The sequence below is a fragment of the Dermacentor andersoni genome, chromosome 4 (assembly GCF_023375885.2).
Source record: "Dermacentor andersoni chromosome 4, qqDerAnde1_hic_scaffold, whole genome shotgun sequence".
NCBI classification, from domain to species: domain Eukaryota; kingdom Metazoa; phylum Arthropoda; class Arachnida; order Ixodida; family Ixodidae; genus Dermacentor; species Dermacentor andersoni.
The window spans coordinates 120,286,981-120,431,159 of NC_092817.1; the positions used below are offsets into that span (position 1 = coordinate 120,286,981).

A 144,179-nucleotide genomic window follows, 5' to 3' on the forward strand; every position below is an offset into this window, starting at 1 on the left:
TTCACAACAAGACCTGCCACCCTCTCGTTAATGCTATATAATTACTGTATATTACCTGCTACATTCTTATTAATCATGAATCCGACTGCTAGTTCTCGTCTCTCCGCTAAGCCCCGGGGTAGCACAGGACGTGCCCGCTTTTCAGCACTGTATATGCTTCATTTGTCCTCCTAACTTCACTGAGCCCTATTTTATGCCATTTACTGCCCTCTAATTCCTCCAATAGCACTGCAAGACTCGCCTCACTAGATAACGTTCTAGCGTTAAACGTTGCCAGGTTCAGATTCCAATGGCGGCCTGTCCGAATCCAGGGATTCTGAGCACCCTCTGCTGCGTCACAGCTCTGACCGCCGGCCTGGTCTGTTGCTTGGCAGCTGCTGGGGACTGAGGACCGGGGCTTGATTGTTGTATTATATATATATATATATATATATATATATATATATATATATATATATATATATATATATATATATATATATTGCAGTGAAGAAGCGACAGGAGCAACCAGCAGCACTCTCATTGATATGGAGCGCGAGCGTAGATCGCGAGCTGTTGTCGAGGCTGCTGTTCTGTTGTACTCGTTTTTAGCCTGCAGTCTTCTATCTATCTATCTATCTATCTATCTATCTATCTATCTATCTATCTATCTATCTATCTATCTATCTATCTATCTATCTATCTATCTATCTATCTATCTATCTATCTATCTATCTATCTATCTATCTATCTATCTATCTATCTATCTATCTATCTATCTATCTATCTATCTATCTATCTATCTATCTATCTATCTATCTATCTATCTATCTATCTATCTATCTATCTATCTATCTATCTATCTATCTATGTCAGAGGCCATAGATAGTGCTGCTGGTTGCTCCTGTCGCTTCTACATTACAATATATATATATATATATATTGTGAGCTTTATTCATACGCTTCATATTTTGAACTGTACATACTCATCACCACTCTTTTTGGGCCTGATGGTAGGGCTCTCACTCGAGAGAACAAAGAGACTGGCTGCCTAAACCTCGTCTCACAAGTGGTGGAGTGTGCTGTCCGGTTCCTTGGTCCTCTCGCTCCCGGTCTCTCTCCACCTTCACCTACGCTACATCCCTGGATCTCCACTCGGGTCGCCGCCTCTACCAACTGCACTCAACAATGTTGCAGGACCAGCAGACCAATACCACGACATCCACCTTGCCTACTCCTGCGGCAACCCCTTCTTGGACAGTCACCACCCCTGAGAAGGATCCACCGGTGTTTTCTGGGCTTCCAAGTGACGACGTTGAAGACCGGTTGGAACTATACGAGCGCCTGAATGACTTTAACCACTGGAACGAATCAGCAAAACTTGCTCACGTCGCCTTCTACCTAACCGGCGTTGCGAAAACTTGGTTTTACAATCACGAGCTTGATTTCGTCAACTGGAGCACCTTTAAACGCCATATACGCCAGATTTTCGCGAACTTATCTGTCCGCTCCGATATCGCCAAGAAGAAGCTTGCTCAGCGTGTTCAGCACTCAGGCGAGTCTTACACTTCGTACATAGAGGACGTTCTCGCCCTCTGCCGCCGCGTGAACACCTCGATGGCAGAGAGTGACCGTGTACGCCACCTGCTCAAGGGTATTGGGACTGTGGCATTCAATGCTCTTGTAGTGCTGAATCCCACTACTGTCGCAGACATCATCAGTACGTGTCAGCGTCTTGATGAGCTTCATATGCTCCGCTTACACCCTGACACATCTGATTTTAAGGCGTCCAACGCCAGTGAGCTACGTGCCTTGATTCGCTCCATCATCCGTGAGGAACTGCACGCCCAAGCTTTGTCAAACCCTCCTGAGGTCCATCTGACGCCTCCTGATGGCGGCCTACGCCATATCGTGAGAGCAGAGATAGCTGCCGTGACCTGCCCGCAAGTCCCGAGCCCGCACGCTATCCCTACGCCAACTTACGCTCAGGTTACCTCTATAGTGCCACCCTCCCAGCAGCCACCACAACAGGCACCTGCACCGCACGTGTCCTGAATCCTATCATTACAACACCACCACCTGATCCGTCTTACAAACGCATGGAGCCCACCTCGAACGGTTTGTTACCACTTGGCCACAGGGACGCTCCCGCTACTCACAACGAGATTATTAAATATTTCTACATGTCCAGAGGGGTCTTTCCACCTCCTCACCCCAAGTTGACTAGGGCGCAAGCCGTTTCTCTTAGGCTCCTACAGATCAGAACATATCCGCGTCTGTCCGCTCTCCACGAGGCTTACCCCGACGTGTATCGCGACGACGCCTGCCCGTCCTGCGGCCAGACCTCCACTCTACCTCATATGCTCTGGGAGTGCGGGTCGACATACCCCAAGTTCATCAAGGAGGAGAGGGACTCGCTTCTGCGTAGCCCCGCTCTAGAAAAGCAAATCCTGGCCGTCCGGCGTGCCCGCGACCGGGCCGGTGGGCTAGACCCGCCGGTCCCGACGTGGGACTAGCCGGGTGCGCGACGAGTTCGCGTCCTCGCCGGACCTCCAATAAAGTTCACTCACTCACTCACTCACTCACTCACTCACTCACTCACTCACTCACTCACTCACTCACTCACTCACTCACTCACTCACTCACTCACTCACTCACTCACTCACTCACTCACTCGGCATCCGTGGCCACATTTCAAAGGTTTGCCGACGCCGTCAGCAAGATGAAAGGCGTGGCTATGACGGGTTTGAAAGGGATGAGTCTTCTGGCCCTGTACCACAACGTCGGCGTTCTTACTGCGATTATTATCCACGACGTTCCCCATCTCCATAGGACTTCAACACTGTAGGTTCATTGCGTTTCCCGCGTCGTCGCTCTCCATCATCGATGCGGCGCTCCTCTTCCCCTCTACGACCGGCTACTTCGACCTCCGATCAACGCCCGGAAAACTAAGTGGCGCAGCTTCAGGAGGGAAAGTTGCATCCTTTGGACGACGTGAAACCCCTCCGGAGCGCCCGTCAAATGTACTTGTGGTGTGTGTTGAAGGTGTCCGAATCGCAGCCTTGGTTGACACAGGTGCATCGCTTTCAGTTATTAGTACTGACTTGTGTTCTCGATTGCGAAAAGTGAAGACACCGTATAGTGGCCCTCCCTTTCGTTGTGCTAATGCAGTTGTTGTTCAGCCCTCCGGTGTTCGCACTGCGCGCGTTTTCATTGATGGCATCATTAACCACATTCAGTTCGTCGTGCTGTCTTCGTGTACATACGCGATAATCTTGGGATGGGACTTCCTGTCCTCCGCCTCAGCTTCCATCTCTTGCCGTCAGCGAACTATTCATATGACGGACACTGAATCTTCATCCGCTGTCGATGCTCATAGCCTACGTTTCGTCACGTCTACTCATTGTTTCATTCCCGCGGGCATTGAGAATATTTTCACGCTGGCTTCCGACACTATTCTTAATGGTGATGTGTTCCTTGCACGGAGCGGTCACTGCATGTCTGATGGGCTTCGTCTTACTCCTAGCCTGGTGCGGTTTCAGGACGGTAGAGCGTTAGTCACTGTTCGTAACCCTACTTCTTCGCCAGTTGTGCTCTCCCAGGGCACTACTGTGACATGCTTTACTGACACCGAACCTCTTTCGCTGGTACCGCTTCACACCGAATCACCACCTTTGTCTACCACAACTGATTATCATACTACTGCCGCTGCTTTAACGGCCGCGATAAATCCCAATCTGACCGCTGCGCAGAAAGAAGACCTTTTGGCACTCCTGCAAGAACACAGCGTCTTATTTGACGTTCACTCCAAGCTTCTGGGGCGCAGTTCCGTCGCAGTACGTCGCATCGAAACCGAAGGCAGTTCGATTGTACGCCGCCGCCCGTATCGCATGTCTTCCGCAGAACGGAAAATCGTTGCGGATAACGTTGATGACATGCTCAAAAGAGACATCATTTGGCCATCGTCCAGTTCTTGGTCATCTCCAGTTGTGCTGGTTAGCAAGAAAGGTGGCTCTGTACGAGTTTGCGTTGATTATCGAGCCCTTAATAAGATCGCGCGCAAAGACGTATATCCGATGCCAAGAATCGATGATGCCATTGACTCCCTCCAGGATGAAGAATATTTCTCTAGTCTAGACTTCCAATCCGGGTACTGGCAAAACCTCATGCACAAAGAGGACAAGGACAAGACAGCCTTTGCAACACCAGAAGGACTTTACTAGTTCAACGTCATGCCCTTTCGTTTATGTAATGCTCCTGCAACATTTGAACGCATGATTGAACGCAAGATCGCATTGAACGCATTGAACGCATGATGAACACAGTTTTGCGTGGCCTTAAGTGGACGACCTGTCTGGGCTATTTAGATGACATCGTTAATTTTTCTACAACTTTTCGTCAGCACCTTCAGCGTTTGGACGAAGCTTTCACATACATTTCCAACGCTGGACCCCAACTCAACACAAAGAAGTGCCATTTTGCCAGAAAGAACATCAAAGTGTTTGGTCACCTTATCAGCACAGATGGCGTTCGACCAGATCCCGAAAAGGTTACTGCCGTGCTTCGCTTCCCTCGCCCTGAAAATAAAAAGACACTTAAGAAGTTTCTTGGGCCTGGCATCCTAGTTCCGCCCCTTCATCAGTAATTTTGCTGCCGTGGCGTCACCGCTGCACAAGTTACTCACGTCGGGCTCTGCTTTCCCTTGGACAGACGACTGCGAACTTTCTTTTCAAGCCCTCAAGCAAGCATTAACCACCAACCCTGTTCTCTGTCACTTCGATGAGAACGCACCAACTTTTTTGCACACCGACGCAAGTGGCCATGGGATCGGTGCTGTCCTTCTACAGCGTGATACCGCCTCGCGAGGGAGAGTTGTTGCCCATTCCAGTCGCGCACTAACGGCTGCCGAAAAGAACTACTCGATCACAGAACAGGAATGTCTCGCAGACCACCACGCCTTATGCTGGTTGTCGTCAATCAAAAATTTGTCTGGACACCTTGGTCGCTGGGTGGTCCGCTTACAAGAGTACGATTTTGACGTTATCTACAAGTCTGGGAAAAAGCATCAAGATGCCAACGTGCTCTCTCGCTACCCGCTGCCACTATTATTTTCGAGTACATTTCTACACTGCTCGCCACTTGGTGATGAGACTAAGTCGCCACTCCCGTTATTACCTCTGGCGGTTACTGACACGTTATCTTCCAATCGCGTCACTCAGCTCGCCTCGTGTCAACGTTCTGACCCCTACTGCAACAGCATTATCCAACGCCTGTGCGGAACTACTTCGGCACCAAATGCCAGATTACGTCGACAACTGGGGCTATTTAAGCTTGACAACGATGTGCTGCACCGCTACATTTACAACTCCGACGAACACCGCTGAGTACCTATTCTTCCACGTTCGATGCGCACAGAAGTCCTTGAAACCTTTCACGGCGACCCATCCGCTGGCCATTTGGGCTTCCACAAAACATACCACCGCGTTAGGAGCCGTTTCTTTTGGCCAGGCATGGCTACCTTTGTGGCCAAGTGCATCGCTTCTTGCGTCCAGTGTAAACGGCGGAAACGACCAACTTCATAGGATGGGCTTTTACTGCCCATCCTATGTTCCGAGACGCCGTTTGCCATCGTTGGGATAGACCTAGTCGGCCCTCTGCCCATGACGCCGGCAGGTCATCGATGGATCGTGACAGCTGTTGACCAGCTCACACGTTACGCAGAGACCACTCCTCTACGCTCTAGTTCGGCCTCCGACGTTGCCACTATCTTTCTGGATGCCATTCTGCTGCGTCATGGTGCACCTCGTGTACTGTTAAGCGACCGCGGCAAGTCTTTCGTGTCAACAATGATCGCAGAAGTACTCGGAGCTGTGGCACAGTTCATAAGACGGCATACGCATATCACCCACAAACAAATGGCTTAACCAAGCGATTTCATCGCACACTAATAGGTATGATATCAATGTATATCGGGCCAAACCACGACAACTGGGACAAACTTTTACCTTTTATGACTTTTGCTCACAACACCGCTATCTAACGAACTACGGGGTACTCACCTTTCTACCTAGTTAACGGCCGTTCACCGATATTCACCATCGACAACGCTTTCTTCAATGCCCCAACTAACAACTCGGCCAGTATACCAGAACAGTTCGTCTCGAGACTTGAGGAATTCCGTCAACGTGCTCGCTCCAACACACAAGTCAGTCAGCTAGATCGCAAGCAACGTTACATCTCTCGTCGCGACGTCTCCTTTCGCCCTGGAGAGGAAGTGCTCCCGGTTTGTGGGAGCAGTTTGAATCCCGCTTTCTTGGACCCCACATTATTAATGAACAAACATCCCCCGTGAACTATCGCGTTACTCCCGTAGACGTTTCTTCGGACCATCGTTATTGTGGTTCAGAGATCGTTCACGTTTCGCGTCTAAAGCGATTCGTTCGGCGTTTCCCTCCTGGCTAAGTCGTGGCCTGGCTGGCCGCTTGCGCCCGTGGGGAAATTAGTGTAAGCATTAGTCATACGCTTCATATTCTCACCTGTACACACTCATCATCACCGTTTTGGGGCCTGGTGGTTGGGCTCTGACTCGAGAAAATAAAGAGACTGGCTGCCTAAACCTCGTCACAGAATATATATATATATATATATATATATATATATATATATATATATATATATATATATATATGGTAAACTAGTTTAATGGCGGAAACATTTTTTATGAATAATTAATATTTAAGAGCAGAGCTTCGGTTCAGACAATATAATATTTACCATTCACTAGTCGTTCGCTATGTGTGGTTGTGATTGATGTGTTAATTATAGAGTAGTAGTGTGAAAACAAGTAATATTTCGAATCTTATGTTCAGTGGCATATTCGATTTGTGTGCGTTTCAAGATCTCATTATTCTGAATTGTTGAATAATCGTTTTCTTTACAGCGAAGGTGTTAGCCTCTGGTTGGTCGAGATTTTTCGTGTCGTCCTCACCCGAAATACGGCAGCTGTAAAAGGGGTATCAGTTTCAGTTTCAGTTTATTATTCGTTCATAATAATTTGTTACAAAAAGTGGTATACAGACAAGGGTCCCAAAGTCAGAGGCTGCACCAGGACCCTTGGATTAGAAGTTATGTAAAAAATCAAACAGAATACAGAGCAGAGAAACAAATTATGAAATAAGCAAAATCTAACCAAGAAAGTGAGTGACGACACACATAAAAGACAAAAGGAAGAGGAAAGATGCACAATCAATGATAATTACACAGCTTCTAAATAGCAAAATAACATCGTAGGAAATTAATCAGACAGCAAGTAATTCTTGAGTTCATATTTGAAAGATTACAAGATAGATGACAGCTTAATGGAATATGGAAGACTGTTGCAAAGTTTAAGCGCACAATAAGAGGAAGCCATCTTTCCGTAATTTAGTAAGACATAAACCCAACAGGAAATTTCTTTGTGCTGCAAAGCTTGTGGTATTTGGATTAAAAAGGAGATCAGAACTAATTAAGCTGTAAGAAAATTGTTCAGTTAGTAATTTGTAAAATAATATCGCTAAATGATAGTTAAACAAATCAGTAACTTGAAGAATGTGGTTTGTCTGTAGTTGTGAAGAGGCATTAGAGAAAAAATGGCTTCGCGTTATAATGCGTATATCCTAATTTTAAAGAATTATGGGGTTTTACGTGCCAAAACCACTTTCTGATTATGAGGCACGCCGTAGGGGAGGACTCCGGAAATTTCGACCACCTGGGGTTCTTTAATGTGCACCTAAATATAAGTACACGGGCGTTTTCGCATTTCGCCCCCATCGAAATGCGGCCGCCGTGGCCGGGATTCGATCCCGCGACCTCATGCTCAGCAGCCCAACACCATAGCCACTGAGCAACCACGGCGGGTTATCCTGATTTTGAATGTGCTGAATAGAGGAAAGATGACAATGATAAGTATTACCCCAAGAAGGGGTACCATAAATGATATGACTATGAATGAAAGCGAAGTATAACGATAATAATGCTTCTTTGGAAAAAATGCACGTGATCTGAGTAGTGCTCTAATGCCAAATGCTGTTTTTCGTTTGGTGTGTGCAATGTGTTAGTGAACTTAAGGTGGCGATCTAATTTGATACCGAGAAAAGAAACACAAGTGGAGGCAGTGATGTCATGCCCATTGAGAGTGATGGTTGGAGAGCAAGGTAAATGTCTCTGTGATGATTTAAATAACATGAATTGCGTTTTCGTATGGTTTATAATTTGAAAATTAGCGTTACGCCATTGAGGAATTTTGGACTGATCACTGTTTAGTTTCAAAGTTAGCGAAACTAATGATTTATCCGAGAGGGCAACAGTCATATCGTTATCGTCTGCGTATAATATAGGTAGGATATAATTAAGGCAGTCAGGTAAATCATTTATATAAATGGAAAATAATAGTGGGCCTGAAATCGAGCCCTGAGGCACTCCTTGGTTAATAATTTTGTTTTCAGAGAAAGCGCCGCCTGCGTACACTGTTAATTCACGATTAAATAGATAACTTTCTAATAAATTTAGAGCTGGATCAGAAATTCCAACACAGTCCTGTTTAGTAAACAAAGCTTTGTGGTTTATTGTGTCAAAGGCTTTGGTAAAGTCTAAAAAAACCGAGCGAACAAAGTATCCGAGATCAAGTGAATGTCGAATATAATCAGTTAATGTTAGCAAAGCCAAATTAGTCGAGTTTCCTGAACGAAAACCGAACTGACGGGATTTCAGCAAGCTAAATTTGTTAAGGCAGCTGTTAATACGATGAAGTATTAATTTTTCTCCAATTTTGCTAATTGGAGGTAAAATACATATAGGACGATAGTTCCCGACTTGAGCGTTGTCACCCTTTTTATGAACAGGAAGCACTTTAGCTTTTTTTAGACTTCTAGGGAATATACCGGTTTCGAACATAAGGTTAATTAGCTTCCAGAGAGCATCAGAAATAGTCGGAGCAACAAGCTTTAAATGAAATGCGGAAATTCCATCAGAACCCGGACTTCTGTTCTTTAACTTGTAAATCTCATTAAGGATTTCTTCAGATGTTACAGGAAACAAAAAGAAAGATTGGTCGCATCGGCTCGTATGATACGCAGAAGGAACATGTGTAGTATTACAAATTTCATAAAAGTGATTACTGAACGCACGAGCAACGCTAGGTTCAGTGATAGTCACATACTTTGCATTACTTTTTCAATGGAACTGCCAGATCGCGGTATATTCAAAAACTCGTTGATAAGTTGCCATTGTTTTTTTGGATGAAACTTATTTTTCATGAATTCATTTTCGTAGTATTGCCTTTTTGATTTCTTCAATAAATTACTCAACAAGTTGCAATATTTCTTATACCGTAATGCTAAATTAATATTGAAAGGCTGTCTTCCTATATATGTTTTCTTTTTTCCTCATGCTCACAAGTAGCCTATTAGTGATCCAAGGATTATGTGGAAATTTAAATATTTTTTTGCACTTAACAGTGGCACTGTTAGCATGAACAGCTTTTAAAAGTAAAGAAAAAAAATAACTGAAGCGCTTCTTCTGGATTTAGTTTGCTAGCTATAACTGTCCAGTCAATTTTGTCAATTGCATCAACAAAATTTATCTTATCAAGACGAGACGTAAAATAGCAGGGGTCTGACCTAGGAGGGATAGATTTGAAAGTGACGAATACAGGGTAATGATCTGATATGTCAATGTCAATTACACCAGACTCTGGTGAAGTCGAAACATTAGTGAGGGCATGGTCTAAGAGGGAGCTGCTTCCTTGAGTGGGAAACCTGGTGGCCGAAGTTACTAATTGCTCAAGCCCAAAGCCAGTAAAACATTCCGTATAAGCGCATACAGTACTATTGTCGACATCAAGCAAGTTAATATTTATATCACCTACAATTAGGACAGGCTTGTTTTCACTAGTAATTGTTTGAAGAACTATGCTCAGATGACGATGGAAATCATGGCATAGAAGAATATGGAGAACGGTAAATACAGCCAATAATAATTCCGCCACAATAATTTGGAAACGACAAGGCCTCTGTTTCGATCCAAACAGTTTGGAAAGGTCCAGTCGACGTTTATATTTAATGTGGGGAGTGACAAACATCGCGCTACCACCATGTTGATCTGCAACACGGTGACATTACTCAACCTAATAGGCATGGAACCCGTATAAGTTGCCATCAGCCGGGCCAAGCCATGTCTCAGTTATGCAGATGAATGAAAAAGTGTGGGAAAGAGGCTCGATGAATGAAGATATGTTATCCTGATTCTTACGCAAACTTCGCTCATTGAAGTGAAGCAATGAACAACCATCAGATTTAAGCAGTGATGCAGCTTCAAAAGGTGAAAACAACGACATGTTTGAAGCAATGAGTCAACGACTAAAACACAGTTTGAGTTTGTGTTTGAGTTTCCACGCCACGGAATTATGTTTTCTGCTACGCTTTCAGGTGCCGTGCTAAAGGAGTACTGAAAGCTGTTTTGAACTTGTGCTCTTATGCGACATTTATCTCCCAATATCCGGCACGCAGGTCCACAGACAAAATATATCTCGACTTTCGTACTTTGTCAATTGCGTCATCGATGCGGAGCCGTGGGCAAAAGTGGGGTATCGCATGCTTGTTCAGCTCTCGATAGTCAACGCAAAACCGGAGATTGCCCTTCTTTTTGTGAACGAGTAAAACAGGGGCGACCCAAGGGCCGCGAGATGGCCTGATAAGGCCCGCTGGTAGCATATCATTCCCTTTTTCGCTTGTAATTGTACCTCCTGTTGAACCTAGCGCCTTAAAGGTATGCATAATGGTGGGTGACTGGCCATGGGAATGCGGTGGAGAAGCAAGCGATTTCCGGGCAGGACAGAAGTAATGTCAGAGAAAAGCTCATTGTGTCGTTCTATAACAGAGAGTGTCCGCACGGTAGGGTCCCTTTCACAGCGCCGCAACCGTTGAGGCTGGTGCTCTAGTTGAGGGGAGCATGTTCTCAGCACCGCTCATGGTAGGAGGCTCATCCGTAGGATCCCCAGTCGATGGAGGGTACAAGCTACGTGAGCAGACCTTGACTTGACAATCTTCAATAGTTAGCTGCACATCTCCTGATAACGAGTGGTCAGCATATATGGAATAAGGTCGGTTGGCAAGTACTTGAGGACAGGGACTGCATTCAAAAGCTTCCTTCCCGCAGCAGTATGAATTTGGATGCCCATGGCGTCAAGCGGCAGTATGCTGCCTCGAAGGTTACGCGGAGGAGGATCAGTCGATGGATGAATATTCGAAAGTGCGTGCTGTTGAGGCAGCGACGTACGTTCAGCTCCGACCTCCACCAGCATCCTGCACTGGCAAAGTGACCAGAGGCGCAGCGTCTCAACGACAGCATCTGAAAGCACTAGCTGTCACGAGGGGAGAATCCGACAACGCTCCCCCTGCCACCGTGTCATCATGCGGTACTGAACGGTACTACCCTGCCAGCGGTACCACCATACCGTCCGACGGCACGGTCGTGCGCGGTCGCGCGGGCTTTATCTTGAACGCGATCTGCTTTGGAGGTACAGTTTAGGTGCGCCAACGGCTTGTAGCTGTGTATGCGCTGTATTCTGGTCACTCAGTTGGGGTTGAAGCAATAGACAGCAGGAAGGTGACTTCGCTCGCTGCTGCTGGCGCTATTCCTCACGCCAGCGTTTTCGCGCCAACGGTCATCGAGTGTGAAGTGTTCTTGTTTGCCTGTGCGCTCACATCATGCTAAGTGATTTTGATAGTAAGCGAATGTTTACAACGGGACCTCTTCTACTCCGGTGGCTCCTGCATTTGGCGCAGTCACGCGAGCACTGTCTTGAATAAGATCTACGATACGGAAAGCGTAGGCGTCTAGGAGCACCAAGGGCCGATAGCGTCCTGTGCGTTATAGCACCCATACGCTTGCGCGTCATCCGCGTTCGCGAACCGAAACGTCACTGTAACCTTTTAGTATGCAGTGGTACCGCCTCACACCGCGCAACTCGCTGCACCTGCTCGAAGCTGCCGCTTTTGCCGACGCTCAGAGGTGGCGCCCAGCGGAGGCCACGAGCCCCAGTGTCCCCTTTAATAATGAACCTCAGCTAAATGCGAGAGTCCCGTCGACTGACTGAGCACCCCGAATAAAATTTTCGCATTAAATAAATTGGCATGTGAAAGCCATACAAGTGCTACATACTCGGCTATGCCAACAACAGCAGTGGTGCGCGGGTGTCTCCTTTCTTTTTTGCTCTACCTGCCCGGCAATGTGTAGAATTTTACAGTCAAAGATACTCGGACCATAGCCACGCCCGACACTTGGACGAAAAGTGATTCGTGCACTAGTACACTACTTGAAGTTCACCGGCTTAAGAGACCGCTTATAGTGCCCCTGATTTAGCAGTAAGAGGGAAAATAGAGGAATTCCGCATCAAGCTACAGAACAGGTATTCGGCTTTAACTCAGGAAGAGGACCTTAGTGTGGAAGCAATGAACGACGATCTTATGGCCATTATTAAGGAGCGTGCAATAGAAGTCCGTAGTAACTCCGTTAGACAGGATACCAGTAAGCTATCGCAGGAGACGAAAGATCTGATCAAGAAACGCCAATGTATGAAAGCCTCTAAACCTACAGCTAGAATAGAACTGGCAAAACTTTCCAAGTTAATCAACAAGCGCAACACAGCTGACATAAGGAAGTATAATATGGATAGAATTCAACATGCTCTCAGGAACGAAGGAAGCCTAAAAGCAGTGAAGAAGAAACTGGGAATAGGCAAGAATCAGATGTATGCGTTAAGAGAAAAAGCCGGCAATATCATTACTAATATGAATAAGATAGTTCAAGGGGCTGAGGCGTTTATAGAGATTTATACAGTGCCATTGGCACCCAAGACGATAATGGAAGAGGGAATAGTCTAGAGGAATTTGATATCTCACAAGTAACGCCGGAAGAAGTAAAGAAAGCCTTGGGAGCGGTGCAAAGGGGGAAGGCAGCTGGGGAGGATCAGGTAACAGCAGATTTGTTTAAGGATGGTGGTCAGATTGTTCTAGAAAAACTGGCCACCCTGTATACGCAACGCCTCATGACCTTAAGGGTACCGGAATCTTGGAAGCACGCTAACATAATCCTAATCCATAATAAAGGGGACGCCAAAGACGTGAAAAATTATAGGCCGATCAGCTTACTGTCCGTTGCCTACTAAGTATTTACTAAGGTTATCGCAAATAGAATCAGCAACACGTTAGACTTCTGTCAACCAAAGGACCAGGCAGGATTCCGTAAAGGCTGCTCAACAATAGACAATATTCACACTATTAATCAGGTCATAGAGAAATGTGCGGAATATAAACAACCCTTATATATAGCTTTCATTGATTACGAGAAAGCGTTTGATTCAGTCGAAACCTCAGCAGTCATGGAGGCATTACGGAATCAGGGTGTAGACGAGCCGTATGTAAAAATACTGAAAGATATCTATAGCAGCTCCACTGCCACCATAGTCCTCAATAGAGAAAGCAAGAAAACCCCAATAAAGAAAAGCGTCAGGCAGGGAGATACGATCTCTCCAATGCTATTCACAGCGTGTTTACAGGAGGTATTCAGAGACATGGATTGGGAAGAATTAGGGATAAGACTTAATGGAGAATACCTTCGTAACTTGCGATTCGCCCATGATATTGCCTTGCTTAGAAACTCAGGGTACCAATTGCAATGCAGGCTTACTGACCTGGAAAGCCAAAGCAGAAGGGTGGGTCTAAAAATTAATCTGCAGGAAACTAAAATAATGTTTAACAGTCTCGGAAGAGAAAAGCAGTTTACGATAGGTAGCGAGGCAATGGAAGTGGTAAGGAAATACATCTACTTAGGGCAGGTTGTGACAGCGGATCCGAATCATGAGACTGAAATAATCAGAAGAATAAGAATGGGCTGGGGTGCGTTTAGCAGGCATTCTCAGATCATGAACGGCAGGTTGCCATTATCCCTCATGAGAAAAGTGTATAACAGCTGTGTCTTCCCAGTACTCAGAAACCTGGAGGCTTACGAAAAGGGTTCTACTTAAATTGAGGACGGCGCAACGAGTTATGGAAAGAAGAATGATGGGTGTAACTTTAAGGGATAAGAAAAGAGCAGATTGGGTGAGGGAACAAACGCGAGTTAATGACATCTTAGTTGAAATCAAGAAAACGAAATGCGCATGGGCAGGACATGTAATGAGGAGGGAAGATAACCGATGGTCATTAAGGGTTACAGACTGGATTCCAAAGGAAGGGAAGCGTTGCAGGGGGCGGCAGAAAGTTAGGTGGAAGGTTGAGGTTAAGAAGTTTGCACGGACAACACGACCACAATTAGTACATGACCGGGGTAGTTAGAGAAGTATGGGAGAGGCCTTTGCCCTGCAGTGGGCGTAGCCAGGCTGCTGCCACTGCTGCTGCTGCTGATGATGATACTGCCCCTGTGCGTCGTCCTACAAGCACTTGGTGCTTACGGTCTCCCTGTTTTCCTCTTTCTATTCCCCTTTCCCCCACCACAGTGTAGGGTAGTAAACCGGGTACTCGTCTGGTTGACCTCCCTGCCTTTTCAGTCCTTGTTCTCTCTCTCTCTTCACGGGCGGGTGTGCGCCCTTCCTGTTTTCGAGGCTGTTGAGGCAATGAACGGCAGCCTTATGCGAACAAATACACGGCAGACACAACTTAGCAGCGATTGCTTCCGTACAGAACACGCCTATGCAGCCTCGCTGATTGACCACTTTTATTGCGATAGCAATTATATGGACACTCCAAGCACAGTTCCACTGTCGCCTTCGCCGTGAGGTTTCGTATAAAGTCCAAGGGCGATGCCACCGTCACTGCGCGCCCTACGCTGTATGTGCGAATGAAGGCGTGCGAGGGGAGCCGACGAACGCGGCTCAATCTCGCCCGCACGAGAGAGATGAAAGCAGGAAGGAAGCGCGCTGTCTTCCGTCGTGCTCGTGGCACCCAAGGTTGCGAGGCACCGGCAGGAGGGGAGAGAGGGGGCGGTGTTCTACTACGGCTTTAACTGCGCATGGGGATGCTGCGCGCGGTCGCAGGGCCGTATCTTGAGAGAAATCTGCGTTGGGGGCAGAGTCAAGGTGCGTCGCGGCCCATAGCTTTGTGCGTCCTACGTGTTCTCGGCGCTCACTTTGCGCTGAAGCGATGGACAGCAGGAATGTCATTTCGCTCGCTGCTACTGCCGGGATTACTCACGTCAGTGTTTTTACAGCGAGTTTCCGCGTTCATGGAGTGAGATGTATTCATGTTTGTTTGTACGCGCCTGACGCCATGCCTGTTAATTTAGTCAGTGGACCTATCTTTACAAGTTTATAAGGCCGGTAAAGCTACTATACTTACATCGTATGGCTGTCCACTTATGTGCTATCGCAATCGATGCTTCGCCTTTCGTGCGAGATTTTTTTTTTCATTTGCTCCCGCGAGCGGGGTCCGTAGCGCAGCCAAGCACTGGTTGGGAAATCCATAGGCTTGCCATCTGCCGGCGAAACGCGCTGCCAACCGCGTACTCCGATTGGTCTTTGTAGGTGACAGGTGTGTGGCGACGCGAGGCAGCCTGAACCGTAGCAAAATTTGGGAGGACGCTTAAGCTTCGCCATTAAGAGTCGAACGCGATAGCATTTAAAGCTCCTTGACAGCTTCTCACGCTTCCCGGCAACTGCAGCTTACGTAAACGTAATGTTTTCCTGGAAACGCTTACGCCGAACGTTATGCACGAAGGTGAGCTTTATGGTCCTTTTTTTTGATGGCGTTTGAAGGAACCGAGCGGGCCACAAGCGCTCCTACATTAAAACAGACCTCAAACTGCTGAAACATTGCGTTAAAAAGGGGTTTGTGTGTGAGTTTCCGCGTAACAGATCTATGTTTTCTCGTATATTGAAATTACATTCTGACGCTATCATGCCTGTAAGTTATGTGTAAGTGGTATTTTATGAGTTTTCTGCTGCATTTTACTTTCAGAAATTCAATTAGTTCAGCAACGCCCATGCGCCACGCGGAGGGCCGGCGTGTATGGGGATGGTTTGGGAACATTTTCTCGGCCGCGAAACGCAGCGCTGAAGCCTACGCCGACAATAGATTTTGCTTCTACACGGGACCCTTAGCGCTGTCGCGTTATATAATAGTAAATATCAGGTGCCCCAGTGCTCATCTCGCCCCATACACCTGAAGTAAGTGCCGCGCACACCATAGCCGGAAGAAGAGTGGTAAAGAAGAACAGCATATACAAATAGGGAAATGCCCTACCTTTGGGCGGAGCCTTGCCCCCTTGCCATCCTCCTTGTATAGCTTTCAGCACCAGCGTGCTAGTGGTGTGAAATAATAGAGCAAGTCGTGTATCGATGCGATAAGTACCTCTAATTCTAATTATACTCGAAGGATCTGACAAAAGAAATGCGGTAGGAGATTCATGAGCGACTTCCTTTAATAGTAAGTCCCCTGCTATGAGTAGTTAGAAAAGGGTTTCATGGCCCCTTTAAAGAGTCAACAGGCATACAAACTGAGACTGATGTAAGTCGTGAGTTCCGCATGATTTTACAACAATAGAGCCCCGATTGTTTTGCAGCTGACTATGTTCTAAACGAATGCTTGGAGGAAAAAGCTCCTTAGTAATCTCCGGTCGTTAAGATAACGAGACTTCACCTTCACACATCCGACAACTTTGTCGTCTTGGTTTAGGCAAAGCAATTATTTTTGTGTCGAATAGCTCACCACTTCTGCTGGTGTGCCTTTGAATTGGTCTGCGATGTTGCAGTATTATACTTAGCTGGTTCAACGTACACAACATTCTAAACTGTATCTGGTAACACACTATACTGCATCATTACTGTTATAGTCATGACGCATCAGATAACTTGTCTGCTACAATTCATGAAATCGACTAGTTTCAGTGACCGATTGTCGGCGTCACGTGAGGGACCATCGCTCGTGTTCATACTGAGAGTACCGTCATCCCTCCCTCCCCTTTCTTTGTTTTCATCCCTTAAACCCTTTTCACCGTGTAGGGTAACAAACGAGACGCGAGTCTGGTTGACCTCCCTACCTTTCCTTCCTTCTTTTCCTCCTCTTCCTTCTTGTATATATATATATATGCGCGCTGCATATCCTTCTCCACGGGCCTTTTTTATTCCAACTTATAACAAATTTGGTACTCGGCGCAATATTGGAAACGCAGTTGTCTCGCAAATGTCCATTCACTTTCGGAATTTCACTATTAAACCATCACTATCAAAAAGATAACTGTCAAGGATGTATTTTTCAGCCCATATTATGCAATATGGTAAACCGCCATTATATACCGAATGATCTATGCTATTGGGAAAAAAATTTATATCACTTAAGCGATGCAATAATTTCCTCACTATTCTTTATTTTAGCACGGTGGACACTAGATGGTCAAGTAGCCGTCGCAGTCCATACGCTAATTAACTACGACGGTTAATTTGCCTACTGCGGCGTACTCCTTCAATACTATCGTTGCAGTACTGGTGTTAAAAGAAGTAACTTAAAAAAATAATCGACAAATTCCTGTTAACTTGCGAACGGGTTGCAACGGCTACTCGAAAATCTAGTGTGTGTCGTGCTGGAAAAACGAACAGTCAAGAAAGCATCGTCGCATCGGTCAAGTTGCAAGTAGCAATGCTGCTTTTCTGTTTCTGTGGTGGTTAAACGAGGGCATGGGGTGGGGGGCAGGGGTCAGGGAAATTAGAATGATGCAACGGGCGGAAGTGTAAACTTCTGGAGAGAAACTGCTTGGCGACAGCCTCCTCGGCAATGCAGGCGTGCAAATGGCGTCTTGCAGGAGGCCCGCATGTCGGAGAGCCGTTACTGCCAAATGCAGTCTGCCGTGCGTCATCGACTGCTGCGCGTCGCGGCAAGGCCCGAAATACCACGCTACCGAAGCAGCTGATAAGTAATACAAAAAAAAAAAACTATTACTTACGCGGTCGCTGTTCGGGCCTAAAACATGGCCTCGGCTGTTGTTTCGTTGAATTTGCCCGTGTGCCGTCGATAATGCCCACTTTCAGAAGCGTGTGATGGGTGCAAATGACACGCCTGCACGCCCAACGCTTCTGCATTCAGAGTATTGCTTAAAAAAATGTCAAATTCTATTTACCGACCTCGAATACTTTTGTAGTACGAACCGTACTAAATTGGCAGTTTGCATAACTTCCCGGTTTCTTTGCAGCTAATGCTTCTCTTCATTGCTACATATTGATCTTTTCATTGGCGTATGGCTGACGTTTATTTATATTTTTATTCCTGCTGTCCGATTTACTACGTTACCATACAAAATATTTCGTGTACTAACTTCACCTCTATTACAACCCCTATAGGCATTGTCAGCAGGTGTAAGAAACAAATAAAATTGATAAATGTGTCCCTCTTTCGCTGACCCATTCGAGTCCGATATAGTTCAATGTAAAGCAGGAAAAGCCAAAACGGCCTGGATAACTTAAAAAATTCCATTACAATTACTTTCCTTTTTTTGACTGATTCGACTGGCGTGGCCCATAAGTCATAAGGATGACCGCTGACGTAGTGACTATGGCATCAGTTTCGAAATATGCCCCAAGATCTAAGTAGAAAACATAGCGCGTGCGTGCCAAACAGAAACACAGATGGCGGTGACAAGTATACTCGTGCTAATTATTCTCTGGTTGGTGTTAAGGCTAGCATGTGAAGAAATGTCATCACTAGAAAGAAGCGTCAGTCTCAGGCACCATCGAGGCATTCACTTTTTACTGTTCCATTCCCTTGGAAAAACGAAGTCAACAGTTTAGTGAATAGCAACAAAAAAAAAAAAAAACAATACTGCATCTCCCGCCTTTATCACAGGTATGACAAAATGGCTCCGCGTAAACAAACATCATTATTAGAGCGACAGCTCTACTACTCCACGTACAAATCCGGAAAAACGCCTGTTTCCATAAATTTGACCTTCAACCTCAGCCGAGGTCAAACTGGAACGCGCCGAGAGCGCCGACAGCGCCGAGCAGCGTCTCTGTGTTTTACCGTTAATCCCATCTCGTGCGCCATCGAGGCACTCTACCTGCAACTAATACCTGCCACGCTACTCGCACGCTCATCACGCCAACCTCCTGAGACGCCTTCAGTGCAACCCTAAACCATTCTATCACTTTCACTGCGTCGCCTTCGGGTAAAACTGACAATATTTTTTGCCGTCACTTCTGGTTGGCAGTGCAGAACAGTTACTGAAACTAAATCAATTAGCACAATAAGTGCCGTTAAGCTTCGTCACGACGGATGGGTCCAGATTCCCAAAGCCTCCGAAAATTTTCCGTCGGTAGAAGTGTCTTGTGGAAAGATATGTTCATGCTGCAAGAATAAATATGACAAATCAAATCAGGTTTTTGTTAGTGTGCGTGTGCTTTGAATCATATGACGAACAGTGGAAAACAAAATAATGTGTTTCTAAAAAGCATTCAGTCATCTCAGTGGCACTGAGGTTCTGGCGTGCTCACAACGATGCAGAGGGTAGAAACGATATTTCGTAGAACACTAAGTTCGACACGCTAGCACGACGGTAAACACCTCGGTAACGTTTCGCAATAGTGCGAAACCAACACAGACGTTCGGACGCACTCGACCCTTGAGCCATAGCAGATGTCACAATTGGCGAACGTTTCACCCCACTCCGTTTCCGTACTAAAATATAGTTTATCACCACGTTGGCGCCTCGCTGAATGCTGCGTTCGCGAACTTTCGAGCGCAGAGTGCAGATGGCCAGCGTGCTGACTAGAGGCAAAAGCGAGCGCTCGTTCACTGCTGCGACGTCGGCGACTCTTCCTTGAGACTCGTTTCACCGAGACTCTCAGCTGGCGTCTTCAGCTGCGCGCGGCTCGAGTGGGGCTCCGCGATGTACTCCAGGTTGAGCCTCAGCTTGAACTTTCGGAACTCGGCAGCGAACGACGTGGTGAACGCCATGAAAGTGAGGACGACCACCCACTCCGAAATCGTGCTGACTAAGATGCCGTCGGGATACTGAAAGGAAAACAGTGAGAATTTCAGATTGCAGCACCACGAAGACGAGTACAATATTCAAGGCCTCTCTGGCAAGGCAATGTTCAGATACAGATTGAGAATGCCGTTGTGCTCTTACCGCGTGACGAGAACCGCGATGAGCTTACGGGATTATTTACGTCAATCAATATTTTGCTTAGACGAACGCCAAGTTTTGCTGTCGTTTGTGTACATATCCGCGTTTATGTCGCGTTACTCAGTTTCGTAGATCAGCTACGTCCAGCTGCTCGTTTGCTAAAAAGAACATCAGGCACCATTTACACTATGTACACCCAACCTGAAAAGTTTGATGAATGCGACATCTGCGGAAAAATATAAAATAATTGACGGAAAACCAGAACAGGGCTGCAGACTTAGCGTGCAATTTGCACCCTTATGCACATCTGCCTGTGCCATGCATCTGCTAACTACCTGGTGCATGGCAGACAAATAAGCATTTCTGCGTCGCAGGTTTCGTATTAAATGAATCAATAAATAAACGCAGTTTGATATATAGGACAATATGCGGCGAAAATGGACCACCGAAGAAAAAAAAGCAACTTTGCTACGGGCTGGCAAGGATCCGCGTGTCCGAAACAACAGCGAGAGGCTGGTTATTACTAAGCAGTATATATATATATATATATATTTATATATATATATATATATATATATATATATTATACGCACACAACTGAGCAATGCGAGGAACAATGGCAATATAAATTATACTCTAATAAAACTAACATAGCGTCAGAAGTTGCAACATGTGTACCAAAAAAAAAAGTCTCCTGTTACATCCCAAAATATTAAATATTGCCTACGACTACCGACAGATTTTCAAGGTGTTCTTATTAAGTGTCGCGATGCCAATCTGTTGTCACATTGGGTAGGTAAGTACGGTTGGTAGTGAATGATTAACGCGTTCCCGGCCATAATTAGCGCGCTAGAAAGAAATTTGCCAAGATGGTCATGCTATCGTGGGCAGCTGCATGTAGAAATAACAATGACACTTTGTCATGACGCAACCCACTTAAGTAAAAAGTTTTCAAGCACTGTGCCACCACTATACATCACATCAACGAACGTGTATAAAAACGATTATTGTTGCCCTGCGTTACATTTTGTCATAACCTTCATTTATGAAATGGAACCGAGGAATCCAGGTTTAGAATCCAGATGACACATTAAACATTTTTGCATTACTGCGAAGAAGAAAAATATCGTTCGGCTTTATGCATTCTACATGTGAGATATAGCAACATATATACACATTTATGCACGCAAATATATTTTTTTATTCTTGGGGGGAATATGATCAGAATTGAATTTATGAGGCCACAGGCGGCGCAACGTCTATGCCAAAAATCAATGCATTCTGCAAAATCATATGTTCTGCGGTAAAGCCTGTCTCATAAGCATTCACAGTCCAGATTCGAGTCCAGATGTCAAGGGTAATCGTCGCTCGAAAGCGAATTGGATACTTCCTCTGGCTGGTCACGTGCTGGTATGTGCAGATACACTTGTAAGCAGATCAAGAAACAAGAAAAAGGAGGTGCTCGGGTATCACACATGCTATTACGTATACAGGGAATGTGGGAGATGGAAATTCAAGACGATGAGCAAAACGAGAACAAGGTGAAAGCAGGAGTCACCCTTTCGACAAGTAGACTTGTCTTTTTCAAGACGCCATATGCTCTCCTCGGCACAGTATATATAGGTACGGTTCTTCAAAAAGGGGAGAGGGTCAGACGGGTGGGCGAAGCAATAACCGAGGGCTTTGTGGCGGCGAGGGTGTGACCCTCGGTCATTGTCTCGCCCACCTACCTTACCCTTTTCCCGTTTAGAAGATCCGTGCCTATCTGTACTGTGTCGAGGGCAGCCTATGTCACCTTGAAAAAAAAATTAAATTATGGGGTTTTACGTGCCAAAACCACTCTCTGATTATGAGGCACGCCGTAGTGGAGGACTCCGGAAATTTCGACCACCTGAGGTTTTTTAACGTGCACCTAAATCTAAGTACACGGGTGTTTTCGCATTTTGCCCCCATCGAAATGCGGCCGCCGTGGCCGGGATTCGATCCCGCGACCTCGTGGTCACCTTGAAAAAGACAAGCCCACTAGTCGGAACGATCCTGCTTTCACCTTGTTCTCGTTTTGCTCATTCCAATATGTAAGCATGCGGGAAAGTCGTGAAACCCTAGCACACGTGACCAAATCTGTCGTCTTGGCACCGTTATGAGGTCTTTGCGAAACTTTCATATTAAAATTTTGAGCGCTGTCACTGGCTTGCCTTCGCTGCCCTCTCCAAGGTAACGAAATCTATGGGTCCGGAACCAGAAGGATTCCTCCACTGCCATCTCCAATCATCCACCGCATGACGCCCACTGAATGAAAGCGTGCGAGTCCCTTCTCAAAACGCATAGCCGGCTCTCGTCAATCGTACAGTTTACAACTTTTATATAGGTGACGTCCCGCACTGGAACCTGCTGACGTCACGACGTGCAAAATATCACTGCAACAGGCGGAAGAGGAGCATATTGTTATGGCTTTTTTTCTTTTCTTTGCAGCTTCGCCACGGCTGCTATAGCGCTCCCACGTCCGCCATATGACATCGACACGCCGTTCTGCGCAGAATACGTGTGTTTATTCAAAATCTGTTCAATATGTCACAGGTGGTTTGAGGACCCTTTAAGCGTACTTCGCGGTTTACGCTTTCTGCAAATGCTATGCTAGTTAATCCAGACACGAGTTCGGCCAAATGTCTAAACAATTAACGGTCGACCTGATTATAATGCGGTGCTTAACGCCCTGCGTCGTGTCCTGGGTGAACCAGAACGTGGCACATTTTTTCTTTGAAGTGACTTATGAAGCGGGATAAACCCCTATGCGTTGCCCGCCCTCCAATCGGTGTTTCGTGATTATGGCTGTAATAGTCGGGGCAACGGCGAGGCAGTGAAGCGCAGTGTGTTCTGTTCGTTAAAATCATGGTCGCAACTGCATGTGGGCGTGGAAATGGATATGCAGCTTGATGTGACGTGTGCCGATGGCACAGTTCCCAGCATGTTAAATCCTGCGACAGGACTCCTTGAGTGCACGCGACTTAAAGTGCACTCCGTTTTTAGAGACAGATTTTTTTTCTTTTTTTGGATAACTAGTTTAAACAGACATGACTTATAGCTCGGTTTCTTGGGCGCCGTGAAAACTGGCGGGCATGTGCAACATTGTGCTGGGAAAGAAAAAATGAAATGAATGTAGTTTCAAGAACGTTGACAGGTTCGTCCCATGCAGAATAGGGGTAGTGTACCAGAAACCCCTCTCTTGTGGCAACAACTACATAGGGCAGACGGGACGGTGTCTAAACGTCAGACTGGAGGAGCACCGCGCAGGGTTTGAAGGATTGGCGGGGGGTGGCAAACTGGTTGGCCATTGTCGCCACTGTCGTAATTGCGCGCCTAGGTTCCGCAACACTAAAGTCTCGAAGATGTTTGCGTCCCAACTGAGCCGAGAAATCTATGAAGCTCACTGTATAAAAATGCAATCTGGCAGCTGCGTAAGCTGCTCTTCAGTGTCACTGAGTGATAAAGAGTTCAATTATTTACATGCCGATTTATGCCACTCACGCCCGCATGCCAATGTTGAGTGATGGTTGTCCGATGATTAGCAAGTGTAATTATGATACATGTATAAATGTTGGCTTTCCCGGAGTAAATCTCAGTTGAAGTTCCACGCCTGTCCTGTGTGTTTCCTTCTTTGTCCTTTGTCGTTTGCGAGGTTACATGATGCATTCCTATATCGACCACCAACTAGCTCGCCTCTCCCTGTTAAATAGGTCATGTAACCACTGCAACACAAAGTTGTGACGCAGATCGCAGGTCTTGGTACACATACGCTTTATGTCCCCGACATTTTGTTCAGCTGTGTGTGTGGCGGATTCAGAGACTGCAGGGCAACTCGTGATTCGGAGATGACCGAAGTCTGAGCACTCTGGTCCGCAATGTAAACAAGATCTGTTCGCATTGCACGTAACTGAGTGGCTGTAGCTTAAGTCCAGTAGCTGAAGGTGGCAGGGACGGTAGCACTCGCAGAAAATAAGATTCCAATGGCACATGATGTAAATCTAACACAGCCACCATTGTATATAGGATAGTGGGCTCTGAGTTCAAGGTGTTCTTACGCTCGAGAGACAAAAAACATGTCACCGCTAGCCCGGGGCTATTTCGTTTGCTTATGAACCCAAGCACTGACGTGATCGGCGACCACGAAGGACGTCTCTACGGTGGTTTCATGGGCGCAAAAGTGCTCTGATAACTCGTCGGGAGCGAGATCTGTACTTCAATGCGGCAGTTTGATGCAGGTGGATAATCTGGCACTCTCACAACAAATCGCCCATGAACTGAAAAAAAAAAAATCTCTTGCTGAAGAAGTACTGAAAAAGAAAAGTGTCTGCTTTATGCATGGGTATTTAGAGTCGGAGTGTTTCTCGGCAGGCCTAGGCACACTGTCGGGGCTTGTCATTGCCTGCCAGTAAGTGTTTTTATGTTCTTCTTGAAAAAAACGGTCCTGTAGTAGAGAAAGACTGAATCGCAGCAGACCTCCACAGAGTGACGTATATACATATGTGGTGGAGCATTCACGGAGCAGCCAGCAGTGTCGCTTGAGAAGGAAAGGATGGTGCTTGCGTGCCATTTAATTCTTTTATTTTCTAAAGAAATTTCTCCGTGTCAACGGTCTGTCGAATAGCACACCCAGAAAATAATGAATTGACACATAGTGTATGCTAGAGTGCCCAAGCTTTATTGTGTAGCGCGATACATCACGCTTAGTGAAGGCTATCGTCGCACACTTGTCTTGCGTCATCATTAGACTTTATGCGAATAAATAAATAGACACACAAATAATTAAAGAAATGGAAATGTGTGGGCTTATGTAATGGCGCAGCAAAAGCAAACAGTTGCAATTTTCTTGCATCGAGCATGAGCTTGTGTTTGCTTCTGCAAGAGTGCGTCATAGCATCGCTAATCACGAAACATAATTTTGATGCTTGAAGCTTATTCACTCTCATTCATACGAGGAAAGGCACCATAGAAAGAAAAGTCACTAGAGGTTGCTTGAAAGTGTTCGACGTGCGCAGCAAACACGGCAAATGATAACACAGCAGAAGCGCAGCAGCACTCATATTAACGATAAAAAGATGAAACAAGAGGCAATCATCTCTGTACATACCACACAAATGAAGTCGCAAATGGCCACCTTAAACACAGACACAATAAACACATAATAGCCAGATAGCTTACACAGGCAAAGAAAATAAGAAGTTTTATTTCTACATTAATGGGTAGTGAATTGTGTCGTTTTATTTGGCTTGCTTGACTGAATTTGTTTTTAAATGTTAGTGATTCGAAACGGAATTTGCATACTGGTTCTCTTCTTTTAAAAACTGGTTGAGGTGATGCATTCAAGACACATCATTTGCTAATGGCGACTGAAGTAAGCCCACATCGAGTGACCGTTAGTGTAATGCAAATGCCAGGAAATATACTGAGCTAGGGTCTGTATGCGGGTTAGTTTGTAACACGGCATCTTAAAGCAGGTAAAGCGCAAATAAAGCACTTTACACAAAGCGGAAATAATGAGGACATACAGAGCGCCTGGAAATATCGCAACAAGTAATCGAGTCCTATCTTGGCTCGCAACATCACTTTGTGCTGTGTCCATTGGAATCTGTGTGTTTCCTGAATTAATCTGAGTATATTCTGAGTATTCTCAGTGAACTACGAAGATTACTATGAGCACGTGCTCCCGTGACCTCTTAAAAGGCCCTGAACCAATATTTATGGAAGTCAAGAAATGTAATGACGTTAAAACAGATTATTTCGGAAATACTATGCCGCAAAAAAGTATTTCATCGCGTTCATGCAGAAGCAGAGTTATTGGCAATAAACCATCGACTGTGTCCCTTTCGCAGCGCTCCCAGTTCTTCTTTAATGGCTTTCACTGCGAAAACTACGGCTCAGCGGGGTACTGCCCACAATGCTCTGTCCACCGAAAGTCACCGTGGTGCGCAGTTAAAAAAAGAATAATACTATGGGTTTTCACGTGCCACAGCAATGATCGCGTACGCCGTAGTGGGGCACTGCGGTATAATGTGGACCATCTGCGTGCGCCTAAATCTAAGCACACCGGTGTTTTCGCATTTCACCCCCCATCGAAATGTGTCCTTGTGCTTAGCAGGCCAACACCACAGCCACTAAGCAACCACGGCGGTTCGTAGCACGCAGATCAAAATTTATTTTTGCTTTTCACATAGAGGTTACTACTTCCGATTTTGGCGCATACGACGCGCTAAACTGAGAGGCTGTCCTTGAGCTTGCGGTTGAGTTCCCGGTGTCTCATTCCTTTGCTGTGCAACAGTGTACTAGATAGCTACGCGCGGGCACCGAGTGACAGCAGTAGCAGATTTCCCTTCGCAGTTAACACTAAGACAATCACGCAGTTTCCGAGGGCCGAACAAACTTCAAGTTTGCTCGTGGGAGTAGGTCGGCAGCGCGTACATCAAGCTAAGTGATGGATGCCGCAGTCTGGATTAGCGTTGAAATGATTCCTAACGTAACGAGCTTCGACCATGACGGCGACACACCTAGAGGGTGTGCAGCTAGGGAAGCAGACGGCCTGTTCATCCAGATGGTGGCGCTCGGGCCTCAAGTCACGACACCCACAGGTACCAATCACCGCACACTGTTGTCCTCGGCGAGCAGGGCTCGTCGGGCCACCCCGCCGTGGTCTCGCTGCCTACGCTACGCTGCATTCGCCGCTACATGCTACTGTAGTGGCTATATATGTGCACCACAGGCCTGGAGGCAAAATTCATAGGGAAAGGAAAAGGTAAGAAGAAAAGGGAAATAGTAGAGGCCTTTCATATAAGAAAGGAAGGAGATAAATGTATAAGCACTCCCTCTCTTGCCTTGTCGGAAAAAGAAATCACATTTTTGGAAGAAAGATTAAAATGTTGTTGACTTGCAGATGTTTTTACGACTGATGTGCGCATGCCTATGCTGAAAAAGGTATAAATGTCCGGTGAATTTCAAATAAACTTCCAGTTGGCAGTCAGCGCTTGTCTGTGGTATTTGTTTCCTTGTGTCCTCGTCTTTTTCGCACTGTTTCACCTCAGTTCTAAGCCTGGAGTACGTGCGCGCTCACGCTCGTGTGCTCCACTCTGGCCGTGCTACGTGGTGCGGACCAGCCTTGTCCTGCACCAGCTTGACGGACGGATAGAAGCGACGCCCAAATTGCGTATTTTGCACAATAGCTCAATATGAAGCGATTTGTGCCAAGGCATCGGGCCAGCAGCGGCCAAAAGTGAGTGCACGTCGGCAAGCGTATACGTTTTGTCTGACCTCAAGTTTCGCGTGGTTCAAGGTTAGTTCAGTGTCCAAAAGCAATAGGAATTAGCGAGATCTGGCAGCTACGACACTGATAAGCGCTATGGCCTAGGTTTCATTCCTACGCAGGCGGGCGCGGCCGAGCTTTAGCAGACGATGGTTGGCTATAGTACGATAGCCGTACTTCCGAAAGTACGTAATTGCTATCGAAATTCCAAACGCATATTTTCGCCTACTTCAGATTGTTTGTTAAATGCGTCAATAAATATGCACAGTAATGCTAGGAAGAACCGCGTCGATGCCAGCAGCCTTCTTGATCGATGTCAGCTATTTGCCAATAGCGGCCGAATATGGGAATCTGATATATGACGAAATGTGGCAGCGCTAAAAGAGTGAGGAGAAAGCTTCTGGTGAAAAAAAAAGGAGCTTGACAAAAATGTGACTTAGCGCTCCGCTCGCGAGGTCCACGCATCACGGACGAGTGCGAAATTTGCCTGAGATGTTCACAGCAGCATGTGCTAATCGGGGACTGTTTTTTTTTTTTTTTTGTTACCAAGCCTGATTGATGGTTCATGTCCCCTTTAAAGTCCGTGCTTTGGAAAAATGAACTGAACCCTGGAGGTAGACTTATAATGGTCTTAGTGAATTTAACACCTTGCCGCGTCATTAGGCAGATAGTACATTAAAACACATGTATCTGACGACAGCGATGTACCACTGAGAAATACTTGACAGGACTAGCCCCATGTTAAGAGGAAGCTTTAGCTGGAGGGCTGCTATCTAAATACATGGGAAAGCAGAAATCGTTTCTCTCGGCCCAAACTGCATTGCAAGTTGCATTAAAAAAAAAAAAGTTAAAGTCTAGTGACTGTTTGAAGCGGATTTTTCATTTAGGACGTTTACTTCTTTTATAAAAATTGGCAAAAACGGCAAATTTTCAGGAAACGAAACTATCAAGTTTACAACTCTAACTCAGCGATGAAAGACAATATCGCAATTCTGTAAATTGCATCTAACAGCGCATCTAAAGCGGATACATCTGGTGTATTACACATGGTTCTTGGGTACACCCCTAATACGTGAGCAGCACTTTTGAAAAGACTTCGTAAACACTGTAACAAATTCACGTAAAACATACATTAATATATCATTAAGTTTGTCCGGTTTAAATGTTCTGATGGATGTGATTCACAGAACGGCGATATCTGTTTTTGATGCAGAGAGACAACATTGTAAACTTCGGGCTTCCATGTTTTTGTACACACAATTATGTAAAATTACTTGTAAAAAATTAGTAATAAATCGAAGTTCCGCTTTTAACAGTTACTATAATTTAATATTTTCTCTCAAATGCCAGAAATTTCATTAAGATCGGCCCAGGGGTTATCTCAGAAAAGCATTTCTGCCTTATACATGTACTTGAATAGGCAGTGTCGGAGTTTGGGCCGAGCTAAAACTTCCTCTTAAGAGTTGGTAGAGTACTTGACATATGGGCTTTTTTTCCCACTTTATCAATTTTTTTAGAAGGGCTATCGCGACATCCCCTGTTTAACTATAAAGCACTCTTAATCTATTTCTACTTAGGTTTCAGATTGAAAATTTGTTGCAAATATTTTCCACTTATATTCTAGACCTAAATGATATGTGGCATAGTATCCCGTATACTTAAGCATGGCTCCAGGTACAGGTGTGTGAAACAATGAATAGGTACAGGTATGTGGAGCTGTGTTTCAGATAACTTCCCACATGTTTATTATGTCGACTAAACGTGTAAACAAATTAAAATACATAGAACGACGTTCCAAAGGTTCTGTGATTTTATGTAGAACCGTATTCAATTTATGTGAGTGGAAAATATTTTCAAAATATTTGCCCTTATATACTAGTACTCACCTACGGGGCAGAAACCTGGAGGCTTACGAAAAGGGTTCTGCTGAAATTGAGGACGACGCAACGAGCCATGGAAAGAAGAATGATAGGTGTAACGTTAAGGGATAAGAAAAGAGCAGATTGGGTGAGGGAACAAACGCGGGTAAATGACATCTTAGTTGAAATCAAGAAAAAGAAATGGGCATGGGCCGGACATGTAATGAGGAGGGAAGATAACCGATGGTCATTAAGGGTTACGGACTGGATTCCAAGGGAAGGGAAGCGTAGTAGGGGGCGGCAGAAAGTTAGGTGGGCGGATGACATTAAGACGTTTGCAGGGACAACATGGCCACAATTAGCACATGACCGGGGTAGTTGGAGAAGTATGGGAGAGGCCTTTGCCCTGCAGTGGGCGTAACTAGGCTGATGATGATGATGATGATGATGATGATGATGACTAGACTAAAGACACTATGAGTCTTGTCGCACAATGACATTTCCAGGTAGCCCTGACAGGTAAATCCATAGTGACACAGACTTTTTCTCTCGAAACAGAACGCCAACTTTTATGTTTGCTAGTAATGTTTGTTGCTTAGTATGTAGTAATGTCAGTATCATCCCAGAGAGCAATTTTCAACGCAACTACCATATCGAGGCATTTCTCAAAGCATGTTTACCAATAAGTTACACAATTACAACGCAACGGGAACCGTATAATTTCTGTCGAATTCATTGTTTAGTGGGCTTAAATATCTCAGGCACACCGTGGCTACGATAAACGCTGCATGGAAGGTTCCTGATAATTTTTGAAACGCAAAGTCTGGCGCAACGTACACACTTAAATCTGAGAGCATGATCCATCTACATTCCGCCGACACCGGAATGCGTCCTCCGCGGCTGAATCGAACCCGCGACCTCGGTGCTCAGCAGCTGATTGCCGTAGCTACTAAGTCACCGCGGTGGGTGGGTTCGCTGGATTGCACTTGGCTTCGACCACCTATGAGAGTATAGTTTCGTGAGCGCTTTCATTCAAAGAAGTTCATGCGGACACTTTCACTAGATCAGGCCATATAAGGCTTTGCGGTGGAGAGTGGAATAATGTTGAAGTTTTAAAAAACGGCGCCTACATCGTTCGGGCGTGTACAGAGCCATTCGAGGCAACAACGTGGCGCCACCGCGGGAGGAAACGTAAAACGAAGTCGTGTTGGACACGGCATCCGAGATCTGGTGACGCGTTGGTGTTTCCCGCGAAGGCCGTTAGGGTGTCATTATTTTTGTAGAGTTGAACATCTCGGAGGCCTCGCGAAATGACTGAGGCGCTTTATCTGACCGCGGTGCGAACGTTAAATTTGCGGTTCCGTGGCCGGATAGTATTACATCAGGTTAAGGTTTTAACGCAAAGCATTTCCTCACTGATTTTTATGAACGAAAGTCCCCGTTAAGCATGACAAACTGCGCTATTTTTCTTTCTGAGTACGATACACCGAGGCAAACGCAAGACATAGATCGGTTTGGTGTGCCAAGTTATCCTACTGTGCGGCATTTTACAAATCTCCTCCCAGTTCCCTGCAGTTATCACATTGTGGACTGCATTCAAAAATAAATTTTGCGTTGTCTGTCGATTGCGAATTGTGGCGTAAAATGTAGTGAATTTCAGACGAAGGCTAATATTTGCCGTAGTTTTATACGCGCTGCGGTGATGATCTTTAAAATTCTCCCATTGATATGGATGGCTAGTAATTTGTTTTGCATTGAAGAAGGGGCTAGGCACTTAAAGAAATCGGCCTACGTATTACCTTTTACATAATCATCTCTTGATTCCCTTTTAATATTGAGAGATGCGGAGCACGAAGTCGCGTGTTCGATTCAGCCGCAGCGGCCGCATGCCGATGTGGGCGGAACGGAAAAGCGCACGCTGTGCACTGTGCGTTGGGAGCACGTTAAAGAACCTTGCGTGGTGCGCTGCGGGACCGGTGCGTTTATTTCTACAGTTGTGAGCAATATGAATGTTAATGCAGAACTTATTTTTCAGCAATGATTTCCGGTGATGAGTAGATTGAAACCTTGCATGTGAATGTATGCATACTAGCAGCCTTCTCGTTCAGGATTTATCATTGATGAAGAATTTACCTTCGGAACATTTCTTGGGCCGTTAACGCTTCTTGAAATCGAATATCGCCGGGTGCTCTCTTTCACAGCGTACATGAATGACGAAGGTTAATGCTAAGTGCGGATATAAACTTTGCAGATGTGTCGCAATCCTCTTTGCAGAAAATCAGGGCGTCAGCGTCATAGACAGAGCAGCATTGGTAACACACACAGAGAATAAAATAACTGCATAGTGACCTCCAGTGCAGCTTCCCGGTCCAGGAATGCCTTGACGTAAGAGCAAGCGTTTCTTCGGGAATTATTTATATACAGAGAGCAAAATAATTAGCCACGGTGGTCTGCTTGTACGGTGTCGGGATTTTGCTCTGAATGATTGCGAAGGGGGGGGGGGGGGGGGTGTTTGCTTGCGGTTTTGGGCGATCCCATAGCGCGCGCGTTACGTGAACTTAGCGATTGGCACGGTAGTCCTCGCACCAACGGTATACGTTAGCTGTCGAAGAGTATTCTGCGATTTTCCTTCGTGTTATTCTTACTTCGCTCTTGCCTAGCAACTGCCAGTCTCTTGGTTAGCTCAGCTAGTGGAGCGGCCGTCATTGGACAGCGGAAGTTCAAGTCAACTTCATCTCTCTAGCAGCAAAGCTGGGAGGCGTTCAGGGGTACACTCTGCTTTAGGCAGCTTGACAAAGTCCCTGAAGAAACCCTACAACGGCTTTGTACAACAGTATGTTAGAAAAAAAAAAAAAAGACGTGACACGTCTTTTTTTGACACGCAACAAATGACACGCAACACGTGTTTGCTTCCCGGACGAGGACAATAAATATTTCTTCAACTACATAGACCGGGTGATGCGTTTGTGTAGAAGCCGCGCAACGTATAGGTGAATGTCTGTTGCTTTTTGTTAACTTCCTCTGATGTTATGCTGCAAAGAGATGGTTTGAAGCACTTCATTCTGGTATTCTGCAGTTAGCGCGAAGGCAAAACTGTGACTACTTAGAAGGAAACTTGCTGAAAGTGTTCGGGCTTCTTTAACCCTAACCGATACACTTTACTTAAGCCATTAACGATTGACCCTGATGACATTGTGTACACCCCTGGGGATTCCTTCATCACGCGTGCATATGCGGGTAGATGATATGGCGGTTTAGGGAAAGAACTAACATTCCTTAAAGCAGTCTTTTTTTCCATGGCACCATCGTTGCTTCTGACATAACTCACTGGTTGCGTTGTTGCTGAAATTTTCTGCGGGCAACGTGATTCGTGCAACACGCCCTGTCAAACCTACCATAGTTTTAAATGCTTACTTATTTCACTGTTATGCAGAGATAGTAGGCAGGAAAGTGCACCTATTGGAAATTCCTAGATCCTGCCAGATTTCAACGGAAGGCACTGAAGAATTTTATACGGTGTCAATAGACTCTTATTGGGGAAATCATGGTACTGCAGTTCTCATTAACATGTTTCACTTATAGAAAAGCGCACAGATTAGACAATGAAAAGCTCCCTCGCTTTCTTTTTTATATGCAGGAGATTGTCACGATGCATACACCCTTAGTACACATTTTTTTGAAGGCTCACATTGGTCAGCCATCAAAGAGACTGAGAAAGTTAGCAGAAGTACTGTTTCCGTCAAGACAAAGTGCAAATACTCACCATTCGGGGACTGTTTGGAAGCGGTCCCAAATGCTCCGCTTGGCTTATCGGGCAGTAGCTGATAGCTGAAAATTCAGAAAAGAAAACCGTAAACGAACATTGATTCGTGAGGTCGAAGCTTGAGAGAGAGAGAGAGAGAGAGAGAGAGAGGAAAGGCAGGGAGGTTAACCGGATGCGACTTTCCGGTTTGGTACTCGGCTCAAGCTCAAATTAGCAGTTAAATTAGTAGACGTAGTAAACTGTACAAAAGTGTAATTGGCCAGCACTATTTAACTCTAACGATTTCGTTCCATTCCTTATAGACAGCAAACGAATACTGTTGCAACGGCTGTTTTAGGCTTGTAGCGCAGCTCAGGAAGAGCAAAAAAGGAAGGAGGTAGGGGTAATCAAAGGGAACGGAAAACGGAGTGAGCTGAGTGAGCGCGAGTGAGCGTTCCTCCTGAGCTGCGCTACAAGCCTAAAACAGTCATGACATACCAACTCGCCCAAACTGCCACGCTGTTGCAACGGACCGCTGCATAGAGCTGCCACTCAGCGTGGTGAACCACTGGCAAAAAGTATCGTATAAGTTTTCCTCTAAGGGCACATCTCTGTCGCATGACAAGTGAATGCTCATTACAAGCACGCACCCGTAGATCATGCTAGCATAGTCATTGGCATAAAATACATTTATGCCAAAAAATAAAGAGATGACGATACGGAAGGGTATGGCTTTTTAACCATTTATTGACCCCAACTGTTTTGACATGGCGTGCTACTTGGTCTTCTGACATGAATCTGCTGAGACCCGACGAGTTGCAGTCAAACCATGAATTTAATTCAGTTGATCTGTGAGGCTTTCAGCACCACATCGTGGCCTTTTTAGTTATCGCGGTGTATATGCCCGCGCATGTCAATATTTCGTAACTTCGAGTCACCCATGCCATCTCCCCCCGATCAGCGTAACACCGTCTAATACGGTTGGAACGGAAACTTTGTTGACATATTCCCACAGGCGGGTTTGCCATGGCGTTTGCCTTGCCCCAAGTCCTCCGTGACGTGCGCACTTCGTTTCAAAACACGTCACGCCGAGAGCCAAGTGCGACTTGCAGATTACTCCTGGCGTAGCAACGCCGGGAGCAGCCAGCGTGGCGACGTGGCGTTCCCTGTCAAAAAACGTGCGGTTCGCGCGACGACAGTGACCTCGTCGCTGATGTACGCAATTGACACACAGCCACCTACTCTGTGCGCTGCTGCCTACACTCCAGAGGGCCGTTTGCAAACAGGGTCGCATCTTCCGGCCCTGGCCATAACTTGTCTCTCTCACGACCGTCACAACGCCAAGCAGGGGCGATTTGTCTAGCGCCCTCAAACGCATATTTACATAGGAACCCGCGGAACTTAAGAGGGTCAAGTGAAAGGAAAGCTACTGTGGTGCGGAGGACTTAGCTCGACCGAAGGCGCACGTGTTTTATTTTTCTTCATACATTCAGCGAGGTTGAAATTTCCTCTCGTGAATTCCCCAGAGCGAGATTAACTTCACCGGGAGTTCACGCATGGCTGATGCACGTGCAGCCTCATGTACGTAATATGAGATAACCCACGAGTTACGTACCAGTGGCGGGCATAAGAAATGCGCTTCATGGAGAGAGAGAGGAACCGAGATGTACGTCGCACGCGCGTAGGTTGTCAGCTGAGGTCAAAATTGAAGCAAGACCAGCGGCTCTGTAGCCGTTGTGGTCACTGTAGTCACTGCTTCCGACTATTCTTTAATGGAGCTGACTATGTCTCGCCACGTGTGAGGTGAAACACCACTTGTACAAAATTTGATGCCAAGTATTTGCATAGGATCGGTCTGTTTAATGTCCCCTGATAGTGTTATCTCAGCGCGGCCTAAATTTAATGCTTCACATTTCCTCACATTTATTTTGCCCCTGACATTGAAGCATATTGATTATAAATATGAAATACATCTACAAGACTGTCCCCATCCGGTAAAAACAAAGTGATGTCATTCGCATACGCTGATACTTTTATGCACCATGTTCCCGGCATAGGAAGACCTCTTACGAGCGGGTTCTCGCTAAAACGCCTTAACAACGCATCAATCGCAAACACAAACAATATGGGTGACAAAGGACAGCCCTGCCGCACTGCCCTTATCACATCAAATCTAGGTGTCAAAATGCTCAACTGTTGCTCCCGAATACAGCATCCGCAGGATGTCTACTGCGAGAACAAAACGAGATCAACCGGGAAACCAGTCAAAACTTACGAAAATGCTCTCTGGCCTCCAACCCTTTGTACAGGGCAACATTACATACGCTAGCTACTGCCCCAACAAGTTACAGAAATATTGCTTCCGAGTTCTTCCCAATGGTTGTTCACAATATCACTCAAGTTGTAACTTCTAGTACGCTGAAGTTTTATTTGTCATTTCCAACAACGACGTTCAAAAGGCAGATACAGTGCACCATACACTTCATTGTCATCTTTTGCCGCTGAGCGCTGAACGCCAGCGGTCGGCGAGTTCCGCGGCGCGGGTGTTCCCTCGCCTCGAGAGATGGCGCCACTCTACGTGGCGCCTCCTTCAGGCACTTCTACCCTCCGCGGTCGCTCAAGAGTTATGGTGCTGCGTTTCTAAGCACGAGGTCGCGGGATCAAATCCCTGCCACGGCGGCCGCATTTCGATGGATGCGAAATGCAAAAACGCTCGTGTCTCGTACATTGGGGGCACGTTAAGGATTCCCTGGTGGTCAAAATTATACCGGAGTCCCCCAATTAAACATGCTTCATAATCAAATCGTGTTTTTGGCAAGTGAAACCCCAGAATTCAATTCATTCTTCTTCTGGCTTGGCAGTGGCACTCTGTCTCCCTGGCGTCTTCAGCTGCTTGTCGTGCGGCCTTCAGCCGGTTTTCTTCTAGCTGGACAGCATCCATATAAACCATGGCATAGTATGGCTTGGTGGGATGCCGTGTGTTGTGGTGGGGTGTGCTGTTGCAAAAATGCACTGCATCCACTTAAGATTGTTGCTAATATCATCTCCAAATAATCTGCTTTGCCGGTTGCCATTTCATGCTTACATCTACTCTCGATTACGGGAGAGCCAGCAATTTTTCTGCTGTGCAGCAGCAGTTGACTCGCATGCCGTGTCGCGCCAACATGTCGGCCTCGCTTATTGTTAGCACATCGTTCAGGGAGCTTCAGCCGCAACTCTAAACCTTGTTATCACTTTCAATGCATCAATCTTCGGGCGAAACTGTCCAGGTGAAAGCCTTATATGCCCTATGAAGCGCAAGAGCCGGCGTTATCCGATAATACCAAAACCCATGTGACGAAGTGATCACGTCACATTCCCGGTGAAGTAAAGCGAATCCACGGTGAAGTAAAGCGAATGACGGTGAAATAATCAAGTGTATTAATGTGGATAGAGGTTGATTAGGATGGATTAAGGTTAATTAAAGAGGAGACTTAATTTAATGTGATAACTTAGACAAGTGCTCATGCTTTCGCCTTCAAATCACATAAGGATACCTAAGTGAGTGTCATTTTTTTTTTCGCATTACCATAAGACCCTATGGTAAGGCGAAGCTTTGCAAGCGAACACAACAAGACTTTGCTAGCCGTAACTGCCGCTACTACTGTCTTACCGAATAGCTCTTACACAGGACAGCACACTATAACTAATCGGCTTATACATGCGCAGACCGAGCTGTAATACCCCTACAGACGTGCAGACGGCCGGCTTTGTTGTCTACAGAATTACGAACAAGCGATACATAATATCGTCACTGGAACAATATCCCCCTTTAAGCGCATAATTTCGTTATTAAAGCGAAGCTCTTTATGCTTTCCTTCTCGCGATCTGACGCATCTGCTTGGTCTGCGTCTTGCCGAGTGAGCTGGGCCGATCCTGGAGACAGCGCACTAGAAAACCGGGTTTATCCCGAAGATTGCGTGATGAAAAGTGGGCCGATCCCGGAGACAGTGTAACCTGCGGGTCGCGTAGTAGCAGTTCTCGCGTTTCGCTGACTTTCCAGGCTCATATGAGGCGTAATTCCTATGCCGCAGAATGAGCTGCACAAGCTGACCGGTTTCATAACGTTCAATTAACTACTTCAGGAAACCTTCGTTTGTCATAGGTTTCAGTATGTGCGTTGGACCTGAGCAATTATTTGGATGGCACTTAGTTAGGTACTACTGATAAGAACTCTACCAGGCGCGGTGACCAGGGCAATGGACAGTTTGGAGGAAAACGTGGAGTTGCAAGGTTTTCTCGGGTGTTGTCAAGGCACGTATCCGGAATGAACACGAATATTCCACACATATCATCCTCATACTGCCACATGGCCCACTTACACCTTCTGGGATTTGCCCTGTTTTAAATATGTTCTTTCCCTAGCGACACTGAACCTTCATACGGCGCGGCCTTGCAGCCCGAGTGCTGCTTTGCATAACTCCGGAGCAACACTTCTGGCCTTATGGTCTACGTGACCAAGGCTAGACTAGGCTCACGCGCATTATCGCACATGGCGGTAGCACGTGCATGCGCATTACGCGCGCTTTCAAAGAACTTCTTGCAAAGAAAAAATACCGCAGCTATACTAAGGCGAAGCAAGTTCTCTTCTCAGAAGGAGAAGGGTCGGGGGGAGTCACAACCCTACTATGCGGCGTCGTACACGGCAGTCGGCAGGTGCAATTCGTCAAAAGCGCGACAGCCAAGGGCGGGCTCACGTCTCGCGGGGTGACCTTGCGCACGCCGAGATGGATGCCGCAGATGAGAAGCGTCAAGTCGCGTCGCTGGCGCTAACGCGAGAAAGCACAATGGGACGAAGCCAGCGAAGCTCGCGACGTGGGAAACGCAGAACGCGGAAGGAGTCCTTGGTTAGCGCACGCTTCGTCCGTGTGCGCTTTCCGTTTGCGTAACCTGCCATAACCAGCGGCTTCGCAGCTGGAAGCGGGCGCCTGTTCTCTATTGTTTTCTCTAGGTTGAGAGGCTAACAGTCGTGCCTCCAAATGGTGTACGTTGCCTTACAGCAAGCCGAAGAAAGAAAGCACACAGGTATGTTACCATGGTGGAGGTCGTGGCACACTGCAGCTTACGAACAGCTGCGAAGTACTTAAGCAGGTTGAACCATGCAAGTATAGCTCGCATTGCCCCACGAAGGGGTAAATGTTCTAACTTAAAAGAAAAATATTTTCGCCTGTTTGTTGAGCCTTTAACTGTAATGCTATGGAAGTTTTCACAGTGAGAACATTGGAGGAAGCTTTCCTAGACTCTTCACGTATCCATACGGGCCCTTCACATCACCTTCGCGGAAACATAAAGGCCACCTTGCGGCGGAGCATAGCCTCTGCTTGCCCTAAAATGCCTGTGCCTTTTCTTTTTTTTTTTCTTTTTTTGTGTCTAGTGCCTGCGGTCGAGCTTTGCTCAGATGTCGTTTAAGTATACACCAACTAGAGCAAATAAAGCCTTTCCAAAAAACAAAGCATTTGTTCTGCATTGGCATTTCATTGAGTTGATAGTACAATTAAGTTCGTAGCTATTCTTTATTGTGTGACTATTGAAATGTATGGCCCCTGTAATGTACCAACAGAGAAAGCAGAATGAGTCCGTATCCTTGAAAACTGGCACGCTTGCAGGACAAGACCCCAGGACGAAACCACAGAACCTAAGCAGAAAATCGTGTTAACGCAGAACCTATCGGAGAACCTATCGTTCGTCCGCAACTGTGTTACTGTATAGGAAATAACGAGCTACCGGAGCCGTTGATTTCAGTAAGAACGCTGATAGCCAGATTTTAGAGTTTTTGAGCTGCTTGGTTGTAATAGCAAGAAATTCATAGAAGGACTGCATGTGATCGATCATGTCGCTACCGTCGCTTTACAACAGCAGTTAAGTAAAATTGTAGGTCATTGCGATAATAGCTTCGTGGCTTCTCCAGCTTAACTCGCAGCCAAAAGATGGCGCTGCCAGCCTGGTTGCTTCCGCCAACGTCGTCAAAAATTTGATGTACCTCAAAGGGTAATACGTTTACGGACAGCCTAAACCTGCCTTATAAACGCAAAACGTAGCTCCTTGCAATTTCTTTTTGTGACACAGGATTTCTAAAAAATAAAATTCAGCTTGACCAGCCTTTTGCATTTTGGTTCCTGTTTTGTAAACTACATTTCGCGTAACTGAAACGACTTGACCATTATCCTATATAACCTCCAGAATCAAGATTCTAAAGAAAACTGTCAAGCAGCCTGCAGCTTCCCGCCAGTCATATATTGTTGAGGCAGCGGGGCCGTGCAAAAAAAAAAAAAAAAAGAAACTTTGTTTTGTACATTGCCGAAAAGATCGATACATGGAGCATTTCCATTCCACTAGAAAAGTAGTGGCACATTTGCAGATACGACAATCGTTTTCAATACAACATGATTCAGTAGCTATCAAAGAATGAAAGGCATACGACTGTGCTTTTTTTAACCCTAATGGCGAGTTATGCGGTTGTTACTCAAAATCCCTATCTTCTTTCTATATGCTTTATAATAGCAAGCACTGATAAAATGATGGTCTACAAGCGTGCTTGAAACAAATGGGTTTTGCTTCCCTGCCAAATACGAATCTGTACAGCAGACCTTGGAGGCTAGCCAGCAGGTTTACAAATTTGCCTGAAAGTTGTGCACTGTATATGAAAACTGCAGGAAAACTATTCGATTCCTTGCGCTCAACATTCAAGTCGTATTGGATTAAGCGACATTAATGTTTCATTAGTATTAAGTTCGACTACGCGAAGCACGTCAAACCAAGACAATGAATACGCACAAACATAGAGACTTCAAATGGTCAACAATCGCTGAATAAACCTCAGACTCAAGGTAAAATTTCAACAAAGAGACTTTTCCACTTTCTCTGATGAAAACAAGTCCATCTTTGAAAAGGCGCTTAAAACGAGACACAAGGCAAGGAAGGGAGTCCACACACATGCTCCAACGACCACGAGCGATCACTAAAACACACACACAAAAAAGGCAATGTACCAAACAAACATACAAATACAGTGCGCAGCCGCCAGCCGGACATCCCACTTACTCCCTCAACCTTTAACGTTAGATAAAATATGGTGAAAATAACCAATATAAGTTTATTCTTCAGATAGTGAATAGCTTAATTTCACTATTACGAGGGGAAGTCAAAAAGTAAAATGACTTTTGAGAAAACGTATATTTATTCTTATAATAGGAAACTGAAACACACATTATTTTTTCTAAATAACCTCCCTCCAATTCAACGCAGTTTGCCCAACCTATCACAAGTTTTTTGATTCCGTCGGAAAAAAAAAAAGTTTTTGGTTGCACCTGCAACCAATTTTTCACCGCATCAATGGCTTCTGCCTCGGTTGCAAATCTTCTTCCCCTGAGTGTTTCCTTCAATGGTCCAAGCATATGAAAATCGCTTGTAGCAAGGTATGGACTGTATGGTGGGTATTCCAGTAATTCGAATCCCAACTCATTTGCTGTTTCGGCCTTCCGTTTGGCAGAATGTGGCCGAGCATTATCTTGCAGCAGGATGACACCTTTTCGCAGTTTTCCAGGACGTTTGGATCTGACTGCAGATTTCAGTTTAGTTCGCAACACATCACAATAGTTCTCACTGATCAGTTTCGCCTGTTGGGGTGAGATGAACTGCTAATCAAACCTTTCATGTCCCAAAATAGCGTTAGCAAAATCTTACTAGCTGAGGGTTCACGCTTGAATTTCTTAACTTCTGGTGATAATGAGTGTTTCCAAACCATGTAGGCAGCCTTACATTCGGGTTCTTGATGATGTACCCAAGTTTAATCTGCAGTAACAATATGCTGTAACAGTACATCTTCCTCGCGACGATAACGGGCCATATGTTTACGACAGATGCCCAACCTCTGTGTCTTATGCTGTGCTGACAATTCTTTCGGGACCCACCTTACGCGCGCTTTCCAAAAATTTAGCCTGTCGTGTAAGATGGAATACGCTGAACCATGACGGATATGTGAAGTATTGGCGATTTCGACCACTGTGATTCGCCTGTTTTCCATCAGGATACCCTTAATGACTTTCAAATTGTTCTCAGTCGTTGACGTCGATGCCCTGCCCGATCTTCCCTCGTTACATAAAGAAATTCTTCGCTATTTGAAACGTTCTATCTATACGTAGATCTTGCATCGCAATAAACAGCTGTCACCATACTGCAATTGCATTCGAAGAATAATTTCCGTCGATTTAACACCTTCCGCAAACAAAAAGCGAATCACTGCCTTCATTTCCTCCTTGGTGCAGATCGACAATGGAGCTGCCATGTTTAACGGTCTGCTACGCTCAACGACGAACGCGTGAATATGAGTCACACGTTCCATAGAAGCGTTGCAGAGGACACTAATTCAGCCCTGCATACTAGCAGTGTTACCGAACCCCAGTGAGAGAAATCGCAAAGTCTCTTTACTTTTTGACTTCCCTCGTATATGGCACTACGCAGATACGGCTTACCCACAGAAAATTGCGCATCTGGCATGTAGCTAATGATAGTGAGCTTAAGATGCTACTAACGTGGAGATTCAATACATATTTGTTGTTTTGGCCGTATTTTATCTTTAACGTGTAAGGTAGATGGATTGAGTAGGATTCCTGGTTGGTGCGCGCTCACTGTACCTTTCTTTTGCATGCGCCAGCGTGATTTCTTTAGCAAACGCTCAGTTGTTGTCGGTGCATGTGTCCTCTGTCCTGTATCCCTTCTCTGTCTTGTTCCTAATTCCAAGCACCTTTTCAAAGATGAACCAGTACCAACTCGCCGAGTTTGCTACTATTATCGAAGACATGTCGCCTTGTCGAACCGTTAGCTCCGGGCTGGAGGCTTCCCTCATTGGACCCCTGTTAATCACGTGAATCGGGTCATGTCACATGCATTTAAATGCGATCGCATATGGTTCTTACTCATCACTCCCGAAATGACTCCAATGATGGCAATAAGGCACCGCGCGTAGAAGGAGGTCTTCCAGGCGCCGTAGTCGAGGAAGTAGTTGCACAAGGCGAGGATCCACATGAGGCTGATGCCACTGGCGAACATGCCCACGGCCCCTATTATGTGTGGCACGAAGATGGGAAGCAGCTGCACCAGGAGATTAGAGACAAGCAGAAGAGAGAGATGTCAACTTACAGGAATACTAAGGTACGGCACTACAGTTTAGTCTGGTGAAGTACTTTTCTTTACATACTCGGTGGGGATAATGCCCGTCAGCAAGAGGTTTGTTATTAAAACCGGAAACGAGATAAACGCACTTCCTTGAATTTCGAGCCAGAAGGACAGCCCCATAGAGTTTCTCACTATAACACCTAGAGGGAAATGTGGCGCCACCGTCTGTGGGAGTTTCTTAAGGGGGCACCGTGTCGTCATGGAAATGACGGTATATGTGTCTGCGAGGCTCGTGTTGGCTGGTGTTGTAAGAGGCTTCGTCTGAAAGGTGGATATGGCTACATAAATAACGCGTTCTCAAAGTAAAATCTTCATGAAATGTTTCCATTCACGCATATTACATCTTTGCTCACCTACAATGCATGACCAAGCGAAGAAAGGCAAGAACAGACGACCAACTGTTTCAAAGCGAGCGCGAACCTTGTCATCCGTCTTCCAACTTTAGCGGCCCATTGATGCATTTTACGTAACATATAGTCGTATACGCAATAACAAGTTCTCATAGTTAAACAAAACATGTTTTCGCGTAATAATTAAGCTAAAACAGCTTTTAACGTGCTGTTTTAGTAGAAAATGAATCATTGTGACAGACGGAACGGTGCTTGCCAAGCGCGTCTTCAAGGTTTCCTGTCTCTCCGAGAACGATGCCAATCCGAAGACACAATATATATATATATATATATACCGGCATTCCCATGCATACCACAGCGCAGCAGCGCCAGATTTCCCTCTAGGTAATGTAGTGAGAAACTCTATGGACAGCCCCGGTGCGTTGGAATGGCGTCACGGTTTTAAAAGTATTTTGACGTGTTTGGACCATTTTCAGTAGAAAAATGGTTTCGGAATTCGCTAGGCAGAACATTTGTTTGTCATTACGATGCAATCGCTGTTTATTGTAATGTTTTAACCATTACCGAGGAGATGCTGTCGAAGTACTTCGACCTCGAGAAGGGCTGTCGCGGCAGTTTGGGACTTTCGTGACTTACCATGATTCATGGTAAGATTGACGCTTCTTTCACCCAGGAACTATTATTTACCAGTGTAGCTTAACTGATTGTTTCTGGTGCTGGTGTAAGGGTTGTTGTTTCAAGGCATGACAGAAAAGCATTCAGTAATGGGTCCGCTTGGGCTAGATTACTAGCAATATTGAAAATACAGTTGTAACTCGATTTGACGAAGTGATGACCACGCTCGAATTATTTCGTTAAATCGGGAAGTTCGAAAAAATCGAGAAAGAAAATTTTCAGTCTTTCGAAATCTAAACTTGTAGCGTAGCGACACGCAAAAGCTACCGGGGCATTTATTTGCCGCTAATCCGGCCATCTGCCGCATAAACCACGAAGTAACGAAAGCAACCACCGCCGCCCATACCTAGGCGGTGTTGAGTCCGCTGTTACGCGCATGGGTGACTCGTGCAGCCTCGTCAAAATAAAGCTAGGGCCGTGACCACGGCGCGTAGATGTTTTAACGCGATAGATTTAGAGCGCACGCTCGAAGAAAAACCTGTCTGTGTCGAAATTAGAATGAAATCACCGCTTTTTTTACTCATTTACTTCAGGAAAAACTTTGTTAAATTGAGTTCGGACAAGTTGGTTTCGTTGATTCGGGCTGACGACAACATTGAACCCTACGGGCACCTGCCGGGGAATTGAAACTTCTTCGTTAGATAGGGAACTTCATAAAATCGGGTTTCGTTGGATTGAGTTTTAACTGTAATGCAGGGCAGGATAAAATAATTGAGAGCATTTGTCATCTTCTTGGTGGTCCGTGTCTTTTGCGCTGTATTTCGAAATAAAGTACAATATACACTGCGAAAACAAGCCGCAAGGACAAGCCCGGTAAGTGCCGCTGTTCTTCTTATTCTGCAACGTGCACTCTTCTTCCACTACGAGCAAGTCCTACCGACGCGAATTTTTATTCTTCTCCTTCATCATTCAATTCGGTGCCATTGTGAGCAATGCTTCTAACGTGTAAAATATCGTGCCCCACATATTTGACAATGATGGTAATATCCAGAACTGCAGAGTGGCACACTTTCATGAAGAAAAGAAATAACTAACCTAATACAGAGGTTGAGCTTGCTTTCTTATGCGAGAAAACTCAAACTACTATAGTTACATGCACATATTGTAGAAAAAAAAAAGTAGGATGAGAGCGCAGAGATGGCACGAGATTACATTTGAATATAAGCGATCTATGAATACGAGGCAAACAGACGCGTTATACAGAAAGGTGATGTCTGCTTCGTTCTAACGAGTGTCTTATGCTTGGGATCAGCGGACCCCTTTAGCAGTAAAAGAACAAGGGCCAATGCATGCCCGAAGTGAGGCCTACTTTGAGGGAAAGTCGCCACACCAAGCAACAAGTTTTTCGTGATTCAAATGATAAACAATCAAGCCGGACCATAACCATATCTATGAATACAACGGGCTTTAAACATGGGTCACAGCCGACCCACAAGCGTGGCGCCCTATTTCAAGGCTCTCGGTGCCCACACCAAATTGTGGTTCCATCTAGAACTCGGTGGGAACTCGGAACTGGGAATAGTCTAATCAAGCGAACTTTCATTTCTTGGGTAGTTAATTTCTTCACCGTGGGGCGGCGATTGCTCAAACGAGCGTGAGGAGGTGCGCAAGTTGTCATCGTGAAGATGGCCGCAGCGCTCCGGTAGATGGGTACTCGCGTGAACAGCAGGCCTCGCGATTGTGTGGAGTCCTCAAATGATTGTTTGAATTTTACTATATTAGCAATGAGCGTGAGCATTATGTCCGATCATGTGAATCTAATTCATACAATGGAGACCGCAAAACCAACAGGGATAGCAGCCAGCTTTACGGCAGCGAGTTCAGCTTGCTGCCCTTTGATGATTTCATAATTTCTTGCGCTGACTGGCATGTCCTGCAGATGGTGGCAATATCGCCTGTATTATTTACAGTGTATCTACAGCTTGTCATAGAGATATGTTGACCATGGCTCAGCCGAGTGTGATGTTTTGCCCAATAATTGTGAAACTGTGGCACCTACCCGGAACACACTGTGCTTTCAGAAAGCATAAAAAAAAGAAACGTAGCTCACGTCGCTTATGAACTAGAATATCGAACATTTCGCGTACTGTAGGAAATTAATATAAAAACACTTTGTTTATTCTATGAAATCTATTTTTTTCTTTTTGTACCAGCATCATAACATTGTAAACATTTTCTTTGGATTTGAGTAGATATTGTCATTCAAAAATTATATTGCATAAGACATCCTAACATTCGATCTCAATACAACTTTGGAAAGAACATTTCTATAGCTTTATATGTTAATCCATAGAATGCCATTGTAGCAATCATCGTGTATTCAATCAAAACATCCTCATTAAAGCATTGAGAAAAGCTGCATTGTTTGCATGGTGAATGAACAACTAGCCCCGAACTCTTTGTGGAACCACGCAATGTTTGCGGTTCCGTCAATGCCAGCTGGTGCGGTAACTTCAAGGCGGTGCCGCCAGCCGTCCTTCATCTCTACGCCTTATCTCGCTTACCAAGCCTCTTCTCAAGGTAAAAGTGGCGTTTATGGTATTATGGAAGGGTAATTTACCTATGCAGGTGCAATGGTTTTTCTCTTTCGAGGCCTTTAAAACTAATGCAAGAGCATTAGTTTTAAACACTGTTAGCCTGGATAGTACGTTTCATATGCCCCTTAGACAAAGCACTGCTTCAAATTTCGCACGAAGAGCTTCAAACCAGCGGGATCAATGAAGGAGCTGTGTAGAATGGCTCACCCAGCTGCCATCTCTACGCAAGTGACCCACGGGGTTTATGGCCAGCAGCACCATTCCCGCCGAGCAGCCAGCTCCGGCTAGCGGGATCAGGCGGCTCAGCCATTTCACGATGCCGTCTTGCGATGCGTTCATCACCGTGATGATCATGTAGCATAGGCAGCAGCCGACCAGGACTGTGACGGGTGTAAGTGAGAGAGAGAGAGAAAAAACAAACGTGTCATCTAAGTGCAGCGCAACCAGGTAGACGATACACATGTATATGGAGAAGCGCTAAAATAAATAGTAGTTTAGGAACTGACAATGTTCAATCCCAGCCGATAACATAGAGGTCACTTAGCGCTCCGCAGTCGCATGCGCGGATGCAAACCGCAATTCGACAACTTCGCTATCATTCACAAATCCAAGCGCCAGGGGCACGCAGGGGATCGGTGCGTGGCGTCCACGCATCCAGACTTCCTGAATCTTAACCCTGCACCTGCCTTGCCGTAGTGCGGTGGTGGAAACGCAGATTTTTTTTTTTTTTTTTTTGCATCCCTTACCCGAATCTGCTTCCATGTCGTTTTTAAAGTGAACATTTCTTTGCAAACCCCCTCCCGGCCTTTACTGACTGGTTGTTGCTGCTGTTTAGCTGAATAGCTCATACGAAAAAAAAAAAGCATAATTCGATTACGCCTCCTAGCGTGGGATCGAACCTCGGTCATTCAAGCACAGCAGCCCGGTGCTCTAACCATTATGCCACAGCTTTTTTCTCTTTATTGCCACATTGAACAGCACAAGCACCTAATAAAAACATTCGGGGAGCCAGTCTCTAAGAACTGGCCTTACTGTGCGAACCCGTTAATATTCGCGCACGTTCAACAATGCTTCGACCCTAGGGAGCCATTCAAGCTCTGGGGTTTGAAAGTGGTACACAGCTATAATTCTGCTGGTGCTTTCCTTGAAATATAGACGTAGCCGTTAGTATACTTCCACAGTGCCAGCACCCACTGGACCTTTGAGATGATCGCCGCGTGTATCACATTGAGTAGCCCGGATGTACGAGAACGTGTGAGCACGCGCCAGTTTCATTTACGCCGGAGACGCAGGAATGAAGCGGTCTAACGTATATTAGCATTTGATTAGTCGCTTCACGAAAGCCTCGCTTCGCAGAGGTTCAAAGATGCGCGTTGGATCTGGGAATTTCTTCTTTCTAGCTGTGTATGTAATCACGGCGTTTCCAAACAAATTTCAATTGGAAGTCAGCGCTTGTCCGTGTCCACACTGTCGTAACTGTTTTTCTTACTTCGCGCTCCAAGTTTACTTGCATGTTCTCTTTCTAGTCATACTTGCACCATTTGCCAAATAAGAACCGATTGACCGGAAGTCAGGTTTCGCCAACTGCCATACAATGGGTATGCGTTTCACAGTGGTTTTCTATAGCTGTAGAGAAAGTGGGGAATACGGGCAGCAACGACAGTTGTGCAAAGGCATATAAGGTGCTAAATCGACACTTCAACACTAGGTCAGTTTTGGACGAATAAATGTTTCTTTAAAAACTCCACTTGTAATAGCTTGTCAAAAAAATGTTCACGTTTACTGGATAAAAAGAAAGCCAAACTTCCCGTGATTTTTTTTTTTTTGTAGTCTTTGAATTATAGCGTTGGTTCGTCGGTGCACACTGTAATGGAATTCGAAATATTTTCGCGTGTTCCTGTCATTTCTTGACAAACGTAAAGTTTTAGAAACTTATTAGGTTGATCTTCTCGTTCATTTTGGGTGCATTATAGTATTTTCCAAGAAACCCGAGTAACTAGACAGGTGGAAGACGCTGTCAAAATTTATTACGTCACTACGAGATCGGGGCGGGAACTTTAACGTGGCGTCGCCACGTGTCCTTCACCTTGCCGTTCTTCGCGACCTGCCGAGCCTCCCTTCACGGCAAGTGTGTCTCTTCAGTTCTTACAAAAATTGCCATTTAATCATACCGCTTAATGTACTATATCCCTATATAACATGAACTAAGCTTAGTTCATGTGCATGAGCAAAAGAAAAGTAAAATGAAGTGCCAACACATTGCGACGGTTAATAAGGCGATACTGTAGGAGTCAGCTCATGACAAAAAGCCCGCTCGAATGGCCCGAATAAAAAGCTCCGTGAAGGCTGCCCTTTAGTGGCTCACCGCAATAAAACCGGACGCGTCTCACATATACCCAACAAGGGTCGAATGAATATGGCCGTCCAATAGACCGGTATGGCATCTAAAACTAGCACGGCGCACTGCATGTCCATTGGCGCCGTGCTGTGGGCGTGTAAATGTGCGGGAAACGTTCTGTTTTCTTCTAGAGATCGCACACGTATCATGTGTGTGCGCGTCAGCTACGCTGACTAAATTTCAAGCTACATTTATGGGCAGCGTACTCTACACTCAGAGTAGTTGTAGCAAGAAAATCTTACGTTTTTCCTTAGCGAGCATTCTTCCATATGCAGAACAATTTTATGCTAGCCTTCACTTCAGTAGTTTTTGACTAGCTGCCGTGCGTTAGTCGCTGCTGGCAAAGTGTGCTGTCATGTTGTATCTCCCTGATTCACCTCATATTCACAAATGATCGAGGTTTGTGTGTGATCAGCGACTGATCTGATAGCTTTAAAATATTTTATGATAATAAACGGGCATACCGATCCGTGGAAAAATATGAATAAAATGAACTTACAGCATAGTGACACCAGGATCATGGAAAAAGAGAAGACGCTGCTCTGCGGAGGGTCCCCACCGGCATCACTGAAAAAAAGAAATGACTACTTATTATACAGACCAAAGGAGTGGATTGCGAACCAAATATAAATCGAACCAAATATTAGACCGCGTTCCGCGATCTTCTCTATGCCGCTGACTCACTCGGTGCAGAGTGATGAGCCATGCTGCCAAGGACAAATGTGTTCGTGCGCACATGTCAGAACATGACCCCCGAGATTCTGGAGCATGAGCCTTGTGATTGTGCCTGTGTAAGAGGCTGTCCTATCTCGGAACTTGGTTTCAATGTTTATATGGGATGAGTTACGAACATATACCGCGTTGTCATGTATAACGTTTTATCAATATGTGCGGTGCCAGAAAAACAGGGCTCAGTGAAACTTAGAACTGAGTCCTTCAGCGCAGTTTTTCCGGCCCTTCCTAGTGATTAGGGATTGAATACTGATTTGAATTGAAAATATGCGCGACTTTGACTTTCAATCGCTGATAGTTGACTAATGAAGTACTTACAACCGAAAGTACACTATATGAGTTTGTGAATTAAACTGAAACAGCGAAAGACCAATACTTTCAGGACACGGTGTTCAGCTCTAATGCCAGACTTTGCACATACGGGCAGATCGGCAGGAAAGAACGTCAGTATATGTTCTCTTCCTTTCTTGACCTCCCCAACTATGTCGATGCGATGTTTGCGCTTCACCTAGACCTTAAAAAAATTTTATTTTCGTCCAAAAACGTACAAGCAGAATTGTGCAGAAAATAGCATTGTTTTAAGCTCCCTAAGGGCCCATGAAAGTTGATTCCTGGCAGACCTTCCACGTTGTCAGGGTCGGTTAGGACACACTCGAGCTCGGCTTCGTACAATGTCAAGAGAATAGTCTTGTTACTCGATGCGCTAGCTATCTCTTGAACATCTACGTTTCTTTGCCAAGCCTTTCATGGCTACAAAACAGCTAGTTAGTTACCTTTGGTAGCCAAAAAGACACTATTCCTTCTAGCCGCACCACTCGATGACGAAGCATCCAGAAATCACAATGAAAGCTATGTGTACAGTACCCGCCGTGCTTGTTTAGTGGATATGGTGTTGGGCTGCTAAGCACGAGGTCGTGGGATCGAATCCCGGCCACGGCGGCCGCATTTCAATGGGGGAAGAATGCAGAAACACCTGTGTACTTCGATTTAGCCGCACGTTAAAGAACCACAGGCCGTCGAAATTTCCGGAGGGGAAAGAGAAAAGCAGAAGGCAGGGACGTTAACCAGAATAACGTCCGGTTGGCTACCCTACACCGGGAGAAAGGGGAAACAAAGATGGCAGGGAGAGAGAGGAGGGAAGAAAATTAGTGGTGAGTTCGCTGACGTGTGTGGTCTTATAGAGATTGCATTAATAGTTACAGATGTTCGCACAAGCCCGTCGTCCCCAAGAAGCACAAAAGCGAAAAAAAAAATTTCCGGAACCCCCGCAACGGCATGCCTCATGATCACGTCGTGGTTTTGGCACTTAGAACCCCTCAATTAAATTTTATGTGTACATTGCTGCTATTGGTGACTGGTTTCCTCAACTTCGTAACTCAGGCAGTGTTAAAAATATTTGAACTGTTTCAATCGTTCCGCCTCTCCCACACACCTCATACTTCGAAAATATTTGCGGGCGCCATTGTATATCTAATCAACTAATGTTGTATTCATTCATCTTTATCCTGAATCATCAAAATTTTAAGTGTGTGAGCGCATTCGGTATTACTGCATCCGACAACTTTCCCAAATAAAACGTTATTAGGCGTACGAGATACCGCTGAAACATGGTCAGGCAAGTGCGGAAAAATGCTAGATTTCTTTATCCAAAAGCAGGAGCCGGTAGAAGTCTGTTCAAACACAGCCAATGCACACTTCATTCTGACCTTTTGTCCTTCAGCTTCCGCAACTGCTTGCGCGGATTATTTACTTGGGCAAGCATCGGCACCGGGGCGGGATATGTCTCCGTTTGCTCTCTCTCCGAAACGCGCTAGTTTTGCGGCACGCTCCGACCCAGGAAAAGAAAGGGGGGGGGGGGGGGCACATTGACACCTAGCGGAGGTTACGGACGTGACGTCAGCGTAAGCCTTCGTAATAGAGCGCTCTTCTTAGCTGCGCCGGCTGATTTCGTTTCGCATAGCAACAGGTTGCTGTTTGTTGCGGTTGAACGCAGCGATCACCAGGCGGTTCACTCCGGTTGAGTGCAGACAAGGGTCGCCTCGATCGGTTCCGCCGCGCCGCGGCCTTCGCTCGCGTGCGACATCCGCCGCGCGCCGGAGCTTAGCGCCTGTCAATTAAACCGAGCCGAAGCGGATCGCGTCGGCGGCTGTGTAAACAAACACGTGGTATCAAACAGCGAGAAGGTAAAGGAACGAAAAGGAAGGAAGAAAGAAAGAAAGTAAGAAAGCGAAATGTAGAAGGAAAGGTGGAGAGATGTAGCGAGGTGGAGTGAAACCAGACTGTTCGTGACGAGCAATCCCGTCGTTGCTCTTGCGAACGAGAGTGCGTATGCACACGAGTCCACGTTGCCCCACTCGCGCGTGCAAGTGACGGTGTGCACCGCAAGGCTTGTACGTGCCGACTGCGCGCATGTTTAAAACATGCCGCGGGCACGAGAGAGGAAAAGACATCGCTGCGACATGCTGGCGTCGGCGATGCCACCGGCCGCGGTATTACGCGGAAGTTTGCCCATGCGAACGGCGCGCGAATCACGTGGTTTCGCCAAGTACTAACAAACCATATATACCTTGTCTCGCTTTTTGTATTATTATTCCTATGTTATACTTGTTAAGCTCATAACCTTCCTTTTTTTTTCCTTGGCAATTTTTTTTTCTTTCGTCTGCCGCTTTCCCACTCTACACGACAACGCCTGGCTCGGCTCCTCTCTCCCAAAAGAGTGTCCTTGTTTCTAGGAAGCACCGCACGATCGCACGCACGTGACTCAGACTCGCTGCGTGGTTCGCAGCGACGGTTTACCGTGGCTTTGAGCGAGCGGTTGGGTGCGACAGCAGCGTAGGCATACACCTAGATATACCAAGTCATCACCAGCAACTGAGTGGGCGTAATACGTTCGAAACAGGGCTGTAAGCGATGAGGCATCGTCGAAGAAGAAAACGCGAACTGACCGAGCCAAGCGTGAAGAACTACCCGCGGAAGACTTGATACGTCGAAGCACCAAAGGCCGCATGACCTTTGTGCTTTGTTGAAGACATAAAAAAATTATTAACAGTAAAATTACAACTACAACCGCTGCACAACTGCCACGCATAGGTTGTGGCTTCGTGTGCATGGTATGCGCATGAGCGCGAATCGCAATCTCCGCGTTATAAAACTTAAATTTTCCCAGAAATGGTGCCTTGGCGCTGATGGGAGGCATTACGGTAACTATGAGCGTCGCGAATCTTATGTATGAGCATAGCAGTTTGAATATGGAGAGGCCGTTGGAAATCCTAACGCCAGAAGAAGCTCCGCTTCTTTTGGGGTATCCTGAAGATCAGAAATGTGATTCTGTAGCTGAGCATGTGCATAGAATTAATCAATTAGCGTTACTGGCTCTTTTTGCACTGGCATATGAGATTTATTGGCCCTTTTCAACTCATGCAAATGGGGAACTCTAGAAAGAACAGCTACAAAAAGAAAGGAGTTGCTTGGCCGTTCTGCTTCTGCGGATGAGGTTGCCGGTACCGTTCCTGGCCGCAGTAGTCGCATTTCGACGGGGCTGAACTGCTTGTGTGCGTAGGCTTAAACACACGTTAAGGAGACGCCGGTGGTCAACATTAACCCGGAGTCACACACTCATAATCCACGTCTTATAATCAGGTCGTAGTTCTGGCACGTAAAACTCCAGAATTCTTCAGAATGCTGTCCTGGCTTCACCACCTAGCCTGTTCAGCGGCGTGTGACGGTGCGTCCACGTGACCGTCTTGTTCTACGAAGAACACGCCGACTGCTCGTCGCTTGCGCCTCTGAGAGATACGCTGATAAAAATTCGAGATCGACGAAGTTCTCCGCAGTGCCTCAGCACGTTAAACGTGAGCGGAGGGGACAGTAAGCGCGACGCTCACCTCAAACTCTGTTAATAGAACAACTTCACCACGTTCAGAGCGTAGGCGCTGCGATCCTATTGGCGCCATGATGACGGTAGTCCTCGTCACTTTCCCACTGTGCTTGGTTTGAGTGAATCATTGAAGACGATGCCAAGGGGAATGTAATTGTGTATTTGCCTAAAGAATTCTAGGGAAAAGATTGGTCGGTGCGCCACCTGTAATCTACTCATATACTCTAGAATTTCTTTTTCAACCCTAATTAAAGCGCTGCAATAACTTTTCTTAAATTATTGACTCCTTGAAATAGCGAAATTCAAACCGAGACGTAGTGAAGTCTTATTTGCCAAGAAGTGATCCTGAGACCAGCACCACTGTCTAGATATCCATCCCAAAATGTGCTAAATAATGGACATCACCTTGCAGCTTTTATGATTGCGCGCTCATAGAGGTCAGCTGGTGAGAAATTGTTAAAAGAAACACTAATACGTATCGCGGATGGCTGTATTGATGATAGTGCTATGGTATTTCCGCTAAGCGGGCGTGACTTCACAGCAGCTCAATTTCACAATTTCAGCATCTAACAAAGTGAACAATTCAAAAATTATTGTATTTGCGTCTGGGCCACGTTTGTTTATGCTAGGTTAGGTTAACGTTAGCTTAGCTTGGGTTAGGTTAACGCTACGCAAGCGTTCAAATGGTATAAAATGGCTTGTACTGGTCCCATCATGGCAGTCTTCGCGGCGAAACACAGCCAGAGTGCAGAGTGCGGCGCAGCAGAAGTTGGCGGTGGTGTGCGCGCGTATATTGTGTGAAATCCAATTACAATGCCATTCACAGGCCTGTTGCAGGGTGTAGCCCGCATGCGATATTATTGCGACTATCGTAGGAAGCTACGTTAGAGTAAGAGCCGTTAGGGTGGCGCGACGTATTCTCACAACGGTTACGTCGTGAGCATTATTGTTTTTCTGTCGCGGCCTCATTTGGTTAGGTGGACGTCAGGTTAGGTTAGCGTAAAACGCGTCAGGGGGGGGGGGGGGGGGGGGGGCGTGGCGTATTCTCAAAGCGGTTGCAGGGCCGTCGTGCGTTGCCGCTGATCTTTAAGCCACTCGAAACATCTGCGATATAATCGCCTGTCTCACGGCGCCGTCAGCCAGCGTCCGAGCGTAAACAAACTCGACCCCACTCTGCAATGCCGGCACGCCTAGGGACAAACGCCTACAACACGCGCGAAGAAACTCCTCCGTAGTACCTAGGCGGAGTCATATATTCAAGGAGCAAAAGGCCCCAGATTTTCCCTCTTGCACCCGCTCTTACTCGCGCATGCACGCAAACATCCGGCGCCTCCGCAAGTACCATGTCCCCGCTGTACTTACTATCAATTTTAATGTCGCCTCTGGGCGGCGGAGTCTCATGTAACCGTATCCGGTATCCTTAACACGAGCAGAGCCCCAGAACGGTTCCTGCAAGCATAACACCTGCAGCCGCCAAACAGTACGCCTCGTATATGGAGCTAAATAAAGAGTTCACAAAAAACAAAACAGTGTCATAAAGGGCGCCATGCGGAGATGACGTCAACTCCTGCGCTTTGGCGCAGGCGGTTCGAATTGAAGTATAGCAGGAAGACCCTCAGGGGCAATTTTCTCCGATATAGATTGCTATCATGGCATTCGGAAAATGATGATAGGCTTCTAGATGAATACTCTATCTACATTGTTATTCTCCTTTAGTGTCCCTTCAAGAAATAAATTTAATTTAAGGAATAGGATGCCATGCTTACAAATCAGAGTTGTGCGGCATTTCCTTTTTCTTTTTTTGCTACCCAGCCTGCCCTCCACGTGCTCCTATGGTAATCTAGATAAGGCGGGTGTTTTCATGAACCGTTCTTGGTTTTTCAAGGCTTCGATGGACGGCATTCTTAACGGCCTTCTTAACAGCCATGAAGTCGTTTGCGGGATTCCCCTATGGAAATCACTACCTTGTACACTTTTATAGTAACGTTGATGGCGCGGTGACTGCGGTCACACTAACCCCCCCCCCCCCTCTCCTTCCGTGTCCCATTTCAATTTTTTTTCTTTTAATCTTGCAGTTACTTGGTGATGTAAACCAAGCATTGCCTTGAAAATGAAACGGGTACACTCAACCATCTTTCATGTTATTTAAAAATATGTAAGATAATTACTATGCCACGAAAGCCCAAGAATATTATCATACGGATGTACAGACAATATGTCTTCCGAAATTTCGTTTGTGCACCCGTGTTGTGCCCCGGAAGGCCGCACTGAACTTGGAAAACAATGAATTTTGGCCGATGTTATCGCGTTAATAGAGCATTGTACCATCTTTTGTAAAAATCCAGAAAATAGCGGCCATCATAGCAAAGGGCACCATCTTTTTCTGCAAAACGCGTGAAATTGTAGTTTTGCTTTTAAGGAGGAAGAAAAAAGAAACGTTTGAATTGGAGACCCTCACAGCAAAATTTTTTTGTGAGTCGGGCTTCGCCGCGTGACATTATGGCTGGAAATACAAACCGTATGGACGCACACGGTACTGAAACGCTGGAGCTGGATTGGCTGTCTTCGAAATAAACGCCACAACACGCACTAGTGCAGCATATTAAGGTTGTTCGGCAAAGCTCCCATTTCTATGGCGTAATGTTTAATAGGGGCTGTTCCAGAATACGGTTTCGAAATTCTTTCAAAATGGGCAAGATGCGATAGGAAAGTCATTTCCTTGGCATTATTTTCATCACACATTTATACGCTCTAAAATGACTCTAGCAAGTAATTAAAAAAGCATTAATGGGAAGTAAAATAATTAACTTGATAATGGAGCAAGGACACGACTTGACATGGACAAATGTCAAGTCAGCAGGTGAGACGTACTCACGCTACTAATGAACGTCTGCTGAGGGCATGAGCATTCCGTTCTTCGTTAGTTAAGTTTACGTCTTCCAGCTGCTATTAGCCGGAGCTCAATAGACTGCACAAATTAGGAGCTTCAACTTCAGCATGTCTGCTCTGAAATATAATATGGACTCCCCGGATGAGACGTTTAAACTTTCCCATTAGGGCAATTATATGGCTCTTCCATATTAAATTTTAATATGTAAATTTTCCATTATTATGTGCTTATTTTAAATGCTCGATCCATCTTAGAATTTATGCGTGTGGGATGAAAACATAGTCGAGTTGATCGCTTTCTCACTGCGTCTTGCCTATCTTTCAACGAATTTCGAACGCGTCTTTCTAAACACCCTGAGTATAAAAAAGTTTTTTTATGGAAACAGAAACTCTGAGCCAAACCACATTAATATGCTAGACAAGCGCGTTTGTCCCTTATTTCTGTTATAGTGAGTTCAGTTCCAGTAATGCCGTGCCGTGCTCGTCAGTCCAGTTTACATTTCCGACCATAAAGTCATGTAGTAATGCCCTACACACAACGACACTTCGCGATGCGGGTCTCAACTTTATTTATTTTTTCTTAAAATCAAAATTACCTGTTTAACAACTTAAATAGCTGGTAATCTTCTCTGTAATGACCGCTATTTTCTGGATTTTTTTTAGAAAGACAGTATTTTATTGATATCTAACATGGGTCAAAATATTGTTTTCTAAGTTCAGCACTGTTTTCCGAGACTATTACGCAACATGAAGGTACAAATCAAATTTTCGCAGATATGCGTTGTCGACATCTATCTGAGCTTTATACCCAACCAATTTTTGCATACGGTTTCCAGTAAACAATATACTTCTGCACAGAAAAAAACAATAGCGCCTAAATTCTTTTTTGCATAAAAAATGACATGTCTACCAATTGTAGTAATGCGTCTTGTGACAATGAAGAAAAGACTCGATTTCTTGACTATAATTTGCCTCTCATCTGGTTTGCTGCCGTCTAGAAAATTTAAATGGCCCCCAAATGTACAATCTCTTCTTCTCGCGTCAAATTTTTTACCTTATATTGTTTAATGAAATCACAGATGTTCGAGAGCATCCGTTGCGACAGTTGACATGGAATGACTATAAGTTAGTCGGCATTGATACGGACCACGACCAGATATAAACCGTGAGAACAAACAAGCAACCAAGCAAGGTTTCCTTAGACATTGCGTGGTAGCAGTACACAAAAATATAGTTTTCGACACTGCTGACGTCATTAAAGCGGCCGTGACGTCAGGTTGGGTTTAGAAAGTCAACAGCAAATAAATGTGCGACAATTACCACATTTTGTATGTCCCAACGAAGAAATTATATATATAAATGTCCCAGTCGTGAGTGCTGAATCTAAGCCAGCCAGTATTAACGCATGCGTGAACAGTGAAACCAATTGCCACAAAAGAAACAACTCATTAATATTACAGCGCTTGTCAGAGCTTCATTTCGACATGGACACCTACAGAGAAAGCTTTAAAGCGATAGCTTGCTTTGGCTCTTCCTCCGATTCGCGGTTGGTATGTATATATGTTTTTGTCTGGCCGTTTATGTGACCTTGACGATGACCTTGACACGTGCATATAGACCCAGGTAGCACAAAAGGGATACATTACATTCTTTTTTTCACCTGTTTATCTCAGACAAACAAAACGCCGAAAAGAAGACGTGGAATAAAAGATCGCGCTCTAGATAATGTTCTATATCTAGTCCAACGTTCGGCTTGAATCCATTTGATAGACGATATAAATCTGGTTTTAAGAACGTCTCAAAAAACCCAGTCTAGAAAAGGAGTTTCCAGATACACAAAGAATCTCACTGAAACCGCTGTCAAGTTCGTTTCAAAACGTTTTGAAACCGTCGTGAAGAATACAGTTCAGTGCTTGGCCTTGTTTTTGCAGCTTAGCTTTTCTTTTCTTTGTACAGTGGCAATCGAAAAAGGTCAGCGTGAGTAAGCGGCAATTGGAGCGGCGAAATTACGGCTCGTGGATAAGGAGCAAGAGTGCCGAGCTGTTCCCACTATTCGCCCTGGAAGGTAGTTCGATCTAACAGTTGTGGTTTGGAATTAATTATTTGGTTTGACGGCTGGTCAACGTACGAACCAGAGCTAAACAGATCATGATACCAACCCATAGTCACGCGGCCGCCATTGCCGACAAATTCTGATTTCGCCGCATAACAAACGTGAGAAAGAGCCCAGCACTCTAGCTATCTGCATACCCCTGCACAACAGCGTCCCGTATTGCAGTTTCGCTGCCCCGGTCGGCGGTCACTTTCCTAAACTTTGTCACAGCACGCGCGAAAGGAAGCTCTTGCACCGTAGTAAGTAGATCCGCAGACAGTTGCTGATGAAGTATAATTTTGCTTCTAAATTCACAACACTTACAGTAAACCAGTATATTAAATATCATACCACCGACAACCTAGAAATGAACACAGTGATTCTGGAACACACACATCGGAAATGTAGAGCTAGGTAAAGGGCTCCAAAAATAATCATAGTAGCATAAACTTATACTAATATGCTCTGCTAGGCTACAGCCAAGTAAAAAACAAATTCCTTCGAGTTTTTACAGAACCCCTGAAAGCTTTATCAGTAACAAATACCTTTGGTTTTTCAATAGAATTTGTCAGCACTAGTACACAAAAAGTAGCAACCTGTCATAAGTGGCAAAAACAAAGGTTACTTAAAAATATAGATTTTTCAAAAACGAATAACTTCAACACATGAAGACAGACATTTGAAAGAATAACTGGATGAAAGCAACTGCAGGCGATCAATACCGACTCCCCAATTGTAATGAAATATTGCCTTTGCAAAGAGCACTACCAACGCGGAACTTGTAAATCATCTTTCAAGTAACCAGAACTTGAATCTACGGGCCAACTATCTTTTAATTAGCTCCATATGGTTATGATTAACAAAAAATTAAGCTCCTCAGTTTGCCTTCTTCAAGTAAATTTCTAGTTGCATATGATTCCTCTGAAACAGAAAAGATTGAGCACCTAAAAGTGAAAGGCAGCGATAGCGAAGAGAGCGCGAGGACGAAAGCGGAGGAGGGTGCAGCGGAACCGTGAGGAGGAAAGTGGAGGAGGAGGGTATGGCGAAAGCGTGAGAAGAAAAAGTGCCGAGCAAGACGGGCTCTGCGGCGTCGATGGCTGCGAGATGGCGCCAGAGTGGCGCGCGTCAGACATGGAAACAAAGCGCTGCATGAGTGGAGGTGTGTCCGCGGCGGCTGGTGCAAATTTCGCCCACGTGTCACCCACGCCCTGCCTGTCGTGATATCCCGAATAGCGATGCAGTTGCGCCACACTTCGCTCCCGTTGCAACGTGCTGCACGATACACGCCAGTCAATATATCACGAAATGAAAACACGTATAGAGCTGCACTCGAATTTTTCATTAGGGAGTATCGCAATCGATGGTGAATTTTTATTTCCAAGCGTTAAATAAAGCGCGAAAGCACACACAAAGAAACTGTTTTTGCGTGGTTTTGAGGGCTCTTTCAGGCTTGGAAAACGATCCTTAGTCACCTGTACAGAGCAACAGCACGTATGGTGCCCGTAAAGAGCAACGATTACATTTTTTGTTACGTTTCTTTCCATTGCAATTTATTTATTTATTTATTTATTTATTTGCTTGTTTGTTTGTTTGTTTGTTTGTTTGTTTATTTCCACAACGCGTGTAGCGCTCTTTGTGCGTCTAAGTAGTCGACTAGGTCACGGCTAGCGCAGTTAACGATCGAGTGTATAAGACTTCACTGTGCCGCACAGACCGCGATGTCCAGGGTTGGCGTGTTTCCCCATGACTTGTCTTTTTCTTTCCATTGATCCTACTTTTGTTACTCGCTCCCAGTGCGTGATCCAGCGATAACAGCGGTGCTGCGGTATGCGACCTAACGACCAAGATGGAAAACAATCGGTGCGAAATCTCGGCGTGCGCTGCCTACCAGAGACCGCGGGTCGCGGCATCAAACTTGTTACGCAAATTGTATCACAGCAAATGTCAACCGGTAATAGCCAGAGCAATTAGGTAATTTTATTCTTAGTTCACGAATCGACGGCCTCGTTAGAAACCGTGCCTCGTTCAGAAGCTCAAATCTTGCTGAGCTCTCTAGCCGACTACGACGCGACCAGACAAGCCTCATTCTATGTCAAATAGATAAGCAAAGGGAGAAAAAGCAAACAAGCGCCGTTCTAATCAGTGGCACCGTTCGCCTTGCGTGTACTTGACCGGTATAGAGAAATGTTTACGATCTTGTCCTAGAGGTTGAGTTCCGGACTTTGCTGCTTACACAGCGTGCACTTAGGACTGAGATAACCAACACCAGGAGGTGCCTGCGAGAGCTTTCTTTATATTGTTTTACATTATTTTTTCCTATAACAGATAAAACGACGAACTACCAGTTCTTTTGGAGAATGTGAGAGGCGGCTTGCAGTCTGGCACTGCTATCGTATCGTAGGATTTCTTGCCGATACAGCTTTTCTCGACTCGGGATGTCGCGTGTAGTGCTCCAAGCCAAAAGGGCGGGCGCGTAGTTGCTGGCAGAGGCGACCTCACAACAGCACTCTCTGAAACTGTTGGAACAACGACGACGACAACGATGACAACGACCACGGCCACGACGACGACTAGCGAATAACGCACATTGCATGCCGCGGCCTCATGCGCACTCCTGCCTGAGCGAACAGACGATAATCACTTCATGATATTCTGTGCTGTCTAGCGCTTCATGTTGATTGTTAATAAAAAATGGGTGTAGCGGCTCGCACTCGCAAGTAGACTACGCTGCTTGAACGCTCCAGGTTAGGGAAGTGGATGCCACCGAAAAAGAATGGTCACTAAAATGAAAGTTATGCGCGGGGAATATGCGAGCGTTTCGTAATTTTACGAAGCCGCCAAGTTGGCTTTTGAGCATAGCGGTAATGAGTACAAGCACAAATGGCAGATACTGCTCAATAAGACACCTTTTTAACAGCATTGAGGCACCAACGAAGCCGACATTCTCATTTCTCGACATATGAAATATAAATATACTAGTCTTCCATTTGTCGTTATATTATTCCAACTGTAATTATTACTCCTCATATCCCAAGGAAATATGTGCTCGTCTCCGAAGTTTGTATCAATAGAGCTACGATTACGAATGTTGTGTTAAACCTGTGATTCGTGAAGAATCGATCCTTGTCGAAGACAATCTATGTTGGGCTTATCAAGGGCACCTGAAGTGAGTAGTGTGTAGGTGAGCATGGTTATGGGTAAGCTTCCCTTGAAAACGATATTCTACCTGGGCTAACCTGTTGGGAAGAAACTTGTAAGATAACGAAGAAGCTTCATAACAAGCTAAATTTCGTGCAACAGGCGATCGAACGTAGTACAATACGTGTAATGTCGAAAAACCAGAATGTAAACCTTCTCTAGAAGCGGTATAGATTGCAGAGCAAATGAGTGTAGCCGATATTATAAGTTGAGTTAAAAGAAGCAAGTGGAGCTTGGATGGTCATGCAATGCCTAGTGCAGGTAAGCGGTTATTCATTATAGTTACAGTGCCCATGGACGGAAAAGGCAGTCTTTTACGGCGCAGAATTGGGCCGTCTGATGAAATCAGACTATTTCAAGGCATGAATTGGAGTCGGCTGACGCAAGACAGTGGTGATAGCGAGCGAGAAAATTTATTTACAGAGAGGCAGAGAGGTTGGCCTGACATATAGCTTGCTTTAGCCTGCTGCTCTACGCTGGGGAAAAGGGACGGGAGGGAAAAGGGCTGATGGATGATGATGATGATGATGATGATGATGATGATGATGATTATGATGATATGAGGAGGAGCTGAGTATATACAAGTTCACAATGTTGTGGCCTCTCTAAACCCGTGCGTATAGCCCAGTGGCTGTTAGAAAGGCTATAGCGACACTTGTAATCAAGGCTTCATCAAGCGTTATAGGTACCTTATAGGTTGCAGAGGTACTAGGCCAAATTGGGAATATTGTCAGGTGCCAGAAACACCCGATTACATATTTTGCGTTTGTCCCGCGTACGCGCAAGAACGACAGCAAGTGGTCTCTTCCATTGCAAACGTCGATAAGGGGCCGCTATCAGACGAGTTTTTTTGGGTCGTTGGCCTAATGCAAACAGCGCAAGGTTATTGCAGATAGTGGTAAAAGGGTCTTCGTCCTTCAGTAAGCGTAAAGTAGGCTGATGGTGAAGATTATGAGATAAATATTCGCATTAACACTTGAGCTCAGCCTGTGGTGAAACGCTCCAAAAGCATTCGTACAAAAGGAGCGCCACTGTTCAGTTATCGCAGCACACCCTCTCAGGAACCTTTATATGTAGATTGTTGAGCCCCCTATTCTACACTTGTCTGCTCCCAGCCTGCAAATCCTCATGTAAGACCACGGCTCTAGATGCATGTTTGTGGCAGATTAGACTGACAGAGAAGAGTCCTTACTGTCTGCAAATCAGAATTCTTGATAAAGCTGGGTGAGATTTCGTGCTGGTGCGGTGAGGCTTTCGATTTATCAACATCTGCTACAGCGTTATAAAGCAATTGCTCTTAGCAGCTCTGATATATATATATATATAATAAAGGGACATTTAGACATCCACCCAAACGTAGCTAAGTGCTACAAAGGCAAACGAAAACCATTCGAGTGCTTCGAAAGAAAAGCTTCGCAGTCGCAGAAAAATTCGTGCTGGGTCCCGCACTAGAACCCGGGACCATATATATATATATATATATATATATATATATATATATATATATATATATATATATATATATATGCACTTCGTTTTGTCTACTGCAAATGGGGATTCGCCAGCGAATCTTTCCATTCTTTACAATGCGCTTTGCATTACTTTTCGAGAAAATGACTTCCTCTTGTTTGGAGTTTTAATGAAAGAGCTGTCGCTACATTTCTTTTGGTTTGTGCTTCTTTACCATGGCTTTATTGCGCGATCTGCACGTTATTGCCGCCTGCATCCTGATAGCAACAAATTACAGCAAATCCAAGAAGAGAGAGATTTAACTGCAGCTCGGTCGCATCACTTCAAATCATCATCATCATTATCAACATCATCATCATCATCCTGGTTACGCCCACTGCAGGGCAAGGCCTCTCCCATACTTCTCCAACTACCCCGGTCATGTACCAATTGTGGCCACGTTGTCCCCTGCAAACTTCTTAATCTCATGCGCCCACCTAACTTTCTGCCGCCCCCTGCTACGCTTCCCTTCCCTTGGAAACCAGTCCGTAACACTTAATGACCATAGGTTATCTTGCCTCCTCATTACATGTCCTGCCCATGCCCATTTCTTTTTCTTGATTTCAACTAAAACGTCATTTACCCGCGTTTGTTCCCTCACCCAATCTGCTCTTTTCTTATCCCTTAACGTTATACCTATCATTCTTCTTTCCATACATAGCTCGTTGCGTCGTCCTCAATTTCAGCAGAACCCTTTTCGTAAGCCTCCAGGTTTCTGCCCCGTAGGTGAGTACTGGTAAGACACAGCTGTTACACACTTTCCTCTTGAGGGATTGTGGCAACCTGCTGTTCATGATTTGAGAATACCTGCCAAACGCACCCCAGCCCATTCTTATTCTTCTGGTTATTTCAGTCTCATGATCCGGATCCGTGGTCACTACCTGCCCTAAGTAGATGTATTCCCTTACCACTTCCAGTGCCTCGCTAGCTATCGTAAACTGCTGTTCTCTTCCGAGACTGTTAAACACTACTTTAGTTTTCTGTAGATTAATTTTCAGACCCACCCTCCTGCTTTGCCTCTCCAGGTCAGTGAGCATACATTGCAATTGGTCTCCTGAGTTACTAAGCCAGGCAATATCATCAGCGAATCGTAAGTTACTAAGGTATTGTCCATTGACGCTTATTCCCAATTCTTCCCAATCCAGGTCTCCGAATACGTCGTGTGAACACGCTCTGAATAGCATTGGAGAGATCGTATCTCCCTGCCTGACGCCTTTCTTTATTGGGATTTTGTTGCTTTCTTTATGGAGGACTACGGTGGCTGTGGAGCCGCTATAGATATCTTTCAGTATTTTTACATACGGCTTGTCTACACCCTGATTTCGTAATGCCTCCATGACCACTGAGGTTTCGACTGAATCAAACGCTTTCTCGTAATCAATGAAAGCTATATATAAGGGTTGGTAATATTCCGCACATTTCTCTATCACCTGATTGATAGTATGAATATGGTCGATTGTTGAGTAGTCTTTACGGAATCCTGCCTGATCCTTTGGTTGACAGAAGTCTAAGGTGTTCCTGATTCTATTTGCGATTACCTTAGTAAATACTTTGTAGGCAACGGAGAGTAAGCTGATCAGTCTATGATTTTTCAAGTCTTTGGCGTCGCTTTTCGTATGGATTAGAATTATGTTTGCGTTCTACCAAGATTCCGGTAAGCTCGAGGTCATGAGGCATTGCGTATACAGGGTGGCCAGTTTCTCTAGAACAATCTGCCCACCATCCTTCAACGAATCTGCTCTTACCTGATCCTCCCCAGCTGTTTCCCCCTTTGCATAGCTCCCAAGGCTTTCTTTACTTCTTCCGGCGTTACTTGTGGGATTTCAAATTCCTCTAGACTGTTCTCTCTTCCATTATCGTCGTGGGTGCCACTGGTACTGTATAAATATCTATAGAACTCCTCATCCACTTGAACTATCTCATCCATATTAGTAATGATATTGCCGGCTTTGTCTCTTAACGCATACATCTGATTCTTGCCAATTCCTAGTTTCTTCACTGCTTTTAGGCTTCCTCCGTTCCTGAGAGCATGTTCAATTCTATCCATATTATACTTCCTTATGTCAGCTGTCTTGCGCTTGTTGATTAACGTGGAAAGTTCTGCCAGTTCTATTCTAGCTGTAGGGTTAGAGGCTTTCATAAAAATATCACTTCAAATAGGCCCTTCCTAATTGGTGGAGCTCGCCTGATGATGAATTGCAAGGAGCCGCTTACACTGTTCAATTATAGCCTATTCATGGTTCTTGCACAGGAAACACGGAAAACATTTGATTTCTCCGCTTCGCAGTCACTATAGCGCGCCGGAAGTGGTACGCTACTAGACAGCGCCCAAGGCCTCACTGCCAATTTATGCACAAAAGGAGGTGACGGTCAAGATGCAGGATGAACGACCCCGCAGCGGTGGCTTGGGGGCGTTCTGTTTATGGACGCTGCATTGCTGGCCCGTCCAGAGCGGGTGCATTCCTTTGCAAGTGGAATACTAATAAACGAAGGTTTACTGGAATTCGGGCACACGGTTAGGATCACAGTGTGATCCAGGTGAGCCCAAAGCCCTTCAGCAGAGCGTGTTTTGGCGGAAATGTTGCTTTGGTCATTCGGCACGGTATACATAGGTCAGTGGCTACGGCACTGCGCTGCAGCTGAGCACAAGATCGCGGTTCCGATCACGGTTGTGCTGGACGTATTTCGATGGCAGCAGATCTGGTGCAAAAAAAAAAACAAAACAAAAAAAACACACGCACGCAAAAAGAAGCTCGTGTACCGTGACTTTGATGCGCGTTAAAGACCACCAGCTGGTCAGAATTAATCCGGAGTCCCCCATCTACGGTGCGCCTCATAATCAGGTCGTAGTCTTGGCCCGTAAAACCCCTACCTTTAATTAAATTACTCTTAGTTTGTCTAAATGCGGAGAGCCACGACTGCGGCGATATGTCTATATTCGTTCTTATATATGTTAGGAAAAGCTTCGCAAACCCGGTAAAATGCCGCTTGGTAACTGCCTTCCCTGTTGTCGATGTTGATACCATCGCACCGCAGCTTCCATGCGGGCACACTAGAAAAAGAAATAACGTGTTTGAACTGCCGTGTCCCCGACAGGTACGTTCACAGGCGAAAACATATGCAATCGCTGGTCTGAGGAAAGTGGCAGTTATATATATATATATTTATAATGCTTCCCACGAGCCCTCTGTGGCTCGAGTGGCATTCACGCTTCTTAGCAGCCATCTATTTGCATCGCGTCGCATCAAGGCCGCCCACTTTGTATCTGAATCTGTTTGCCGGCTGGCCAGCCGTTCTAGGAAGCGTTCACCAGCCCGGTCCCAAGACGCGTCCCACGCTTCGCGTTTCGCTGAATATTTTCGACTGAGCTGTGTTTTTGTCGTTCTCCGCGCGGCCCGAGACTACGTGCCAACGCGTAGCAGGCTGAAGAATTCCTGTCGGCGCGTTGCCTGTGCTGACAGAACGCTGATATTTAGCAAGGTATTCAGGATTCCATTTCTCAGGCATCTAAGGGCAAAACTGCGAATCTTTTCGCTGGTAAGCGATGTTTGCCACAAGCGTTGCGTTATTGTGAGCACTCCATTTTGTCTAATGGCCATCATGTACCGTGTGTCAGAGTGCGTCAAACTTCCCTTCAAGAAACTTTTTTTCTCTCGCGCCTTCATGTGGTTATAACATGGAATACAGTGAATTGAAATTGAATTGGAAGTGCGTCGATCCGTATGGAAGCAGGCGACCATGTGGTCCGAAATAACAGGCGGAGAGGTCCCAAACACGCGACACGGGGACCTTGTTCGTGCAGTTCGCGTGGCCAATCAGCAGCAGCTAATTATTTTTCTAAGTTACTTACTGATTCCTATTTGGCCGACAGACATTATTGGAGGTAGGTGCGCTATTTACATCCTCAGAAGCAACATTGTCATGAAACGATTAATGATTAGAAGTAAACCTGAGATGAGACAGAAAAGGGTCTTGAAAGAAAGATTATTGTGTACGCGTGCAGTCATAGTGCAACCAACCGACATACACCACAACCAACAGCCAACATACACCAAATTATTTGTATTGCGTGTAGAAAACTGTATATTCGAGTGCTTGTTCCGCAATAATGTCCACTAATCAAAGGACAAATTGATACTCAAATGTGTTCACGTGGAATTCGTTACTCCTGTCTTTTCTAGGTTACATGCGGTGAGGTATTCTTGTATGAGTCTTTTCACTGACGCCTCTTTTATGGTGCAGCTGATGGTTTCCAATTGCACTAAAATTCACGATAACCTCCGTCCACCCCGCCATCTTTTACTAATTCGAACGCATACCTCAAATATACCCTGTGACACAAAGCGCCATTGCACCTCATCAAACTTTACGAGGCTGTGACTATTTGAACCAACAACCTCCACATTGTCAGATGCTAGGAAATTGTGGTTTCGGTCGAAATTCTACATCATGGTGCATCTACTTCCAAAGTGATGTCGGAGTCATTTTATTTTGTTAATAGTCTCGGCATGAGTCGCCGCTTCTATATCCACCCCGACTAATATTCAAAAGCATCTGCAATCGTAGCACTACGCCCACGTGACACAGCATATGTAGATTATTTTAGCACTGAAAGGCTGTCAGAGGGTGAATTCAGTTCCACTGCGTACGAACAAGGACTTAGACAAGCTCCATTTTTCAGAGACGTATATATTTTCTTCTCGTGCAGTGACGATTCCCAGCGAATTGACGCTGAAAAAGTAAGTATACATGTGTCTATGTTAAGATAGTCGGATTTTATTAAGACAACAAGTGTACAATCATAACATTCTACCGGTACTAGCATATGCGGGAGAAACTTGGAGGTTAACAATGATTGAGGTAAGGACCTCGCAACGAACGCGAGAAAGGTTAGGCGTAACCTCAACAGAGAGGAAGACAGCCGTGTGGATAAGAAAGTAATGAAGGAGCAGCCGATTTTCCAGCTGGCACTAAGAAGAAGAAATAGAGCTGGGCAGGCCGTGCAATGCGTAGAGCAGATAGTTAGTGGTCTGTTAGGGTTACAAAATGGCTGCCAAGGGAAGGTAAGCGCACTCGACGACGACGGAGAATTAGATGGTGCGATGGAATCAGAAAATTTTCAAGGCACAAGAAGGTGTCAGCTGGCGCAAGCCAGGGGTGATTGAAGATCACTGAGAGATGCCTTCATCCTGCACTGGGCATAAATAGTATAGTCACCATGATGATGATGATGATAATGATGATAATGATGAACAAGAAAAAGCACTCACCTGATGTACGGTAGCCACGGATCAACGTCGCCTTTGCTGACGGCTATGGCGTAGCTCGTGACAATACCAACCACGCCAACGAAGGCGCCGAAATACGGGATGTAGTGGAGCTTTGTGATCACGATCTCCATGCTTGTTCTCCGCTTGGGCTTACGGTATCTCCTGAGGAATAAAATATCTAGTTGAATTCTGACAGCACCGCGAGCAAATCCACATGTTGACACACGCAGGTCCCAAAGGGCTTCCGGCTAAGCCCTCTGGAATACCACCAGCTACAATAGCCGAAAAATGCGTAGATCTCTCAAGCTGGCACCAGCTTTGCTGTAGAGTTAGAATGCTTGACAAACGAATTTTACTGCTAAGTACAACTAGAGAGTCAGATACATGTGCTCGACGCATGGGGCACGTTCCTCATATCTGAACGCATCAAGAACATACTGTTTGTAACGCAGACTTCAACAAAAAAAAAAATCACGTCCTCATCTAACCCCTATTAACCCCTTATAAGTAAACGTAAATATTTAACCATGAATCTCACCGTTATCGATACATCTGGAATTGGCCTGCTCATTGAGTATTTAAAATATCAGTCATCCCCGGTTACGATTCTATAAGCACTATTCTTTATTAAAAAAAGCCTCTACTTACACTTCGGTTATATTAGCCAAATTTTTCTAAGAAATCATGGACACAATGAAAACTCAGGAAGGTAGTTCCAATCCACAAGCCAGGTACTAAATCTTCTCCTGCTGAACATAGATCTAGCGCTCTTAACAGTGTCTGTTGCAAAATGATACATGATATGAGCACATGATATGTATAGCACTTGAGCACATGATATGTAGCAAGCTTGTTAATTATATCGATACCGGTTCATTTTTCTCCTCAGCACAGCATGGCTTCCGTAGAATATATTCACCTGAAACACAACTAAGCTTCTTTAAGCAGAAAGTTCAATGTGCTAGGATTTTTTATTGACTGAGAATTGAAATCGGCTGACGCGGCGGTAGAACAGAACAGAGTCCTAGCACGAGCGGCGAACCCGTACCTATAGCGCTGGTGATGATGATAGGCCAGTGTTCGTCGTCTTCGCTACAATTACTCCCGGGAACTAAAAGGGAGCTGTCCTGGGGACCTAAGAGCTCACCACAATGAGTGAGTCGTAGTACGTCTTGAGGCACCGCACGTGAACGATATGGCGTCCCCGACGGCGCAGCTCCGGAGACGGTGCGACTGCTTCGATAACACAGTTCACGCGAGACGTGCACTCGACGATGCGGCAAGGGCCTTCATACTTGGGCATCAGTTTAGGCAAGTCTTCATTGCCGACTGAATTGATTTCTCTAAAGCAGTTGATAAAGTTTGTCACAAGCTGTACAAACTGAGCCTTCTCAATCTAGACTGTTACCTCCTGAAATGGATCGAATGCTTCTTAACCAATCTTCAACACCTCGTCATTGATAATGGTCGTCGCTCTTGTTTCGCTAAAGCGTATTCAAGTGTAGCAGAATGTTCGGTACAGGTCTTCTTTCGTTTGTTATTTATTTTAACGATCTTCCTTCAGCAATATCCTCCAATATTCATCTATTTGCCCGTTATTTACGTGATATAATCAACCCTGATGAGCGCAGTGCAATCACACTGCACTGCGCTCTTAATACCATTTTTAGCTGGTGTAACAAATGTTTAATGAAACTTAACACTATCAAATGCAAAGTAACGAGAATGTCTCCAGCGACTAATGCCTTACCTAGATATTGCATGAATAACAGCTCTCTTGAATCTGTTGGCAACTACAAGTACTTTGCCGTTTACATTGCGACTAAACTGTCCTGGGCTGTTTATACCGATTACATAATAAACAATGCTAACCGGAAGGCAGCTCACTCGAGCCGAAATTTTCATTCCGTTCCATCCACTCTAAAGATACTGCTCTATACGACACTAATACGGCCAAAATTAGAATATACTTCGGCAGTTTGCGATTCATCTCAAGCTAATCTAACTACTGGTCTTGAACTTATTCAAAATATTATTGTTCGTTTCTTCCTTTCTAAGCACAATAGAACACTAAGCATAAGCATTATGATAATTAACCTCAACTTGCCGTTATTAGTGTCACGGCGCAAAATAACTCCGCTTAACCTGTATTTCACAAGTTCCACCATTATCCTGTACTACGAAATGATCTAGTTTCTCAACAGGTCTCTTTTTCATGTAATGGTAGGCCTTATGTTAAGCCAAACAAAGTTTTGCAATCATTTCTGCCGCGCACATCTCTAGGATGAAAACCACCTCCCTGTGGACATTGTGCCTATCACTGATAAACAATGCCTTTAAACAAGCATCAGCTAGCATTGTACAAATAGCAGCTAGTTGTGCTCACCCAACCTAGCTTGGTTTTTAGTTATGTCTTACCTGATTTTATGTTCACTCTAGTTAGTGCTTCATCTAACATTGTACAATCAGCAGCAATTATTGTTCGTTTTATATATTGTAACCTAGGGCACTCGTGTAACCGTTTCGTAATTGTTCACAACCACTCCACTTAGCAATTCCTCGGGTCTAAGGGTATCATAAGCAAAAAAATAAATAAATAAATAAATAAATAAATAAATAAATGTGCCTATAGTAAACTATGGAACAAAATACCAGAATACACATGTTTTCTTAGCTAACATTACTGTCAAAATGCATGACTGGAAGTTTTGTGGGGTTATATGAAAAAAAAAAAAAAGGTGCTGTCACAGCACGGACAAAAGGATCTCATGAGAGATGCGAAAAAAAAAAAGCGCCTGCTTTGCCCTACGCCACCTATTTGCAGCGCGGCTCATCCGCTTACATCGAAAGTAGAGCTAGGTGTCGATAAATACATTTTTGGTCCATCTGACCAGCAGCGTGTAAAGGTTTATTTGCGCATACGCATACGTGGGATGCGTTGATTTCTATACGAGCAGCCCAAGTAGGAGAACAATCGCGCGCTCGTGTGATACGAAGACGAGGTGATGTCTGCATACGTAACAGCTACCTTCATATAGGAAGTACGGATGAGGTGCCCGGCTCTCCCTCTTCTCTCTCTCTGTCACGCACGCGCACACACAAACACAAGAACGCGCGCTGGCTGCCCGCTCTCGCAAATTATCAATCTTGACATGATAAATTTTATTGAGCGGTGTCCATAAGATCTCGCTAGAAAGCTAGAACGGTGGCGGGCCCGTGCACAAAACAAAGAAAGAGCACTAACACAGCAACCGCTATAGATCCAAGGTACCGGGCCGAATACTGTGTTCCCATGGCGCCATTGTGGTTTCCGCTAGTAACTAGTATTTTCTCTCAACCCAGCAACCAAAGCACACATAACGTTTTCTTTGCATCGTAGTGCACCATACCCGCGCTCTGTAGAGAAATGCGAACGCCTACAAACTCGTTACAAGTCAGAGGGATGACGCGCGACCACTCTGGTATGTTTGAATATACCAATGCGATCATTTTATACATGTGGCTGCCCCGCGGCGAAAAGTGATTATGCTAGCACGTTTTATTTTTAGCAAAAATTTCTAACAAATTTCTTTGTTCATGCGACTTCGCCAAGTAATTTGAAACGAATGAATACGAGGCACACTCAAAGTCACGAAAGTTTGGCACAGAACGAAGAAGGAAGGCGAAGATCGTTCGGCTCCGTAAATCCCGTTACAGGCAAGTTGCACGTAACGGGATTTTTTCGGCGGTTCATTTCATTTTCTATACTATTTGCCCTTGGTTATAGGCTCTTACGAAGCCATGCCCCCCATTGCTACCGGTTTTGGTTATTCAGTGGAATGGATACATAGAATCGGAGGTAATTATCCTTACGAAACTCAGGCCTTGACTTCGCTGGCGTGCCTGCGTTACTTGCTGAAGAAAATAATTACTTCGAGGGCAGCGTCGGCGTTTTTCGTTCAGCTTCTCATTGCCTTCAGTTGCATGCCTCGGCAAGTTAGGAAAATGACGCTTTTGGCCGCATCTTTCCAGGCTTAGGCGCGTCTTCTAGAGACGCGAGCGAAGATGTCCACACCCGCTTCATTTGTTCTGCCAGTTTTCGCAATCTCGTTGTCATCGACTGAATCGCGGGGAAATCCTTGTCCATGCCAGCTTTTGGAAACAAACTAGAATCCTCCGTTTCGCGCTTGTCACTTTTCGATCAGCTGCCTAGTGGGAAGAATGATTGATTTGTTCGACAGGTTCGAGTTCCACCTGGATGCTGACGCTTTGAAAGGATCGCTGAGCCGATGAAGCAGGACGACGGCGTTCGCTCGCGAACCTCCATGCACGACTCAAGGACAACAACGGCGTCACCACTGACGTCAGAAAACCGACAAACTGTGTACGCCGGTTCTTTGACACAGAACACCTGGCAGAAATGCCTAATGCGACCGCAAGTCATGAATCCAGATTAAGGTTTGGAAATTGTAAGGAAGAACGCCAGTCTCCGTGAATAGTATGAGCACGTATAACGGGACAACATCGGGCTCTCGGTTAACCAGAACAACAAACCACCGGAATGCCCCGCGATTTTGCAGAAATTCCGCATTCGCCTTGTCTGGTCGCCGCTGCTGAAGTTTGCCTTTCGTCTGGCTTTAACTAATGGTTCCATGTCGTGGGCGAACAGGACTGCCAAGGCATACTCCCGGAGTGCTCCCGCGAGATTGTTCGCGCTATCTCCGGTGTTGCCACTTATACTGGCGCAAGGCAACTTCTCGTGGACGTTCTGAAACATGCATTCCTAAACCTGGCATTTCTGCCGAAGCAGCAGATGGTGTTAGATAATCCATCTTCAGCCAGCTAGGCCTCGTTCCTGCACAGAGAGTTTCTTCTTTTTTTTGATGACTTCCTTCCACTTCGCACCGTCAATCATTTACTCCTTCCTGACTTTCCTCTTCTGGAGACGCTCTTGAATGATGTCTTCTCGGGCATTTTCCGGCCCATGCTCTTCTCCTCCTGCCAGCAGTATGAATTACTGCTTGCTTTTAGATGCAGCTCTCGCCGTTTCCCCATTACGGAGCCGAACAATCTCCGCCTTCCTCCTTCGTTCCGTGCAAAGTGTTCGTGACTTTGAGTGTGCCTCGTATTCATCTGTTCAAGCTCGTTGATATGAATGTACTGTTGCTAGACGCATTCTTCTCGTCACGGCCACTTGAGCCGTCTGCACCTTCTGCTCATTTATTCACCGGCAACATTCGCGTCCCTTGCAGTGTTAACTGGTAGTACCACAAAAATCTGGGATACATCAGCCACGAAGAATCCGTGATCTATCAACGACGAAAACGTTTCCGTTAAAAACTGACCTCATGTCTATTTTACCACTTGTAAATTTACCTTTGCTTAAAGACAAGTTACACACATGCTTAGACGGCAGTTCTGTAGAGGTACTGGACCATAACTGCAATAGTTAGGATTCAGCGCTTTCGTTGTGTATTTTCTCGAAATTTGGCGCATTTCCGCCCGGACATTTCTTTTTTGTTTTTTTCTTGATATATATATTTTTTGTAGGGGTGTGGGACTAGTCAAAATTACGAATCCGAATCGGATTCTCCATTTGTGCGATTCATGTTCAATTGAAATGTCACGATTCAACGTTATCGAGTATTCATTTCTCCCAAATACTATCAAGGATAACAAGAGTTGTTGCAGTCTACACGGAAAAAGACCAATGTACATGGAGACATCCAAATAATATCGCTGCTAAGGATCCGCGGTAGCTACGCAGAGGAAACAGTTGTGGAATGAACATATTGAGCAGGTCGCTTCTGCGCAACAGTTTCGAGTCGTTAAATTAAGCGTGCCTCGCCTTGTTCACCCAATGAATTCGTTGTTTCATTTTAGGCCCAGCAATTATTGTTTGGCCAATCTCGCCATGTTTGTATTCCTTTAAAACGATGTGCGGTGCTGTAGTACTACAGTTATCTTCCTTCTTCAACGAAAAACAACACTTCTTTGCGGGGATATTGTAACCTTTTGTCTCTTCTTTACCCGTGTCATGGAACACCAGATACGATCACTTTAAGTTGTATATATGTCATTTACAAGTTTCTCAGCTGACTTGACCTCTACGTGACTGAATAGTACGTATAAATGAGATAATGCCATTAAACCATTGTTTTTCTGCCAGAGGGACTCCAAGCAACCTCGATAATTCACATTGTTAAGAAATTAAAGAAATCCGGTATTTGATTCGCTATTCGAATGTCGGGTTTTCTGAAATATTCGTATTCATGTCGGATCAACAGCACGAGCTTGAAACAGGGACAGAGGAGGCAAGACAACATAAGTGCTTCCACTCTCCCTGTCTCAAGTTGATACGCTATTGCTGCGACGTTATGAGTAGCAACAAGCCCAAGTGAATTCGTATTCAATTCCATTAAAAGATGTAGCTCTGCCGACACTCCTAATTTTTCTTAATTTCTTCACTGGCTTTCTATATATTTAGTGGATATCTGGTTCAATAATATTGTCAATGTAATGATATAACGGTAACGCCAATGTGTTCAACTCTTGATTCGTAGCTGCATAAACTAAGCTACATTAAGCCGCAGGACATTGAACGGACTTATGAAAATTTATTTTCCCATCTAAGAGAAAGTCGGGAACATTCTTATGTAAAAGACTTGGTATATTGACATTGACCGGCAGGGCTTTCGCTTCTGTGAAGCGGGTGAACTAGTCAGTCGAAACACGATCCACTTATTTCCGAAAGTTGACGTCGGAAAGGGTCCCAACAAATCCATTCCGATCTGCTGAAATGGTCGAAAAGGAGGCTCGATCGGCTGCAATAATCCCGCTGGACTTGTCGGTGGTGTCTTGCGTCGCTGACATTCTCGCAAGATCCTCATCCGAGCACAAAGTTTTAAGGGCGCTTTGATGGCGAGCGGACTCGTCGCGGCATCTCGCAGAGGCTGTGGTATCTACGGACCGCATTGATTTCAATTCCGAAACTTTTTGATTATAAAGATCACATAAATTTTTTATGTGAAAGGTGCATTGAAATTTCTAAAGTCGTGCTTTACATTTTCAATTCCGGATCTTTGTGAGTTAAATGATCTTATAAACATTTGACGCCAAAGCTGCATTGACTTTTCTAAAGCCACACGTCGGACCATACAACGAGATAAGCCAAATCAACACGCTATCAGACAAGTTGACAAAGCACACAGCGAGGTCCAATGAGACGAAGCGTTGTGATGGTTCATTTGTGCCATCATGCCACAGAAAATAATATCAATATTTTTTTTTTCACCTGCGCCAAAGCATCCATGTCAAGACGCTAAAGCCAGAAAAGGTAACTGTGTTATTTATTTTTTTCTACTTTTACTTTTATATGCGAGGACACATTGAGCCTTTTCAATTTTCTTGTTTTCGCTACCCGCGGACTGCCAGAGCCAGCCAGAGCTCATGCGTTTTTCACGTGTTGCCCTGACAACCACGCGGCGCACTTTGGTGCGCGTTCGTTTTTCTCTGGCCTAGTGGAGTTTGGCCTCGGAGAGTTTTGAACACTTTTTGGCTAGCAGACGACAAAAAGAAGCAATGGCCGCTCGCCGCCACTGTTGTGGGAACTCGACAAATTGCAACGCGTTCGCTTGAGGGCATCACCATCATTTCGATGTTATCGCAACGTCTGCGGAAAGTCTTTTATTTCGCCAGTGTAGCATAACGAGCAGTATGCATATGGTTCTCTGTGGAACAAGCGTCTCAGGTTTTCTTCGATATTCCTTGGGCAGCTATATTAGGCGCCCCAAGTAGGCATTAGAGTGTGGCCAACATGCTTTCCTTGGCGTTTCTTCATTTCGATGCCCCCGTCCCACACACACATATACAGAAAAAAAAAGACATTGTTGCCGGCGCAGCACATTCTCGCATGGTGAAAGTTCGATTTTGTTACTTCTTTTGCGAAAAGTAATGGGCCACAGGACTCTTCAGTTGCCGGATACTCTTACTATATTGTTGCGATAGCAATTATATGGACACTCAAGGCGCATACCTGTAGTCGCCGTCATGTTCCGTATGAGGCCCAAGGGTGATGACATCGGCAGTGCGCGCCGAATGCTGTATGTGCAAGTGAATGTGCAGGGGGGGGGGGGGGGGGGAGGGGTGTAAGCCGAGGATGGTGGGTCAGCCTTGTGTGCGCGACGGAGAAAAGCGGCAAAGAGGCGCGCCGCCTTCCGTCGCGCGCGATCCATCGGGGGAGTGGAGGAGGGTGGGCGGGCCTCAGGATTCTGTGATCTAAAATCATGGAATTTTACGTGCCAAACCACTTTCTCATTATGAGGCACGCCGTAGTGGAGGACTCCGGAAATTGCGACCAGCTGGGGTTCTTTAACGTGCACCTAAATATAAGTAGACGGGTGTTTTCGCATTTCGCCCCCATCGAAATGCGGCTGCCGTGGCCAAGATTCAATCCCGCGATCTCGTGCTCAGCAGCCCAACACCATAGCCACTGAGCAACCACGCCGGGTGTTCTGTGATCTGTGAATCTGTGATTGCGCAACATGTTTATTTGCCGTGTTTGACGTATTATACAGGGTACTTTAGCTAACTTTAGCCAGAGTTTAAAAATATGCTGATACGACGACGCGACCAAATGCATGTTGCTCACTTTGGTACGCAGTGTGTCACACTATTACTGTGCTAAGTTTAATTAGATAATTAGCCAAGATTAATTAAGTAACTTCTGAAACAACGAAGCTAGGAAAAAAATTCCAACGAGAAAGTTGCAGAGTGGTTTGCAAAACGTCCGAATAAATAGTTTCTCTCTTTCTATGCATTAAGGATTAGTGTTTTTCAGCTCACTGCGGATGCCCGCGAAATACAAAAAAACACAACGTGACATGCCCGCTTGCGCATCGTGATTGCACTGCTCCCAAGCATTCCACGCACAAACAGCCATAGGTACGCTGCCGCTTAAGAAGTGACAGGGCAGCGACGCAAGCGTTGGCTGTTTGATTTAAGCTGGCAATCGTTATCTCATGCGCTCGGTAAAGCGACTGACAGACGTGGTGGTGGTGATAGGTGGTGGTTCCAGACAGCGATAAACAGACTATCGTGCATCGGCTGTTAAAGCGCGATCAATTTCGTGATGCCTTTTTCCAACGAGGAAAAAGCAGACATTATCCTTGCCCTAGGAGCTGCAGGCGGACAGAGACGGCAGGCTGCAAGAATATTTCGAAGCTGTCACCCGGGTATGCCACCGAGCTCGATGACAATATTCAACACCTACCAGTCGCTGAAGCATGCCGGCAGCTTCACAAGAAAGAGGCAGAGAGCTTCACTCATAAATAATGAGGTTCGCTCGAATGTATTGTCTGTCATGGCAGCTAATCCACACGCTAGCATGCGCAGCGTGAGCGCACAGCTCAGTAGCTCCTACTCAACTGTGTGGATGATTTTGAAAACAACTGGACTACACCCTTATCACCTGAAGTTGCATCAATGCCTGGAGTCAAGGGATATATAGAGGAAACACGACTTTGCGAATTCGATTTTGATTCAAGAGGAATAGGATTCTGACTTTCTCATTAAGGTTTCTGGACTGACGAGGCGAACTTTTCCCGAAATTGCCAAGTAAATATCGACAACCCACATTGAGCAGTGAGCTAAAGTATCCACAGTGAGCAAAATCCCCACTGGCTAGGAATATCCCGCCACCAATATCAGTGGTCTTTTAACGTTTGGTGCGGAATATATGATAGCACAGTCATTGACCCAATGTTTTTCAACAGCACTCTGACCGGCAAGAGTGAGTTCCTCAAAAGGCCGGTTGAAGACTTCTGCTGCAACATGCCACTAGCCCAGCTTGACGCAATGTGGTATCAGCACGACGGGGCCCCAGCCCACAGCTGCAGTCAAGCACGAGCATGGCTTGATGTTACCTTCTCAGGGCAATGGATAGGGAGAAACGGGCCTGTTCTGTGGCCTGCAACGTCACCCGACCTCAACCCTCTTGACTTCTAGTGTTGGACTGCTGAGCACGAGGTGGCGGGATCGCATTCCGGCCACGGCGACCGCATTTTGATGGGGGCGAAATGCGAAAACACCCGTGTACTTAGATTTAGGTGCATGTTAAAAATCGCCAGATGGTTGAAAATTCCGAAGCGCTCCAATACGACGTGCCTCCTAATCTCAAAGTGGTTTTGACGCGTAACACCCCGTAGTTTAACCCTCTTGACTTTTTCTTATGGGGCTATATTAAGGATCCCGTATACACGACGGAAACGACGACTCCAGAAGCCTTGCAGGAGAATACAACTGAAGACTGCCACAGTATTTCACAGACGGAGCTCAAGGCAGCGACAGCAAGCTTTCTCAGAAGATTCCAGTGTTGTATCGCTGTAGAAGGTGACCTCTTCGAGCGCTTGCTGTGAAAGCGCACGAAAAATAAATGTAAATTCAGTGAAAGACTGCATCTGGTCAGTTAGGATAGTCTTATTCTACCATTTTCAGCCTTCTGAAAACTGAGTTTTTTTATTTACCGATGTTTAATTTGCTTACAGCTATCGCGAAATGACGGACCTATTACTTCCGGCAGCACAAGCGATAACCGCTTTGTCTCCTTAACGCTATAACAAACCATCGCTGGCTCAAATGGCAGAGCCAACGCCTACGTCACTGCCCTGTTGCCTTTTAAGCGGAAGCGCGTTTATGACTGTGCGCGAAACGTTTGGGAGCAGTGCAATCACGCCGCGCAAGCGGGCATGTCACTTGATGTTTTGTATTTCGCAGGCATCATCAGTAAGCTGAAATACACTAATACTTAATATATATATATATATATATATATATATATATATATATATATATATATATATATATATATATATATATATATATATATATAGAAAGACAGAAACTGTTTATTCGGACGTTTTGCAAAGCGCTCTGCAATTTTATAATTAGAATTTCTTTCCTAGCTTCGTTACTTAAGAAGTTGGTTTATTAATCTTTACTAAAAATCTAATTAAGCAAAATACGAAAAATAGCGTGACACACTACATACAAAAGTGAGCAACATGTACTTGGTCGCGTCGTCTTAGAGTGCATCGGCATATTTTTTTACACTGGCTAAAGTTAGCTGAAACACTCTGTATACAGTGGCTTTTGATTACATACGTAGATTTATTGGATATTTATACGTATATTTAAATATCTTGTTGCGAAGTTTTGTGTATACATGCAGTGAACTTTGTTTCCAGAGACACTTTTTCGCTTTTTATCAAGCTTTATCTTCGCATTTGTGTATTCCATTGTACTTCGCATTTCTAATGCATATTTCGCAGAACTGCTGCTTTTTATGTGATCTCTGTTGCGACTACAATTTCGGTGCAATTACAATACACGACCGGTGACAGCTGCTCCTGCGCAGTACATTGGAACGAAGGACAGCGTCACTGAGATTTTCCCCTGGCCGTTGCATATGTACACAAATGTAAACAAGGTTCTTGAATGACAAGGTTTCATTGAAATATTTGTCCTGAACTTGTTCATCTTACGGCCTTTACATTTATCATATCAGCGGTATGCACTGCTTTGCTGGTTTCGCACAGATATATTTCTAAAGTTCGTGTGATATCTTCTTTCTTATTAAACAGATTGTCCTTGGTGTCAGTGCTTGTTGGCTTCTGATGATATGACTATATATATATATATATATATGTAGCTTACCAGCATGTACCGAATCCGTGCTCCTGCGCCCGATGTGAGCAACAATTATTGTGCGTGATGTATATATAAGCAGCTCTTCTTTATTTATGAAGGAAATGGTAGCGTCTAAGAAGCCAGCCTGAACAGGAAGAAGTTTGGTAAATGCGTCGCAGGCCTCTCCTTCGATACATGCCTGTCTGCTCTGCCATACAAGTGGCCATTGCCACGTTTACTTAGACTGCTTACGTCGGTCATTTGAGAGAGGAAACCAACGCAGGAATGACATGCGGCGAAATTGTTATGACTCTTCATGATGGCTGAGGGATCTGCGTGGACTAGCAAGCTCCAGCGTGCTGGTCAGCACAAGGGGAAAAAGGAAGCAAATATTTATTGTCTAGTAAGGATGATGATGGTGACGACGAAGAATTAACATTCACGTGTCACTCTTGAACGTTCAAGCACGGTATACGGTGTCATATAAAATGTTTAAGGTGACCCCCAACGACAAAGCCGCACATTTTGGGTGAAGCGAACGAGCCAGAATAGTGTTCTTGACAGTCGTTTCTGCACAGCTAATACTATAGATGGCAATCGAGTGCCTGCCGCTCTAGTACTTGCACAAAAAAAATAATAATACGAAGAACAGGTGCAAAATACGTTCTGTGCATTCTTACTTTCACTGAAGAGCTCCTTAAAGGAGCGCTAAGGAGAAACGCTAGATAGATTTACACCGATTAAACAATCTGTTGATAATGTAGCTCGCTGATCGATCAATCAATAGTTGTTGGAGAAGGTTTGCTAACTAGGTTTTTATTGCGAGAAATACAACTCAATAGCGGCAAAGTACAGGCCACGGAAGGGAAAAAAACATGTGCTCGATTAGCAATCTCGGTAGTCATTCCCTTTGGCACACCCTCGTGAGGTCGAAGTCCCGTTTACTGCCCAAACTCACACAAACACACTGTCCACACGACCACTCAAGTTGCAGATACGGTGTTCCTGGCTCCCTTCCCTTGGGACTGTGACTTGTCGGTCGGTCCATCTGCTGAGTGCTGCACGGTGAAGCCATCGCTGGTTGATCACTGACTGGAAATTACTTAACGCATTCTTCCCAAACACTGTAATCGTTGTTTTCTAGCTAACAAGTCGATAACCAGATGTGTAAATGAAGGCTTCTCTTCTTTTTTCTTTAGTTTCGCGTTTGAACCATAGCGGTGGTACGTAACTGTGACGTTGTAAGTTATGAGGAACTTTTTTCGTATACTGGCAATTGTGGCAGAGACAACGTTCTCCAAACCTGGCATGTTCATTCCATGGCTCATTTTGGAATAGAATGCAGTCTGGTTTTACCAATATAGAATATGCTTAGGTCTCAGAAGATGTGCTCAGAATCCGTGAGGTCATGGCAGGGTGGCCAAAGGCGACGTCGCAATCGGTCTCTCATTTTTATTTCTTTTCTAGCTATCAAGCTTCCTCTCATGATAGCAGTGACTTCTTTATTTAGGCGATGATCTGCAAATACAGCTCAAGTTTTTTTTTTTTCTCCATAGTATACTTTTAAAGCAGTTCTGCATTAGACAACGGCTATGTCTGCATTGCGGACTTAATGATAGGCGTAAGAACGGGAGGAATGGAGGTTCAGGTTGAGGTGAGGAAGAAACGCATACTTCTGCAGTTCTAATAGGAGCACGGCTCAGTGCCTGTGGTGAGTGGGAAGTGGGAAGAAAGGGGATAGAAGACTGAGCATGGAGTTAGAGGGGGAAAGTGGCTCCCCATGGTGGGTCTTGCTATGGGCTAGAGTCTGCGGGACAGCGAGGTGTCTTCCAGAAAGCCGAGGACTGCCTTCAAGACATGACCTTAGCGGCGAGCGGGGAAGACCAGGTTCGCGATCGTGGAAGCAGCGAGAGCCTGGTGGTTGGCGGGGCGTACGCGAATGCGAAGACGCGCACGTCAAATTAGGTAGACGCTTCCGCATAGCTTTAGCTTTGTAGGTATGAGTCCTATCGTGTTTTTCCTCATGTCTTGGATAACCGCCTCCTGCCCAAGGCTTTCGACAGCGCAGTACAACACGCGAGAGTGTTTTGATTGCCAATTTTGCGCTCGCTTCGAACATTGACATGGTCAAGTAAATGCTCCGTCTTGCCTGGGCGACAGAGCCGGTAATGGACCGTGGGGCAAAGTTATGTGCTGGGGCGTATAGGAGATTTGCTAGAAATCGCGCCGTCATTGACGAGATAATAGCCGTTGCAGTGAACGGCTAAAAAGATACAAGAGGAAAATGCCAGCGGGCCATTTATGTTTATTACGAGGAAAGGAAAGCACGCTCTCGGCTTTAGTAGGTGGAGAAAAAATAAAGGAAATGCCGTGAGATATATTTCACACGTGCCGCACAACTCACGGTCCGTGGATACTGTTTTTCCTCCTCCGCCTCCTTCTTTATTTCTTGTGTCGACGAGAAACTTGCACATTTCCCAAATAATATTACTAAAACCAATGCAAACGACTGTTTTCAGCGATGCACGAAAATGTGCGACCAAAGTAACAGTAAGGTACAACTACAACGCTAAAATTTATAAGCAGTTTTGAAGTATCCCGGTCTCCAGGGCACTGTAAATTGTTCATGTTAATTACTGGGGGCTGTCACATTGCTTGCTGAATGCTGGCCCTAATTTAGCAGCTAGGTGGGAAACCTCTGCGAGATCGAGAGATTCCTTCACTCATGACGACACTTAATGTAGCACTAGTTAGAAGTTTAAATGGACAATAAGAAGCACTCATCAGTTTAGACTCAAAGCTTTTGCTTTGGTAACTTCGCGGTAATACATTGGTTATTACAGGGGAAAACAATAGCCAGATTTTCTTCTTCTTTTTTTAGTTTGGCATTGAAACTCCAGCATCGGAACGTCAGTTTAACTTGACGATCTTTGTGTATCTTCTCGTACTTTGTCTGTTGCAGTTAAGTAAAATTCTTAAAACTTCCTATAGGTGCGGTCATTTGACTCCATTAGAATGCAACGTATTTCTTCTCTGCAGAAAAGAAAAGAAAAGGTGCTATGGGCCGAGCAGACAGCGTCGAAATCCATGACTTCACGGAAAGCCAGTGTGGGAACATCAATATCGCTTTCGTGTTTTTTATGGCTCAATATTAAGCCTCTTCTCTCGGTAAGAGTGGATTTTTTTGTGTATCGTAAAACAATAATTTGCTCATTCTTTTTCTTCGTGCACCATAAAAGGTATTTCTGGCATTTCGTCGTTCACGTCGTTGCGGTTTTCTTCGAGCGCACGAAAGTTGCGCATGAAAGTTGGTTCCTCTCGCGGGCTAGTATTAGACAGCGCTTGATTTCAGCATGTTTAAGGGATGCTTGCATTCCGGGAATTTCACAGTTGCGTGCAGTCACACAAAGTATGGTCAATCGATTCTTCATAGCCGCAGTGGTCGCATATTGCGGTGTTGGTCATCTCTGTGCGGAACGCATAGGCTTTGGTAAAAGCAACACCCGACCACAGTCGATACAAAAGCATGGCGTCCGAATGGCGAAGCTTTGATGGGACTCGAATGCTTAATGTCGGATCAAGGGAGTTAAGTCGGGAATTCCTGAAATGTGGCTAATTCCATTGCGACGTGGTGCACTGGCAAGCAAGCAGGCGGAGCTTACATGCTGCGTCGCTTCTAGAAAGCGGTATTGGTACGGGGTGGTCCTCAGTATGGGCTGAGCCGGCAACTTGATCGGCCCGTTCATTGCCGATAATCCCGCAGTGACTTGGAAGCGTTTCTTGCAATCTACTGGCCTTTGTGAACGTCTCTAACTAGAACGCCCGTTGTGTGTGTGTGTCTCTGTGTGTGCTTTTTTGTTCTTATTTTTTTAACTTTTCCTCTCCGTCGACTTTCTAGCCCCTACCTCCCAACTACAGTGTAGGGTAGCAAACCGGAGACTAATATCTGGTTAACCTCCCTGCCTTTCATCTTCATCCCTCTCTCTCTCTCTTTGTGTGTGTCTCTCTCTGTCTCTCTCAGACACAGTTGCATGCAAAATGCAGATCCGAAGGACAACGAACCGCGTATAGAATCAATATCTGCCACGCTAATGAGCACATGTAAAGTAGCACGCCTTCGCAATTACGGTGAACGACGTTATTGCTTAAATGCAACGTCGTTCGTCTTGCTTGGCGCACCTTCACAGACTTAGGCGTCTAGCAGCGCATGAACTGAGTTTGTCATAGCTTAGAGTAGAGTGCTTTGGTTAATGGCTGTTTCTAGCACAGTTAAAGAGAGAAAAAAAAGTACAACAGGCTGGCCCAACTCCAGTTGACGTCTATACTTAAAGCAAAACATTGTTGGTGTGATTGGCTCATGAACCATGTGGGTTTGCGTATGAAGTATGATTGTCGAAGTATAAATATTGGTTAATGAGTAGTATGCTACACGAAGATGTCATTTGCAGTGTAGTACAGACAGGCTTGGTATCGTATAAACATAGTTACTAGCAATACATTACACTTATATTAGTTGGTTAGATTTTCAGCAGGGATCCATAGTGTCTTGCTACAGTCGTGGTGTTTCTGATGCGTCGGTTTCGTATAATGCAACTGCGGATAAAAGGCGCCAAGCGTCTGAACGCGATGGCTTGCCCGCGAGAAAAGGTGTTCTGTGCCGCTAGCCTGTCGAAGCACGCGTCCGTGGCGTTGGGCGTTAAGAGGCCAGATACGTACGAAGAAGTGCCTCGACTCTGCAACGAAAGCTTCGCTTTAAAAGGCGAGCGTATTTACGATATCCACACTACCTACACTTTCATATTTCACACCCGCTATTCTATTGAGTCCACTTCTTCGTGAGGGCCACTAGCATGACGCATTATCCCGCGTTCTTCCTCATTCGTTCTCTCTCTCCAAAAATTAAAGGCGAGTTCCAGAACAATACAGTACCACCTATCCCGAATGAGCTGGAAAGTCACATCACAGGATCACGAAAGCAAGAAAATGAACGCTCAGGTCAACTTACTTGCATTGCTCGTACATCGCCCTGTCTTCGGCGGACTACTTTCTCGCACCAATTTACGACCAAACTGGCGACGCCCTAAGGCAGGCGCATCGTTGTTCCTTTGACAAAAAAGCCTTCTAGATAACTCCGCAGTGCGATTTAAATAGTTCGAGCAAATGACTATCAGGTTTGTTCAAGCAAACTTTCACTGGTATCGCTTAGGAGCCGCAAGGTCACGTATTCACTGCCTGCTGACTCAAGCGTCACTGTGAAGTTATGTTTGGATTTCGTGACAAGACAAAGTCGCCTACTGGCCTAAAATCCCTATGCTAAAGCGCTCGCGTACGTTTTCCTTTTTCTTTTCTTTCTTTTTTTTTTTTTTTGGGGGGGGGGGAGAGGACCTTTGATCACGCGCAAACAAGGGCGTTGTTTTTAGAAAAATAGTTCCTGCTTAATAGCTAGGAAATTATCAATGCAAATATACGGGGTCATTATGTTTAAGTTTTCAGAAGTTTTTAAACGTCATCTGTCGCAGATATACTTCTATTCCTTCAGCTGGATTACTCAAAGAGGCGCGACGTTACTTGCGTGAGAAATCAGAACACATACTCAAATAATTAAGAACATTAATAATTAACTTCTTAATCAATTACTTGATGGCACATATTGTAGTTTACGAACTGCAGGTGCAATAACTACTGAGAGTGAGCTTTTCGTTGCGCCATAAAAAAATAACGCTCCTTGAAAATCGGGTGTGAGTCCCTTTAAAATTGTCCTAGCTCCGCAGAATGAATTGGGCATGGGGTAAAATTTCGAAATAGTTGTCTGTCTTCGAATCGCATGGAAAGCACTTCCGCTTAAACTTTTTTAAAATTATGTTGGTTATCACAGGTTAAAAGAGATAAACTAATTTAAATATTTAGGCGCGACGTTAGCGAATGGTTACAGCTGAAACGTCTACATTGACGGCACATGCACGCTTCTTCGCAAGCGCTGTTTACTGCGCCAGAAGCCTAATGACGCGCCGAGAAATTAAAGCCGATAGCATATAGATATTTCACAAAGTCAAAACTAAAACATGCGTATGATATATGATATGCGCATGCTAAGACTAATATTGGCTCTCTACAAAAAAAATTTAAATGAGAGCAGTTCGTTCTATCTTTTTATAGCAATATTACCGCAACGTGTGCGTTTCGCAACTTATGAAACATAACGGAATCAGTTTCACAGACAATACGTAAATTAAATCAACTGCAATACTTTTATTTGTTATTAAACCGGATGCTATCGCTTGACGCTATCCTATGTGCTGTACAACTGTCAACTCGACAAACTCGTCACTCACATTCAATCTCGTTAACCACGTATTTTTTTTTTCTCGGACAAACTGGTTCACGTATGACTGCTATCCCCGCGCAACTGCTGACTGGAAAACATTGCCTCAGATGTGCAGAAGAAACCAATGCGTATGTTACCTGGCTGTTGTTTCTCTAACTTCATTGTTTTATAAGGTAGTACACATTGATTTAGGCACTTTTACATTTTGTATTTTTTCTTGGCATATTCCCAGGCGTTGAATTTTTTTTTGCTATACTTCGAATCCTTGTCATTCCTGCTTGGGCTTTCTGGCCTGCACTTATATATAGACAACTATTTCTTCGGGACCTGGTAATAAGTGGAGAGGGCACTTGGGCAGGGGTGGGGGTGGGAGTGGAGTAAGTGTGTGTCCTTCTTTGAAGGCCTCATTCTGTTTACGGGTAACAACCCTGTCTCCGGTATATAAAGAAAGGAAAAGAAAACGAAGATTAATAGCGTACAAACCGTCCGCGTTGCAAGCCAAGGGATAAAATAAAGATAGACAGATGAAAGATTTCGATTACCAGTATGCTGTTTATGGAGGCCATGGATCGGACCGATAAAAATCACACAGATACGAGATCATAAAGACCTTCGCGGGCGTTCAATTTCCAGAAGACAGTGCGTACATTCTGGCAGCTTGTCCTTGTCTATCTATAGTTCAAGGGAAGAACGGATGGACAGCGTTTGAATGTGCACAGAGCAACGCAGACGTCCTCGGCACTTTTCAAGGGCCGAAAGAACTGAGAAAACTTACGTTCCAGAACCTGGGGTCCAATTCCCAGGGCTGTCTCGTTCGTAAGCGCCGTTTACCACTGGCTGGTGGCGTTCGCTAGTAATATTGTGACAGGCTGACGAAGAAGACGTTTTAAGCTTGGGAGAAAGAAGATGACGCCCTGGACTTCGCGCGCTGTCTACCATCTTGTCAGTTGCTACAATTATTGTAAATATCCTGTAAATATCCGTCCAAGTGCCACTTCGGTCGTCGTGAAATTTCTGTGCTCGGGCATCTCGTCGATTCTTCGGGTGTACGCCCTGATCACGATAAAATACGGGCAGTGAAGGACTTTCCCGTACCAACAATTGCCAAGGACGCTCGCACCTTCATGGGCCTTTGTTCCTTTTTCCGTCAGTTTGTCCGAAATTTTGCGGACGTTGCGCGTCCTCTTAATCAGCTCCTCAAGAAAGACGCTGCTTTCATTTGGGGCCCTGAGCAAGCTGGTGCTTTCACCGAGCCGATTGGGCTGCTTACCTTCCCGCCCATTCTCACTCACTTTGATGCGTCAGCTCCAACAGAAGTGCATACCGATGCCAGTGGTCACGGTATGGGAGCTATCTTGGCACAGAAACAACAAGGGCGAGAAAGTGTTGTTGCCTACACAAGCCGCGTTCTTTCCTCTGAGCACAAGTATTCTGTCACCGAACGCGGGTGTCTGCCTCTAGCTTGGGCAGTGGGCGAATTCCGCCCGTATTGGTACGGGCGGCAATTCACAGTCATCACTGATCACCACGCTCTGTGTTGGCTTTAGTCCCTCAAGGATCCTTCACGGCACCTCGGCCGCTGGGCTCTGCGCCTTCAAGAATACAACTATTCAGTTGTATACAAGACCGGCCGGTTACTTCAAAATGCGGACTGCTTGTAGCGCCATCCTGTCAACCCACCTGACGTTTCTGCGACCGGCATCCCTGTCACCGTTCTCTCTGGCTGCTTTTCGCGATATTGGAGCGGAACAACGCCGGGACGCCTCCTTACAAGACCTTATTCAACGGCTCACTTCAACGACGCCCGATCCTTCCCTTGGCATGTTTGAATTTCACGATGGTATATTGTACCGCTCTAACATGCGCCCGGACGGCCCTGACCGACTCTTCGTTGTGCCTGAGCGTCTGCGTCAGACTGTTCTCGCTCAGCTGCATGATGTACCGACTGCTGGTAACTTTGGTGTGTCACGGACTTATGACCGTGTTCGGCGGCGCTTCTTTTGGCCTGGTCTGTATACCGTGACGTCTGCCGTTATATCGCTGCGTGTGACCTTTGTCAACGACGTAACAAGCCGACCACAATCCCTGCTGGCCGCCTTCAACCACTTGACGTACAATCCGAATCATTCTTCCGTGTAGGTGTTGATCTTTTAGGCCCTTTTCCTACGTCTGCTTCGGGAAACAAGTGCATTGCTGTAGCAACAGACTATGTCACCCGATATGCAATCACATGGGCCATTCCGACAAGCTGTGCAACCGATGTCGCTGTCTTCCTCCTAGAGAACGTCAGTCTTCACCACGGTGCCTCTCAACAGCTCCTCACCGACCGAGGCCGCTACTTTCTTTAGTTGTCAATGACATTCTACACTCGTGCGCGACTAAATACACACTTGCTACTGCTTATCATCCACAAACGAACGGTCTAACCGAGCGTCTTAACCGAACCCTTACTGACATCCTGTAGATATATGTCTCTGCTTACCATCGCGACTAGGACGTTGCGTTGCCGTTCGTTACTTTCGCCTATAATTCGTCTCACCATGACACCACAGGCTTCTCTCCATTCTTCCTCTTGTTGGGATGGCGACCCTATATGCTACCTTTCGACACCGTTCTGCCTGCTAGTTTGCATTTCACATCTGAGTACGCCCGTGAAGCTATGCTCAAAGCACAAGAAGCACGCCATATTGCCCGACGTCGACTTGTGGAGTCCCAGGACAATCAGCGGTGCTTATACGACCCCCGCCATCGTGACTTTCATTACACGCCGGGCGCCTTGGTTCTCCTTTGGTCACCGTCGCGACGCGTTGGCCTCTGGGAGAAGTTACTTTCATGCTACTCTGGCCCTTACCGTGTCTTGCGTCAAGTAACTGACGTCACGAACGAAATTGCCCCTCTTGAGCCAACCGTGGCTCAGCATCGCTCCGACGTGGTCCACGTCACGCGTCTTAGGTCGTATCACTCGCGCGCCTCCTAAACAGCACCGAGCCGGTGCTTCAGCCGCCGGGGGTCATGTTGACGAAGAAGGCGTTTTAAGCTTGGTCGGAAGAAGACAACGCTCTCGACTTCGCGCGCTGTCTACCATCTTGTCAGCTGCTATAATTATTGTAAATATCCTGTAAATATACTTCTGACTACGTTTAACCCCATAACATATGATATGTTGGGCATCACGATCGGCTGGTACTTGCTCTTTCGAGCAACAGTTCTTCGCGTATGCGGGTGCCGCGGTGAGCCTCGTGCACAACACCGGGCTCCAAACTGTGACTCGTGGGGCTGTAGCTAACCCAGCGAGTACACTTTTTGTGCTCCATCACTCCATTATTATTATTTGTTGTTGTTGTTGTTCATGTAAACATTACAAGCACTACAAGTAAATAGAAAAATTGGCGTGCAATTGTCTCCTAAAGAAAGGACAGCACGCCCACCCGCTTTCTGTGAATCAAACAAGCCTCAGAGACGCTGGCCGAAACAGTTTGCTGCTGACCGCAGGTGCAGCCGATAAAGAAGTGAAATGTAATTGCTGCCCTGACATGTTCTCGGCATTGTGTCATCACCTGCGTCGTCTGCGGCACAGTGACCCGTCTGTGAACCCGGCGTAAGCGGGAGATCGAGTACACATTGAAGCTTGTCAGGCGTGTGGCTTTGAACGCGGCTTCCTCTGACGAAGCGCGTTCAATATTTCCTCTGCACCGATGCTTCATGCATCAAAAGTTTTATAGAGCCAAGTCAGATACCTTCCCACGCCCGGAATCTAGCGCCCACTCCCAACTTGTTGAAGTATAGCTCTTCGTATTTCCAACTACGAGGATTATTCAAAAAGTAAGGGCCGTTTGCTTACATTTAAATTTCGGCACGCCACAGCCAAGTTTTATTTGTGCAGCATGATCTGTTAATTGTTCGCGAAGGTAATGAATTTATTGTTTTGACCCAGTAGTAGTTTTGGCATCAATAAACTGAAACTAAAAAAAAACTGAAAAAGTAGTCGTCTGCTATTCGGGGAATGCGGACGACAATGTCCGAGAAAATCGTTGGTCCCGCCTGTTGTTAAAAAATTATGGGGTTTTACGTGCCAAAACCACTTTCTGATTATGAGGCACGCCGTAGTGGAGGACTCCGGAAATTTCGACCACCTAGGGTTCTTTAACGTGCACCTAAATCTAAGTACACGGGTGTTTTCGCATTTCGCCCCCATCGAAATGCGGCCGCCGTGGCCGGGATTCGATCCCGCGACCTCGTGCTCAGCAGCCCAACACCATAGCCACTGAGCAACCACGGCGGGTAGGTCCCGCCTGTTGTGAATTGCGAGCTGTAATTCGATTTTTTCATGCAAAAGGATCAGCAGCTTCTCAAATTCATAGGTAGTTGTGGCTAGCTTATTAACCTACAGTGATGGGTGAAGGAAAGGTCAGAAAATAGTGTCGAGACTTCAAAAATGGCCGCATGAATGTGCACGATAAAGGGGGAGGAGGGGGTGCAGGCGTAGCATCCAGACCAATGATACTGTTCAACAACTATAGCTGGACCGGGAATTGTGATCAGATCGACGACTAACAGTTAGTGGTATGACTGATAAATTTCCTCTTGTTGGACGCACTACGATTTACACGACTACAACTGGAAAGCTCGGATGCCACAAAGTGTGTGCAAGGTGGGTACCAAAAATGCTTACTGACGAACTCAAACAGCAAAGAATGTCAAGTGGACGAGCGTTTTCGGACCGCTAGCGACAAGACAGAGACGAATTGTGTTCGCTCATTGTTACACGCAGTGACACTTGGATGTCCTACACTACTGCAGAAACAAAATAACAATCAGATCAGTAGCGCAACTTCTCTTCTCCAAAATCGAAAAACATTCAAGCAATCTCCTTAGTCGGGTCGGAAAATGATAGCTGCCGTTTTCTTGCACGCAAAGGGGGTTCTTTTGGCTACTTTCATGGAACGTGGTACCACAGTTACAGCTGAGGTACACTGCGAAATGCTCACCTAACTGAGACATGCGATCAAAAATCGACGGCGCGGGAAACTGTCGTCTGGAATTGTCCTACTCCATGACAACGCGCGTCCTCACACCGCTGCCCGAACCAAGGAGAAGATTAAAGATTTTGATTGGGAACTTTTGGCTCACCCACCCTACGGTCCCGACCTTGCACCAAGTGTCTATTTCCTCTTCTTGCACTTGAAACAGTGCCTTGGGGAACAAGGGTCTGAACACAACAATAAACTCAAGACCTCCGTTGTCAACTGGTTCAATTCCCAGGCGGCGAACTTCTATGCAGAGGGACTAAAGAAACTGGTGCAGCGGTACGAAAAGTGCTTAGAAGTTAACGGTGATTGTGTAAAAAAGTTAAGTAGGTTTGTACTAAACTAAACCCACCAATAAGGACTTTTACTAACGAATATACATTTTTTAGGACCAACTGGCCCTTAATTTTTGAACAACCCTCGTAGCTAGAGCAAGTACTTTAGCAGACGCACGAAATAACACGTTGGTCTTGTACATTCCATTGCTTGTACATTCCATTTCATTCCATCGGCACTATAATGAACCAGCGCCCTTACTATAAACGTTATCGCGTTATGGAACTCTTCGTAAGAGCAGACGTCGGCGGATCGTGATGGCGAACATAATTTAAAGCAATAGCATTAAGGGCCCCCTGTCGCAGAAAATCTGGCGCATTTTCGTGAAAAATCATTCCAAACCACGCATACCCAACCACTATTCTATCACCAAAGTTGCTCATACCCTGTCTTTATTTCTTTACAATGATCTACCTCAGAATTTTGAGAATGATAGCCCACAAACAAATGTCATATGAAAAAAATTACCAACCCTTCCCCTAATGGAAAATGGGGGTAAGCGAAGCACCTGATCTTCGTCACGGTTAAGTAACCCACAGGTAACGGTGCCGGATTGCTACAGCCTCCTGCTCCCTCAGCTCGGGATCTTCTCGTTGCTGTCGGATTGCCTGCGCGCAGGTGGCTCTAAAGGCGCCTTTATAGTCCGACGTTATTGACGCGTAGGTGAGCCTCGTTAAACGCCGGGCGCGTCGGAGTGATTTGACCGCGTCCGGTGACGTTAACAGCGCTAATGTGTCGTACCATCGGTCGAACTATAGACGTTGTTGTTCTCGCTAACGTGATGTAACGTGTGCGTGTGCTCACGCTACATCGCACTATATTTAGTTCTTAACGGCTGGATCGGCTCGCCAACGGCAAGCCCTTTCACGGGCGAGTTCTTGCCGCCGCTCGTCGAAGGCTGCCTGTTCCTTGGGGGAACGCACAACGCGTGGCTGTCCCATCCGTTTTCTGAGACTGAACGGAAACGAAGCCGGCGCAGCGCGCGCGATACCCTTTCTTGCCCTTTCCTTCCCTCTAGGAAGCGAAACGGCTCTGATTGGCTGTACGCGTGGTGTGAGCGCGCGCCTATGCAGCTGGAATCCTTACTAATGACTCATGATCCGACGCCGCCGCAGATCTCAACTCATTAAACCGCCCTTTCCCGCAGCTGCTCTGCTGTGGGAGCAACGGGTTTTTGCGTGACCAGACCACCACCGAAACTTGTGAGCCAATGCAAGCTTCGCTCAAAAAACACCGACAAGGCAAACAATTTCTGTTATATCCTCTCAGACTGAACTATTGAAAGTGCGAAAAAACAACAGACGATCAGCCGACCCAAGAGACCGCGTTTCTACTAGAAAGCTCGCCTTCGTACATAGCGTTCGCCGATAGCGTTTCCCGTAAACATTACTGTTACATAAGGTGCAGTTGCCTGGATGCCTGAATATCAGTCAGGGATCTTTGAATGCTATCGTGTTCCACTCTTCAAGGCGAAGCTTAAGCGTCCTCCCAATTTTATTGCCGAAGGTGGCCAACAGTGGCGAAGAGCGGTTGCAGACAAAAAACTTTGTGAATTCGGTATCAGATCACCCGCCACTGCCATGTCAGCGAACTATGTGCAAGGGCGACCTCTATACCGACTGGGACGACGGTTTAAGAGTGGAGGTCGGCCGCTTACCGATCTACCTGTGATGCCAGTGAAGGCTCACCTTCGTTAGGGACAGCTCTATGCTGCTTATCAGTGATCTGATCTGGTGTATAACGCGCGTTTCTTATCGTACCTTTCAAAGGCAGTGTCACCGTGACATTCGTCTTCGAAAGCTCCTCCTCGTATCAGTCAGGCATCGCACCGTCGTGCATTTTTTATCAATGGGTGAGGTAACAGCGATTACTCCTGGGTTAGAAAATGTGTCCTCGTTATCTAAGATGCATACATTTAAGATCCAGTGTTTTCGGTGCTTGAAGCCAAAGGGCATCGAGAAAGAAAATATGCTAGCTTCGCGCGCTGCAATGCGTTAGTGCAGGCAAAGTTATCTGAATGGTTCGCACATTCCCGTGAAATACGTATTCGCTGGAAAGGAGGTCACTGCAGGGACTGCTCGGCAGCGTAAACAGGGGCTTTACTAAATAAATTTGTTGTTTCACAGTACCTCTGCGGTATTTAGCTCGATTCCTGTAACTCCGTACAACATTAATGGCGCTTTTTCAAGCACAGGCCCCTTATAAATATGAGATAAATTTATTGTTTCACAGTACCTCTGTGGTATTTAGCTCGATTCCTGTCACTTCGTACAACATTATTGGCGCTTTTTCAAGCACAGGCCCCTTATAAATATCAGATCAGTCTGAGTGCGGATTTTCCACCGGCCGGACGTACAACCCAAACGTAGTACATCTTATTTCGTATTTTGCAACAATTCCTTTTTTCCTTCTTTTTTTTTCTTATTTATTTTCCATTCTCTATGCCTTTAGCCGTAAGGGTCGCCTTCGTTATCTGTCACCGGTATCGGCCATTCGGCGGGACTGACTATAAGACATGCATAGAATCGGCGGTGGAGAAATGATCAGAAAATACAGCGTCGAAGAACTTTTGAAAAGTAAACTTTTCTGGTGTTCGCAATGCAATTCGTTTACACTTACAGGTGTGGAGCAATCATCACGGCGAAGAAATTACTACACCGAAGGTGACGGCCTAATCGGACGCCCCCTTGCGCACATACAACTTATTAACTTCGTCCGCGGTATCCTAATCAGTGCTCAGTATGCTCTTTCAATTGTCCTATCGTTCGCAAAGCTGAGTGACAACAGGCTGGCACGCGCTTCGGCTATAATCAACCATTCGCAACATCTCAGACGAGCACAGCTAGATTGCTCAACGCGAACGGCATCCCATATAATTCAAGAATTCAACGCGGACCGAGTCCCTGGCACGTTTCCAGCATGCAGTCACGAGACACCGAGTTCTGAGTAAGGTTCGTTTCGATGAGACTTCACAGCGGAAAAGCGTTGGTCAGTCGCGTGTTGCGCAAGGAGTGCTGGGCAGAGAGTGGTTCTGAGGAGGAATACAAAAGAGCAGGGAGACGCTGTTGAACAATGAAACTGTCGGCGCTCGAGCATAGTATAGTAGCGCTTTTCTTTTCGCTCAAGGCGAGCTGGATGCTGCCGCGAAATTTTCACGGAAATGTACAAGCAGCCGTACTTTCTCGAGGCTGTCAAGGCTAGCAGTAAGCCTTATTCCCGCGCATCATTTTCTCGAAGAGTTATAAAAACAAACTGTCATTGTATAAGGAAACCGTGGAATCCATATTGCCTGGCCCGAGACGCGCGAAGTCAGAAGTGCAACGAATTCTACTTTAAATACAGGGATTTCTCGAACACGTCACTCCGCAGACATGAACGGTCGTTTCATTTCAGGACGAGAGAGGGACATGTCGGAACAATGGAGAAGCAGCAGCATAACCTAAAGCCCAAGGTTCATCAGCCGCTTGGATGCTTTGTACTTCAGACACAATATAACATTGCTATGAAAGATAAGCCGACCGACCGGACATGCCAGAGTTTGCGTAACTTAGCCGGCTAGCCTCTCTATGAGTCACGTTTCGATAACTTAACCCCTCTTTCCAGAGCGGATGACATGCGGTTACCTATTAAAGTGAGTGCCTAACAAAAACGAAACATACAGTAAAAGGTTTGTTATAACGAAGTCAACGGGACAGGAAATGCGCTTCTTTACAACGTATTTTGCTGAGCGCGGAGAGGCTATAAAAAGATAGTCCTGTGTTGCGCTGTTCCTGTTTTCATTCTATAAAAACGAGCCACAGTAACGAGGGTCGCGCACCGCAACAACGCGGGAGCTAAATTGCAAACTCAGTGGAAAAGACCCCACCCCCCCCCCCTCCCGCCAAAAAAAAAAGAAATATGAGGTATGGGTAAAGCTATATCTCAGATAAAACAAGTTTCTTAAAACCAGAGATTACTGAAGTCACGAGTTACCAATCGCGGCGTTACGAGGGAAGTGACAGAAATCTCATTGATGCTGTTCGCTATGCGAGTACCTTGTACAAGTTCTGAGCAACAAGGTTGTGGTTCAAACAGGGCTGCCAATTTTACTACAGGACGGCATTAGGAGGAGCTACTGAAAGCTGTGTGAAAGCTTTGTCTCGTAAGCCAGGATGGTTCGCTTCGATGGCATGCGTATTTCTTTATAGCCGTGACAATATTTCTAAAGTGGCAAGAGTGCTATAGACTTCAGCAAACGTAGCAAACACTGAACTTCGTTATTATAAACCGCATGCAAAGCTATACCTTTCGTATTATATTGCAGGAATGATCACTTTGCATCTGAAACATTTCTCACTCTAAGTAAATCAATGCACTAAAAGTATAGATTTACATACTGTAATCATAATACCTGGTAGAAGGCTACAGCGTGAGAACCGACGGGCACAAAGGAGGCACAGAAAGTACACAGACACAGCACTTACGTGACAGACAAAGTAGGCAGACATACCTTCAATTATGTTCAACCAACAAGCCGAAGTAGTTACTCTGCTCACAATACCTGCTTGAAAACTAATAAATATAGCCATTAAAACTGAGAAGGCGTCTGCCGAGGCTGCGCCTGCCTTCATCCAAAAGTGTCTCACACACCTCGCGCTCTGTCATCTCATAATGAAAACCTCATCGTGGAACGCATAGATTTTAATGAGAAAAGATCAGCATTGCTTACGGTGTAGGGCACGGAAGTTTGCGCTGTGTCGACATCCTCACGGTTACTGCAAGCTTTAGTCAACCAACGTTACGAGATCACAGGCACTTGCCAAGTGGGGCATTACGCGGACGAACAGGTGGCTGTTTTCGAACAGCATTTTCTTGCATGCTTCATTTTTTTTTCTTTTTTCATTAAGTACCTGGATGTAGGTCAACACATGTGATCCGTCCTTTGCAGTTTAAAAACATAATGACACAAGGACGAAAAATAAAACATTATAGAAGACGTTGAACGCATTCGTAAACAAGCATTTCAAGAGACTGTGTAGGAGGCACAGCTGGCGGCGCTACCAATATGGTGCCCGAGGATGTTTGTAAATAACACTGAATTTGCAGCGGCGTGCCCCATAAAGCAACCCAGAACTGAACGACAGCAATCAGCGCACAAGGGGCCGGCGTTAGTGGGAAACGATGTGCATGTAACGCATACTCTTACCCGAACTATCCGGAGCGGCGTCAACAGCTGAGTGAGTCACTCCGTCCTGCACGTCGCCGCCACCGCTAGAAGAAACGCCCCGTCCAAAGGCAAGACAACGAACGATGGGTTCTTCGGCGAAAAAAAGCTCTGCTTCCGGTGGTCAGCTAGGGAAGCACCGCGCGGAGTATCGTCCCTGCACGAGCGGACGCAATCCGCGGCGCCGCGATACCCGAGAGATCCCACTACGAAGTCACCAGGGCGTCCCGCCGATCCACATATATAAACAGACACCGCGTACACTCTTACACACGCACACACGCACAGACGCAAGTACGCCGCAGTGAAAACAAAGGCGAAAGAGAAGTCAGCGCCGATTTCACTGATGTTCTCGGCTCCACACAGCACGCTCGCAGTTTCGCGGCAGGGCCAACAGCAGTGCGGTCCCGCAGGAAAACCGGTTTCTCTCGCGTAACCCAAAGCGGGGACTGGACAACTCCGGCGCTACGTAGAGCAACAGTGAAGGGCATCAACTCACCGGTGGCCGCGGCAGGCAGCAGAGAGCGCAAGCGCCGCTCCGACACTCACGCACTCTCTAGCACAACAATCTCGGCCGGCAATCGAAGCCGCGCGAGGCGTCCTTGAACACCCGCGGGCAACCCACGCACTTTGCAATATAACGCCGGGCCTGTCGCCGTAACAGCCGCTCGCCCGCGCCACTAGGCAGACCCTTTCCAAAGCTCCGAGGGCATTCTCCCCGGAGTTCCTTGGCCCTAAATGAAAGGCCACACGTACGATTCACGCAAAAACAAAACACACTTTTGCGCATGCGCTGTGCGGACAGGAATGTGCGCGTTCCGAGCAATGTTATTCCTAGTGTCTTTTGCGCTCACGCAGAGGACCTCATCTCAGACAACTCTCTCTGTAATTTCCCATTCCTATATTGACCATGAGCGATCCCGCGAGTGAAGGCGTTATTCATCTGTTGGATGCTCCCTAAGCGTCCAATGAGGTGGCTCTGTTGTACGCCTTCTGTTTGTATGTATGTCTCGGGAATTACCGCCTTTGTTCACGGCCTCATCATCCGCATGCAAATAGAAAAAGAAATAGAGCGAGGAAAACAGAAATAATGGTGGAAGGAAAAGAAAGGAAACAGAATAGCAAGCTCTTGAAATTTTTAGAGCAAGAAGGACAGCGACAACAGAGGAGCACACACGGACTCCGGTGTACGTGTGTACTTCCCTGTTGTTGAACCAATTCAAGAATAATGAACATCAACTAGCATGCCTTTCAGTTCATCTATGTGTAAGAACAGAAAGAGCAGAAAACTGAAACAAGGGCCACGAGGCCATCACGTAACGCACCACGGGCAGAGACAGCGTAACGCAACAGAGAGAGAGAGAGAGAGAGAAGTTATAAGGGAAAGGCAGATAGGTTAACCAGGATGAGCCCGGTAGGCTGCCCTGCAAGTGAAATGTTATGGCATACCGTGTGTCCCAGCTTATGTGAGCCTAGCTGTTGAACAAAGAAGAAACAGATTTTAGACGATGCAACATACAGTTCTAAAACTTGCTGTCTTCTGTCGTCAAAAGTATGACGACCGAACAACGTAGCTCTCAAGATCATATATTTCACCATGTCTTACAAGTTTCTTTTTTTTCGTTGACCAAATTGTCTAACGTTAGCTGTGACATCCTGTATAGTTGCTTAACACCCATCGCAACATTCACGAAAAAAAAACTACCTTACGTATGTTCTAACATCGATCTAACTAAGGTAGTTTTATCCCAATTCCGCTTTCCATATCGCTAGCGTTGACTGTAGGTACATAGTATAATGCGCACTCAATATAGGTCAGGTTGCACCTTGGGGCTAAAGATTACGTTTTCCCGACCGCAGCAGTGATAACAACTCGAGTGCACGTGTTGATCGATACAGGGGTTATTCTTTCACCGATCAATGGCATTATGTAGTAGGCTGTACTGCTTAGTTTTGAGAAATTTTTCTAGATCTAAGAATTTAAAGCTTTATTCAGAAAAACAATCATTAGCAATTTCACTCTGTGAAGGTAGTTGACCAGCAAAGCCGTTAGCACACGCAACGGAGGTGACACATAATTTTGAACGAAGGTACGAACTCATGTATTGTCTTGCTGGGGGGTCATCGTGAGGAAAGGTGCGCACACTCATTTATTGTCTTGATCGGCGGTCATTATTTCACTCGCAACTGCAATCACATTCTTTGATAATGTCAAATTGATGCACGTACGCCGCTGGGTGGTCAGTTGGGCCGGACCAGTGTCGGATCGCAAGGGAATTGCCTCAACATTGAACGTGTAAACCGCTCCCCTTTCGGTACCGGCTCAAGCACATAGCAATCACCGACAACTACAGCAGGGCTAGTGTCACCGCAGCTAATCCACGCAAACTCAGTAGCCATGAACCATAGACTACGAGCCATTGCATCTTTTGCTTGCTCACGCGGGTATGTACCGTTGATGAGGACAGTTTTCGACATGCTGTTCTGTGTGTTTCATGCGTGATTAGAAGGAATTTAAACACTGTTCGCTTCGCTTCACTTTGCTTAGTGCTTGTAGCCTCTGCCATACGTGGCTATGAGCCATTGCATTTTTTCTGCACGCATACAGGTGTATGGATGTTTACGGGGGTATGAGGCATTGAAGATGATAGCTTTTCTTCACGGAAAGAAAGAATGCACGGAACCCTAGCCATATATAGCTTCGCTGTAGAAAGGAATAATTGTTCAAAACTAGAGAAATATTGCTCTCATGAATGGAGGAAATAAAAAACTCAGACGTGGAAGAAACCGCTATTGCGATGCCTTTGATGAGTGATGCGCGGTACGGTTGACTTGACAAAGTTTTCTGGTTTCAATCACAGAAATTACCTTTGTATTCTCATGACAAGTACAACGTGACCATACTGCACCGCAGTAAATGTATCTCGCCAAATGAGCGGCAGGATGTGTCTGCCCTGCGCTTGTCGTTCTTACCTTGAGCTGTGCTGTTGATTTCTATTCAATCTGAATGAAATGTCCGTTACCGACGGAACAAATGTATGCTGCAACACCAAACAAAGCAGCAAATTTAAATGTCCAGGTAAGGGGACGCATCTATACCTTGTGCCAAGCACGACAAGGCGATCGTGGCGCTTAGCAGTGGTCATGTCTTTGCCCAAGTGGAGAAAAATTAATAAATTGGTCGCGTATCTGCATGCTTCGCTGCTAATGATGCGTAAGCACGTAAGGGAGGTGGTATACATGGTCTGCAAGAAACACTTACTGCACATCTTTTACATTCGTATCGCGAAGTAGCACACTGTTTTGACACTTACATTTCTTGAGGGAGGTGTGGCACCAACCTTTCCTACGATACGAATGCAGTTTCATGTTAGTCTGGGCACTTTGCTGTTGTCCGAATTTCGTTCGCATAAAGTGCGAAGTACAGACATGCTGGCGTGTTCTGCTGTGAATATGGGCTTCAAGCAGGGGTCCTTCTTGTTAGCATAACGACTTGCATTGCGGAATCAGTCGAATCTGAGGGCACTGACTTCGTTATATAAATATATTTTAGAACTAGCTTAGAAAAAAATTTCCAGCTAAATATTTTGCAGCCTTTCTGCATAAACAAAGTTTGTCTTATGACAAACCGAATTCACAAACTGAACAGCGACACCTTGCAGAAATCCAAGGTAATCTAGGGAATTTCTCCATCCATGTTGCGGAAATACTAGCTTTGGAGGTTGGCAGCACTAGCGGCAGTGAACCAGAAAGGCTCTGCTTGCGCCATAAGCTTTCGTAAATTGGTTTCGAGCTTGTGTGGCGCGTGATGCACGTTTGTGGGAACGGTGCTGAATGCGCGAACCATCCTGCCGTTGTTCTAATGATGACGACATCGCTGTTTAACAATGATCAGTGATCTCGGTCATCATGGTGTTCGGAGCAAATACAACCCCCCTCTTCCCCTCCCCCACCCGCCTCTCAGAGAATTAAAATGCTTTAGCGCTGCGGGCCGCGTGAATGGACGCTAGTACATAGGCCGAAGCGGTCTGAACAGGACCATGTTGGTACAACTTCCTGGCTGAAAATCGGTGCCAAAGAAGAGTAAAAGAAAGACAGGGCAATACTAGGTGCTGCCCTGTCCTAAGTTGGCGCCTTGTAGTGCCCTCTGCTATTTGTCCCGTTTTTCACGCTGTTTCTTCACCATGAATCCATAGGCTAAGTACGTGTACAGTGTCGTATCTCAAGACGGCGAGCTAGTGGCTTATACATTCTTCTTTTTTTAAAATTCAGAATTCTAATTTGATGACATTTAAGAACGAACACAATGCGCCATGTTCTTCCTTTCAGTCATGTTCAGTTTGTCTATTGAAATCAAAGAAAAGGAAGTTACTGCGCAGCTCACGACACTTAATGGGTGTACCTTATGAATTTGGAGTAGTTAGGCAGATTATACAATGCTGGCTGTTTACACGTGCGCGCTTCCATCCTCCAAGATACTTAGCATTCAGCCTGCGCAGGCGTTGTAAATCACATTGGTTGGTGAAATAACAGTGTACAAAAAACACTGAAGCACATCAAGGAATGAATGATTGTTATTGGGGCGAAAGGCCGCACGTAAGCACGATTAAAGAAGAACAGTGACGGAAAGACAGGTACAGTAGGAAAAAGTGTGTTGGCAGCTGTTTATTTTTGCATATGTTCTCATATTGAAATAGCAGCTGCAAAAAGAACCAAATAAAAGACAGAGCTAGGACGACACGCTCCCATAACCAACACATTACCCTTTAGTGCACACGCTATGAAATCGGCTTCTACAGATGACAAACTGATCGATGACTCACTGACACACTTTTCTGTACATAGTGAAGCCATATAGTGAACGCTTCTAAAACCACTCTTTGTTGCCTTTGCTTTGGTAGACAGTTTATTTTTTGTATATGCATATTCCAGCGCGCGTAAGCAATGGTTATAATGTATATAGCTATGTTGCCGTGATGGATTCCTCGTTTACATTTGTATCTTTGCTTCCTAAGGCTTACGTTGGCCCCATCTTGATATTAGCCAAATATACTGCCTGGCACAGATCAGTGGTATAGAATACACAACTTCTACGTCATACCCAACGAACTACTTCGCACATTCCACTGTAGGAACACCTTCTCGTGTTTGTTTTCCGCTACGTGGCTTATATCACAAGCTCATCATCTTGTGCAGTGCTGGGAGAACGGCGGGTGCATCATGTTTGTTGCCTATCTTCTTAAGTCTATCAGACCCGATGTGGTTGGTGAGTGGCTATGGTGTTGGATTGCTAAGCACGATGTCGCGGGATCAAATGCCGGTCACGGCGGCCGCATTGCGACGGGGGCGAAAACACCCGTGTGCTTAGATTTACGTGCACGTCAAAGGACTCCAGGTGGTGCAAACTTCGGGTGTCCCCACTACGGTGGGCTACATAATCAGACCTTGGTGTTGGCCCCTAAAACCCCGCAATATTTTTTTTTCTGTCTATCAGCTATGTTGTGTACAGGCAGGGTCAAAAGTTTAGGGGATGCTGGTTCTAAGAGAAAGCCGAATATAACCCCCATGCAAGGTGTTGGTCGCGTACACTAGTAGGACCTTTGAAATTCAGGCGTAATGTCCAGGCTCAAAAAAATAATCTTCTTTTTCTTCTCAGATGTCAAGTCCCATAAACACGTGACCCGTTCTGTAGGTAGGTTCTGTGAGATTATATGGAATCATTACCGGCCACTGTTTTCTCTTTCCATAATCTTAATTTTTCTCCCAATGCAGGACGAAGTATGTCCACTAACACAAGTAATTTCGGGAACCCGCTTGCTTTCAGTCTTAAATCTGCATCTGAAAGCTTTTAGACATCACGTCATCACACCATTTTTAATATACCAAAATAAACTAGAAGCGTGACATTTGTCCACACAGGTGTTAAGTGGCCACTATAGCAACCTCATTAGCCCTTTCTCACCTTTCATCATATGCGTTGATCATCTTCTTGTCTGGTGAAGCGTAAATAACAGTCCTTCGGAAACTTCATGGCGGGTGTCCAATACCCGATCAACATTATATCCCATGTTTTAAACTGGGAAACAGCAGGAAATTCCTGAAATAACTAATGCCCGCTAGCGCGCCAATTCCTTTTATTTTCTTAGTGCGCGGTCCGTTTTCGACATGATCGAATTCCACAACACAGGTGCTATAACACATCCAATGACGATTCCGTCTTATTGCCACATACACAATAAATTCATGTTCCACATATAACTCCTGAAAGTAGTACTCGTAGCAAATCCAGAAACTAGTGCAACTCCGTCAGACATTGGCTGACGAACTTTGTGTTGTCAAATGCCTCGATTCTGTCTTCTCTTGTACTGCTGGCCAAAGGTTGCAGAATGTTATACGCTTTGTCACATAGCACGTGCTTCTCTCACTGTCCTTCATGTTGTGTTCTTCAATTCATCACGCTTTAAGAAGTGACCTGAACCAACTATCGCCACTTATTGCCTTGAAAACGGAGATAATCGCAAATCTTTTTGACCGTGAACTCATTTACACGGACGGTTACACCAGTTCCACCAGCTCTACCTGAGCTGTGGTTCTCCCATCGAACGCCACCTATATGCAGTTTAAGCTTTCTCATTTTATGACAGTGACCACGGCAGAGCATGCGGTTCCTGAAGGTGCCACGAAACATCTGCTCCAGCAAACACCTTATCGCTGGCCCATTTCAGCGATTCGAAGACCAGTAATACTAACTCTGCAGTTTCTCCTACTTCGTGGTACCAACGAGCAGTTAGCATATGAAGTAAAGCACGGTAACCACTAAGCGCTCAAGAACGAACGCGAGATCTCATTTCAGTGGTAGCCGAGCCACCGCGGAATCGCCGCCGGCGTGCTAGGTTCATCAACGAGGTCTGCGTACGCCTACACCCTTGTCGAGAGCGGATGCTACGTGGCATACTTACTTAATCGCTCGCTACAGCAGAGCGTTGTCGAAGGAATTCGCCGTGTTTTACAACTACCGCTCTTCTTCATTCGACCCTTACGTACTGTGACATCGGCTGCCACCCGCACTCTCCCGTCGCGAAACAACTTGATTGTGTGCCACGTGGTTTGGTGTCACAATTACAAATGCTTAGTCATTTCTCATAGGGACGGCCAACGGCGCCGTCACAACAACAACGCACTTACTGTGGCACTGCCTATCCTTTGACACTCAACAAGGTCCCGGCCACGGTGGCCGCATTTCGATGGGGGCGAAATGCGAAAACACCCGTGTACTTAGATTTAGGTGCATGTTAAAGAACCCCAGGTGGTCGCAATTTCCGAAGTCCTCCACTACGGCGTGCCTAATAATCAGAAAGCGGTTTTGGCACGTAAAACCCCATAATTTCTATTTCTTTCTTTAAAGGCGCTCTGCGAGCTGTAGTCTGAGCCGCTTGGATCACTGACAACTCTAGCAAGAAAAGATGCCGGGGCCTTGTTGGAAGCACTCTTCCGTGCGCAAGCACACAAATGCCCTTGTGCACTTTTTGCAGACCACTGAATTGTACGACTGTCTGTGACTTTTAGTGAATATTCCTCTGCAAGTTTATTCACAGTAACCGCCTATACCTCTTTTTTCTTTTTTTTCTTTTTTTCTTTTTATATATCCTGAATTCTTTCCTGTTCCCTAAGTATAAGGTAGCCAAATAAGCAGGCCTTGGTTAGGTTGCTGTTAAGGTGGTCGCAACACATGGCACGTAGCCACGATGGCGATTGGCCCCTTGGAAGGAATAAAAGTATACCCAACAAAGAACAAAAACAAAAAAAGAGAACACTCCCTGCCTTTCTGTGTTCGTCAATCTCTCTCTCTCTCTCTCTCTGTTTGGAAAGGAGATTACCCGGGCAATGGACAGTGTTGCTATATTCGGTGGTGGTCGTGGTGATGATGATGATGATGATGATGATGATGATGATAATGATGATGATGAATGTGGATTACATAAAGGAGGAGGGGGTAGAACACTACTCACTGACAGCAGTGGTTTTTCAATACACATAAAAATGCATGTCGAAACTATATGTATTCAACGCATCATGGTCGATCACGATAACTTCTAGTGCGTCAAAGCAAATGAACAGCAGATAACAGCGAGTTCATTGGTAAAATAGCTAGCCGCCGCCATTAGCCTCCATACAAGGCGTAGTCCTTGTAGCCGTCCTCGATGCATGCCTGTCTCCAACTTCTCTGCACTCTCTTTAAGTTGCTTGTTTACGCCTTGATTAGCATTCCCTTCATCGATGTTTATCACCACGTGCAATTTCCCACTTACCGCTCTCACACTGGCTCTACGCGTAACGGTACTATTGAGTCTGTTGTTTTGTTTCAATTTTTTTTTGCTTGAAAGACGAAGAAGACGAGTTCTTGATCAGCTGCTATGTTTGCTTCGCTCTGGTTTTTCAGTTAAATTTGTGCGTACCGACGCCCCAGTGGCGGGTACAGTATCAAAAGCAATGACGGATGTTCCGCCCCCTCTGCCGCCAGGGTTGGGGGCTGGCCTCCAAGCTGCAAGTTGGTCTGCTGCGCCCGACCACAGGAACGTGACTCTGCCAAGGTCATCGAGCTGCTCTGACGTCGACGACACGGAATCCGACGGTGTATATACCGAGGCCACAAATCGCCGGTTGTAGAGGAAACTTCGTAGGACTTCAAGCGTGAGTGAGCTTAACTACAGTAAGCCGCCCTCACAGCAAGCGTACATAATCGCCTACATCCCCTTCGCTGCTACAGGCAACCTCAATCCCCTCACTAGGCAAACTCTCACTGCCTATTTCGAGAGACTAGCTCCAGGGCAAATTCGGACTTCCAGAGATCCGAATTAATCCCAGAAGAAACATACTTACTGTTGATGGGGCTACACGAACTATCCTCGACACTGAAAGCTGTAACTCAGCTAGGAAATATACTTGTCCGCTCATTCACCATACATGGAGGCAGCACCACCGCTGGTGGGATCTTTGATGTGAATACAGATATTGATAATAGCGATCCGCCAACGCTAATCTCAACTCTCCTTACCACAAACATACACCGTTTTGGACGGTCGAGGTGCACAAAGCTCATTTTTGAGGGAGACAATTAACTCACCAGCCCATGTGAAAGTGGGATATGTGAGGCATCCTGTCTGTCCATACATTTCTAGGTCATTACGGTGTCGTAAATGCCACAAAATCGGACACGTAAGTGCTGTCTGCGTGAACAAGACACGTCTCCAAAGTGGTGGGGATCACGATGAGTCGACGTGTGCTGGCTTCGACTGGAAGCGCCCTAAATGCGATGGACCGCACGAGGCAATGTCGAAGAATTGTCCGAAATTAAAGACTGCAATGTTCGTGCTAAGGAAAATGGTACGAGATCGGCTACAGAGAGAAATGGTACGCCGCCGCCAGAGGCGCTTATGTAATCGCAGGAGGATCGGCATCGATGACAAGACAGCCTGTACTAGCTGAAAAGTCACGTGCTCCTGCTATTCCTCAAAGGCAGGGGCCACCTTTAGCTACGTCTACTGTGCTGAGCACCAAGGACACTACTATATGGCCTTCCCTGCCATTTCGGAGTACAAAAGTGCAGCCGGAACGCCAGCATGAACATGAACCATCATCGTCGGATGGACAGATAAAGGCGATGTTTGCACAGTTGGTTCGTTGCTTGCGCATGCTGCTTATAGTAAAGACGCCCGTTGCCAAGGCTGCGGTGCGAATTCTCGGCGCACTAGAACCAATGCTTGCCGCTATATGAAAGGAAGCAAACACCATGGCATCATCAAATTCAATGTTATCACTGCAGGAAAGGATAAGCCATTCTATATTATTTCAGTGGAACGCACGAGGTCTACGGGGTAGCCTGGGAGATCTTAAACAGAGAGTGCTCAGGCATCGATTTCCAGTCATTGTGATATGCGAGCCGAATATGACATCGCCATTTAGACTCTCTGGATACGAACTATTCGCGTCTGAGACAAATGGAAATCCTAGCGAAGTTTTACTATGCGTGCGATGTGACCTCACGTATTCGCTAAACCAAGTTCCGGTGCATAACCGCAACGATTACGTTTTTATAACACTAAAGCTAAAGCGCCGGACAATCTCGATGATCGGTGGCTATATTTCTCCCAGGGGAAGATTTGGCTCTGGACACCTGAAACATGTTCTGTACATGAGGTCCTGGACACGAGGTCCAGGACCTCACCTGGACATGAAGTCCAGCCAAGGACCTCATGTTTCAGTAGGGTAGTAGGGTCAGTGGGCATAACGAAGCGCATTGAACAAGATCGCTAACCGTGCGATTTGTTTACATCGTACAGGCTCTGCTCCTGACATTTGGTGGAACCCTATCGATGCCAGGAAGTTTTGCAGTGGAAGACAAGATTTCACAGCCTACCATGCTGGGACCTTCGTCACCGCCACGAGCATTCCAGTCACATGGACTAAACAGGGTTGTGTGACATCATCGGGCTGCATCGGTATAAAGGAATTGCCGTACGTGGGTCTCATCAGTGGGCACGGCGAAACACATTGACTAAGATCGCAAACCATGCGATTTGTTCGCATCGTACAGGTTAGTTACCCCTACTCCGTACGTAGCGATGATAGATTTCTATTCTGCCGTGCCCACAAACCTGCATTGCCATCATGTATGAGTGCTTTTTTTCTTGCAAATTGCTACTCTGTGGGGATATTGAGGAAAATCCCGGACCTGCTGTTGAAGATATGTTTAGAAAACTTATGGATGGTCAACAGGCTATAAGTGCAGACATTGCTGACTTCAAGAACCCTCTTGAGAGAACAGAAAATAGGATATCAAGCTTTGAATCTCACCTGACCGAAGTAATAATAATAATAATAATAATAATAATAATAATAATAATAATAATAATAATATTAATAATAGTAATTCCTTTATTTTTTATTGTTTGAGACGGGGGAGGCTCTGGAAAAAAAGCTAGAACCAACGACCAACGTATCAGGCGGCAAATACGACTGCTGATTTACGGACAGTAGTTTCCAGAATTCAAGAGACTCCAGAGTCAGCATATGTTAAGCTCGCTGACTTATAAAATCCATATGAGTCTGACTCGACGTTGCGCGAAAAAGTAATCAAAGAAATGTTTCAAGGAAAGCTCGGCGTGAACTGCACTTCCGTTTATCGCATTGATAGGCTTGGTAAATCTCCGACAAATAGACCCATTATTCTATATTTCTACGACTACAGAGAAAATGAGGCAGCGCAACGCAACGCGCGGAAACTGCATGTATTTACAGAATGATTATTGTGCGGACACCCTTCGTAAACGCAAGTTGCTTTGGGCCAGCGCAAAAACTCATAAAAGCAAAGGGAAAAGGGTCAGTTTGGTAAATGGCAAGTTGCGCATCAATGATCAATTTTACGTATATATGGGACGACAATACGATGAGAAGCAAAGCACTACCAAGCAAGAACGCCCCATCGCCCTCGAGCTAGCAATCGAAGGGACAACAGTTCCGTCTCCTTTCGCTAAACGCCAGAAGTGTGGTAAACAAAACGGACGCATTGGAATCTATGTTACTCTTATATGATCCGCATGTCTATTTGATTACTGAAACTTGGCTTCACGACGATATTCGCGATGATGAAATTGCTCCACCAGGATACTGCGTGTATCGGCGTGACAGGGATTCCCGAGGAGGCGGCGTGGCTGTTCTAGCGAAACATTCTGTCGATATTGCTACCGGTGATCAACTTGCTGATCATGAAAGCTAAATGTGTGTTTTCTGTGGGATCACATTTTTCCTCTGTGAAGTGTATCACTCGCCCGATGCAGGCGATGGGTACTTATCGAAACTGTACGATCACTTACATAGCCTGCGTGACAGAAATGTCATTATGACGGGTGATTTTAACCTTCCTGCCGTCAATTGCGATCAATTAGGATATGGATGTTCCAGAGCAATTGATCTCTTCCTGGATATGATGTTTTGTCGAAATTTAGATCAAATGGCGCCTCAGTTCACGCCTGGTAGATCCATTCTCGATCTGCTGTTTATAACAGAAATGTTTAATGGTGCATTGTCATCGGTGCTGCCGGGAATCTCAGATAGTGATTTGATCTATTTTCATTGGGAACACACAAATAATAGGCCTAATTTAATTGGCAAGAAACTCCTCAGTTGTTTGGGATTTTCATAACGCCGATGATGTTTCAATAATTGATTATCCAGATATAAATCTCGACTTCTCAGTAGCTGACACTGAGACTTCATGGAAGAGGTTCCGTGAAGCTGCTGATTTTTGTGTTATGAATTTTACACCTACTAAAGTTATAAAGAAGCGATGTTTCAACCCTTCGACAACTAGGGATATTATTCATACAAAGCGTAATATCAAGTGATTCTGCAAGCAGAAAAATACGTCATCATCTATTTTTCTCGATCTGAAAAATAATTTATTTAAAAAATGCGAGTTTCGCAGTGCTTACTTCAACTATCGTTTTTCTCAGTTTATTAAAAGTGACAGCCAGAAGTTCCGGCGTTATTTCTAAAGGAAAGTAAGGAGGATATTTCTGAAACGAAAATTAGTGACAGAATAATTACTGACGCTCGACATATCATAGAGTATTTTAATAATTATATTCATAGTGTATTTACGAGGTGCGATGGTTGCGTACCTCAGAGCACAGGATCATGCATAGCCGATGATTTAACAGTGACGCGTGAAGGCGTCGTGTCTATCCTTCTTAGCGTTAACATAAAAAAATAAAACCTCAGGGCCGGACGGTATCCCAAATGGGTTGCTGCGTCGGTATGCGGAACAGATATCTGACTTCATGACACATTTCGTTAATTTACCAATTGCAACAGGTGAAATCCCGGACGACTGGCGCTTAGCACGCTTTGCTCATTCACAAGAAAGGCAACCGTTTGCCTGTAACTACCGGCCCATATCTATTACAAGCACATGTTGTAAATTGCTGGAACGCGTCATCTAAAAGTACATTAACGATTTTCTTGAAAGTCGCGATGCTTTATCACCCCATCAACATGGCTTTAGAAAGCACATGGGTGCTATGCAGGATGCGCCGAGTTTGGCGAAACTCGGGATCTTCACGAGCTCTGGCGACACCCCAAGATGAAAGCACAAATGGTACCGAGACACAGTTTATCTTTCGACAAGCCTCCAGTTTCATTGGTTTATCTAGATTCACTCTGGGTGGCTATCATTCCTTGGGCGTTGCCTTCTGGGCGGTCGACAAACTGGGGCTCACGTGATCATACCGTCGGTCCATGGTCGTGCCTTCTTTCACTTGTTTGTCGTTCCACCGAGTGCATTACACGCGCAAGCGAGTTATAAAACAAATGCGTTTAGTACAATATTATTAGTTAGTTTAACGTGGTTTAAAAGCATTTTAAAGCTTAAAAGATGTACACTGAATGTGTATTCGACTAATTTGTAATTTAGTACGCTTCGCATTATACCACGAGGGAACGCTGTGGTGGCGTCATCACATACATTCATCGGGCGAGCATGGCGGCTAAACATCGAAGAGGCCCAGTGTAAACAAACTCGTACAACGAGCTTGCAGTGCGTGACGTAGTGATCAGGCTCGACGATGACCACTATTTCTTGGATAGTTCTGTTCCTCCCTGAGCAATCTTTCCGTGCACCCCGAAAGACTGTCAATAGCTTCGGCGATTTTACAGATCGCAACGCGCACCTACTGTTCACAGCACAATCCTAAACAAACAACTTGTCCGGTGCTGCTTCTGCGAGTGCGCTGAGTTCCTCCACTCTGCGTGACTGCCAGCGTCACGAATATTACATATTGTGTGCAAAAGGAAGACAGCCGATATAGCTACGATGCGACAAGGAGGTGGTGCCGATGGTGGATCTCGCAAACAACACAGTGAAGGAGACATCGACAAACTGCAGATAAGTATATTTCTACTGTTTCATATTTAGCATAATAATAGTGCACGGATTAAGTCACTTTCGTAGTAACGAACTGCATGTCCAGCAGTTTAAAAAGGCACTGAGAACCAATGAGTGTTCGTGCTTTTACATGTACGTGGGCCCGCGAAAATATGGAAAAGATAAAGGTAACCTTCACTAACTTGGTGAGATAACAGAAATTCATCAGTGACATTCAACCCGCAGAATCTATGGAAGAGTATCTTTATCCAGGTGAAATATCAATAGCAGGTACTGATATAAAGCAGGAAACTTGTACAAAAATTTCGTGGGTTAACAGCACATGGGAGGCATTCCCGAATTGCCATTCCCGCCACGTTACCGATATCCTTGAAAAATGTTTAGAATCATTGCATTCTACCGGTTATGCAATATGGGACATAAACCTGGAGGTTAACAAAGAAACTTGAGAAGTCGAGGATTGTGCAGAAAGCGAAGTAACAAAAACTGTTGGAGATAGCATTAAGGCAGGAAGACAGTGGCGTAGTAAACCGTGGCAACTGATATGCTAGTTGAGATAAAGAAAATAAAATGGAGTCGGTGGGCAGGCCATGCACGTCTTCAATCACTTGTTGCCAATTTATAACAGGTTATTACATAAGCGCGACAGAATGGATGTCAAGGAGAGAGAACTGCAGCCGAGGATGGTAGAAAATTGCATAATGGGACAAAAATATGATGTTTCTAGGCATAGGATGCAATCAGCTCGCATAAGACGGGATTGTAGGGAGCGGCATTGGTTTTGCAGTGAACAAAAATAGGTTTGTGGTGCTGACAGTAGTGACTCGTGAAGGTGCGAGGACACCTCAGCTGTTGGTACACTAATAAACATTACAGTTGGCTCTGAAAAAAACAACTTGTTATGAAAAAGAAAGCAACGTTGTCCCGACAAATTGTTTTATTATGCATACACTAAAGGCTTCCACAGTTAAGGGCATTTAGTACCAATAGTGCAATGAGCATTTTTATTTGTAAATAATGGTTTATATGCGGTTGATTCATTCCAACAATCCACTTTTTTTGCAGCAAAACATTCTGCTGCTGGAGGCACTCAACCGCCTGGTGGCAGTAGGCGAGCGCCAGGCACGTGCCCTTGAGAGCGTCGCAAGGCCCAGAGGGCTGCTCTGCAACAGTAGGATCAGTGCCCTCACTGCTCTCCAGTTGAGCCCCCAGAACACACCTTATAAAGGAGCTTTCAGATTATTATTTTGTTTATTATTCAAGAGCATGAATAAAATTATTGAAGTAAACATTGTGCTGTGCATATTGGGACACTTGTAACATGCACTTTATGTCTCTTCAAAATGGGCAAAAACGTAAGACAACCTGTGCCACTCTTGGACCGTGTAAATGAAAAAGACACTAAGGCAGCATATACGTCATTGTGCTGTTTGTTCTTTCTATGTGCAAGAATACAGTGGGTGTTGATTAGCCACAAGATGAATGGTGTGTGTATTTCACAATGAAAAGACAGGAAACGGCATGAGCTTAATAATGCTATCACCTATAGAGTGTGCATATGAATGCAACACTCCCCGATTTAAACGTGCCATTACACGCATGTTCGATACCACATATTCTTTAACAATGTCATATATTTGCATGTACTAATTTTCACGCAGCTTAAGCCCACGCATAGCTCACTTATGATGTATCCATTTCATAGGCTAAATAATTGTACACTTTGTCCTTTTGTGTTGTATGAAAAGCGGCATCTTCTAGTCGGATACAACTTCACAAGACAGGAGAGGCCCCGCCCAGATGACCAAAGCGCAGCAGCCGATTCCCTCCACGTCTAAAGAAATAGTCCCTCTCCAATGAGCGGGTATTAGTGCGTCCAGCGGCACGACGTCAGCGTTAGAGTGTGTGCCCATTGGTGCAGGCTTGTGTCCACCTGCCATTGAAGTGCAGATTCTGTGGCCTCCTAAAGTTGTATCCGACTATAGAATCACGTAATGCCCTGCACTGGTTGCATAGACCTTAGCAACTTGATAGCACACAATGATCAGGAACAGAAATCTAAAGCTGGCTGGCCACACTTCCATTATGAGGGGCTGTAAAAAGGTCTCGCCAAATACTCCCATGACATCCTTGAAAAAGAGGTGGTGTTTGGCACTTGTTTACAATAAAAAACAGTTTACAGTGAATGTTGTGTACCACGTTAAAACAAACTGAGCTTGGTTAGCTGCACAGCATGTAATGGAAGCTTGTGCTTCACATAGGAAACAAACTGCTTTGTCCAGTACAATTACCGAGTTCGGTGTGGCACCTATTATGTCATTAGTGTCAACATACAAATTTTAAAAGGCCATTCATTTCACCATTATTTTTGTATGACGGTGATTTCAATCAGTGCTTGTATTACATGAGCAGGTGGATTTGAAAGCAAAGCTTTGTTTGCGAACCTTCAGACTTCCATAATTGTGTGGCAATGCACTGGCATGGTGTCGAATAGCTCACACTTCCTCGGCCCTGCACCAAAGAAGCCCAATGCTCTATTTGAAATTGGATCGCGCAACAATTCGACGGCACACAAAGAAGAGTAACACACACGGCAGAGCGTTCTGCTGTGTGTATTTCCCTTCTTTGTGTCCTGTCGAATTGTTGTGCAATTCAACTTCAAGCTCCTATACCAATACAACCAGTCTTCAACCTCACCAATGCTCTAGTTATTAAGCCACAATGGCGCACATCTTTGAAATGTCCCAACACGAATTAGCTCTCCAACAAATCACCATAAGCGCAAAATTTTGCACAGGTGTAGGCACGTGCCATATTCTGTACCACTAAACTCGCAGGAATCAAAGGGGCAAGCATTAACCAGCCTTACTGCTGCCGTTACCGTCATCATCATGGCACCAATAGAAAGACAGTGCTGCGTTTCAGTAAAAAGAGTGCCGGAGGGAAAGGCGTGACAGCGAGGCTTGCAATAAAAATATCAGTTACAAGACATGTTCAATGCCAAAATACGCTGCATATCGCTCATCCTACTTTGGCATTGCGGCAAGCTTTTGCACGTTTGAGCATGTCACAGTTTGTGTAATCATTGCTCTAAAGCTGTACAAAAGGTCTATTCGCTCTGCAATCTTTATTTTTATCATGGCGCGTTAAAGACCCACTTTTCATTGGCATCTGCACCACATTTCTCCCGATATGTAATTTTGCCTTGGTGGTTCACGACATCTTCACGCACACCAAGTTCTGCAGAGCATTGGATCTGCATTGTTCTACTGCTGAAGAATTAGAGCGCCATTATGAGACGAAAATATACGATTTGTCCATACAGAATAACGCTGCCCCCCCCGCCCAAAAGAAAATACACTGAACCACTGGCACATGCACCAACAGGGAACACAGCAAACACTCTGAAGTATTTTCTTCATGCAAGCCAGCACACTAAGATTCTCAATGCATTTTCATTTCGCCATAAATGCATAGGCACAACCGGCTTGGCGCGACATCCGCACCTCGCACTGCAACGAATTGTGCAATGCCTTGCTGTGTCATAGTGCGGCCGATAGATGACGCATGACTAAAATTCAGCATTATGCATACTAAGTAACTTGTACTAAGTACTAAGTAATCTCATAAAAAAACCCGAGTTCTTTATGAGATTAGTATTCACAGGGTACTTCACACAATTTGTGATATCCATTTATCGATTTATACTTTATTAACCTCTTTCCCCAAAAAGTGAGCCATTTGGAAGGTACCCTGATAGACAAGTAGAACAATCGGTAAAAAGTCAGCAACCAGCGAAAAAGTCAGTATTATAGGCTGCCGCATGTGTGATGGCGGTAACACAAAATTTAAGTCGGCTGCACAGAAGTGACAAATTTGGCAATATGGTGCGTCCAGACATTGCTTCAATGCTAATCACAGTAACGCTGGCATTGAAGGCGGCTTAATTCCTACGTACGTTCCGTCGACACACCCGACTACGTTCGTAATGTTTCCGCGAAGTAAGAAGCGTTCTTTTATAAATGCCCGCTCAGCCGCAGTCTTCGAGAAAGCCAGCCACCGCTTCCGCACTGCCGCATCAAAAAGCGCATTAGACATCTCTGACGCAGAGGCTCGCAGTAGTTTGATGACGTCCAATGTAACGCTCGGCGCCGACGCTTCCCTGAAAACTCCCAGTCCCGTAGAAACGGAGGGCGCAGAGGACTTGCTCTTCGACGGTGAGCGAATGAAGCCCGCCACGCTGTCTCCACAGACGAGTCTTCGCCTAGCTCGTCACACAGCCAGCGCACTGATGTCTTCGACAGGCGAAAATGACGCTGAAACTCCACGGCGGTCATGTACGTGAACGGGTCCAGACGGTCATACTGACGCTCGCTGCCGCTGGATGCAATAACACAGGCTGCTGCTGCCGCCGCCATGTTGCCGAGTTGAACTCGGAGGGGGTTTCGCGATGTACGAGTTTAGCACGAGTTCGCCTGTCAATCAAAGCCAGAGGTAACGCCCCGCGCGAGGCATGTAACTCTTGTGCGCGCACCCACCACGGTTGGGCCACGCCCAACTTATCTTTCGGCAACAGCGACGCGGTGCCGAGCTGAGAGGCATCAACAATATTCACCACTGACATAAAACACGCACAACGCACTGTCATCGGTGATGTACTGCGCACTACTATCAAAAAGAAAGCGTTGACTGTCGCTGGCTTATGCATATATCTTCTCGGGCTGACATGGCCCCACAGCACGGTTTCATTGACTGCATTGTGGCGACGTAGCGCACAGTAAATAATTATCGGCACGGTACTGTAGCTGCTTGCAAGGCGTTGATGCGCCGAGGGTGACGACGATGCTTAGGAATGCGTATCGCAGCAGTCGTTTGAGATGGCTGCTCTGTCATCGGTGATGTATCGGAGCCACAACGTCGTAAACACGATCAGCGTCCGAGAATCGCTCGCTCTTCTAGAGCCAGCGCAATGGCATTTCTTCACCACAAGCACTGCGCACTCAACAGTTGTAACACCTTCCTTAGTTCGAAGTCTCATTTAATAACCGCACACGAGAGCCCTCACCTGCCAAAATGCGATTGCTACGGTGTCGTTACGATATCCTTCTGCGATCGCTGCTGGCTCCAGCATAAGTTATCCACAAGCACCTTGGTGCGCACACAACACTCAAATACTGCGTACACGCGCTCAGGGGCACTTTCACTGGGCAAGCGATGACAAGCGATGAATTGTGTCGCTGGGAAGCACGCACTTCTTCGCAATGCATCGCCGAGGCTTCGCGCACAAAGATAAATTGGTACGTTTTCACTGAACTGCGTCACTACGGGCACTACGGACCGCCATTTTGCAGCGACAGCCGTTGCTCCCATATTTATGACTAGTGTGTCGTTTCTAGTTGGTAAAGCAGGGGCCTTAAAGCGCCTGCGATGAACAGCCGTACCGCGGCGCTGCGTTTCTATTCCCCTAATAGAGAAAGAGTGGTGATCACTGACATTATTGAGAATAGCACTGTAGCGCCCCTAGGCGACTTCTCACCCTATGAACTGCCTCAGGCGTGCGACACGCTTCAATGTATCCGCTTCTAAGCTTTCGCCTCACTGTCGCCACTGGCGGCAAGAAGTGCAAAATTTAATAATTTGCTCGATCTTCGTTTGTCATCAGAAACTTCTAGCATTCAAAACGAAAAACAGACACTTAAAGAAATAAAAATGTTCGTTATTTTATTCGTTGTATTTTAACGTATTCGTTTGAGCGACAGCGTAGGTGCAAGAATGCGCCGCATGTACCCTGTTCGCATTCGATGGAGGATAGAAAGATAGTTGCCGAAAGAGGAGGCACGCCCTTGACGCGCCCAGAAAAGGCGTGGCAAGCGGCTCACGGCAAGTGTGCAGACAGACAGCGGGACAGTCACGGTATTGCTAAGTTGCGATAATCCGTTGATAACAATACGCGGCGCTGGCGCGTTTCGTTGTGCAGCCGTCTGCGCTTGAAACGTGGAAGCAGTGTGCCGCTTAGGGTGCGCTCATGTTGTCATACGCGGCTTTTTGTCTACATATTTTTTTGCCTGCAGCCTTTGCGCGTTTCACGCTATCTCCGTTCACTGACTGCCGTCGAGCAAACTCGGGTAAAACTCGGGTGAACGAGAAACTCGGCGCATCCTGCATAGCACCCCATGTCTGCAGTTACACAACTTCTATCGACAGTACACGATTTTGCACATATCCTTGGTATGGCTGGTCAGTTTGACGCCTTGTTCCTAGTTTTTTCGAAGGCCTTTGATAAAGTGGCACACGAGAAGTTGTTACACAAGTTGGCATGCTTGGGTCTTCCGTTAAATATTATTAATAGGATCCTACCATCGGCAGAAGCGGCAATTTGTACATGTTTTGAATCGCTCTTCAGAACTCTTGCATGTTACTTCTCGCGTGCCTCAGGGATGTGTTTTGGGACCATTATTGTTCTTGATTTATATAAATGACTTGGCAGACTTGATTCATGGTGGTGTCTGCATACAGCTGCTCACGGATGACTGCGTTGTTTTTACGGAAATCAGTGATGCAAATGATCATGCAATATTATACAAGAAAGGCTACATGCCATTGGAGACTGGTGTATTCGATGGGACATGGAATTAAATACAGAAGAAAGTGTACTTTTGCGTGTTACGAGAAAGAAAATACCTAGCACGTTTACGTACTCAATTAACTAGCGTAACACGCAAGATGTAGATGCAAGTATCTCGGTATCATTTTAAATACCAAACTTATCCTGTTCATCCCATATATAAATCGGCTATTTGTACTTCAGCGGTACAAAAATTGTGGTTTCTCAAAACGATACTTAAGAGTGCACCCCCTAACGTTAAACATGTAGCATATAATACGTGCGTCAGGGCTGCGCTCGAATATGCCTCCATTTTGTGGGACCCCCCCCCCCCCCTCCAACAAAAATTTCATTCGAGAGTTAGAGCGTGTTCAAAGAAAAGCAGTGCGCTTCATATTCAATAAGTACAAATTGACTGACTCACCCTCCTTACTTCTGCAGCAACAACACATCCCATCGTTACAATCCGGCAGAAAAGTCAATAGGCTGGTTTTTCTTCATAACTGTCTTGCACGAAAGATGAAAGTAAATATACCAAATTGCGTGCGCCCCCACTCAACTAGGAAAACTAGCCACACTTATCGCAGGACCCTTGCCCCAGTATTCGGGAGGACGAATTCATATAAATACAGCTTTTTTCCTAAATCAGTGTTGGATTGGAATGCTCTACCCCCCCCCCCCCCCTATTTTTAATTCAAATGGTTTTGTACGTGACCGAGAACACCTTTGTTGTGATTGTAATTAGTGTCCTATGTCTTGCATTGTCTATATTTGTTGTTTTTCTTCGTGTCTTATTGTTACTTGCTTGCTGAGATTATGTTTATTATTCGTAGGCCACTCGTGCATGGACCACACTGTGGTCTGCACAATTGATAATTAAATAAATAAATATTCAAGGAAGACAAATTCTTGACTTCACAAGCAGCAACGGCCTTAACATCCTGAACGATGGCTCACCAACATTTTTTCGTGGCACAACATATAGCCGCTGTCCCGATTTAGCTATCGCTTCACGATGCCTTTCGTCTTCTGCTGCCTGGTGCACAAATGCCGAAACATGTGGCAGTGATCACCTGCCTACTTATGTACAATTGAGATGGTTTACAAGACTCCCAAGTTCTCATACGCGACGTACTCACTGGCATGCTTTACAAAACAAGCTGAAGGAGTCCTGCAAGTGTATAATTTCTTTCAAAGAGATTGAAGAACGCATTACAGAAACAATGGACGCAACAACACGCATCATCCAAACATCAAATTCAAGAACATCCGTTGACGTTATAAATTAAGAGTGCGTTTAGTCCGACGTCAGCCGAGAGGAAATACAGGCGAACTAAACTGATATCAGAAGAGGACGTCACGCCGTGTGCAAAAGAAAATACAATAATACTTAGACAAGGTCTAAAGAGAACGTTGGAGGTCTTTTTGCACCAGCCTGAACCCAAGAAAATTGTTATCCACGATATGGCATGTTGTACGAGCTCTACCATCTTCTACACAACAACTATGTCTCTTCCGAGCTTTGGCTATCATCCAGACGCGCAGTGAGAAGGAGATCACGGAAGATTTCTGCATGCACCTCTCCGTATCTGCAACAGCCATAGCTACACTACTCAGGTGCGCTCCTACAACAATGGACGATCGTCTCCACCTCCCATTCACGCCTCAAGAGCTACGTGCAGCGATTTCTTCTTCAAGACACTCAAGTGCGCCTGGGCCTGATGACATTACCTATTCACCCTTGCACCATCTGGGTCCTCGAGTGACTGAAGAGCTTTTGCCTTTATACAATCTTTCTTGGTCCTCGGGAACTGTGCCTGCACACTGGAAGACAAGCAATATCGTGGCATTACTGAAACCAGGCAAGACACCTCATGTTATGCTTTCCTACAGACCTGTAGCGCTTTGCAGTTGCATAGGAAAGACCATGGAACATATGATTTTGGTGTACCTGGAGTGGTTTTTGGAGAAGCGTAATACATATCCAGAAGCGATGACAGGTTTTCAAAAGGGTAGGTCGTCAATCGGCAGTGCTATTGACCTAGTAACGACTGTTGAACATCAGGAACGTTTCCGTCGATTGACGGATGATGTCTTTCTTGATATCAAGGGTACTTTGACAGTGTTCTACATGGTGCAATTTTAAATTCCCTTGAAGAATATGGCATCGGTGACCATAGGCATCAGGGAATAGCCAGCTATCTTCAAGAGAGAACGATATTCATGACAACTCTAGACGGTGAAACAAGGAATGGTTCCCGGCTGTCGTGGGATGCCTCAAGGAGGTGTACTGAGCCCAACTTTATTTAATGTCGTTCTCCTTGGACTCGTCAAAGAACTCGCAGGCACAATCTCGGTCTCTGTGTACGCAGGTGACATGTGCATATGGGCCATGAGCTTAACGTGCTTGCAAGTGCAAACGAAGCTGCAGCGTGTGGTCTCAATAACGTCGGCATGCCTAAACAGTCGCGGACCACAGCTCTCACTGACAAGAAGTGTAACCATGGAATTTTCACAGAGGTCAATGGCCTGTTACCCCGTTATGATTGATGGGAAGGTTATACCTTCGGTAGCCCACTACAAGTTTGTCGGAGTCGTCATCGACCGTGATTTATCTCGGTCGAAGCACATCTCTGCACTAAGAAAAAAGCTGGACAGCTTTACTACAATTATTCGACATATGTCTGGAAAATCGTGGGGGCCATCCCCTTCATCTCTTCTGCAGCTCTACCTGGCAATTTTTTTTGGCTACCTCCACTACAGTGCGTCTGTACTTTCTCTGATTAGTGCATCTGCCGTACGCACATTTGAAAGGGCTCAGGCTCGTGCACTTAGAATTTGCCTGGACAACCTCGAGCATCAGCAAGAGCGCCTCCATAGACTTGACGCTGGTTTGTGATTCCGGCTTCTGCTTCGGTTGCAGAGAGGCTAGCAAACGCTCATCCACCGACTACGGCTTGGTGTGGCGTACACACACCGATACCTTCAGAAGACTGGACAAGAACGGGACCCTCACTGTAGCGTCTGTCACACTCCCGAGGCAATAGCTCACGTACTTTGCGTGTGCCCTCAATATGCGACCGAACGAAGAAAACTTAAGTGTACTGTCGATTGCTTGCATTCCCGCCCCTTTTCGGAAGAAACGATTTTAGGGGCGTGGAGAAGAGTTGACCATGCCCAACGTACCATAAAGTCACTCTTGATATTTCTACGTCAGACTGGTTTAGACGATCGCCTTTAGAACCTGTGAGACGTGCAGACAGAGCGAAATGTGTTTGCGCGATAACTTTTTGTGTGGAAAAGATTACTCTTGCCTGTATTGAGTCTACAGCGCGTATCCGCGTATTCTACAACGTGTATATGGTAACTCATTGCGCCATAACACAATCACCTGCCACTTACCCTTCCCTGTATCTCCCCTTACCCTTAAGCCAGTAAGGAGTAGCAGGCTAGAGACACGCTCTCCAGGCCAACCTCTCCTCCTTTCTCTTCATTAAAGTCTATTCCTCCTCCTTTTTTCGTTTTCACATGGCCTGGAAAAGCAATCCATTCTTGTGTGCTATAATCCATACGTGTTTCATTGTGTCTGTTATCATTTTCCTGGTTTACGTAATTCTGTTCTCTTCAGCACGCACGTTCGGATGGCTCTTTTGCGTTAGTATTCCGCGCCTGCATGGCGACAGCTCCTAATCAGCCATTTCCCCATGCTGCCATGAATAACCGGAACGAACTCCCTGATGGCAATTTTAATGAGCGCAAGACCCAAATGCTTAGGCAGTTGATTCATGACCTCTTCAAGTGCTAACCGCGTGTGCCATGTCTTTACTCTGTATTGCTTGGTTGTTTCTTTTCTTCCTGTGTTTTATGCTGTTATTTACTTGTATTTACTCTTTTTTGATAATGTAGTGGCTATTGATACGTTTTGTATAATAACTTGCTGCCCCTTTATGTAATGGCCCTTATGGAGCCTGTAAGAAGAAGAATGACTTAATCCGCGTTTGGAGTTGCTATTTTACTGGAAACAACAGACAGACAGCTAGCGTGGTTTAAGAGCTTGAAAGCCAATACCTTTGAAACCCTTTGAGTATTCTTAAGAGCGTCTTGTGATTAATTAGCTTAAAGTAATTTTTCACAATAAAACAGAAAGCCTCGATACACATTCTTCTTATTTTATTGCATAATTTTGACTTTCATATAAAACTGCAGCCCTCGCTCTGCGTCTCCACCTTCATTAATTATTGTGTGGCCTTGTGGCGGAGAGGCCCTACAACTACTTGTATGCTCCACTATATTTTTCGATGAATTTTACGCTACTTCTCTGGCGCGCAGACCTTGCAGATCTTCGTAGATGCCGCAAAGCGGGTACCAATGATGAATGGCGAAAAGAACAATGAATCCAATCCACTTTGTAGTGGAAAAAAAAAGTCGCCATTTCACCCGAAAGGCAAACCATCGATTGCGATAGCGAATTAGCGGACTGCCATAATAAGTAAGGATAGTATTTTGATCGGCAGTATAAATTTGTAAACACTCGCTCGCTAACTAAATTAACATGCATGGCGTCAATGCGCACAGGCAAGCATGCACACATCAAACTCGGTGACCGCAGACACTCGCTGTCAAAACGCTAGCGTGAGGATGCGCGGCAGCAACAGCGAGCGAAGTGACCTTTGTGCTGTCTATGAGCAAATCTAGAACAAGACGAAAGCAGAAGCCAACGTTTCGCCAAGTGGACTTGTCTTTTTCAAGGCCTTGAAAAATACAAGTCCAAATACAAGTCCACAAGTCCACGTTTCGACAAGTGGACTTGTATTTTTCAAGGCCTTGAAAAAGACAAGTCCACTTGCCGGAACGTTGGCATCTACTTTCATCTTGTTCTCGCTTTGCTCATCGACTTGGATTTCCATCTCCCGCCTTCCCTGTGTTTTCCGTGTACTTCGCACTGTCTATCGCTTCAACGCAAACTGTGCGGCGAGAACACAGCACACTTCTCCTCTCCCGGTTCCTCGCGCGTGACAGAAGTAGGTGCGCTTCGTCGGCACTTTTCTCCCTTGCGCACGCGAGACTGAGCGGCAATCGTCAGCTCACCCTCGCATGTTTTCACTCGCGTGCACGTGCAGCATATGGCGCGGCGGCGGCGGTGTTATGACCCTTGTAACTTATAAGAGATATCATGGCGACGTCGACAGCGACGAAGACGGCAGGCATGCGTCTGGGGTGTCTATACAATTGCTATCGCAATGAAAAGATTACCAGAGCTTAGCAAACACTCTCGAGCGACGACATGCTTTTGCTGAATGAAGTAGGTGGCATTGAATTTGTGCTTTACTTTTTACGCCACCTAGCGCTCGTGTTCAACCACTGAGAGTCGACGACAAAGTGGTCTCAGATACCATCAAGGGCGATCATTCGCTTTTTTTTTTCTCGGCCTTTTTTTCCTCCTACTTGCGTCGACACCAAGGCCAAGCCAGGGGCCGTAACGGTAAGCGCAGAGTGTTGTTGCTTTGTCTATTGTCCATCGAAGCATTCGCCTCCAATGTTCCTCGTATTGACGGCCTTATGTAACGCGATGTTCGCTTACCCGTAACAAGCATAATAAAAGAATAAAAAACAAACACGCCACCCGGTACAGGTTTGAATTCTGCATATCTTGCACAAGGCTGTCTCTTTATTCTACCGGCAGGAACGTGCTTTCGAAGTTTACGGCTGTAATAAAACGTTTTTCTTTCAAGTTTTTGAACCTTTAGTTAACGTTTGCTCCTGTTTTCCATCATTACTAGGCGCTGTTCAGCAGGGATTGTTTAACCATGAAAGGGTAGAGAGAGAGAGAGAGAAGTTTAATGATACGAAATGCTGAGAGGTCGGCCTGAGGTATATTCCTCTAGCCAGCTACTCGGCATTGGGGGAAGGGGAAGAGGGAAAGAAAGAGGGAAGAGGTGCATGATGGGTGACGATGACGATAGAAGGATGATGTAGAACATATCGCAAGCAATTTGGCATGCTCAAAGTCTGCAATCCAGGCCCGTAGTTTTTAAAAAGTTCAGTAATGCCTGAATGGCCTTGAAACTCGATTGAGCATCTTTCCAAGGGCCTAAAATAACGTCCTCCGACAACGGTGCGCTGTCGAGACGCGTAAGGTCGTTGTCCAACCTTTCACGCTCTTCCAGGTACTTAGGGCAGTCACAAAGCACATGACCTATAGTCTCAGTCACATTGCACACTGCACAGTGTGGAGACTCGGTGCGTCGCATGAGGTGCACGTATCCGCGCGTAAACGCTACCCCCAGCCTTAGTCTGTGCAGAAGACTGGCACAGCTTCGTTGAATTTTCGGTGGTAGCCTAAAATTCATGGCAGGGTCCAATCTCTGGAGTCGTCTGTGGCGATTATCCGGATTGTCCCAGTGCTTTGCTGTCAATTTTCGGATGACACTGGAGAGGAGACAGTTGGCGTCCGCTCTTGAAAAAGGAATTGAAAGCACAGACTCTCGTTCTTCGAGTGCTTTCTTCGCTTCGGCGTCGGCCAGTTCGTTGCCCTGTATACCACAGTGACTGGGAATCCACTGAAATGTGATGTGGTGGCCGTTTTCTTGCGCTAAAGTGTAGAGCTCGGCAGTTTGAAGAGCAGACACTCTGTAAGCGCTTTCTTTCAACACCACTCTAAGTAGTTGAAGAGCCGATTTTGCGTCGCTGAAGACTGTCCATATTTGAGGAGGCTGTCGCGAAATATATTGAACGGCCTCTCTGATTGCCACTAGTTCCGTAGATGTTGAAGTCGTCTTGTTATGCAGACGAAACCGTCGAATGACTTGATGCGCAGGCACGACGAAAGCCGCACCAGACGCATACGACGATACCGATCCGTCTGTATACACGCTCACCGAGGAGTCATATTCTTTCGATATATATTCAAGTGTTAAATGTCTGAGGCCGACGGTAGGTATTTGCGATTTTTTAGAAGTTCCCGGAATAGATAGACGTACCGGTATTTTGGACATTACCCATGGGGGCATATGTGGAAGGTCAGCCGGGGCAAAGTATGCTGGTATGGCAGATTCTTGCCATTTAACGGCTCTTGAAAAAGTGGAGTCCGGCCGTATATCGGGTAATGTCGATAAGGGATGGCGTCCATGACGACAAAGCAGTCGCAGGAATACTCGAAGAGGTTCGGATCGTAGATAGACAGGTAAAGGGGTGACGCGAGCCTCCTCAATTGTTCCGGGGGTTGAGGTGCAGCGTGGAACACCGAGACATGTTTTCAGTATCTGTGCCTGGGCACTTTCCAGCGTGCGTAAACATGACGGGCTCATACCTGATAAAACTGGCAGGCTATACCGAATGTATCCGACGTAGAGAGCCTGGTACAGCCGGAGTAGCGAACGCTCAGATGGACCCCACTTCATACCGGCCAGAAAGCAAAAAACTTGAGCAAGCCCAGTTAATTTTTTCTTTAACGTTGCCACATGTTTCGACCATGAAACACCGCGGTCGATGACAACGCCGAGGTACTTGTGGTAGGTGACATATGGGATGGCATTTCCATTGATCATAATTGGATACCAACACATAAGCTTCCGTGTGAACGCTATCGCAGCGCACTTGTCTGGGGCCAGTTGCAGTCCTTGGCACTGCAGGTACTGAGACGTTAAAGAAACAGCTCGCTGCAATCTGGCACGAATTTGCGGTCGCGTGACTGCGGATGCTCATATGCATATGTCGTCTGCGTATGTACTGATGCGTACTGTATCAGGAATTATTTCCGCAAGGCCAATAAGGGCAACATTGAAAAGAGTCGGGCTGAGAACTCCTCCTTGAGGCACTCCACGGACCACAGCGTGTCTTGTCGTTTCGCCATCATTCGTGGACATGAAGACTGTACGACCATCTAGGTAATTATCAATCCACATGTAGAGACGGCCGCCGATGCCTAAATTACTGAGGGCATCAAGAATGGCTTCATGCAGTACATTGTCATAAGCTCCTTTTATGTCTAAGAAAACTGCTCCTACAAGTCGGTGTCGCTTTTTTTCGTGTTCGATCGTGGACACGAGATCAATGACCCCATCTATTGCAGACCGGCCACGTCTAAATCCGGTCATCATTTCAGGATAAAGCTCATTCTTTTCCATGAACCATTCTAATCTAGTGAGCACCATCCGTTCCATCACCTTACCGACACAGCTAGCTAAAGCTACTGGCCGGTAAGATGACATTTCGTAAGGCGATTTTCCTGGCTTTAGGAGGGCGACCAAACGGCTGGTTTTCCACTGCTTCGGGACTGTACTGAATGACCACGTGGCGTTATAGTATGACAGCAGGACTTTCCGACCTTCCATCCCAAGGTGGCACAGAGCAGTATATGAAATACCGTCAGGTCCAGGGGCAGAAGATCGTCATGATCGGTATGATCGGTATGCATTCGTAATTGAATTGACGTCACTAGGATTTAGTTCAATGAAATATGGTGGGATAACAAATGCCCAAAAGGAGAATATATACACCAGCCTCTGACTAAGATCAAGAAGCTCCTATAGAGTTTCATGTAAGTCAGGAAAAAAATTATACGCAGGCCAAACGCACATGTAGATACATATACAACGTGCTATACCCGAAAAAGAATTGACCGAGTTCTTTTCCAATTTAACCAAACGAATAAAACTATGTTGTTCCCCATTTACACTTAATTCGAGAGCAAGTACTTGTTTTCTTTGCAGCACTTCAAGTTCTAGATGACAATTTGGCGCTAATAGTGCGAATTGCGAATACGAATTGAATAAAAGTGAGACATATCTGAGTAGCGAAGTCTAGCGACCAGAAGATCGTAAGCTGGTCTGTGCTATCGGTTCATGCAATGATCCTTGATCATTAGCATACATTATTTTTCTAGGTCTTTGTTGAATATAATTTACCCACGTATATTGTATCATCGTGCAGCTATTCCACAAGGCTGCAGGCAAACTTATGGCGGCGCAGGCAGTTTTTAATCCACTAGGAAAGTATGCTAGATAAAGGGGATGCTGTCAATCTGCCATCTGTAATGTGAAATGCAGTAATAGAAAAGTGCTATTATATGTTTTCCACGCTTTTGTCTTGCCTTCGTCGATGATTATTACTTTCATTAGCTAAACAGAAAAGTGATGTATAGGCAAATAAACCACACAGTCGTAAATGTGACCTATTGTGCCGCCGCTAATATCACGGCCGATACGGGTTTAAACGACACGTTTTCATAGCCCGCATGGTATTTTGTGATGGCTTCTGACGGAAGCGCGAGCTGTCCATGCTGTGACACTTGTACTCGACAAGGTTACGTCCAAACTGGCGTTCAGTGTGACTACGCGCTTCACCTCAAAGAAACCCAAGGATATATATTTCTGAAGATTACACATACACTTCCAAATTATGCAATGCGCTCTATCGCAAAGGCTCAGCATGACGCTCATACCTTATATTTACTTGCATAATTGTAGGCGTTAAGGTTTATTATATGCATGAGCTCTGCTTGATACGGGGTCTTAAAACTGCAATGCATAAAGTAAATGAAAACATCAATCCACATGGCATGTCTACAGTGAAGTCTTTTCCTGTTCCGTTGTCCACATTGAGAACTGGAACGCACCCGGTAACGAACAATGTACACCTTCAATATGTTAAAATTAATACTTGTCCATACTGTATCAACCTAATGTTATGTTAGAGTCATCGCGCTTTCTTTCTTGAGATGACGCGCTTAGTATACATCTCTTCATTGCGATAGCAGTTACATGGACACTCCAGGCGTGTTTCTGGCGCCGGCGTCGCCGTCATGTTCCATATAAAGTTCAAGGGCGATAACATCGTCTCCTCGCGCCGTATGCTATGTGTGCGAGTGACCGCTTGCGAGACTTAACCGACGATGGTGGCTCAATAGGCTGTTTCAAACGCAGAGACTCGAGAAGAAAAAGAGCCGCGCACGTCGCCGAGCGATTTTCACTGCGAGCTTTTACATGCGTCGAAGACGGCGCCATTTCCGTCAAAGTAACACTCAAGATTGGACCCTGCTTTCAAAGTATTCACGTTCTCGATTGTTACAATAAAACAACACGGAAACCGCTAACACATTTGAATCATATTACTTATTTCAATATAGAATATGTTATATGCTTTGCGGTCATTCATATATAGCGTTCTACATTTGCTATTGCTTAGCCCTCAACTACGGAGACGTCGACACAACAGGTCGTAAAACACGTCTACAGAAAAGCGTTATTTCGACGGCGCTAGCTTTCGGTCCACCCAAACTCGCGCCGATCGCTGCGACTCCGCGACGGCGCGACGAACTTCGCGGAACCCAGTCGCGAAGAGCTGCGATGATCGCGGCAGTCGCGGAGCGACGGAAACCGCTGTCTCGCTGAGTGAAAATCGCGCCATGGGAAACAGCCTAATCTCGCGCGGGGAAGAAAGCGGGGAGGAAGTACGACGTCTGCCGTCGCGCGCATGGCACCGGGGGAAAGGGAGGGACGGGGGGAGGGGGGTTCATTATACTCCGGCGACGGCTATCTTGAAAGCGATCGGCGATGACGACAGAGTGCGCCGAATGCTGATAGCTTCGTGTGTGCTGTGTTCTCGCCGCTTAGTTCGCGTTGAAGCGAGAGGCAGCACGCAGGTAAATTCACTCGCTGATACTACCGTGCTTTCTTATTTCAGCGTTTTGACAGCGAGTGTCCGCGCTCATCGAGTAAGATGTGTTCAGGGTTGCTTGCGCGCGCGTGACACCATGCTTGTTAATTTAGTTAATAATCGAGTGTTTACAAGTTCACACGGCCGATAAAACTAGTATCCTTACTGCGTAAACAGCTGTCTGCTAATTCGCTATCGCAATCGATGCTGCGCCTTTCGACCGAAACTGCGCCTTTTCTTTTTGTATTTTTGGCAACATATATTCTTCTGTATAAGCTTATACCTTAAACAAAAAAGCGTCAACTTCTACTTAACCCGCCATGGTTGCTCAGTGGCTATGGTGTTGGGCTGCTGAGCACGAGGTCGCGGGATCGAATCCCGGCCATGGCGGCCGCATTTCGATGGGGGCGAAATGCGAAAACACCCGTGTACTTAGATTTAGGTGCACGTTAAAGAACCCCAGGTGGTCGAAATTTCCGGAGTCCTCCACTACGGCGTGCCCCATAATCAGAAAGTGGTTTTGGCACGTAAAACCCCATAATTTTTTTTTAAAGTTCTACTTTTGCATTCTTCAAAATCTATTGTCGCTTGCCTCGCAAACACAAATTAACAGCATGAGTTATTTGTCGTGTTTATTCATTTATGATTTGCTTTCTTTTGAATTTTCTGGCCTTGTCCCGTTTCTTGATGTACTCTTTAAGGCACCACTTCATGTGCATCTTGTAACATGTCTGACATTTCGAACTCTAGTACTATTGAAAATTGCTCTACTAGTTTTCGCCCTGTGTCACTTTGTATGCAGATACTTCATTGCCTTGTTTTCGTGGAAGGTGGAGGCAGTCGGTCTGCATTTAAATTGTAGCCTTTTCTCGGCTTCTGTACTATCACGTCGCAATTACGATGAAGAACACAGTAGCGAACACTGCGAATTATTGAACTAATTATTTATTAGGCAAACTTGCTCCCAGCAAAATAAGTAATGCTCAGGCACAACGACAGCGGCGAACAACGTTGGCGTTGTTGAAAATCTGATCTGCGGGTCAAGCGTGTCGGCTTTTATACGTGAATCATCGCAAGTTCCAGGGTAATCGCTGCTGTGCGTTTCCATGATCGCATCCAGAAACTACTACACAAATGGTGTCACTCATTTCGATTACACAAGGTTCTGTGAGAACATACGCAATAGAAGGAATCAACAATAACATGCGAGTAAGTTGCAACTCAAACAGGCCCGTCTTGCACTGAGCGATAACTTCAAGTTGTTAGCGGGTGAAATGAAGTCCCTGGGAAATGATAAGTACACGTGTCAAATCATAGTTGTTTCTAATGATAAATTCTGTCTCTGTTTCGCACGATTGAAAAAGATATACGTGCTCTCTATTTGTCTTTTCCTGATAGTGTAGTCTTTTTTTTCTTGCATGTAACTGCTCTGTTACATGTGACTACTCTGTAACCATTGTTGTAATGCCCACTTGCCTTGCTGGCAACGTATATGTGCGGACAGTGTGATAGTAAAGCTCTTGTAGCTTTTGCCATCGGCCCCTCATCCTTGTGGTGAAATCAATGAAATCCATCATTCAATCAATCAGTCAATCCTCTCCCACCGGGTCTCAGTCGAGCATGGACTATGGGATTGGCAAACGTTAGCTTTTTGTTCTCCTCCTCCTCCTCCTCCTCCTCCTCCTTCTTTTGCTTCTTTGAGGGAACGAAGATTATCTGGCATGGGACCCTTTGTGGCAGAAAATATTTACTTGAGGCACAGTAAATCACACTGGAGAAACTGCACGCTAGTTAACAGACCAATCCCTGTTTTAAGGGGATTCAGAAATATTATAACGAGACTCGTACGATTGGGGAATGTGTTCTTATTACTTCTTACTATATAGTTGTGTGTCATAGGTATGAATTTTAGCCAGCGCAGTGGCTTAACGGCTGTGGTGTACTGCTGGTCATGACGAAGTCGCGGGTTCAATCGTCAGCTTTGGTGATGCTGTATGCAAACTACAGTAAAGTCCGCACACAGAGCTTTTTTTGTTGGTGTAATACTGCGCGCCACGTAATCACGCTGGGGAACTTAGTGTAAGCACGCAAATCACAAGTCAGTTGTGCAGTGAATCGAACAATCTAGGTCTTAAACGTAGCAGGCACTTTTTATGAAAGCGATTGTATTGAGCTTACTATAGAATTTTGCAACATTAAAACGTTAGTAACTCGCTTTCTTCTTTGAGAGTTATGTTGCAGAGGAAACTACCCACTTTCACAGTTATTACATGCGCCGCATGCGCATGGTAATGCTCAAAACCAGCTAGCATCAAACACCGCCTTCGTAACCTGCTTGTATTTTTTTTAATATCAATTGTATCTCTTCCTGAGACAACCTGGCATCAATATTGTACTTCCATGTGGGGTATTCATTACTCATTATTCTCATTCGCACTATCACATTAGAAAAAAAAAATATCGGATACCGCTCTAAATTGAGCAACTGTACAATTATGAATTTATTGCATTCAAAAGGTAAATTCTTTAGTTCGGTGTGCTTACTGATTTGTGATCATCCATGACGGTCGTTTTGCTTTGATACTACTGACTTTGTTAGTCCTCATACCTGTGTATTTTGTCTTATTAACAAGTTTCCGCTGTTGCTTGGGCCCGAAAGGACGCACATTATGCACCAACAAATAAAGAAGTACTAACACTTTGTGTACTACACTGCAACAAGTAGCACGATTACTTATATAGCACCTCCAGTTCAATTGAAGATCCGGCACACTTTTCAGCGCTAACAAATTAATATCTCTAATTAAGTATTTTTACATCGAGCAACATAACGAACACGATGTGGCATAATTTGTTTCCGCTAAGAAACAAAAAATATTTATTATGCTACATATCAAACGTGAGCGCCTGGACATGTAGCTCGCCACAAAAAATCACTCAGAGAAAAAAATCACACATCTTACGGCGCTACAGTCATCCCAATGCTTTGCCATACATCTGTAAATCTTAAAATTGCACTTCGAAGCTTGTTTTGCAGTGCTTACATTCATCGCACAATTTCTTTCTTTTTTAAACTTATTGTCTTCGCGTTTCTTCTACTACATTCCTCCCATATACTGCAGTCGAGTTTCCGTATTTTTCGCTATCCCGTTTTTACTGTAAAAAATCACAAAGCTTTAATTTTTCTTTCCTTTCTTCCATGTCGATCCTTGTCGCTGTAACAGCGCATGCTGATATTTGCGACCAAGATATTATCTAAAGCAAGAGGTAATGCGGCTGTGTGATGATACGCCGATTACCATTACTCATACATGCGCTCTTACAGTTCTGTATCAGTGTCCAATGAGTAATATGCAGTGTTCATTGCATTCCGGTGATCCATTATACACGATTGCGTCGTACATTAAAAAATTCATTAACGAGAATATCTTTCTTCTTCATTTCTTGCTCACACACGGTGTTGTTCTATTCGTGAAGAAAACAAAACTAAACAATAAATCTCTGCGGTATCACGAAGACGACCGCGAACATAATGAAACAGCTAAGTTGCTGCTAAAATTTGTAAGACAGTGCCAAAAAAGTTTGCCTGACATCTGGAAAATATGCGTAGCAGTAAATACGGAACAAATACATTTTCGTCAGCTATTACTCGGTGTGGGCGTTTGCACTCCTTAAACTTGCTTCCAGTCGCAGATTTCCCCAAAAAACGGGCTTCCGACACACCCTTAATGGTGCTCGGACCACCTCAGCAGGACTTTCACGACCCCTTGCTTCCCCACGACGCTGGAAAAACCGAGTTATTTAGTTGTGACTGTCGCATGCTGATGCCTTGTACTTATAGCACCATTTGCGAAGGCCACCGGCTTCGCACGTCATCATGACATAAACTATGGGCGACTCTACTAGTTAACCCCAAATGCTCTATAACTGTGACATCTAAATTTTTGGTTCAATGATGTGTCCTTCCTAAATGTCCACATGACACCGGAATAATATTTTAAATTATTCTATATTTATTCTATTATTCTATAATTATTCTATCAATTCTTCTATGTTTAATATTCTGAATTACTCTATAAAAATAGCAATAAAAGCTTACAAAAATTACACGATTTGTACTAATGCACGCTTACCGTTGTCAAGCGAGGAACCTACAGAAGCTCCCAGCGGGATCACTTCAAAAAATCTACTCTTGCTACGAGAGCGCTGTGTGCCCGAGTGGGCGCCAAAGTCACACGAAGTACGTCACAGAGCCACAAAAGGTCCCAAGGTGAAAGTTGCGCGTTCCAAATTCAGATGCGAATGTAAACACACTCTGGTCGTTGGGAAAAAAAAGACTCACGCGCCCAATGTTCTCACGGTCCAAGGGCAATAAAGATGCTAGAAAGATTAGGATTAAGAAAAAAAAAGAACACGCAGACGACCTTCTGCGTACTCAAACGTAATGAAAGGCCATTTTGTACTTGCAAGACAGCATTTCAGCCTTTAAAACGTATTACGCATATCTGCGGTATTCACTGAAGCAGCTCTGCCCAAGCAAGTGTGGGAAAGAGAGACCGCCAAACAGAAAAAAAAGGTGCAGAGATTAAGTAGAGTTTGTCCCGTTTGGCGACCGTACACTTGGGCGGGAGAGCGAAAGAGAAGATTGGGAATCACATCAATCATGTGCACTAGACACGCCCTGGTGTCGCATTCGTTTATTGTGGAAGAGCTCTTGAGGCTCATGAGTTTAAATATGGCCAACACTGATTATGAGGCGCGCCTTAGTGGGGGTCCTGCGGAATAATTTTGACCTCTGGCGCTTATCTAAAGTGCAAGTCACTTGCCACATCAACAAAAACGTGCTCTCCGAACTGCATATGTACAGAGAAAATCACACTGGGAGGAGAAAGAAGAAGACGGCGTTCCGAACGGTCGCTTTTTTCATGTTCTCCGCTCCAAAGGTTATATCGGCCCCTGGCCGAGGTGCTGCTCAGGCTTCAGCCAGCAGCAATGACTACCGTGTTGTGTTACCCCGTCTTCCTACCGGTAAGCTGGTTGCGGACTCCGTTTTCCTGCATGCTGACTTAAGTGGTCGACCGTACAGAGCCCAAGACTTCAGAGACGCCCTTCGGAACGTTATTGACCTGAAGGAAATAAGTTCCATCGGACAATTTCAGATGTCGCACGTGTGGATGGTGACGTGCAAATCATCAATTACAAAATCAAAGCTAGTCACGTGCGGAGAATTATCCGTAAAAGGTAGACGCTGCCTCGTTATTGACCCCGAGCCCACGGAAGTAAAAATGAAGCTTTTATGGCTTCCTGAGCGTTTGGAAGACGATTACATTCGAGATGCGCTCCAGGCTTACGGGAAAGTGAAGTCCATATCAGTAGAAAGCTGGAGAGTATCGGAAATGGAGCAAATGCGTACCCTCAATCGTGACGTGGTGTTGACTCTTGCCGATGGAGTCGGCGTGGGCGACGTTCCACATCTGCTACACGTTTGTGGAGTGCAGAGCCTTGTATTGATCCCAGGCCGGCCCCCGCTTTGTCTCCGCTGTAACAAGGTTGGACACATTCGTCGAAACTGCAGAACCCCACGTTGTGAAGCCTGCCGACGCTTTGGTCACACAGATGAAGAATGTGTTGTGACATACGCCGACAAGTTACGGCACAGGACAAGGCCTCCAGAAGAAAGCTTGCAGGACCACATAATGGATGTTACTGAGGTTCTTGATGCAACGGGAGACGTTCCCTCTTGCGCGGATACCAGCTGTGCCAGTAAGACCCCTCTACATGTTAAAGAGAATGACATCGCAGAACTGCCCGTGGAAAAGGAAAGTACCAAAGAGAAAGAAGCGCCCGCTACCACGCAGCCAGTTGCCGCCCAGCCAGCGAATGAGACAGCCGCTGATGACTCATCTGCTGCACCGAAGCACCTCAACACGTGCGCTGTGCTGGCAGAGGACAACCGAAGTAGCGCGGATACGTCAATTCCGAAGCGCCGTGCGTCTAACAGATCAGAGTCAAGCACGGACAGCGAGACGGCCAGTACCACAAGAAAAGCACGTCGGCGCAAAACATCGACACATTCAGGAAAGTGCCGGCGATCACGGTCCAGGAGGCCTGGTGAGAGTTCGGAGGGAGCCTCGCCGTTAACCTCTAGGACCGACCGCATAGAGAATCAAGTCTAAATAGTGGGTAGTCACCATGGCCCTGTCCCAGCAACTTCTCTTTGCAACTTTGAACGTGCGAGGCCCTAGGTCTTTGCAGAAACAGGCGCAGCTTCGCCGGCTTTTGTCTAGGAAGCGCCTCGACTTCGTCGCCGTGCAGGAGACGAAGATTGAGAGTGATGACGAGACAGAAAGGGCTTTGCGACCTTTTCTGTCTGAATATAACGTCTGCGTTTCACACGCTCTTGGTTTATCCGCGGGCTGTTTCCTGTTTCTGAAAAAGAGCCTATTTTGTTCAGCACTTAGTTACCATGTAGACATTGAAGGTCGATATATATGTTGTGATTTTGTGTTGCAGGGTGTGCCATGGCGATTAGTCAACGTCTATGCATTTAATGACGCTGCAAAACGAATTGTCTTCTTTGATACTGTGCGTAGTCTAATGGACTGTGATCGTAGCATTGTGTTAATGGGAGATTTCAATTGTGTATGTGATCCGTGCGATCGAAGCGGCATTAACACTCAGCGGGACAGGAGTGGTGAAGTTTTATCTAACCTATTAGAAAGTGCAGGGCTCATTGATATAGGAGTGTCGGGACAGGGAGCTCGCTCTTATACACGAATTCAAGGTCGCTCTTATGCCCGCCTTGATCGGATTTATGTTTCTTCATCCCTCCTCTCCCGGGAACTGTCCTGCACTACTATCCCAGTTTCGTTCTCTGATCATTGCATGGTTATCGCAAAAATTGGTGAGAAATCTGTAACTAATTTCCGACCACAGTGGGCACTCTGGAAGCTTAACTCTGAGCTCCTAAATGATCAGGAATTTATTAATCGCGTGCGCATGACCCTAAAAAATTCTCTTTCTACTGACTTGCCGTTATTTGCAGCTTGGGAACTCTTTAAACAAGAGGTTCGTACAGTGGCTATAGAAATTGGATCGCTGAAAGCATTCCATAGAAAGAATGAAGAAACAATACTTCTTAAAAGCCTACACAACCTTTATCAGATGGAATGCGAAATGCCAGGCACTTACATTGTTGACATAGAAAATCTTAAATGTGAGTTGCAAAAGTATGACGCACTGCGTTACAGAGGTGCGCGAATTCGATCTCGAAACATGCGCGCTCTACAATCTGAGCAACCAACACGTCAAGCTTTACTTGACGAGCGACGTCACGCTGTTTCCAAAGTAATTCCGGAAATATACTCCGAAGGTAGTCTTCTAACAAATACTAATGACATAATTTCTCAGTTCGAAACTTTCTACACTATGTTGTTTAGTGCCCCTCCGGATGATCACGATGCAAAAGTTTTAGAGAGTTTTGTATCTCTTGTAAAACCATTACAGGATGATGAATGTGCAGTTATGAGTGGTAGCCTTACGATCCAAGAAATTGAACTAGCTATTGATCAGCTGCCTATGTCGAAAACACCCGGCCCTGATGGACTTTCCTGTGAATTTTACAAAGCTTTCAAACCAATTATCAGCCCCATATTATTGGACATTTTTATTACAAGTTTACAGGTAGACGCCCTTCCGCAATCTTTTTGCAAAACCCACACAGTTTTAATTCCAAAAAGTGCAGATAAGGAGAAACTGCGTTCTGTTGAAAGCTACCGACCAATCACATTGTCAAACGTGGATTATAAAATTTTTGCAAAAGTTTTATCGAATAGATTGCAATTTGCGATGTCAATTCTCATTGGTTCCCATCAGACGTGTGGAATTAGGGGCCGATCCATTCAAACCAACATACATATCGCCCGTACACTCCTTCAATACTGTTACGGTTCCACTGAGCAGCTTGCAATGCTCCAGGTAGACCTTGCTAAAGCTTTTGATCGTGTCAGTCACTCCTATTTATTTACTCTTCTGGAGCATGCCAATGTTGGCTCCGTTGTGCTTAAAGGCGTTAAGCTTTGTTATACGTGTTGTACTACTCGTTTAGTTATTAATGGCCAACTCTCTAAACCCGTTTCCGTTTGCTCTTCGGTAAAACAAGGCTGCCCTATGTCCCCATTACTATTCGCCCTTTATCTGGAACCGCTATGCTTAAGTGTTATTCAGTCGAGTTACATCCATGGCTTCAATATACTGGGTCATGAAGTAAAAGTCTTAGCTTATGCAGATGATTTAGCGTTCTTCTGCACGGATAAGTCGAGTGTTGAAAAGGTAGTATCAACAATAGAGGAATTTGGCAGCGTATCAGGAGCACGAATGAACTCCGCAAAAAGCTTAGGCTTATGGTTTGGCTCATGGTGCTATACACCAGAACAGTTTGCAGGCGTTAATTGGACCGGTGTCCCGCCAAAGTATCTCGGCGTGCCGCTAGACGCATATAAATTAAGCGCACACTATTGGAAAGAACAAGTTTCGGCCCTGCAAAGTTACGCCCAGACATTCGTTCCACACCGACTTTCTATTTTTGGGAAAGCCGAGGCCTGCAATAAGTTCTTGGCAACAAAAATTTACTATGTATTGCAAGTTATACATTGTGCCAGGCTCTACATCCAACGCTTTCACCGAATCTTTGCAACCTTCGTATGGTCTTCAACTTTTGAGCCCATGAGGCGAGACAATATTTTCAGGCCCGTTAGTGAAGGTGGGCTGGGTTTAGTGCATCTTTATGTGCGGCAAATAGTGTCTCGTTTCTTCTTTTTTCGCGATACATCGCATCCTATACTTCGGTCATTCATGCAAGTCCCACTTGTTAATGCGTTACCCGACTTAATTGTTTCTTCGAATTTTTCTTCGCGTTTATGCTTGTGGGGATTCATGCAAGAAGTTTACTTGGCGATTCGTTTCCTGACAGTTCGGTTTTCCACTGAATACTTGTACTCTGCGTCGCGTAAAACGTTATACAAAGATCTATTGTGCATGCTTTTTCCGCCTCCATTTTACCGATCACTATACATTCAATGGCCAGGTCACGATGTTCTAAAGCGAGTTCGTAAAATGTATGTATCCCCTTGCTGCAAAACGTTCTTTTATAAACTTCATAGTGAAACCATACCGGTTAAAACATGGCTACAGAAAAAGGGTATCTTTGTCTCTTCTGTTAACTGTCGCCTTTGTGACGTGCCAGAGACGATTGAACATTGTTTTATTAGCTGCACTGACGCCATACTATTTTGGGATGTCCTCCAACGGACTTTACAAAAAGACTTTGACATCAACGCTCATACTGTGCGATACCTGCTGCCGACCGCTGATAATAGTGCCTCTTTTGATATGTTTTTTCTCATCGGAATGCACAGTTTGTGGAAAACACGAATGATGGACAGAAACGCCGAAACGGTTGTACCTACAAGGGTGAATTTCATCCAAATGACCCTACACCTAAAGCAGGTTTATGATGAACTTGATACCCAGCCGGACTGGTACCCCATTTTGGTGAGGTGCCTATCCTTACCACCCTTCTAAAGTGGAACCACATTTCTACCCACAGTATGCACGATGCCTTTTCTCTGAGTGACTTTCAGTGTGCTCTCCATTCTCTGACTATGCACAACTGGTGAATATCGGGTTGTTGCTACTGTAATAAATACCATGAAAGAAAGAAAAAAAAAGAGAAAATCACGCTGGTCCAAATTTCTTGCCCTGTGAGTGCTTCGAAGAATCCAAATAACGGAAGTTACTAAATCTTTAGGGCTGAACATTAGACATGTTTCTTTTTTTTTTTTCATTCATCTGACTTTCTTTGACAAATAAAGTGAGTCAACGCTAAATAATTTGGCCGCGTAATTTTCCTACCACATCGCTTCGGTTGCCCAAATTGTAGAATACGGGTTTTATCGGGACTTTGATGTCATCCACTGCATATAAAATCTTCCTGCTTGCTCATCAGCGGTACTTTTCTTTTGAAAAACCTCGCATACGAGAGTTACTCTCATTCCATTAAGTCATTACTGTGAGCACTTGTGTGACCCACAGCTTCTCAACATTTATTTAATTATTTATTTGTTTATTTATTTATTTAATACTGCGGGCTCACGGTCCAAGCAGGTTGGACAATACAAATACTATTGATCTGATCTCGCAACCACTTTCAATGATTTTTTCATTAATGTAGCAGATTCTGTATGTACGTCATCAGTGCCAGACGCACTTTCGAATCTAATCACTCCCTTACAGAATTCTATTGCGCTTATGCCAACTACTACTCATGAAATAGCTTCATTAATACATAAGGTAAAAAATCATGTTTCACCAGGGCGTGATGGTATACTCGCAGTACCTTTGAAGCATGTATCTTCTTTAATATGTGACGTCTTGTGTTACATCGCAAATCGTATGTTAGAAAGCGGAGTGTACCCAGATCAGCTGAAGATAGCACGTGTATGTCCAGTTTACAAAAGTGGGGGAAAGAATGGCATATCGAATTATAGACCCATTTCTGATCTACCCGTTTTATCAAAAGTTTTCGAAGGTGCCATTAATACTCGTCTCGAGAATTTTTTCCGTAAGTTCAATGTTATTACTACCTCGCAGTATGGATTTCTGAAAAACAAAGCAACAGAGCAGGTGCTTTTAACAGTAAAAGAAAAAATTATTAAGAATATTGAAAGGAAACAGTAGACTCTTGGTCTTTTCTTAGATTTCCGAAAGGCATTCGATTGCGTCCATCACAACAGCCTGCCACGCAAGCTCAACAGTTATGGCATACGTGGTATTGCATCTGACTTGCTAAATAACTATTTAAATAACAGATTACAGCATGTTCAAGTTAATGTCATACCCTCAGAGAAACTGGCAATTCAGCATGGTGATCCTTAGGGATGTATATTAGGACCGTTATTGTTTTTAGTATACATAAATGATATCGCTAGCATATCTGAATCGCCTAATCTGGTCATGTACGCAGACGATACGAATATATTTTTTTTCATCCCACTCCTTGTCCCAAATGGAGGCTGTGGCAAATGCATATTTAAGAAAGCTACATAACTGGTTATTGACGAATAGGCGAAGCCTTAATTTATCAAAGACTAACTACATAATTTTTCATCCTATTAATACAGTAGAAAGTATCACTCTGAAAATTTTCTACGAACATACTGAATTAAAGCGTGTTTCAGACCAGAAATTTCTTGGTGTTTGGTTCAATGAGAATCTTTCTTGGAATTTTCATACCACCAAATTAATGTCTGATCTAAGTAAAACAGTCGGCTGTTTGTATAAGATATTTCATTTGTTGCCCCCCTGGTTAAAGATATTCATGTATTACGCACTTCTGTACTCAAGGTTATCTTACTGTATCCTTGTTTGGGGAACTACGACGTCCAGCAACTACCTTAAACTAATTTCAATTCAGAAACGCGCTATGCGTGCTATTGAGGGATTTCATGGCAGACCTTCAGATTTACCTACGTCACCGCTATTTCAGAAATATGGCATCCTTAAAGTAAAAGGAGTATACAACTTCTGTCTACTTAAGTACATCCATCATCATAGATTGTTCCTTTTTGGCCAGATAATTCCAGCAGCCGTTATGCTTTTCGGACGAAACGTAAGCTTGTTCCAATCACACGCACCAATTATGGCAAGCAAGCACTAAGCTACCAAATTCTCATGGTAATAAACCACTTTCCTTTTGAAACTGAATATTCCCTTCCACACAAACGTTTTAAATCTACAATTAAAGAATACCTATTGGAACAAACGAAATGAGATATTTATTTAGTCCGACATACTTTGTATTTATCTGTATTTATTTTACTACCTTTCAAATGTTTTTTTCTATAACGCACATGTTGTAAGCTAAGTGATATTGTTTCTGTGTTTTAGGACTGATATGTTCATGTTTGTAAAAAAATTATGTATCTTTATACCACTCATACGATAAGTTGTGTATTCAATTTGTTCTTTTCTTGTACAAATTTTGTGCATGTTAACTTACTGCTTCATGCTTTTACAATGCTTGAGAAATTCATTGTGAATTTGATGTGAAGTGCTCGTGCACAATGCCAGCTGTTTTACGGGTGACCGGGACCTTGTCAGGCTCTTGCCTTTTGTCTTGGCGCCCTCTTGTCGTTGAAAAGAAAATAAATTCACTTTCACTTTCACTTTCGAATACAAATAAAGAAACGAAAACAAAAAGAAAGAAGAACAGAACAATACCGATGCAGGCCAAAAATGTTAATTCAGAGTGGGATCCCTCGCTTCAGTGAGGCAATTGCAATCATGTATGATCCTTGGAAAATAAGAAACCTAAAACAAGTGCTGTCAGCAAAATATCGCTTTCGGGCGTTTTGTTGGTGGTGTCGGCCGGGCCTGCCAGTCAGTGGTGATCAATACAGTGATGGATCTAGAGCTAGTTTGTTACTCAAACGTTGCGAAATACATTCTAATCTAAATTTTTGTCATCGTTCTGGTAATAGTGGTATGTCATTGGCTTGCATTAAATTAGAGGGCGATTCTAACGCGGGAAATTTGTTAAATATAAACCTTACAGGCTTTTTCTGAATACGTTCAAGACTATAAATGTTATGGTTAGATTATGGGTCCCCTAAAATGCACGTGTATTCTAGTTTTCATCGCACAAGAGCAGTGTAGCAGGGGGATTTAACATTAGTAGGAGCACTTCTAAGTTTATGTTTAAGAACACATAACTTGCGGAAGGCAGATGAGCAAACATTATCAATACGAAGATTCCAAGATAGGTTAGAAGTCAGTGCCACACCGAGATATTTGTAGTAATTTACTTGCTGTATTATTAAAGACACTAATAGTAAGTGTGTGGAAGTGGATTTTTTTCTTGCCACTTAGTGGAAGGCAGACAGATTTTCTCATCTTTAGTGACATCCCCTATTGTTCACACTATTCATGTGCAGTATACTACACCGACTAGTGTTGAGGTCGTTGTCATCATTAGCGCAAATAATTTCTTATAACAAGACACCAGTCTCAACAACTTCAACAATATCATAATATCGTCAGATATTAGTGAAGTTGAAGAAAGCAGCAGAACTGTGAATGTCGAAACTTGCGTTTTATTGGGTGAACCTGTGCCCTCAAAAACAGGCTACACTCAAAGAACAACGATAGCGGCGAACAGAGTCGGCGATCGTCGAAAATCTGAGCGGGTCAAGCGCGTCGGCTTTCATACATGAGTCATTGAATGTTGCGGAGTTATCGTTGGTGCACGCTTGTCTTCCCGAAAGTACTACACAATTCGCGTCGCGCATATATGCATTCAAATTACACAAGGTTAGGTGATAAGAGACAGCGGATAGAACAATCGATAGCATTCGAGAAACTTCCGATACATGCAGGCGCGTCCTGCGCTGAGCGATAACAATTGTTAGACGGCGAAAACGCATCACCCGATTAACGAGTACACGTGCCAATATGCAGTGTCATTAAATACAATTTACCACAGGGCCTAGCGCACTGCCCTGTGGCACACCAGATGTGACTGGAAGACAATCTGAGAGTTAACCCCTTACGTCTACGTATTTTTGCAGCTATTTAAGTAGGTTGAAATAAAAAAAAAAAGCTGACGGTTACGATGCTCCCTAACGCGAAATTTGAGCGCAGCCCTATACGTGTTTTTCTTTTCCCTTTCCCAAGTACAGGGTAGCCAACCGGGCGCAGTCCTGGTTAATCTTTCAGCCTTTCATTTATAATTTGATCTCTCTCTTTCTCTCTCTTTTGAGAGAGAGAGAGAGAGTTTGTCATGAGGAACTTTGTCGAAAGATTTAGAGAAATCTAAGGAAAGCACATCTATCTTACCGTGTCTATCGAGGGTTAATGCAAGAGAATGAAACAATGTGAAGAGTTGACTTACGGTTGAGAATCCTTTCCTAAACAACTTGGTCAGTGCAGAACGCTCTTCCAGGAAGTTAGTTGTGCTAGTAGCTATGATATGTTCGATAATTTTACAACATGATGAAGTTAGTGAAATAGAACGGTAATTTACTAGCGTTAGGCGGTCTCCCTTTTTAAAGATGGCTATAATTCGGCTTGCCCTCCAGTCACTGGGCAATTGGGCGGTCAGCAAAGTCAGCATTATGCGGGGACTCCGCAATTTCCGCAAGAACCCCCCCCCCCCCCTACACGTGTTAAACTTTGGCAGAACTACAGCGCTTCATGAAGAGCTCCTGATGTGATCGGCCGAAATGGTAGCACAAGTAGAGTATCATCGAGCTAAACAAATGAATCCAGCGCCAGGTAACGGTAATACTACCAGCTTACACACCGAGCTGTTTCTTTACAGTCGTCGGTGGAAAATGGAAACCCATCCAGGTTGCTTAAGCAGACGGGACGAAGGACTGGTAACAGCGCTTTAACGTGCTAACGTGCAAAATCGCGCGACTGTCGCGACGGTAATCGCTTGAAGGCGTAAGTAGTTCGACAGTGTAGTTTACTGGCGAGGTTTGACCAATGACGTGGTATGGATGATGGAATTTTGGGAGAAGTTTAGATTTCAGACCAGGAGTAGTAAGCGGGACCCATGGGCACAGCCATGTGAGGTGGTCCGGCGGGAAGGTGGTAGTAGTGTGACCATCGTCTTAACGAAACTCTAGGGAGTGGGTCCTTTCTCTCATGTCTACGGGTCAATCTCAATGACAATTTTATCAGGAAGATGGTGAGCCTACTAAGTGCTGCGAATATCTTGCTTCGTCGAACAAAGAACGGATAACGAATCCGACTGTGCCCTGCTAGGCAATGTTCTAGGCTTATGTTGCGAGCGCAAGGTGAAGGCCAAAATTGGAATAGCACTCGTGTCCGTAAGACCATGGACGTAGTCGTTGACGCTGTGCACAATTTGCACTCCTTCCATGTTTGTATAGCTGACGCGGCATCCAAAGATACTAATTTGTTCGGGGTCGTTGGACCAGAGCATGGTGGAATAATGCACAGGTGTCTCAACTGCACCGTCTGTCCGCAGAGCGAGCTGACTACGTCTGTGTTCGCGCTTCCTTCTATCACCGGCAGGAGCGCTGCTGCGTCGGGGTCATGTCGGGGTCATGACAACGTAGACCGCAATATTTTGTGGGATATTCTGGAAGGAGAAGGCTTAGGCGACTATTGTATACAGCTTTTGAGAGAGATTTATCTAGAAAATACCGCTTGCGTTGAATGGGAAGGGATGAGGATTGAGCAGAAAGTTGAAATCGACATGGGACTGAGGCAGGGGTTCCCTTTATTCCCACCGCTCTTTATGATGTGCATGGCGAGGATAGAAAGGGTGCTAGAGGGAAGTATATCGGTTGTAATCTCTCATACATACAGGTGGGTACAGTAGTAGAGCGGCAGCTTCCAGGTTTGTCTTATGCTGACGGCATTGTGATGCTAGCTAGCAAGCAAGGTGCTGTGCTACGTCTCCCCACTATCTGTAGACAAGAAGGAGTGCATTTAGGTCTGAAATTTAGCGCTAAAAACTCAGGTGTTATAATATTCAACGAAAGCAGTGAACAGGCCGTGTCAATACAGGGCCAGGAAATACCTCGGCTAAAAGAATATAAATACCTTGATATATGGATGAACGAAGGCAATAAATACGTTGAAACACGTGAAAAAAGAATAATAGTAAAGGGGAAGAGAAATCCAGCCATAATGAAACACTGAGTGCTATGGTGTTGCAATACGCACGAGGTGCTACTGGGTATGTAGAAAGGTGTAATAGTTCCAGGAGTTACATTTGGAAATGCGGTTGTTTGCTTTAAGTCAGGGGTACAATCAGGACTCGATGGCGACCGAAGGTCAGTGGGACACCTCGCATTGGGCGCTAACGGGAAGACTACAAATGAAGCTGCGCAGGGTGATATGGGCTGGACAAATTTTGAAGTTATGGAGCCTCAGAGTAAAATTCATTATGAAGAAGGACAGAGGAATATGGAAAAAAAGTAAATGGGATGAGAGAGCGTTCAGATATTTATACATGAGAAACATTGATTCATAGTGGAGGCAAAAAACGAGGAAGCTTACCAGCAAGTATGCGTCCGGTATGGTGAGCAAGACGGCAACAAAGAGCGCCGGGCGGAAAGTCAGAGAGGCTGAGATTGTCTCGTGGGTGGCGGCAATGGGAAAAAAAAAACCTGCTATGAGTAAATAAAGAGGAAAAAACGAAATCAGGAAAGAAACAATTCATGACTCAAAGGGAAGCTCATTGCTTTTCGAAGCGAGATCAGGATGCCTTGGAACACGCACTTATAAAGCGAGATACAACAAGGAAAAAGAAGTATCTGCTTGCGGCGGTAAAACTAGGGAAACGATGGAGCATGTTTAGTAAGAATATGAAGATATCTGCCCAGCGGTCGATTTAGGCCCGTCTGGTCTTCTTGAAGCCCTTGAGTTCAGCGAGTACAGCGGGAAAGCAAACATGTTCGCAATAAAGATTAGTAAGAGGCGATTAGAAGATTGGTGGAAGTAGGCAAACGACAAACAAAAGAGGCGTACTAAAAGTTTCCTGTAAGGTTTCAGAAAGTTTGGTTATGGGAACCCTTCGTGGATGTGTTCGTTTTTTCATTTTCTTTTTTATTTCTTTTCAACATAGGTA

At 45.4% G+C, this 144,179-nt stretch overlaps 2 protein-coding genes across 4 annotated transcripts; one reads left to right on the forward strand and one right to left on the reverse strand.

Moving 5' to 3' along the window:
• Positions 1-18,732: 18,732 nt before the first annotated feature.
• Positions 18,733-96,938, reverse strand: LOC126537548 (DNA damage-regulated autophagy modulator protein 1-like). 3 transcript variants are annotated; one of them, XM_055074356.2, is made up of 8 exons: positions 96,814-96,938; positions 96,297-96,361; positions 67,760-67,921; positions 48,692-48,759; positions 46,002-46,174; positions 41,974-42,148; positions 33,041-33,105; positions 18,733-20,012 (listed from the first exon to the last, which is right to left on the reverse strand). In XM_055074356.2, exons 3-8 carry the CDS (start codon positions 67,888-67,890, stop codon positions 19,791-19,793), a joined length of 834 nt encoding a protein of 277 aa, XP_054930331.1. In that variant the 5' UTR covers positions 67,891-67,921; positions 96,297-96,361; positions 96,814-96,938; the 3' UTR covers positions 18,733-19,790. The 3 variants fall into 3 exon arrangements, with proteins under 3 accessions (XP_054930331.1, XP_050040610.1, XP_050040609.1); XM_050184653.3 differs by lacking the exon at positions 96,297-96,361; XM_050184652.3 differs by lacking the exon at positions 96,814-96,938 and having other exon boundaries at positions 96,297-96,792.
• A 35,503-nt stretch (positions 96,939-132,441) lies between these two features.
• On the forward strand, positions 132,442-133,692 carry LOC126537416 (uncharacterized). Its single transcript, XM_050184426.3, has one exon. The coding sequence runs from the start codon at positions 132,442-132,444 to the stop codon at positions 133,690-133,692; it is 1,251 nt and encodes a 416-aa protein (XP_050040383.1).
• Positions 133,693-144,179: the final 10,487 nt, after the last annotated feature.

Excerpts from the sequence above, each read along its gene's own strand:
- LOC126537416 (XM_050184426.3), top strand. The coding sequence starts at position 132,442 with ATGTTCTCCGCTCCAAAGGTTATATCGGCCCCTGGCCGAGGTGCTGCT.
- LOC126537548 (XM_050184653.3), bottom strand. The coding sequence starts at position 67,890 with ATGGAGATCGTGATCACAAAGCTCCACTACATCCCGTATTTCGGCGCC. Across the intron at positions 48,760-67,759 it reads CCGTGGCTACCGTACATCAG|TGATGCCGGTGGGGACCCTC; the intron begins GTGAGTGCTTTT and ends TCTTTTTTTCAG. Across the intron at positions 33,106-41,973 it reads AGTCATTTCGGGAGTGATGA|CTATCAGCTACTGCCCGATA; the intron begins GTAAGAACCATA and ends CTGAATTTTCAG.